The sequence below is a fragment of the Triticum aestivum genome, chromosome 1B, assembly GCF_018294505.1.
Source record: "Triticum aestivum cultivar Chinese Spring chromosome 1B, IWGSC CS RefSeq v2.1, whole genome shotgun sequence".
Lineage (NCBI taxonomy): Eukaryota > Viridiplantae > Streptophyta > Magnoliopsida > Poales > Poaceae > Triticum > Triticum aestivum.
The window spans coordinates 267,125,090-267,269,268 of NC_057795.1; positions in this window are offsets into that span (position 1 = coordinate 267,125,090).

Genomic DNA, 144,179 nt, shown 5'->3' on the forward strand with positions numbered 1-144,179 from the left:
GTGCCACTGAATTGAGTTTTTCCTCTGTGCGACCAGATTTACCTTTATGGAGAGGTCTTGATTCGGTCTGTTGTCATACCTCTTGCCGGTGCCTCCAATGAGGGAATGCTATGGGAGTGATGTACCCTGGCCCGGTAAGCGAACATAACCTTGTGTGCCCGTTTGTTTTTATGGTACCTTGTCCCTGTTTGGGACCGTTTTTGCCATGACGGTGGCCGTTGATGCCTTTGGTAGGCACGGGGCCACCCATGACTTATCCCAGAGGGGAGTTGGTCGGAGTGGCCGGGAGAGTGTCATAGAAATGGTGGGATACCGTTGGTCTACCCGAATGGGATGCCGAGGCCAAGGATTCCGAGGTGTGGGTAAAGTGCGCTCGTGAGTAAGTCACACCATGCATCAACATTAACAAGTAAACTTGCACACTAATGATTTATTGTTGGCACTTGTTTTGTGGGGATCTATGGGATCATGAGATGATCGTGAGTGTTGGCTTCAGTTGTGATCCCGGTATGATCACTGTTCGGTTACGAGGTAACCCGTCTGGTAAGCGAGTCCGCTCGGTGCACAAGTTGGTTTCATCGCATCAATAATATGATTTGCATTGCATTAACCTGAATAATTTTCATGATATTGTTTGCCATTATGCTTATGTTTGTTGTGAGCATGCAAGTACATTCAACATAATGATCTAGCGTGTGATGCCAGATTTCAGGAAAGTCGTATCGGATCGGAGAGCTTTCCGCGTCTAGATCGTGTCCACATCTGTGTCCCTGTGCTATGGAGTTCCACTTCATCGTTGTTCCACTTCCGCATAGTTTATGTGATTGAGGCCCCTTCATGTTCATTAAATAATGTACACATTGTTCAGCCGCATCGTGTGTGCTGCTTGGCCTCGCAACTTGATGTAATACCAGACTTATGTTTCCGCTAGCACAAATAAAGCGGTTGCTTCTGTACCATGTTGTTGTGTATTGCCAGAAGACTTGATCTCTGGGCTAGCAATGCAAGGTAAACTGGTTGCTCTGAGCCAGGGTGCAATAGTGGTTGTCATAGTATGCCTAGTAGTTGAAGAAACATCTGTATCAACACTTCGAATATGCACCGTGCGTTTGTTCTCCTTGTGGGCAACACCTCGTTTTATTTCCTGTTCAGCTTTGCAAGCAAGACGAAAAAAATGGTCCATAAGATAACAGTATTCATGAATTAGTATCTCTTGATTATCATGGTTTAACCCTCCCCAAAATCGATCCATAAAATCTTCTTCAATTTATTCTAAGAATGAGTGCAACAATGTAGTTTGTAAATCATCATAATATTTTGTTACCGTGCCAGTGCCCTGTTTTAAATGTTGTAATTTTTTAATCATGCCACGAGTATAATAAACATCAACGAATCTATCTCTCATGACAAGTTTTAAATAATCCCAATAGTAGGTATAAAATCAGGGTTTAACCGATATTCACTCCACCAAACTAAAGCAAAGCTACTGAAAGTACTAACTGCAGCTTGAAATTTTCCACGCTCATCAAAATTATGGGAAGCAAATATAGAATTTATTTCGTACTCCCATTCAATATATAAGTCAGGCCTAAAACGACCTGTAAATGGTGGCATGGAAACATTAACCTGATTATGTGCATTTTGATGTTGTTGCTCCTCTTGTGACAGTTGTTGTATTTTCTTAGGTGATGGCAAATCTCCCACGATCGATGAAGCCCAAGAACTAACAACTACGAAACCTACCATAGTTAGTATAAAACAATAAAAAAACGAAAATAATGTTCCTATGAACTACTAGGATGTGGTGGTAAATCGTTCACAGTATAGCAAATATCAATATCTTACAAGTTCTTACCATGTAGCAAGTGGTGTCAGGCAATCAGCGGTGTCAAATAACTCTGAAGATTGATTAAAATGATTCCCGGGGGAACGTATGTATATATGGTGTAGAAATATGTGGAGCTTGGAAGGCTTAAATATATGGTAGCAAAAGATTATCAACAATCATTTCAGAGATGCAATGTTGAATAAACGCTCAATGACGGTACTGTGCTGGTCTTAGGATAGACCGGACTAGAGACGCGAGCCTAGAACACTAATGAGGTCACCACGTAGCACATGTAGCATAAATAAAGGATATGAAGTATCTCTGGACAGCAAGATAAAAGTGAAGATCACAATAGCAGTAAAGATAATGATGTGAAACAACTGTCACGCGGGATATACCAACAAGTTTCTCTCCAACTTTCCTTTCGAAAAGTTCGTGCCAATTTTCTTATAATTTTTCTAAAGAATGGCACTGACTCAAGCTTTCAGATGCGAAAAGAATCACTCAATTCCGAGTTGATATGAGGTTTCAAAATTTTCTAAAACTGCCCTGAAAAACGGAAACAAGTTGTGTTCGCGAACTTTGGAGGGCAAAAAGACCTATTTAGAAGCCGATTTTGAGGTGTCAAATATTGAACTATCTTCTACAAATATTTAGATCTGGGCCGTCGCTAGTTTTAATTTGAGTAATCACGGAGCCAAAACGGACTTCATATGAGGAAGATATGTCTGTTTTACTGAACAGTGCACAAAACAGATTCCAATTGGAAATTAGCTACGAGATTGATTCTAGATACATCCAGATTTTGTTTTTTCTTCTCTCATTTTTTTCGTCACACTTTTTTTATTTTTCTTTCTCCCGTTTTTTCTATGACTTTTTTTTAACTTTTTTCTCTCTTTTTTGCTGACTTTTTTCTCTCCCTCTTTCCAAAACTAACTAGATAAGATGAAGATTGAATCAAGCAAAGATGCGAATGACATCAACTATGATTATGACAATGAATGCTGGTGGCACGTGGTGGAAATTGATGGATGGAGCTGGTGGACAGTGAAAGGGACAATGATGCAGCTGCGGCGTGACTACACTACTAGAGAAAAGCCTATACAAAGGATCTTACGAGCAACGCGTTTTAAAATAAGGCGCTGCTGCAATGTAGCAGTAGCGCGCTCCATCAGAACTCATTGCTGAAATAAATGTAGCAGTAGTACGCCTCCTCTATGCCGTGCTATTGCTATAATTCCCATGACCCCGCCGCAAAGCTAGTTATAGCAGCAGCACGTTAGTTCGAAGTGCGCTACTGCTAGGTAGTTTACCAGTAGCGCCTTTACCTATAGCGCGCTACTGCTAAAACTAGCTGTCTCCCACCACCCACACTCTGCTCTATCCGATCCACACTCACACTCACACTCACTCGATCTCCCCCTCAACTCCCCCGCGCCGGTCCTCCCCCGCCGACAGTTGTCGCCCCCGCTAGTCGCCATCACCTACCCCTCCTCCCTCTGCACCACCGTCACCTCATCCTCCTCACTGGACTCGGTAGCACCCTCCTCCTCCGTCCTCCCTTGACTTGCCGCCGACCGGCCCCACCTCGCTCCGCCCTTCCTCCTCTGTCCTACTCTCTCCTCCCTCCTCCAGTCGCCCCTCCTTCTCCCTCCTCCCTTCTTTATCCACAACCCCTCCTCCCTGCTACATTTTGATTTAGTAGGCTAGTTCATATGCAACATTTTCATTTAGTTGATTTAGTAGGCTAGTTTATTTAGAACATTTTGATTCAGTTGATTTAGTAGGCAAGTTGATCTAGTAGGCTAGTTGATTTAGTTGATTTATAGAACATTTTGATTTAGTTGATTTAGTAGGCAAGTTCATTTAGTAGGAAAGTTGATTTAATAGGCTAGTTGATTTTCCTGCTAGCTGTTGGTTCTATTCTAGAAGGTGTTAGTAAGCTATGAAAATATAACTAAAGAAGAACCAAAAAAATCACATGCTACTGTTTTTCTTTCCTCTGAAGTGGATCTTTAATCCTTTGCTCATATTGCTTGAGGAAATGGGTGCCACTACCACCACCATGTCGATTGTGCAAGTCAAGGTGCGCCAGCAGCCTTGCAACTGGGAAGTTGTTCGGCATCTACTTCCAGCCGAGTTTTTATATCAACCAGATGGCATTACTGCATTACTGCATTACTGGTAAGAAATTATATGAAATGTAACAATTATTTTATTTTTAGTGTTGGCATTACTGCATTGTGTCATTTTGATTTTTTTACACAGATCGTCCCATGCAATGTGTGGTTGAAATTCAACAAGCTGACAGGAGACACTATGACATTTGAGGCTCCTGGGGGGCTGTACACTATGGAGGTCGAGAAAGGACACAAGATGACGCAAATTGGAGGAGATGGATGGGCCCGTTTCCTCGCCCACATGCATCTTACTGGTGGTGAGTTGATCAGCTTCTCCTTGAGAGCAGAAAGACCCAACCTGGCTGTCATTTATATCAACCAGATGGAAGATGATGAAGATGACAAAGATGATGAAGATAATGAGGACCCACTCGATCAAGATGACGAGGACCCACTTCATGAAGCCATCATAGCGCAAAGAATGAGGTTAAGCGAGGAGGAGGTGTGCAACCTGTGGGACATAATTCCGCCGCGTGCTGACTTTGTCGGGGTGCCATTCGTGACCCGCGTGACAAGTACCATGGTCGATCAACATGATATGTTATGTTATACTTACAAATGCAAATTATCCGATGATATGCTTAGTGTAGAGTCCAATGATATGTTGTGTGGAATCTAGTCGATGATATGCTTTAGTGTAGAGTTTGATCACATGCTTATTAGTGTAGAATCTGGAACTATTAATAGTGTAGATAATCCATATATACTTATTTGCAAGAATTTGTGCGAGGCTATTTATTAATTGATATGTTTTTCTTATTCAGAAATTGGCAAAGAGCCTATCTGTGAGTTATGGTATCGAGCCTGATGAAGAAGGCTCAGCTAGACTACGCCTTACCGCAAGGGGCTCTGTCACAACCTGTACTTGCCGCATGGACACAGTCGGTCGCACACACTTAAACTCGATTGGGTGGAAGAGATTCCTCAATGGCAAAAATCTTCGTGTTGGAGAGGCCATCCTAATTACTATCAGGAATACCAACCGCCCAGGCTTGAGGATGATGATCGTCTTTGATATCGTCTAGAACTACATATGTGTGTGCGGCTATATCATCTAGAACTACATATGATGATCGTCGTTGATATCATCTAGAACTACATATGATGATCGTCGTCGATATCATCTAGAACTACAGATGATGATCGTCATCGATATCACCTAGTACTGTTTGAGGATGCATGTTGACTGTATATGAAATTGTTATCTAGTACTCCCTTCATTCCAAATTACTCGTCGTTGTTTGAACTAAAACCACGACGAGTAATTTGGAACGGAGGGAGTACTACCTAGTACAGATAATGCTTTATGAAATTGATATCTAGTAGTACCTAGTATCTGGAAATTGTAGTTTATTGAAACGAAACGGGGTAGGAAGCAGGGGGAAATGATGAAAGATATAGCAGTAGTGAGGGGCTAGGAAACTGGTACAACTAACTAATTCCCTCCAGAAAAGCGCTACTGATATAGTCAACAGTACTAGCGCGTGAGCGGACCGCGCTACTACTAACAGTTAGCTGTAGCACCGTAGTAGTAGCGTGGCTGCCCGCGCTGCTGCCAGGCTCAAAACCCGTGCTACTACTATGGTTTTCCCTAGTAGTGCTAATATGAACCAAACTCGGAACTCTAAATGAACTAGACACTAAGACTAGCAACTCGACACGATGATGCAACCAATAATTTAACTATGCAAGCAATGAAAAGAAAAGTGCAAAGGCCCAGACTGGCTTGGACAAAGGATGAATAGATCTAACTTTTTTGTGGCTTTTTCTTGGACAATATGTAAGAAAATAAAGCTGATCTATGAAAAATTGGAAATTCTCACCGAGCAACCTGAAAACTGATACCACTTGATAGAGGCAAGGGACCTGACCTTTTGATGAGATCATAACTATCGATTTGGTGGAGACGACTTTGACAATCCGACTACAAACATGCACGATGTTGCGCCTTAGCAATCACTATACCAATCTCCTGGGGTTACTGACGATGCCAGAAACATGACTAGCCTGACCACGAAGGTCTATTCCTGCATGTAATCAAAGAACAAGCAAGAATATAATAAAGCAATCTGAATATTGCAAATATAGATGAAGTTTTGATAAAGATGGGGATCTGTAAGTGGTCTTGGTCTGGTCGTTGGACACAAACGAAGTACACAAAGTTGCAATGGCTAACTTTAAACTAAACAAATCCCAAGTAAAAAGTTCCTAGATGGATCTACTTATATAGGAGAAAAGGGTGGCGGCCAAGGTGGGAGGACGTCCCAAGGCATCTTAAACTAACCCTAGGTCGTGCAAGGCTCATGGGCCCAAGTGGAGGTGAAGCAACACCTTTGGAATTGTAGTTTGACTCGGATTGTGCTGCAGCGTCAGATTATTTCATCGATAACTCAACGCTCTGGATGAATTTGAAGGTGAATCCAATTGGTTTGGAAAGAGAACAAAATCTAATTTCCAACAAAAAAATAATTACCCAATTTGGATTCCGTATGGAAGAATTCTTGGTGTGTTGAGTCAGGTATGTCTGTGTAGCCCGAATCTAAATCGAGAATGTGAGAGACTTGAACTCTATCTTCTCTTGGTCCAAAAGCGACATGAGAGGACTTTTTGAACTTAAGATAAACTTATCTTTTCCCTTATATTAATATGTGGATTGTACAAATGTCCCATACACCTGCAATTAGACATGGCACAAAAGTTTGTGAAGTATTTTTGTCCTGGATAACATAAATAAATTATTGCATAGTTTGCATTAGAAATCACCTCACAAATATGCATATATGCAATAGTTTTGGCCGTATCCAAGGTACTCATGTCTTAATCAGGAGATGGAATTCAATTGCAAAACTCATGGAATATTGGGCATCTCCGCAAGTTCTACCCGTAAGGCGCGGCTATCAGGCCCTGCCAGGTAGCCACCCTTTTGTACAGGCCTTGCTTCAGTTGCATGTAACCTCTTGTACAAAGCCAGGGACAGATCCTGAGCAAAAGAGAAATAAATGAAGCGTTGGGGGTCACCCAACAAGTTGCATGCATGCATAAGCATATTCATGTAGATAAGATCGCATCTCGCATCATTTTCATCTACATAAACTGCAGGCTCCTGTCGTGGATTCAGTCCCTAAGAGGAGTTGAGAAGACAAGCCAGCACTGCGATCTCCGGCAAGCCAAATAGATAAGTTCTTCCTCTTATCCATATGTATTATGTAAGTGAAAACTTGTGCATGGGAAAGCCCTGCTACCCCTTTGAAACTTAGGTGCTCCCACCCTTTGACTCGAACGCAGTCTGGATGGTCGAAGTGGCCTTTGATGGATAAGGAACGACAGGGGGTTGGTCCCTCTTTATGGTTTGTGCCTAGTAGGCCTACTCCCCGAAAACAAAATGGAGGGTACTAGCAGGATAGCCTGCCGGGGGAACTTGTTTATTCAAAAATATAGAGGCATCCCACCTCTGCATGGACATACAGATGCATGAGTCCCCGACAAGGTTCATCTTTTTCATTAACATGCAAATCAGACAAGTACAGACCTTACAGGGCACAAACATGGGTTTGAAAGATTACATTATTTGAACTAAAAGTTGGCAAGTGCCTACAAATTAAAGATTGAAAAAACATAAGTACCCTGTGATGCCCTTTCTTGTCCCTCTCCTCCTGGGTACTGCAGTGGGTAGTGAAGAGGGCAAAAGGAGCACCTGGGCAGAAGCTCAGCCTGACCTTGTCGGGCTCCGGGAGAGGTAGCCTGGTAGGAGTAGCGGGGCGCAGACGAAGGCGATGGTGAAGAGATCGATGGAGACGACCCGCCACCACCAAAGCCAACAGGACGGGGCAGGGCACACGGAGCTGCAGCCCGCGAGGAAGCCTGCCGGGGTCTAGCTGGAAGGCTGCCGGAGGAGACGGAGGCACCACCTTAACGTCTACTCCCAACTCCCTAGAAAATCACCTTTCCGGAGAGGAGGTGCAGATGCAGATGATGGCGCTGCCACCTGACAGTGATTGTGTGGCTGGTGTTCAGCTAGAGTTGGAGTTGTCGGCCTCTTGATCGACGTCGTCGTCATCGCCGTCACTGTCCTCCACGTCACTATCGCTCGAGGAAAAGCTTGACGGAACCTCCATTAACTTAAAATGGAGGACGTGCCCTTCCGACAAGCTATGGGGATGAGCAAAAGTCTTCGAGCCTCGGTGGAAGTACATGACATGAGGGGCGGGGAAGTCTACATCCACTCATATGCTGCCATTCCCACAGCCCCTCATATGCAGTTTCAACGCTCACGGCTGCTCAAGCTCCATCGCCCTTGTAAATGGAGTAGGAAGATGGAGCCGACCATGCGGAGGCTTGTACAACCTGATGACGAACTCCAGAGGCTGGTCTCCGACGTGGACTTCCATCCGAGGAGGAGCAACCGGTGGGGGCGCAGGTAGAGCGCCACCCCGTCCTCCTCCTCCCCGACTGCCATTACGACCACGGCCTCGTCCTCTCCCTCCTCATCTTGTAGCGGGTTCCACCCCCGCACTCTCAGGAGGGAGAGGAAGACTCTGTCGAGCAGAAGCTCTCGTCGCCACCGATGAAGCACCACAACATCCTTGCCCTCTCGCCATGGCGGGCAGAGAAAGTTTGAGCAAAGGAAGAAGGAAGGTGTGTGGGAAAACACGCTACTCCAACCTCCCTTTTAATAGGAGAACAAGGCGGGGGCTGGCCTCTCATTCTGAAGGCAACCGCCCTTCCCCTCCAATGTGGCTTCCATGTGCCTTCAACTGCTTAAGAAATCAGGGCCGACCCTCTGCGCCAATCAGCGACACCTGGCTTTCTACCATGGCGCCCATTTCTGCGCCCTCTGCATCCACCACCTACCCTATGCAATGCATGTGGAAGACGTGGCGGATGCGCCAGGGACAGAGGTAAGTGGGGTGGAAGTTTCTGCCCCGTGATCGTGGGACATGGGCGCCCCATTGATCGTGGTTTGGTTTCTCCCATAACATTTCACACGACGTGCGGGAAAACCGGAAACTGACCCAATCTTGGATTAAAGAAGAAGCAAATAATATATCAAGGGGCGGAGCCGCTCTTGCGCTCCTGACTGTGCACTGGTTAGGTCCTGCCCCGATGCCGCCCAACAACGCGTTCGTGCTAGGCCCGAGGGCTCCTGTTGGTGCAACAAACCCTGGGTTCGTTGCCCAGACTGTGCACAGGCCCAAGGACAAGATTACGGCAGCAAGACCAGGCCAAGCAAGAGGGATCAATTCTTTGAAGGGTCCAAGTGCAGATCAAGATGAGCCAGAGAAGCAAGATGTCGCTAAGGAAAGAACCTCCCTTGCCGGGCAGGCGAGCCTGGCAAGGTAGGGCTTGCACCGGAAGGAAACTTCCATATCATCCCGACAGGCCTACCGGGGCTTGCAGAGGCAGGCCACTCCACCGCTCCACCTCACAAGCGACACAAGTCATAGATCAGTGCAGTGTCAAGCCCCAAGGTGATTAAATGGCTGCATTTTGCCACATGGCAGCCACTTCCTACAGCAAACACCTCCATATTACACCCTTCATGAGGCGTGTCAAGCAAGCAGGCGCGAAGGTGGCAAAACAACCTGGGAAGGGCTGTCGGGCATGCTGTGATGTGACACAAGATGGTGCATTTACTGCGCTCTGTCAGCCTGCAGAGTTAGGTATGATAGCACTGTTCGCTATCTAACCAGTACGTAAAGACTGATTTGCCACTGTTGCGACCCCTTAATCTATAAAAGGAGGCCGATGGCAACCGTAGAAAGGGTTCGTGAGGCTAGCAAGCTCGGACCCTTACATATCCATATGCACGTAGCCACTTCCGCTTTAAGGCAACCCTGCCTGGCAAGTGTGCAGCGCCAACCACCACCTTTTCCACCAACAATCCACCAAAGCAGGAGTTGGGTTTTACGCCTCATGGCGGCCCGAACCTGGGTAAAACTGCATGTGTGATCTCTGTCACGCTGCACTAAGCTTCTCCGCTCTTTGTGCAACGTGTCCATCCCCCCCCCCCCCACCAAACCAAAAAGGTTCCCCATGACACACATCTCAATGATTCACAGCTTAGAGCCAATCGTAACTTTACAACTCAAACGTTGTGAGAATGTGAACAAATAAATAAAAATTGATTGATGCTTCATGTAAGCAATTTGATCCAAGGATTTGCTAAACATTGAAATCAGTCCTTTTTAAGGCCACGTAGTTCAAACATTGGCAGCTGAAATATTTTGCATCACTGGTGGCACTACCACTTCCAATAGATGCACAAGAGGGCCTTCTAGATTTTGAAGTAGTGTGTATAGAGCCTCATCCTTAGTATTTAATAAATAAACATAGCAGAATCTAGTGGAACGATCAATTGAAGTCTTGAAATATCTCTATCCACCTTGCACACACGCATGGCACTTTAGAGCCTTTGGATAATGTGAATCTTGTGATTAAATCCATCTTTGCTAGCCGTGTCATACAACCTTGGGTGAATGCTTTTGACCATCACAACATCTATAGTTGAGTATTCCCATTTGCATAGATAAGAAAGAGCATGATTACTATAATATTGGCACTAGTTAAAGCAACTTTATTTCCAAAATGAGAAAAGATTGCGATAGAATAGCTTTATTACAACGTTGGCATCGTATGAAAAGCATAATCATCTTGATAAAGGACAATACTGACATGTGTGAGATGACATTGGAGATCAAGTTATTCTTCATGTCCCCGTATCTTGCTATGAAGACGATTTGTTGACATCCATTAACACCTTAGTGTGGCAGTGGAAGGAGGAGCATCGACTCATTTCAATCACTTTTTTTGTGTAGTTCAACTAAAATTATGGCGCTCGATAGTTAAAGAGGTGGCCCGTGCCACCTCAACGGTAGGCGTGATGGACACAACTAGTTCAGTGTAGCTATGCAATTGATGTAGCCCACATGGACTAGATTCTGCCGGATATGTCTTCTGCAAGTTAATTACATTAGAAATGAAATGGTAGCTAAGACATTAGCTCTATTTTAAATGTATTATTAATTCATTTTATCAGTGGCAGTAGCAGTGCCAAAATAGTAGCATAAGATCACTAGTTGGATGTAGAGTCAAAATCAACGAAGAAGGAACATACCCGGTAATGGGAACCATAACTGTGAGTGGGGCGCTACGCCGCCACGACTCGATGTGGTGGACCTGAAGATCCACTTGGATGATTCAGTTCATTCCACCTTTTTCTGTAGTCTGCCTGAAACGAAGCAAAGGTTGCATCATGCAGCTAGAAAGAAGTACTTGCTCTCATGAGCTGGTAGGTTCTTCTTTAGTAGTTGCACTAAAATTGAGCAACATTAAGGTTAACTGTCCTACTCATGCAAGGTGCAACTATAATTCGGTTATCCTTTTGTGCAGTTCCACTAAAATAAAGTGCCATTGTGGTCATAGTGATGGCTCATCTTTCAAAAGCTAATAAAATGTTGCATGAGATTACCAATAGAGTTTGACGGAGATGTTGGAAACTCCAATCAACCTTTGTGCAGTTCAACCAAAAATTGAGAGACGTTTCCCACGAGACATTTTAGTTGAACTGCACAAGACACTCATTCCAAAAGAAAGTGTTTTGTGTAGTTCACCAAAAGGTCACAATAGCAACAAGGTGAAATGGATATCCCTGTCCGCACAAAAAGATAGAAAGAAAACAGTTACTGGTCAATAACAAGATAGGAAACATACACAAAATGAAAAGAAGCATCTTGATTTTGTTCATGGCAATCACACAAGGACAGAAGAAAATGGTAGCTTTGCTTCATGTTACCGGAAGCTTTACGATCAACAATGACATTCATCAAATATGGGATTACTTTAATGGTGGCATTGCTTGTTTACTAGATACACTAGATCAACAGCAACTAAAGAGTTGGTTTAAGGGCATGGGACAATGGGGAGACCAGGACACTCAGTAGCGTAAAGAAGCAACTTACTTATCATACTGGGAAAAAAGCAGGAGTACCATTTGTAACATAGTTTAATTGCACCATATTACTGGAGGCATTAGATTAACAATAACACTGGTTAGACATGTCCTTATGGTAACAGTGTGATTGCTTCATTTTAAATGAGCCCTTACATTAACAACAACAAAAATTTGGTATAAGGACATGCGATAGTGGACGCATCAGCACAATGTACCTACAAGGAGGCATAAAGTGGTGACACCGAGTTTGTTCATACTCTGTGAGAGAAGCAAATCTAATCCTAGAGAACTTTAACTACGTGAGGGTAGAAAATCTAATACTGGACATACTCTGTTGACTTGTCCACCAGCAACCACTTTCTATCCTTTTTTCAACCAATAATAGATCTATTCCTTATCTAGTTTGTAGTGCCTTTTAGCTTTATTTCCCTTTTCAACCAAGAGTCTGGTTGGGTATCCAATTTCTACTACTTTCCCTCTGTTATTTCCTCTTTGAATCAAATCCTAGATTCATGCTACAACTTTCCCCACTTTCTTCGTTGTTTGAACCAAGTCCTAGATTTGACTGCATGAAGTAGCTTACCTCTAATAATACTAAAAATTTAGGTGGCTTTGGAAGAGCTGATGGAAGTAGAAAAAGATCCACATGCAGACACGTGGGGAGCTGGGGCAGTAGAGCAAGGCTGCTTTCGAAGGAACTTATACCCAAGGGTCGTCGGGATGTGGCTAGGAGGTCGGCGGCAGGTCGGATCTGCACACAATATGGCAGGGAGGAAGAAGGGTCGGAGGACCTCTCAAGCCGGCACTGTGTCGGAGAGAATGACACCAGCAGAGGATTGGGACCTACCGGCAGCTGTGGGTTTCCTACCTCGCCGCCGATGATCGCGTCCATGATGCACCTAGTCCCCACACACACCAGCCAAAGGGATCCGCCCGGATCTGTGACCAGCGGTGAAGAGACAGTAAGTGTTGCTAACTCTATCTTGTTTAGGTCTAGAGAGGATGAGAGAATGAAAAGAGCAACCGTAGTAAAGCACGCGCTCAGGCCCCTGCCTATATATATATAGTAGAGTGATTATCTTTTTCTCTCCATGACAAGCGTTTCAATATGTCTACGTGGTATTAAAGAAAAGAAACTCTCTATTTAACATGACAAACTGTACTACTCTTAATTACCAGTAGTAGGATTATTCACTCGTGCTCCCTGGCCCTCCATTCATTCAACATCCCAACAGGTGAATAAACATATAGTACTATTTATATAGAACGAACAAGCTCGAATTATTTTTGCTTTGAGATATCCATGGTACAATTTGACCACATTGCATCAGACTCTGTACTATGAAGTAACCTATACATGTAAACACATGCATGGTTTACATTCCGAATCGCTAGCTAGAGCTTGAACTGTATTTGTTTACATGTACCACCTTTTTCTTGGTTTTCTACTCCATGGCGCAATTCTTCGATACAAAATTATACTATGAGTTAAAAGCTGAGGGCGGGGCTTTTCCCGGACAGTACGCGTGGTAGTTTTTGTGTAGCTGGTGTCGTGGTCCTAAGCCTGACAGTAGAAAGGGGGGTAGGTATGGAGAGGCAATATCTTTGCTATGGTGAAGGTGTACACACAAGATTTACGAGTTCAGGCCCTTCTTGGTGGAAGTAAAAGCCCTACGTCTCGGTGCCCGGAGGCGGTCGACTGGATTATATGTGTGAGGTGTTACATGGGGTGCCATGCCTTGTGCCAGAGGAGGGAGGTGGCTTATATAGAGTGCGCCAGGACCCCAGCCATCCTCCATTACAAGGGGCTTAATGTACATAAAGCAGGAGCGTTACTGATAACGCCAGCCATAGGTGCTATTAATGACCTTAAAGACTACGGAGTGAACATCTGACCGTTGCAGCGCTGAGTGACTCCTGGTCTTCAGTAGGTCGAGTGATTCCTTGCATGGTCGAGTGACAACAGGTAGGAGAGGTTCCCGAGTGATATGATTGGTCGAGTGGATTGCACTCGACACCTTTGACTGGGGGTTCTTTGTTGCCTCTTGGACTTCTTTGGTTCTAGGGTATTGACCTTGGGTAGGGCGTATAGGTCAGGTCTATGACCGTACCCCGGGTCTGTATCCTCATCAGTAGCCCCCGAATGGATTAAGGTCCGAGTGGAAAGTAGGGTGAAGTTGAACATGCTCCGAGCTTTGCGTTTCGCGAGTGTTTTATGCAGGACGGAAGGCTCATGTTGGTACTTCAGCTTCGATTCAGTCGCCTTGATCGATTCAGAGAGTCGTCAAGTGAACTTTGGCGCGTGTTGATCGATGCCGAGTGTTGTCTTGGAGCGCAGAATCTTTGGCGCGATTGATTGCTGTGTATCCCGGATCTCATGGGATTCAAAATTTTGGGGAAGCGCGCGGGACGGAGCGTGCCGAAGTAAGCGGGGTGGATAAGCAGGAGCGCCTCGATCTCCGCACCACCTTTTTCGCCACGTACGTCGTGCGCGACTGTTGCGGGATTTGACAGGATTGTTTGGTCCAACGCGTCAGCCACTCGGAAGCGGCCCTTTATAAGGCGATGGAGCCGAGGTACCTGTACTGTGCGCTTCTATTTTTCTGTGTTCTTCCTCTGCTTCTCCACTACATTCGGCTCCTCCGCTCTCGACACCATCGCTCCGCCACCATGGTGAAGGACAAGACGGCGCCGCTGGAATGCGCGAAGAAGGCTGAGGGAGTCCTGGATTAGGGGGTATCCGGACAGCCGGACTATATACTTCGTCCGGACTATTGGAGCGTGAAGATACAAGACTCAAGACTACGTCCCGTGTCCGGATGGGACTCTCCTTTGCGTAAAAGACAAGCTTGGCGATCCGGATATTATATTTCCTTCTTTGTAACTGACTCCGTGTAAACCCTAGCCCTCTCCCGTGTCTATATAAACCGGAGAGGTTGGTCCTTAGAGGGACGATTAGAATCATACACATCATAGGCTAGCTTCTAGGGTTTAGCCTCTACGATCTCGTGGTAGATCAACTCTTGTACTACTCATATCATCAATATCAATCAAGCAGGAAGTAGGGTTTTACCTCCATCGAGAGGGCCCGAACCTGGGTAAACATTGTGTCCCTTGCGTCCTGTTACCATTAGCCTAAGACGCACAGATCGGGACCCCCTACCTGAGATCCGCCGGTTTTGACACCGACATTGGTGCTTTCACTGAGAGTTCCTCTCTGTCGTTGCTGCAAGGCTCGATGGCTCCTTCAATCATTGTCAACTGCGGGCCAATTCGCTTGGCCAACTGGAGCAGATCGACAGCTACGCTCCTGTCCACTAGGTCAGGTTCGGAAACCTGAACTACACGGCCGATATCCGTGGAGACTTGATCTTCAACGGGTTCGGGCCTGCGCCAGGAACGCCGGACAATCACGATGAGCACGGCTTAGACCTGCTATCGGACAACGCTCGAGATATCGCCCCTGTAGTAGCCCCGGACCTAAATCCGGAGCAGATTGCATTGCCCAAGGACGGATAGATGCACCCCGTCCCGCGGGACGCACACTGATCGGCGGTAGAGCCGAACACAGGCCTCACCCCTAAAGAAGCCTGTGACACTGGACCCCCGGACTCGTATCCGGCTGTAGGTTCCAGTTCGTGCACTCCCGAGCCCGCCGAACCTGGTTGGCCTCCGGTAATGGAGTTCACCGTCGCGGATATCTTCCAGCACTCGCCCCTTGGCGACGTGGTGAACTCGTTAAAGTCTCTCTCTTTGTAAGGAGACTCATGGCCGAACTATGTCCGGCTCGAGTGGGAAGCAGGCGACGAAGGAATTCGTTGCCCACCCACCACCCACTTCATTGCCATTGTCGATGATGTATCAGACGTGCTTGACTTCGACTCTGAAGACATCGACAGTATGGACGACGATGCAGGAGAAGACTCAGAATCACTGGGGCGCTGTACTACCATCACTGGGGCGTTCTACTACCACCTCATCATACGATATATACATGGTGGATACGCCTAAGGAGGACGACGGAGACAATCCGGAAGATAAAACTCCCGGGCAAAAGCCAAAACGACGGTGCAGATGCCGCTCCAAGTCCAGTAACAGTAAAAATAGCGATAAGAGCGCCAGAAAGATCGACACCCCAGTCAACTCTGAAGGCAACAACGACCATATGGACCCAGCAATGGAGCAGGATGAGCCAGGTCACGCCAAACACAGCTTGGAGCAGACTCCCGATCACAATGATCCCGAGGGTCGAATTAATCAAACCGCCCCGTGACAAGAACACAGTCCGGATGACGATGCATTCATCATCTCGGAAACACGCTTGGAACGAGGAAACCTCCACAGAAGGCTTATGGCCACTGCGAGAAGTCTAAAGAAGAAGAAGCAATGGCTAAAGGCCGCATAGGAAACGCTCAATCGCAGATGGAATAAAGTGCTAGACACTGAAGAGAAGTACGGCGACAATCGCCACACGAAGAGCTATCCAAAACGCAAGCTGCTGCCAGAATTCGACGACGAGGCCGTTCCACCAAAGAACAACACGGCCAGGAGGCCGGACAAACCACTTCATAACCGCAACAGAGCAGCTACTGACGCCGCACACGATTTACGCGAGCTCCTGGATAAGAAAGCCGGTGCGGGTAGGTCCATCTATGGATCTAAAGGACACACCCCGGCGCAGGACTATGGTCACCAAAACGATCATTCCGATCGGATACCAGTTCGGAATCAACACCGGACACAACAACAGCCGACGGCAGGCCACAACACGTCCAGATATAGAGGGGCTGCTCACCCCCTGTGCTTCACCGAAGAAGTACTAGACCATGAATTTCCATAGGGTTTTAAACTTGTGAACATGGAGGCATATGACGGAACGACAGATCCAGGGGTCTGGATCAAGGATTTCATCCTGCATATACACATGGCTCGTGGGGACGACCTCCATGCATCAAATACCTTCCCCTCAAGTTGAAGGGGCTAGCTCAACACTGGTTGAAAAGCCTCCCCAAAAATTCAATTGGAAGTTGGGAGGAAGTCGAGGACGCTTTCAGGGCCAATTTTCAAGGGACTTATGTCCGGCCTCCGGATGCGGACGATTTAAGTCACATAATCCAACAGCCCGGAGAGTCCGCCCGCGAGCTTTGGAACAGATTCCTCACTACGAAGAATCAAATTGTCGATTGTCCGGATGCCGAAGCCTTAGCAGCGTTCAAACACAGCATCCGAGACGAGTGGCTCACCAGACACCTCGGCCAAGAAAATCCAAGGACAATGGCAGCCTTAGCAAGCCTTATGACCCGCTTTTGTGTGGGTGAAGATAGCTGGTTGGCCCGTAAAGGCACTAGCGACCCAAGCACATCCGAAATAAGAGATGGCAACGGGAAGCCACGGTGCAATAAAAACAAACGTCAAAACAAGGAAGAGAGCCCGGACAACACAACGGTCAACACCGAATTCAGGGGCTCTCGACCAGGTCAGCAAAAGAAGCCATTTAAAGGCAGCAAAGAGGGACCGTCCGGTCTGAACAGAGTCCTGGATAGACTGTGCCAAATTCATGGCACCCCTGACAAACCTGCGAACCACACTCACAGAGAATGCTGGGCTTCAAGCAGGCTGGAAAATTAAATGCCGAACACAAGGGAAGGAAACACCAAGTGAAGACAAGGATGAGCCTCGCTAGCCGAACACTGCGGGACAGAAAAAATTCCCACCAGAGGTAAAAATAGTAAACATGATCCACGCGACACACACATTCACGAGAAGGCACGAATGTGTGCTTAGTGACGCATATGCTATAGAGCTCGGCGTACCCAAGCCTAACCACTGGTCGGCTTGTCCAATCACTTTCAATAACACGATCTGCCTGACTAGTATTCGGCGCGGAGGATTAGATGCCTTGGTGCTCGACCCAATAATCGATGGATACCATCTTACTCACGTTCTCATCGACGGCGGCAGTAGTCGCAATTTAATATACCAGGACACTGTCCGCAAGATGGGGATAGACCCATCCAGAATCAGCCAAAGCAACACCACCTTTGAAGGGGTGATACCAGGCGCTGAAGCCTATGGCAGGGGCTCCGTTTTACTGGAGGTAACATTCGGCTCCCCAGGCAACTCCAGAAGAGAAGAACTACTCTTCACCATCGCCCCCTTCCAAAGCGGTTATCATGCATTGCTTGGGAGAACGGCCTTCGCCTGCTTCATCGCAGTACCGCATTATGCCTACCTTACAATCAAGATGCCCAGTCCACGTGGCGTCATCACTGTTAACGGAAACACAGAGCGCTCTTCACGTGTGGAGGAATACATGACGGCCCCATTGGCCGGGCTCTAAGCGGCCTCCAATACCAGAAAGGATGACTGGTCGTCAAGACCACGGACACGGTTAGACGAGTCTGATAGCCCGGATAAAACTGAGCCAGGGCGCCGCATATGTACTCCCATAGAGGACACCAGGGGCTATAAATATTTAATAAAAGCCCCACTGTTGGCTTGACCTTATTTACAGGCAAATGTCTTACACTTTTATTATCCATCACACACTTATGTTCTACTCTCCTACATGAGTCTTTCTTTTTTACAGACACAATTTGTGCGATACCCTTCCAGGAAACGGCACAATGGAGACAAAGGCGCAGACGTGCAGCAGAGCCCCGCTCACAGGTTTCTCTTTAGATTAAGCCCCAGTGTAAACCTTTTTTATTGTCTCTTGTTGTTTCCACATCCCATGGGTATTATACCCACAGTGGATACTGTCATCATTGGCATTTTGCCACGACAGATTAATGCACGTTCCTGGAACTACAAGGTTCATAACAAATGGGCATTCCTCAGCCCATTTTATGTTGCAAAGTCCGAATACCTTCGGGAGTGTTCGGCGTCATGAGTTTGGCCTTATATGCATCAGCTCCGAATCATGTCTTTGGTCAAATGTTGGGTTTGCCCGGCTCCTGGGTTTGCCACCTTATGTTTCGTTCTTATCGGCTAAGGCGGTCAAAGGAGAACTACTACGATTTTGCCCTGGTTATGTCGGATGAGCACCTCAGTAGATAAAGACGAAAACTGACTGTCATGATACAATGAGAGACTGTTCAACCACTCGAAAACTTACCGGAATCTTTAGGATTCCTCCACATTAACGAAGGACTGTTTCCCAGTCATGTACACATGCGCTTGTATTTGGATGCACGCGAAGGTACCAGGGGCTACATAGTAGCCCCACTGTCAAACTCCCATGGCTAAGTGGAAGTGTTACAGCTATATAGTCCGGTTTCCTAGTTCAACGTGCGATCACCTCCTTAATGGACCAAGACGTTGGATCAAGTGTGATTACGCATATTTTTCGCGAACACCCCCGCATTGTATGCGTGGGGGATGAAGCCAACGATTGCTAACTTTCATATTACACGAATACATAAAATCGGCCGCACATGAGGCACAATAATACTTTCGGGCAAAAAGTATAAATATAGCCTTGTAATCAAAATAACATTGTTTTTACAATGACACGTTTTGTCACTCGAACAAGATATCCTTCGAGCACTGCGCCTCTATTAAGCGGGCTCCGTCGGTTACCTGCTCCAAGTAGCGCTCGGCCGGATCCTGGCCTCCCGGATTCTGGGTCGCAATAATGGTGGCCTCCATATCCGTCCAATATGCTTTAACACGGGCGAGTGCCATCCGTGCACCCTCTATACACGCCGACCTCCTCATAGCATCGATCTGAGATACGGCACCGAGGAATTGTTGCACCAAACCAAAATAACTGTCCGGCTTAGGCCCCTTCATCCAAAGATGGTCTATTACAGATCGCATTGCAAGCCCGGACAGCCTATGAAGCTCAGCCACAGCAACCATTTTCTCACTCAACAACAACAGGCGCGCGGGAGCATTGAATTGCGACCAGAACATCTTCTCCACTTCTTTATCACCTTGATCCTTGAAAAACTTGGCCGCATCAGCTGTACTCTTCGCCAAGTCCGCATACACGTCCGCAGGACTCCAACGTCGATCCAGGGGAGCATACTTCGGATCCAAAAACTTCATCCACAATAAGTAGGGGTATCCAGCCGTGATTTTTATGGCCTGTCGAAGCTCCTCCTGTACATCCCTGATTTCGGTCCGCATCTCCTTGGCCGCATTAAGTGCCTTGTTCAGGTCAGCCGAATTAACCTGATTCTCCTTTTCAAGGAGCTCATACCGGTCGGCGGCATTTTTCAACTCCATAACCATTTCGGCTATCTTGTCTTTGCTTCGGCGATGAGCAGCCTATTCAGCTCTGAACTCTTCGGCCGCCTTTAGGGCAGCCGAATTTCTAACATGAGCTTGTTCCTTGGCCTAGGCAAGTTCCGCCCTCAGGGCTTCCACGGCAGCAGCACCATCTGCAGTCCAAGCATATCACATTAATATCATGCCCCTCTCAAATTTTCCTATACAACATAATAAGGAAAGCAGAGCACATACCTTGTGACTCGTTCAGCCGCTCGTTTACCAGCGTGATATCGGCATCAATAGGCCCAATCTGCCTCCTTAGTTCGGCAACTTCATAGGACTGGTCGGCTGCCGGATCCTTACACACATGTGCATATATACAATGGAATCATTACTTGCACAATATGATCCTCCGTTTGCCGCCTAGGGTGGGCAACCAGAGTTCAGGGGCTACTATCCATATGGAGCACACCTAGCGCGTGCCTCACAACCAAAAAATTAGGTATTTTTCATTACATACCTCAAAGCCTCTGAGCAGGCTCGTAAATGCTTCATTCAAACCGCTTGTGGCGGATGAAATCTTCCTGAGCACCATGCTCATTAATGAATGGTGCTCCTCCGAGAGAGCGGCTCGCTCTAGAAGGCCCGTCAGTGTGTCCGCCCAGACACCGGCCTGTGCTAGACCCTTCTCATCGCCCCCCGTGAGAGCCGAACGCTCGGGGCTCAGGGCGGCCGAAGGAGTAGCTTCTGGCTTCAGCAGATCCGGATTCCTCCGTGACGACACCTCGGGGTCGCCCGCCTCATGAGTTAGAGAGGTTGGTGGGGTCTCACTCTCCATCATCTCTGGAGGGAGGTCCCCCGAAGACGAACTTTGTCGAGAAGAGCTGCTAGCCGGACTGCAAAGAATGGATCCTGGTTATTGAACTCAGAGAAAAGCAGTACCTTCGAATTTATGTTTAACTTACAGCTCGGTTGAGGGCTGGCCCATTGGCAGGCATGACGTGGTGAGGGCGCCCTTCAGGGCAGGGCCCCCTGGTGAAGCTTTCTTCCCCTGTTTGGGCATCTCCGTCTCCATGTCTTCGGAGGCGGCCCTCTTCTTCCCGCTGTCGGTGTCAAAACCGGCGGATCTCGGGTAGGGGGTCCCGATCTGTGCGTCAAGGCTGATGGTAACAGGAAGCAAGGGACACAGATGTTTACCAAGGTTCGGGCCCTCTCGATGGAGGTAAAACCATACTTCCTGCTTGATTAATATTGATGATATCGGTAGTACAAGAGTAGATCTACCACGAGATCATAGAGGCTAAACCCTAGAAGCTAGCCTATGATGGTATGATTGTAATTGTGATCGGCCTTCTAAGGACCAACCTCTCCAGTTTATATAGACACCGGAGAGGGCTAGGATTTACATGGAGTCGGTTACAAGGAAGGAAACACAATATCCGGATCGCCAAGCTTGCCTTCCACGCAAAGGAGAGTCCCATCCGGACACGGGCCGAAGACTTGAGTCTTGTATCTTCACGCTTCAATAGTCCAGACGTTGTACACAGTCCGGCTGTCCGGATACCCCCTAATCCAGGACTCCCTCAGTAGCCCCTGTACCAGGCTTATTGTCTTCGGCATTGCAAGGCGGGTTCCTTCAGCGAATACTACGAAGTAATATTGTCTGCGGCATTGCAAGACCGTGTCCGGATCCACAAAATGTTTTTTACACACCTCCATAGAGAGAATGATATTTTATAAATGCAATCTGCTGACAACTTTTCCAGACGACGTGACATATTATTACGGTTGGATCATTATTCGAACCGTTTTCCCACAACCTGCCACAACGGATATTGCGAGGCGGTTTCCCTGTCACATCTTGTCAAAGCAGAGATCGTGTCCCTTTATCACGGGATCCTCATCAATGCGGGTATGGGTAATCTAACCGTGCCGCTAATCGTGGCGAGTGGGAGCCAGACGGGTTCCACCAGGCAAGTGGGGAGGCGCAAAAAGCATTTACCGCCCATATAAATAGGTTAGGTCTCTTCCTCTTTATCCACACCTTCTCCTTCCGTCAGCTCATTCCCCTCTGTTCGAGCCCTAATGCACGAGTACCCTTCTTCTCCATCGAAGATAGGTTTTCCAAAGATGTCCGGATCCGGAGCAGGAGGCAGATGGATGGCCTCGACCGTCCAGGAGAAGGACATCAAGAAGCTTCGGGGAGCCGGGTATCTGGCCTAGAAGATCGGCCACCGTCTCCCACCGGCGGGACAGGTCGTCCCCGGTCCGGAACGTCATGAGAGAGTCATGTTCCTTCCCCATTTTGTCCGCGGGATCGGGTTTCCCCTTCACCCTTTTGTTCGTGGAGTCATGTATTACTACGGGATCGATTTCCATGACATTTCCCCCAACTCCTTCCTCAATATCTCGACGTTCATCGTCGTGTGCGAGGCTTTTCTCCGGATCCCACCTCACTTCGGCCTGTGGCTGAAGATTTTCGATGTGAAGCCCAAGGTGGTGAGTGGCGAACACGCCGAGTGCGGTGGTGCCATGGTAAGCAAGATGCCCAAGGCCGTATGGCCGAGAGGCGCTTTCAACGACTCCGTCAAGGAGTGGAAGCAGCAGTGGTTCTATATCATCGAACCACGCGGCAAAAAGTGGGTGATAGCTCCAAAGTTCAGATCCAGAGGTCCACTGCGATTGACATCCTGGCCCAAGAAGGGCCCGAACTGGTCCTCATCCGATGAGCTGTCACTGCTCCCGACACGTGTCCAGGGTGTGGTTGACATGGACGTCAAACTTGTTAACATAGTCCAGGTGATGCTAGTTTGCCTGGTTCTCCCCTGTAAGCGCCGAGCTTGCACTTTGTGGGAGTTCGACCCAACCGAGCACCAAGCCCTTCAGGGGCTTTATGATTCCTCCCACAAGGATATCTAGAAGGTGCTCTTCAAGTCCGGCAAATCATGGTCGGGCCCCGGGGAGGACCGTGGGTATCAATTATCCCATTGTGCAAGCTCGGTAAGTTACAGCCACGCTCTGTCTATTCATGCTTCAACTGGCATGTCGTGAGGGAGACATCTTAATCGTGTTTCATTGTGACCTCAATGATGTATAAAGAAGGTGGAGCAGATACATTGTCCAGCCCCACTGCCGGAGGAACCGGCTGGACCTCTTCTGACGAAGATGCTGGTCCCCGCGCCTTACGAGGTGCCAAATAAAGAGGCCTCCAAGAAGGTCAAGAAGACCCGGAGTGGCCTTCGCCGTTGCGAGGCTTCCGACGCCAAAACCGAAGACTCTAGCAACGATCCTTCATCTGAGGACTAAGAGGAGGAAGCAGAGGAGGATGAGCCTCACTCTGATGGCAGGAGGAAGAGGACGGCCTCCACATCTCTGGAGGCCGGATCGCCCAAGAGGGGGAAAGGTTTCCTCCCAGAGGCATCCACCATGGCTGCCGATAGTAGCCCGGAGTGGGATCCCAAGGCCCAGCCCCTGGAGAAGTCGTAAGTATCCGAACACGCATATGCGTCCGGGATTGTTTTTGGGTATAGTAGTTTTAACTGTTGCCATACTTTGCACAGTCCGGCAAGGTCTCGCGTCGGCCGGTCCTCGTCGGAGGATTCGCTGGGCTCGGGCACCTTGGCGGGCGAGACGCCTCCGCAAGCCCCTTCCCCAAAGTCCGGGCATGACACTGAGGTGTCATCTCGACAAGACCCGAACCAGGGAGGACATATCCATGGAGCCGGACACGCGGGGATGGATACGGCCCCCGGGACCTCTAGGGTTCCAGAATCGAGCAAGCAGCCACCCTCGATGGTGGGGGGCCTGCCTACCCCGCCGGCATCCTCTGTTCGAGCAGAGCTACCTGGCGGTCTATCGACAGCGTTGAAGAACTCGTCTATCGTCGACGAGCATTGGGCCCTCATGGGCACGGTGGTCGAGAAGATTCAGTCCGTCGAGAGCGGGCTGAATGAGTCCTACTTTGGCCTTATAAAGGCTTTTGAGGTATGTTTCCTTGGAAACCTTTGAGGAATTGTCATAATATGAGTAGTAGCCGCTGATGCACTGTCCAGCAGAGGAGACAGAGCCGGGCAGGGGATCAAATCCTCTGCTCTCGCAGGAGCCTATGTGAATGACGTATACCCTTTTGTGTGAAAACAGAAGTCTGCAGAGAGGACGGCCGCTTATAACGCGGAAGTGTATGAACTATAGCAGAGACTTAAACGGGCCAAGGAGGAACTCAGCCATGTGAAGAAGTAATTGGAAGACAAGCAAGGTATGGTGAAAACATATATCTTGTAGTTTGCTTGATTGAATAGTAGTGCTTAGCGAAAAGTATTTGTATTGTATGCTCTGGGAGCGAGTGCCGAATACGCGGAACTAAAGAAGGCTGTGGCCGATGCCAACAAGAAGGCTGCCGCCGAACAGGCGCTTCGTGAAAAACACGAGGCCATGGTCATCGCAGTTGAGCGAGAGCTCCAGGAAGGTGTGAAGAAAAACGAGGGCTTGGAGGAAAGTCTAGTAGGGAAAGAATCCGAACTTGCCCAAGCTCTCGAGGTTGCCGAAGGTGCTCGGGAAGAAGCCCAAGGTGCTGTGCGGGACTTTCAGGAGGCCCGGAAAGTTGCGGCTCTTAAGGGCTTCTGTATTCTTAGCCTTTGTACATGATAATGGGAAGAATCCTAAGCGGCAAGCTGAATTCTTATGTTTCTAGGGGCTTTTGCGGATCTTCCTCGCAGCATATCAGATGCCGCCCAATTCTACCGAACCGCAGAGAAGAAGTCTGCAGAGAGGGATTTCTGGTCGCAGTATTTGGCGCCGAACTATCCGGTGCCTTTTATCGATCAGCTGAAACAGCTGGTCGAACTACACCAGGCGGCCGAACTAGCCATGAAGGACTTAGTTGTCCGGCTGTGGCCTACGGAGCCAATTCCAAGAAGTTACTTCGGACTCATCAAGCGGATTGTGGGTGCCTGTCCTTGGCTTGATGCTATCAAGCAATCAGTCTATATAGAAGGCGCGCGCATGGCGTTTGCCTGTGCGAAAATTGCATTGGGGGAAGCTTGACGCGGAGAAACTGATGACTGAGGGGCCACCGGAGGGTAAGGAGCACCGCAAGCCCGAGCTGTACTATGAAGGTGTGATGAAAGGGGCCCGCCTTGCGGCAGATAAGTGTGCCAAAGACATTATATTTCCCAGAGGGCATTTGTGCCGGCTTTTGTAATATGGGATAATGGCATTTTTCATTATATATTGTCTGTTTTGTTTGAACATATGTTCTTCCTGTGCGGCTGTTTATTGTATGCAAATCCTGAGAGTTGGCAAGTCGTCGGCTTCTGCCCCCTCGTAAAAAGAATACGGGGGTGCTCAGGATATATCTGAACACTCTTTATCCCATAGTTGGGTCCTTTTAAGGAGGTGTTTCTCTCCGCGAACCAGGCAATCGGACTATAAGGCTTTATTACTCTCACTTAGCCATAGGAATATGAGTATGGTCGGCGCAGCCCCTAGTGTTCGGAAGGCCGAACCAGGGGCTCTATTGGTGCTTGATCAGAAGACCGATCCGTCGCACTCTGCATTTATAATGGCGTTGTGCGGAATAAATCTTTAAGGATTTTACAACCTCTCGAACAGCTGACCAACTCTCTCTTCATCATGACGGTCGGTTTTTGGCTTTCTCTACTGAGGTGCCCGTTCGGCTGAACCGGGACACAATCGTAGTAGTTCTCCCAATAGAACGGAACGTAAGGTACCAAAACATGGGAGCCGGGCAAACCCAACCAATGACCCACGACATGATTCGGAGCTGATGCATATAGTGGTATAAGTTCGGGGTGCCGAGCGACCGAAAAGGTGGTCGGACATTATTGCCGTACTATGAAGCCCCTTGTGTAACCGGGCGAACGCGAAGCATGGCTGTCATTTTCGGCAAAGAGGCGTCGACGATAAACGATGGCCGATAGGTGTTATTCAAGTCTATGGACCATAGTAGGATGATATGTCTATGCATATGAGTATGATGTATGAAAAGAGGTGTTATTTGGAGGAACCTGTGGTGATCGGACTAGAGGGGGTTGTGAGTGGATATAGATTGAATCCGAACTGCCTTCTATCTGCATGTTCCTGCCATTGTGTGTCCGGGCTCATTCCATGCTGCCAATCTTGTTCTGTGTCAATCATTAGTATGTAAAGGCAAATGCTTGAAGGTAGTTGGGCGTCCTCTTGTGGTTGGTCCAAGGGTCCCTGATCGGATCCCGGTGGGCCCAGCCGTTATACCGTGAGGTAGCACGGACTCCTCAATGGGTGTCCGGATAGTTGTCCTGAGTGATTTACCACGTGGAATCTAGTAAACGTGGTTTATCCCATTGGTACACGGTAAACTACCGCATGGTGGGATGGTGCCGAAGACAACTGTTAGAGTTGTGGGCCAATAAAACCTGGCCATTGCGCCTTACATCTTTTAGGAGGTGTTATTCATGGCTTCTTGCTCGTGTGGGCTTTTGTGTGTTATAGAGCCCCTGGACTACTAGGTCTAGAGGTACTGCAATTGACTTGCTATGGTTGATGTGATCATGGGCGATCGGTCGTACTTTTATGCCCTGGGGGGTGGGTGGGTTCTTTGACAAGGCGCCTCCCCTTATTGCTTCCGGTGCACGACCAGTCGCTTTGTTTTGAGGATCCGGCATTCTCTATTGGTATGCGTTGCGATCCTTCTAGGAGTACCGTGAACTTCACGCGGTTGATCTAGTGTGTGGCTTTGGCCGAGTAGGCTTGAGCTCTTCTTTGTTCGTTTATCGGACTGAGAGTTACTAGACTAGGCACCAGTTTCCTTGTCTTGACGTTTATGACCTTTGTGCCGAGGCTTGAGGGTGCCTCTTTGTGTATGCTTCTTACTGTCTTGGACCGTAGTGATGTGTGGACGTCTGGGTGTGTGCCTGCAGTTTTCCTGCTTGAGTTGAGGTAGCCAGTTGTGTCGTGTATGCCCTTTGATGGGGCTGTCGAGTTTGTACTTTTCAGTGTCCAGTACCTTGGTCCACCTATCCACTAGCACGTCTTGGTTAGCTTTAAGCTGCTCTTGCTTCCTTTGCAGGCTTCATGCCGTGGCCATGAGCCGTCGCTTGAAGCGAACTTGTTCCACTGGGTCTTCAGGTACGCTGAATTCGCCATTACCGAGGCTTACCTCGTCGTCGGAGGGGGGTGAATAATTGTCCCTCTCCAAGCATCCCATCATGACCGGTCCGGCCTGCTTGAAGGTAGGCTGATCAGGGCTGTATTCCTCTTCGGCACCATCCGGACTGCTTTTGTCTCCGGGGCCGGTGTTGATGTGGAGGGGCTTGGAGTGGCGCTGATGACGCACATGTTTTGCTTTTCTCCCTCAGGGGTTATCCTTCGTTGCCTCGCTGCCATTGGTTTCCTTTGGAGTGCCCACCATATATATATCGTATGAGGACGTGGCCGTCCACCGCCCTATGAGCGGTGGCTCCTGCAGTTCTCCTATATCGTCGTCCATACCATCGATGTCTTTGGAGTCGAGGTCAAGAACGTCGGTTAAATCATCGACCATGGCAATGAAGTGGGTGGTGGGTGGGCAACGAATTCCATCGTCGCCGGCTTCCCACTCAAGTCGGACATAGTTCGGCCCAGAGCCTCCTGACAAAGAGAGAGACTTCAATGAGTTCATCATGTCGCCAAAGGGTGAGTGCTGAAAGATGTCCGCAGCGGTGAACTCCATCACCGGAGCCCAACCAGGCTCGGCGGGCTCGGGAACAGGCGGACTGGAACCTACAGCTGGATACGAATCCGGGGGTCCGGAGTCACAGGCTTCCTCAAAAGTGAGGCTTGTGTTCGGCTCCATCGCCGATGAGGGCACGGCCTGCAGGACAGGGTCCAGCCCTCCGTCCTTGGGCAACGCAACCTGCCCCGGATTTAGATCTGAGGCTTCTGCCGGGGTGATATCCCGAGCATCGTCTGATAGCAGGTCTATGCCGTGCTCATAGTGATTGTTCGGTGCTCCTGGAGCTGGCCCGAATCCGTCGAAGATCGAGTCTCCGCGAATATCCGCTGTGTAGTTCAAGTTTCCGAACCTGACCTGGTGGCCGGGGCATAGCTCTCGATCTGCTCCAGATGGCCAAGCGTATTGGCCTGCAATGCGAAGCCGCCGAACACGAAGATCTGCCCGGGAAGAAAAGTCTCGCACTGGACCATGTTGTTGATGATTGGAGGCGCCATCAAGCCCTGTAGCGACGACACAGAGGAGCTCTCAATGAAAGCACCAATGTCGGTGTCAAAAGCTGCGGATCTCGGGTAGGGGGTCCCAATCTGTGCGTCAAGGCTGATGGTAACAGGAAGCAAGGGACACAGATGTTTACCCAGGTTCGGGCCCTCTCGATGGAGGTAAAACCCTACTTCCTGCTTGATTAATATTGATGATATGGGTAGTACAAGAGTAGATCTACCACGAGATCATAGAGGCTAAACCCTAGAAGCTAACCTATGATGGTATGATTGTAAGTGTGATCGGCCTTCTAAGGACCAACCTCTCCAGTTTATATAGACACCGGAGAGGTCTAGGGTTTACATGGAGTCGGTTACAAGGAAGGAAACACAATATCCGGATCGCCAAGCTTTCCTTCCACGCAAAGGAGAGTCCCATCCGGACACGGGCCGAAGTCTTGAGTCTTGTATCTTCACGCTTTAATAGTCCGGACGTTGTACATAGTCCGTCTATCTGGATACCCCCTAATCCAGGACTACCTCACCCATGCGGGGAGGAGGCCTTAGATTCCCCTCCCCGACTATGCTCCTTTGAGGAGGTAGCAATTCCCCCGGCTTGGATGCGCAGTGTGTGAAGTTCGGCTTCTCTGTTCTTCCCTTCGTCTTTCCCTGAGGGCATTTTGCTAAGCACCCAGCCAAGCATCTTGGCTATGGTGGGACTAGGCAAACCTTCGGGAAGTGGCACCGGACACTTGATTCTCTCCGCCTTGATGAGCCATTCCTGGCCACAGAGGATTTTCAGAATGATGATTATGACGAATATAAATGAAGTCTCCAGTTTCGGGGTTACTTACTTGGGTATCTAGGCGATTGCAGCTTAGGCCCGCATCCTCGGTGGTGCCCGGACACTTTACTTGTGGTCCGAAGAATAATTTACATATCCCTTCGAGCGTCAGGCCGAAGAAGTGCAGAATAGTCCGCGGACTCTCCGGATTGAATTCCCACATCCGGAGAGGCCGACGTTTACACAGCAACATCCGTCGGATTAGCATTACCTGAATTATGCTGACGAGGCTATTGTCCCTCCCAAGAAGCTCCCGGATACGGCTCTGCATTGTTGGTATGTCACTTGCAGGCCCCCAATCCCGTCCTACATTGGTCCATGACGCCAGTTGCGACGGAAGGTCCGAGCGGAAATCGGGGGCAACCACCCACTTTGTGCCTCTGGGAGCCGTGATGTAAAACCACCTCCGCTGCCATAGATCGGATACCTCTGGGAAAGAACCCTCTGGCCATGGGGCATCGGTGCTCCTGCTTATTATGGCACCTTCGCACTCCGCATGTCGCCCCTCAATCATCTTCGGCTTCACATTGAAGGTCTTGAGCCATAAGCCGAAGTGTGGAGTGGCGTGGAGAAAAGCCTTGCACACAATTATGAACGACGAGATATGGAGGATAGCGTCCGGAGCTAGATCGTGAAAATCTAACCCGTAATAAAACATGAGCCCCCTCACAAAGGGATCAAGGGTGAGGCCCAAGCCGCGGAGGAAGTGAGAAACAAATACGATGCTCTCATTAGGCTCAGGAGTAGGGATGACCTGCCCTGGAGCAGGAAGCCTGTGCTGGGTGTCGGCAGTCAGATATCCGACCTCCCTAAACCTCGAAATGTCCTCCCCTTTGACTGAGGAGGCTACCCACCGGCCTTGAGGGTTTGATCCGGACATATTGGAGGGTCTGGGGTGTTTGAGCTTGGGTCTCGGGTGTTAGAACTCGAGATGCGAAAAGGCGCAAGGGTGGTGGAAAAGAGGTATAGGCCTCGGCCCCTTTATAAAGAGGGTGAATATCAAGAGTCCTCAGCGTGACCGCTTGAGACTTATCTAAGAACACGGAGTCATACCAACAGTCGTTGTGGGGTTGCGCAAACCCATATTGATGGAAGATCCCGCAATAAGGGGAACACAATCTCTATTTTGGCAGGGCGTGCCAATAAAACTGCCTCGCAATGCGTGTTGAGGTGGGCTAAGAAAAACCGGTTCGTGTTCGGCCGGGCCACGATGCAGGAGAACGACGAACCAAAAATTGCCAGTAGAGCAGATTTATGCTATGTTCTCTATGGCGGTATGTGAAGACCATCTTGCAGATCCTGACACGGTTCAGGTGTTCGATGATTACTATTCGGAGATGGAACCCGCCTTGCAATGCCGAAGACAAAACTGCGCGTCGGACTCATCGTCATTGAAGCCTGGTTCAGGGGCTACTGAGGGAGTCCTAGATTAGGGGGTATCCGGATAGCCGGACTATATACTTCGTCCAGACTATTGGAGCATGAAGATACAAGACTCAAGACTACGTCCCGTGTCCGGATGGGACTCTCCTTTGCATGGAAGATAAGTTTGGCGATCCGGATATTATATTTCCTTCTTTGTAACCGACTTCGTGTAAACCGAGCCCTCTCCGTTGTCTATATAAACCGGAGAGGTTGGTCCTTAGAGGGACGATCAGAATCATACACATCATAGGCTAGCTTCTAGGGTTTAGCCTCTACGATCTCGTGGTAGATCAACTCTTGTACTACTCATATCATCATTATCAATCATGCAGGACGTAGGGTTTTACCTCCATCGAGAGGGCCCGAACCTGGGTAAACATTGTGTCCCTTGCCTCCTGTTAACATTAGCCTAAGACGCGCAGATCGGGACCCCCTACCCGACATCCGCCGGTTTTGACACCAACAAAGGAGACGGGGGCAGCGAAGGGCAAGAAGGAGAATCACGGGTCGTCGTCGCGCTCGGGGATCCGCCAGGTTGGATCCAAGGCGATTGGATCCGGTCTTCGCTCTGGCAGGAAGATCTGGACGAGCTGGTGGAGTCTGGGCTGATCGCCAACGGTGCAGCAAGGCTGCTAGAGGGGGAGATGGAGCCGCAGCCTCGACCGGGTGAGTGTGTACTGCTCGCCACCCACGTCGACCGGGGCTTCTCACTTCCTCTGCACCCCTTCTTCCGGGGCTTCTTGAACTTCTTTGGTGCCCAACTCCATCATTGTTCTCCCAATACCATCACTTACCTTGCTGCATTCGTGTCTATGTGCGAGAACTTTCTAGGGTGTCGACCGCACTGGGGTCTTTTCAAGCACATTTTCACCATCCGTTCTCAGTCGATGAAGAAAGCGAACACAAGTGATGAGAAAACCCATGTCATTCAGATGTGTGGGGGTTTGGGTATCCAGAAGAGACAAAGGAGCTCTTTCCCTTCCATGACTCTCCCTAAATCGGTTAGAGGCTGGCAGTCGACCTGGTTCTACTGCCAGGACCTCACAACCCCAGGTCAGTCAACCGGCCTTCCGCACTTCACCTTTGACCATGCCCAGACTCCCTCCTCGCTGAAAGTGACTACTGCTGAGAACGTGGAGACTAAAATGCTAGTTGAGAAGGTGGTCCAACTGATCAATGAGGGCATCACTGGCATGGACCTGTTGGAAGTATTTCTCAGTCGACGTATCCACCCCCTTCAGGCCCGTGACCATCCGATGTGGATGTACTCTGGGGCTGACGACACTGCTCGGGTCCATCTAGAGGAAGTATCGGCCATTACAATGGCCATGTGGTTGAAGAGCATCACAAGCAACAAGGACAACCCAGAGGAGCCAGGAGAGTCGTCCCCTTCAGTGATGATAATCGGCCCGACAAGGTATGTTCTTCGTTCCTACTGTTTTTGTATATACATTCCGACTGCTCTTGAGCTCGACTGACTTTTACTCGACTTCTTGTCTTGTAGGTTTTTACTGACATGTATTCGATGCCCAACGGTGAACAAGTTCTAGAGCAGGGCCAGGAGGGAGAGGCTAGTGCGGAGGAAAGTGGTGAATGGGAATCTTCGGATGAAGAAGAGGAGGATGAGGCCAGTGCGAGGAGTCAGACAAAGAGGAGGCGGTCGACTCGCCGTCTCGCTCTGAACGCCGATCCAAGCAACACCATGACCCGATGGGCGGGCGCGGAAAGAACGTGGCTCCAAGAACTCAGACGCAGAAGCGCACTCAGACGTCGACTCCGGAGCCAACAGAGAAAGTCGGCAAGCAGCCCAAGGTTGCTCCTCCAAAGACCCATAAGACTCTGCCGAGGATCAAGATGGACGTCCCTGTTGCCTCAGGGTGAGCATCTTTCCTATGTTTATCGAGGCCGACTGACACTTCTGTTCTGACTGAATGGATCATGTACCTTTCCAGCCCAACCTCTGCTGCGACTGACATGGATATTGACAACGCTCCAGGAGATGAGGAAATCGACGACGCGGCCACCTCTCGAACTGGTAAGTCCTCTCGACCAGAACTCATTTAGTCGATTGAGTTATTGGTCAGTTGAATTTCAGTTGTTTTTCTTTTGGTGCAGCCCCACGAGACATCGTTTTTCTTCCCAATGATGAAGAAGAAATGACTCTAAATGAGAGGAGGAGGAGAGACAGGGGCTCAAGCAGGAGAGGGCTAGAAGTTCAAGTCCCTCAGTCGATGCTGGTGCTTGAGGCGGTGGTCGAGTGATCCGGAGATCTGGTTCGGACCAAGGTCACATTCACCGATCCGCTGACGACTGATCGTCCATCGGCGTCGACTGCTCCGGCTCCTGCTGCTCCGGTGCAACTCCACACATTTGACCCAGTGGCTGCTTTGGCCACCTTGGAGCCATCACTTTTTGCTGCATACCAGACCCCAGATGACTCGCCAAGTGCTGCCAGGGAGGCTCTCCGCCAGGTGAACCTTGTTATGGAGCAGGTGAAGGTGATGCACGAGGCCAACCAGGTGGCCTATAATGCCAGCACTGCTCTGCAGACCAATGTTAAAGTCAGTGATCTCCCGACTGAACTTTTTAACGCTCTCTACATGAGTATATGTTTCATATCTGGTCACCCACTAGGGTGTGCCTGTTTTAGAGTTTAAGAAGTCCTCCACTCCACTCGACTCGTGCCGAGTCTTTGTGTTCTATCTGAATCAGTGGGGGCATGTCACATCCCTAATTCTGGTCTGACCTATGCCAGCTTCCATGTGTGCATCATGTTTAAATTCAAATGAAATTTGAATTGAGGAATTTTCAAAGCCTTAGAAAACCCCTAAAAATAACCAACATTTAAATCTCATCAAATGAGTCCAAGAAAATGTTCCTGTTATTCTGTGAAAATATTGGCATGAGGTGAAATTCAAACCAATATTTTTGGAGTCACAAAAGTAGTTTATTCGGGCCTTTGATTTAAATCAATAATATATTTGGGTTGGAATTATTTCTGTTATATAAGAAATAATGTCCAAATAATCCTAAACTGAAATGTTCAATGTTGGGTTTATTCCATACAGTGAACATGAGCAGTTTGGTGATTTTTGAAAGTGCCTGGGTATTTCTAGAAAAGCCACAAACTTGCAGAAATAATAGAAAACAAAACAAAACAGAGAAAAGAGAGAGGGAATTGTACCTCGGCCACTTACCTGGCCGGCCCAGCTAGCAGCCCACCTGCTGGCCCAGCCCAGCAGTCCTCCCCCTGTCGTCTTCCTCCTGCCAGGAGGACAGACAGGTGCGTGGCAAACGCGCCGACGACGCCTTGCCACCTCCTGCTTACTGCAGCTGCCCTAGTGCGTCTGGAGACGCCACGACACCCCCCCGGACCCTCTGCACCTCTCCCCTCTCTCGCTGGACCTCCTCCCCCTACTCTGCATCTTTCCGCGGCGCCACCGAACGCTGTCGTCACTGCCGCTTGCTGCTGCCGCGGCCACCGCCTCCCCCTCGCTTCTCTGACCAGCCCACGAGCTCCGCCTAGAACCTGAGCACCTCTCCGCCGACCCACGCAAGGCCAGAGGACCCCAAGACAACGCCGCGACCTTTCTTCCCTGTCCACAACCGCCAGATGCCGCCGCCCGATTCGCCGTCTCCGCCGCCTCCCCGACCACGCCGACCCGCTCTTCGACCTCATCGTGAGCCTCTGCGCCGAACCTCTCTCTCCCCGCGCTCTTTTGCTCTTTGTAGATCGTGGTTCTACCGGAGCCGAGAGCCGGCCGCCACCATTCTTAACGTTGTCGTAGCCAGAGCTAGCAAAGCTCATGCCCGAGCATGGCTACGTGCTCAGCAGCTCCGCAGCAAGCTAACGCCGCCACCAGCTCGTCCTCTCGTGCACCATAGCGCTACGCCGCTCGAACCCGTAGCTCCGGCCACCGCCGCTCTGGTTGCCGCCGTCGCCCCCGGCCTCCCTGTGCCCAGCTGCATGCGCCCCTAGATTCGCGGGAGCACGGGCTCCCTCCTGGTGTCCTCAGCGTGCCCAGCCACAACCTGTAGCGCCGCCCCGACCAACTCCGGCGAGTTCCCGCCGCTGCTGTGGTCGCCGGCGTCACCTGCTGACGTGGCGCCAGTTAATTAGTGCTAATAACCCCGCGAAACACCCCTAGGGCCACTACCATCTGGGCCCTAGTGCCTGCTTAGTTTAGTTTAATTTCCTGCTTAAATTAGTTCATAATCCAACGGGCCCCACGTGTCAGAGTTGACCAAGCTGATGTGTCTGTTGACTGGTCCCACCTGTCAGCGTCACTAACCAGCCCCAGTCACTGACCAGTGGACCCCACTGGTTAGGTTTGACCTGGAGGCGCCCAGTTGACCTGCTGACATCAGGGTGATGTCATGATGACACAATATGTATTTTCTGGATTTATTTTACTTCAGGAAATTCCAGAAAATGCACTAAACTTCTAAAAATCATATAAATTCAACCGTAACTCCAAATGAAATAAATTATATATGAAAAATGATCAGAAAAATCCAATCTATCCATCTGTACCATTTTCATGCATGTTAGAACAACTTTTGTTCACTGTTTAGGTCAAATCAATTAAAGGGCATTTAAACCATCACATATGGAGTTTGAATTTGAATCTTTGATTCAAATCAACTTCATTTAACTTGCTGCTAGTTGCATTAGCTCAAACCACAGCATATTGCCATGTCATGATCATGCATCATATTGTTGCATTGCATTGATTGTGTTCTTCCTTGTTTGCCGGTATTTGTCCCCTCTCAGTAGACGTGGTTCCGACGATGAGTTCGATGACACCGATGAAGAGTTATATCATCTTCAGAAGTGCTAGGCAAGAAAAAAACCCTTGTTCATTCCGATACAATCCCACTCTCTCGCTCCTGCTCTCTTTTACTGCATTAGGACAACAGCAATTCAACTGTTACATGCTGCGGTAGTTGAACCCCTTTCCTCTGCATGACCTGTCATTGCCACAGTAAATAGATGAAACCCACTAGCATGAGTAGGAGTTGTTTGAGCCCTGATGTGCCTACTCATTCATGCTTGTTTGTCATGCCTGCTACTGCTTAGAGTTGAGTTAGATCTGATTCATTGGGGATGAATCCGAGGTGTGTGAACATGTCCTACTGTGTGTGAGCTAAGTGTGTGAACACGATTTGGTAAAGTTAGCGGTGAGAGGCCATGTAGGAGTACATGGTGGGTTGTCTCACTAAAACCGTCCTCAGGAACTGAGTTCTGTGTTTGTGATCCATTAACAGTTACTACCACACATTGGGTTCCGGTAACTCGACCCCTCTTGGCTTATTAATCAACTCGATCTCCGTCCAGGAGTTGCAACTAGTTTCTGGTGTTTGTAGGTAGTGTTAGTAGTCTACCAAGTGGCACCTGGTAGAGGTGGGCTTGGGACAGACTAGGCACATTGGCACGGTGTACCAAGTGGCACCCGGATGGTGGGCTTGGGAACCCCGCTCACATCGTATGGGGCCGTGAGCAACACCCCGGCCGGATCTCCTTGCGGATGGAACCCGAATAGGCAATAAACCTGGACGAGAGACTTGTGTGGTTAGTCAGGTCGTGGCCGACTTCCTCGCCAGGCTTCCGCTCGACGGTTGCCGAGATACACGAGGTGTACATGGCGGTAAGTGGCGAGAGCGTGTGTGAAGAAGTACACCCCTGCAGGGTTAATATGATCTATTCGAATAGCCGTGTCCACGGTAAAGGACTTCTGGGTTGCATGTACAGTTCATAGACAAGTGAAAGTGGATACTCTACAATACACAAGATAAGCGTGAGTGCTATGGATGGCGTTCTCGTAGGGAGATGGGAGCGGATCCATCGTGGTGTATTGATATGGTGAATATGTGGACTCGTGTGCGCCTCCTCAACAGATTTACTTGCAGTCGTAGTTTAGGATAGCCACTGAGTCAAAGCTGGCTTGCTGCAGTTAAACCCCACCAACCCTTTGTTGATAATGATGCATATGTAGTTAGTTCTGATGTAAGTCTTGCTGGGTACATTTGTACTCACGTTTGCCTATTTTATGTTTTTGCAGAGAGACTTCAGTCTCACTAGTAGTTCCCGCGTGAACTTCGACGTTTAGCTTGTTACCTCAGCTACGATCTTGTGCCCTCGGCAGGATCTGGTAGTTAGTCAGACTTCTCAGCCTTTTTCATTTGTAGTTGTCTATACTCAGACATGTTAAGCTTCCGCATGTGCTTTGACTTGTATGCTTTGAATGTTGGGTCATGAGACCCATGTTTGTAATATCTCGCTCCTCAGAGCCTATTGAATAAAATACTTGAGTTGTAGAGTCATGTTGTGATGCCATGTTGTATTTGCACATATCGAGCATATTGTGTGTATGTTATTGAAATGCTTGGTATGTGTGGAATCTGACTATCTAGTTGTTTATCCTCGGTAGCCTCTCTTACCGGGAAATGTCTCCTAGTGCTTCCACTGAGCCTTGGTAGCTTGCTACTACTCCGGAACACTTAGGCTGGCCGGCATGTGTCCTTCTTCGTTCCTATGTCTGTCCCTTTAGGGAAATGTCATGCTGTGTCTACCGGAGTCCTGTTAGCCTGCTACAGCCCGGTTTACCGGAGTCCTGCTAGCCCAGTTGCTACAGCCCGTATTCACTTGCTAATGACCGACACGTTCGTTGCTGGGTCATGTATGCCTGTCCCTGTAAGTTAGTGCAACTTTGGGTTCACGACTAGCCGTGTCAGCCCTGGCTCCTTGTCATATGGATGCTAGCGACACTATCATATACGTGTGCCAAAAGGCGCAAACGGTCCCGGGCCTGGTAAGGCAACACCCGTGGGAATACCGTGCGTGAGGCCGCAAAGTGATATGAGGTGTTACATGCTAGATCGGTGTGGCATTGAGTCGGGGTCCTGACAGTTTTGGTATCAAAGCTTGACTGCCTGTAGGATTACCAAGCCAAACTGGTCGAAGTTGAGTCTAGAAATGCTTTAGTTATATAAGGGAATTGATTGTTGGATGGAATGTAAGGCTCTTTTTACTCCTTATACCTTATGCCCTTCTGATCTTAGTCAGCCTCTTCTTTTCTACCGGGGTTAAGGACTAGGATCTCATCTCCCTGTTAGGTTCACATGTTACTAATCCGTAGACTTATAGGATTGATGATTTTAATCCTTAGTTCAGTTCTTAATATCTCCGTGCGTTCATAGTTGATCTCAGAACCTTGATATTATGATGATCGAGTGGTTATGCACCATTTTGCAGAATATCTCAAATCTTTTCGAGCATGTGTAGCCGTTATGCTGTCCGAGTCATCCCAGGTTTCTAAATAATCTGATGCATTTGCAAATCCCTTCCTCCCGTTCTTGCTGTCCCTTTAGGCTAGTTTAACCACACTAATCGGTGAGTTGAGGTACTCTATTGCCTCGACATATGTGTTGGAGCTATTTTATGACACTAGATGTCTTAGGGGATCACCCAGTAATCTAGCCATGTTTTATGTCCCATTGTGATGATTCCAGCCTTCATTCTCGAAAGCATCCCGTGATGCCACTTAGTAGTAGGTATTGTACTCCTGGGTTTCTGAGCCCAAGATTCACCCTACCTCATGTTGATAGTGTTTCCTAGTTCCTTTAGGATATTAGTAACCTTTGTATTAGTCCTCGAGGTTCGTGGTATATCCTTCTTCCAAATACCATGAACTGCTTATGGTAGAAGTTCCTCACTGAATCGAAAGATCACAACAAGAGTGCTCTCGGTGAGTTCTCCATTCTATATTGTGTCTCTACCAGTTCTACCTTCTCTGCATGGGTTATCCGTAAGAAATATGTTTAACTCGTCCGACATGCTAATCCATGCATCCACAACTCGGAAAATCATATGTTCTTTTGAGTTGTCCCTCTTTAGTTGTATTCTGACCCTCGTCTATCAATTGATAGTCAAGAGTAGTCGTGCACCCGTGCTATCGATGCGTATTACTCTTGTGGTCCGTCAAGCCATTCTATTCCAGAATGACTAGGAGAAACAAACTCCAGTACCTCATCCATATCCAGGATTGGGTCAAAGCAGTTGTGTTCCGCAAATCAAATACTAATCCAAGCTTTTGGCCTGTTCGACCCTGAAGTATTACCCACTTTATGTTAGGAATGTCATGGGAATTGCACACCATCCTATGAACTCTTGATACAGTGATACTCTCGCCATCATTATTCATTACTCGGTCCCCGTGTCATTCTAACCGGAATGCCGACAAGTGAATCGTGACATGTGAAACCTATACCCCTAGCAACTCCGTTGCTTGGTAGTTAAATGGACAACAACCTCATTCTTAGCGTGCTGATTATTGAATCATCATTCTAAGATAGATTGTTGTAGGACCTTGAGAAGAGGTGTCTAGAGGGGGGGTGATTAGACAGTAAGTACCAAAATTGCAGTTTTAAGTTTCCTTAAGTTTAAGTGGAGTTTAGGCACAAGTTTAACATTCACAATACATATCAAGCAAGCATGCAAAGAGTGTATGAGCAGCGGAGTAAAGCATGCAACTTGCAAGAATGTAAAGGGAAGGGTTTGGAGGATTCAAACGCAATTGGAGACACGGATGTTTTGGCGTGGTTCCGATAGGTGGTGCTATCGTACATCCACGTTGATGGAGACTTCAACCCACGAAGGGTAACGGTTGCGCGAGTCCACGGAGGGCTCCACCCATGAAGGGTCCATGAAAAAGCAACCTTGTCTATCCCACCATGGCCGTCGGCCACGAAGGACTTGCCTCACTAGGGGTAGATCTTCACGAAGTAGGCGATCTCCTTGCCCTTACAAGCTCCTTGGTTCAACTCCACAATCTTTTCGGAGGCTCCCAAGTGACACCTAGCCAATCTAGGAGACACCACTCTCCAAGAAGTAACAAATGGTGCGTTGATGATGAACTCCTTGCTCTTGTGCTTCAAATGATACTCTCCCGAACACTCAACTCTCTCTCTCATAGGTTTTGGATCTGGTGGAAAGAAGATGTGAGTGGAAAGCAACTTGGGGAAGGCTAGAGATCAAGATACATATGGTAGGAATGGAATATCTTGGCCTCAACACATGAGTAGGTAGTTCTTTCTCAGAAAATGTATGCTGGAAGTGTAGGTTCAGTCTGACGGCTCTCTCCATGAATGAAGAGGAGGTGGAGGGGTATATATAGCCTCCACACAAAATCTAACCGTTACACACAATCTACCAAACTCGGTGGGACCGAATCGTTAAACTCGGTCAGACCGATTTAGCAAATAATGTGACCGTTAGGATTTTCAGTGAGACCGATATGATTAGGGTTAGGGCGTAACGTAATCTCGGTAAGACCGATTACACAAACTCGGTGAGACCGGTTTTGGTAATAAGCTTTCCAGAGAGTTGGTCAGGCAAACTCGGTTTGACCGATTACACAAACTCGGTGAGACCGATATTGGTAATGAGTTATCCAGAGAGTTTGCATTGTAATCTCGATAGTACCGATTGCTCAAACTCGGTGAGACCGATTTTGGTAATGGACATACACAAAGAGATTACAATCCCAGCTCGGTGAAACCGAGATCCCTATCGGTAAGACCCATTTGCTTAGGGTTTGTGGCAGTGGCTATGACTTTTGGAATCGGTGGCGCCGGATAGGAAGAATCGGTGTGACCGATTTTGGCTTTAGGTTTAGGTCATTTGTGGAAGTGAGAAAGTAGCTGAGGGTTTTGGAGCATATCACTAAGCACATGAAGCAAGAGGCTCATTAAGCAACACCTCATCCCTCCTTGATAGTATTGGCTTTTCCTATAGACTCAATGTGATCTTGGACCACTAAAATATGAAATGAAGAGTCTTGAGCTTGAAGCTTGAGCCAATCCTTTGTCCTTAGCATCTTGAAGGAGTTCCCACATCCTTTAGTCCATGCCACTCCATTGTTGAACTTATCTGAAACATACTAGATAAATGTGTTAGTCCAACAAGAGATATGTTGAAATTAATTACCAAAACCACCTAGGGAGCACTTGTGATTTCAATCTCCCCCTTTTTGCTAATTGATGACAACATACATCAAAGCTTTAGATAAAGATATAAGGAATATCAAGTAAAGCTTTGGAAAGACATGTAACAAACATAGGCTCCCCCTACATGTATGCAATCATGTGATTATGGAATATAGAAGCATGTGAGAGCATAAACATGATAGAGCAGGCAATGTGTTACATGTATCTTGGCCATATACATCAGAGCAAAGAATATTAAAGAAAATACCTTCATGCTCATGAGTCCTTCTTGCAAACAATATGCACATCAACAAGAATTCCTCATACACATGATTGTGATGCATATACTTACCTTGAAGTCTTGAGTTGGCTTAGGATGAAATGAACCTGCGTAAACAAGGTTAGATAACACAGATACATCTACTAGCCAGAGCAAACAGAAGAAACCACAAGAATACCAAGACCGGGATGACATGTAGAGAGTGAGTACTAAGTACCACATTGGATTAGACATGTCCCCAAGAGTAAAGATATGCAATGAATTGAAATGATTTTTTTCCCTTAGATGTCTTGCTCCCCCTGAATCTAGCATGGGATAGTGGGAGAAGATAGGGAATAGAAAATCAGAGCTGAAAAATCAGAGCTAAAAGATATGAATGATGATCAGAGCTAATGTATGCTAATGCAAATAAGCACAAAAGAATCAAATGAACATGTCTTTCCCCTCAAGAAGACATGAAGACATGTGGGCATCTCTCCTCTTGAACACCAAGCATCTGGGATCCTTGAGAAATACTTTATACTTAAGTATTCTCTCCCCCTGGAGATCTCTCTCTCCCCTTAAGGATCTCTCTCCCCCTTAAGGATCTCTCTCCCCCTGAAGGATCTCTTTCTAAATGATAAGCTTTGATGTTCTCTCCCCCCCCTTTCACATCAATTTACAAGAAGGGTTTTCTGGAATTCGTCGAATGGGTTTGGTCCTTGAGACACAGCACAAAGCAATGATAAAAATGTGCTGCTTGTAGAGGACAAGATTCATTGAGTGGAGCTGGATCAGTAGAAGCATAGAATTATGTGGCAAACTGTTTTCCTGATGTGAAATCGGTGGCACCGAGTGGTATGCTTCGGTTGTACCAAAAGGATTCGGTTGGGCCGAAAATAACAAATCGGTGAAACCGAGTTCATCTCAGAGAAAACACTTGTCACCTCAGCTCACTTAGACTAGTAAGATCTCACAAAGATTTGCAAGGAATTTACTGAAAGATGTGCAATGAATTGGAATGCAGAAAATGCAAAGCAAACATAAAGAAAGCTAGATGAAGTTTTTTTGAAAGGGGAAACAAATATGGATGAGACAAATGCAGGAACACAGACAAGAACACAAGAGAACTTCATCTAGAGATGGTCGGCGACAAAGTCACCTATGTTAGAGTATACTGACTTAGGAGTCAAGTGAGATCACTTGATCATAGGTCATACTCATCGTTTAAGCTCAAAATGGGTTTTCCATTTTTCGTTTAAGCATCTTGATGTATTCACATCTTGTCGAGTTGCTTTAGCTCATGACTCGGAGTAAAGCTTCCCTAAGATGGAATAACATACCTTGGTTGGTGGTGTTGTCCATGTAGTTGAACTTGTGTGGGTTGCTCAAGGTTGATGTAGCTCATCAAGAGTTGGGAGCACCACTTGGAATTTGAGTCCATCTACCTACATGGGTTAGTTCTTGCAAGGAAGAGCACTTGTGTATCCAAAAATGACAATCATGAATCTCAACATAGAATTTGTCAAAGGATATGTTTGAATGGTTTCGTGCTTCCTTGTCTTCATCCACCATAGTGTAGAGACTTGGTGATGTAGAGATTGCTCAAGATGTGAGTATATTACAATCTCATGGAATTTGATTCCACCAAGTACCTACATGGGTAGATAACATGCAAGATACAAATATATCCAGGACATAAGATTTTCATCATAAGAGAAATATCAAGGATTAGTCATAAGCTCATGTCTTTCATGTATCCAATGGAGTTTCTACTCCAAGTTTGAAGCATCAATGATGTTCAATTCTCCTCTTAACCTGCAAAACACTTTCTCATCAAGAGGTTTAGTGAATATATCCGGTAATTGCTTTTCGGTGCGAACATGCTTAAGATCAATGTCACCCTTAGCAACATGATCTCGAATGAAATGATGACGAACTTCAATATGCTTAGTTCGAGAATGTTGCACAGGATTATGACCAATTTTGGTAGCACTTTCATTGTCACAAAGCAATGGAACATGTCTCACATATATCCCATAATCTTTAAGAGTTTGGGTCATCCAAAGTAATTGAGCACAACATGAACCAGCGACAATATATTCAGCTTCGGCTGTGGATAAGGATACCGAGTTTTGTTTCTTGGAGGACCAAGACACAAGAGATCTACCAAGAAATTGACAAGTACCCGAAGTGGACTTTCTATCAACCTTGTCTTCGGCATAGTCCGGGTCGGAATAGCCAACAAGATCGAAAGAGGCCCTCTTAGGATACCAAATGCCAAAATTTGGTTTATGGATTAAGTATCTCACTATCCTTTTCACGGCCTTAAGATGACATTCCTTAGGAGCAGCTTGATATCGTGCACACATGCACACACTTAGCATGATATTGGGACGTGAAGCACATAGATATAACAATGAACCAATCATAGAGCGATACACCTTTTGATCAACTAGTTCACTATCTTTGGTCAAATCAATATGTCCACTAGTAGGCATGGGTGTAGACATACCTTTACATTCTTGCATATTGGACTTCTTGAATAAGTCCTTGGTGTACTTCGTTTGAGAAACAAAGGTACCTTCCTTAGTTTGCTTGATTTGCAACCCAAGAAAGAATTTGAGTTCACTCTCATCATAGACATCTCAAACTTCTCCGACATTAGCTTCCCAAACTTTTCACTAAAATGAGGGTTAGTTGAACCAAATATAATATCATCAACACAGATTTGGCACACAAATAGTTCTCCATTAACCCTTTTAGTAGAAAGAGTAGAATCAATTTTCCCAATTTCAAAGCCTTTTTCAATAAGGAACTTGGTCAAGCATTTATACCATGCTCTAGGAGCTTGTTTAAGATCATAAAGAGCTTTGTGAAGTTTGTAAACATGATTGGGTTTCTTAGGATTGACAAAGCTGGGTGGTTGCTTAACATAAACTTCCTCCTCTATTTCACCATTTAGAAAAGCACTTTTAATGTCCATTTGGTACAAGGTGATATCATGATGATTAGCATAGTCAAGTAAGATGCGAATGGACTCAAGTCTAGCAACGGGAGCATAAGTCTCACCATAGTCCATACCTTCGACTTGTGTGTAGCCTTGGGCGATGAGACGTGCTTTGTTGCGAACTACTTGTCCATCTTCATCTTGCTTATTGCGAAACACCCATTTGGTACCGATGATGTTGTGGTTGTTGTCGGGCTTCTCAACCAATGTCCAAACTTGGTTCCTGTAATGCCCTGGATCCAATGCGCCAGGTGTCTGCCAGTTATTCGTCGTTGTTGGCATGTCATTTTCTTGTGTGTTGCATTTTGCCATGTCATCATCTGCATTTCATCTGCATGTTTTTCAAAACTTGGATCCATTCGGGTTCTCCCTGTTCTCTCCGTTGTCCGTTCGGAGTCCGGACCTCTTGTGCGCGCCCGTCGCCCCTCTCAGACCTTGTTTTCGTGTGCGGGTGTTAAACTTTCTCGGAATGGCCCGAGGTTTGCCAAGCGGCCTTGGTATACTACCGGTAGACCGCCTGTCAAGTTTCGTGTCATTTGGAGTCCGTTTGATACTCCAACGGTTAACCGGGTAACCGTAAAAGCCTCTTTTGTCTTGCAGCCCAACGCCCCTCCAAACTGGCCCAAAACCCATCCTAACCCCCTCCATGCTCTCAGTCGTTCGATCACGATCGCGTGGCCGAAAACCCCTCCTCATTTGGACTCTCCTAGCTCCCAGAATCTATAAATAAGACCTCCCCCCCCCCCCAAAATTCGTGGATGAATTCTCCCCTAGAAACGCTAGCTTTTTTCCTCTCCGCCGCCGGACAAGTCTGCCCCCGGCCGGACACGTCCGCGCCGCCGCGCCCAGCCAACCGCAGCACGACATGTGTCGCCGTCGCCTCCCCACCGCGCCGGCCCGCTCGACCCGCTGCGGGCCCCCGCGGCCGACCGCGCCCGCCGCCGCCACGCACCCGCAGGCTGCCCCGCCGCCGCGGCCCGCTCCTCCCGTCCCCGCCGCCTCGTGACTCGCTGTCGGCCGCCGCTGCGGGTGCCGCCCCGGCCCTGCCGCCACCCTTCGACCCCGCCGCCGGTCGCCTAGGACGTCGCCGCCCCGCCCCGGCACCTCGCTCCGCCCCGCGCTGCCTCGCCCACCACCGGCGCGCCTCGCTGCCGACTCCACCGGAGTGCGCCGCCTGGCCCCGCCGTCGCCGGATCCGGGGATCCCACTCCCGGATCCACCCGCTCCGGCCGCCGGAGTCGCTTCCCCCGCCGGATCTGACGCCTACGGCCGTCCCCGGCCTCCTCCCCAAGATCTCCGGCGATCTCCCCGACGAACCTCGGGAACCGTGCCCCGGATCTGGATCTGGAAATTTGAGGTTGACCCCGTTTCCGTTGTCCCTGAAAATCTTACATTATCATGCCATGTTCATCGCATCATAACTCTGCATCCGTAGCTCCGCTTTGGGCGTGTAGCATATCAAATTGTTCGTAACAACGAGTACTTCATTTCATTCCATTGCACCATGTTCATTTGAGCTCATGTTGATGCCTGAATCATCGTTGCAAAAGTGCTATATGATGTTGTCTGCTGTCTGTTAACAGAACATGCTCATTTGTCATTTTTGCCATGTTTGATGTGTGCATCTTATGAGGTTGATGTCTACATGTGTTTTGAACTATGCCATGTCTTCTTTACATAGGTGCTTACCATGTATTTTTGTGATCAATGTGGTGACTAGCACAAGCATGTAAACTAGGCTTCGTGATGTTGCTGATTTTAGTCCCTGTTCTGCTGTTATTTTGATGCCATGTAAACATGATGCTACAGAGAGATCCATGCTTATTTTGAGATACTTCAGTAAAGATGTTTTGAACATATGGTTATGCTCTATCCATCGCTACCCCTAGTTGCAATTATGGAGTAGCCTAGCATGTCATTTTCATGCTCTACTTTTGCTACAAAATGTTTCCTGGTAGATTGTTTACATGTTATTCAATTTTGCCATGGTTGTTGTAGTTGATCCTTGCATGCTATGAACTTGTTCTTGCCTTGGTTAGCTTCATAAACATGTCTTATTGCTGATGATATGCCTATCTTGTCATGCAATGATTTGTGGTGAGTGCATCAAGCTTGTTAAGTAGGGTACTTGCTGTTGTTGTTTTGCTAGGCTGAATCTGTTATTTCGTGATGCTATGTAAACCTACTGCTACAAATCATTCTATGCATAATCTGGAGATGTTCACTAAGGGTGTTTTGTTATACATGTCATGATCTATCCATCCATGCCCCTGGTTGCATTTATAGTCTGCTGTAGCTTGTTGTAGTCTTGCTCCAAAGTGGCTAAATAATGTTTCTGTCAGCCTGTTAACATTAAGTTCAGTTGTTGCCATGTGTTTTGCTAGTGATCCATGCACCCTATGAACTTGGTATTGCCATGCTTAACTTCATAAAAATGTCTTATTACTTTTAGTCACCTTGTCATGCCATTTATTGCTCTGTGGTGAGTGGTACAAGCTCACCAACATGCCTACTTATCGTTGTTCCTGCCATGTATGAATCTGTCATATAACTTGCTATGTTTACGTGGGTGCCATCATATTTTATGTGCCCTTTTGGCTCATGGTCAGTAAAGGACTTTTGTTCTATGCAATTAGTAGATTCTGTAACATGATAATTTTCTGTAACATGTTGTTTGATAGCTCTAAACATTGCAACCTGATGTTAACTTCTGCAAAGTCTGAACTGTTATTGTTTGCAATCTTGTCATGTGTGTTTAAGTATGTTCTAGTGATTTCTGGAGATAGCTCAGTGTTCATGTTTTGTTATGCTTTACATGTACATCATGCCCATGCCTTTTATTTTCTTGTTGAGGTCCTGTAGCATGTTGTTTTGATGCTTGCAAGATGCCTAGTTGCTGTTTTGGACAGATTGTTGCCATATCTTGTATAGTGTGTGTGTTGAACCGTTGCTCTGTTTTGAGTGTGCTCTATATGAAACTTGCTTGATTTTGCATATAGTTTCATATTATCATGTTGAATCCTTGTTTTGAGGTGTTTGCTTGATGTTTGTGTGCATTTTGCATCAATGCCATGTTTAACTTGTTTTGCTCATATCTTCTAGGCCGTAGCTCCGAATTAAATGAACTTTATATGTAACTTGACGAGAATCTCGTGTAGATCATCTTGGTGCATCTTAACTTGCTGTTTAACAACTTGAACATAAGGTTTATTCAGATCTGGACCAACTTCGAGATATGCATATGAGGACTTACCAGAATTGTTATGTGTTGTTCCCGGCCTCATTTAAACTTGCCTTGATGTGTTGCTCTTGTTTGCATCATCTCTTGCCATGAGTACCTTCATGTAGCTTTGTCATGCATCATACTTGGTTGAGCATCATGTCTTGTTCTTGTGTGGTGTGTTTACCATGTTGTGTGCTTCTTCTCGATAGTTCCTGTATCGTTGCGATCGTGAGGATTCGTTCGTCTACGCTTGGTTCGTCTTCGTGGCTTCACCTTCTTCATGGACTCGTTCTTCTTCCTTGCGGGATTTCAGGCAAGATGACCGCTACCCTGGATCTCACTACTATCATTGCTATGCTAGTTGTTTCGTTCTATCGCTATGCTGCGCTACCTATCACCTGTTCTTCAAGCCTCCCCAAATTGCCATGAACATCTAACCTTTGACACCCTCCCTAGCAAACCGTTGTTTGGCTATGTTACCGCTTTGCTCAGCCCTCTTATAGCGTTGCTAGTTGCAGGTGAAGTTGAAGATTGCTCCATGGTGGATAGGATTATGTTGGGATATCACAATATCTCTTATATTATTATAGCATCTATATACTTGGTAAAGGGTGGAAGACTCGGCCTTATGCCTGCTGTTTTGTTCCACTCTTGCCGCCCTAGTTTCCGTTATACCAGTGTTATGTTCCCGGATTTTGCGTTTCTTACGCGGTTGGGTGATTTATGGGACCCCCTTGACAGTTCGCTTTGAATAAAACTCCTCCAGCAAGGCCCAACCTTGGTTTTACCATTTGCCTCACCTAGCCCTTTTTTCCCTTGGGAGTCGCGCTCTTGAGGGTCATCTTTATTTTACCCCCCCCCCCCCCCCCCCCGCCCGGGCCAGTGCTTCTCCAAGTGCTGGTCCAAACTGAGCGATGTCCATCGCCCCCTAGGCAATCAGGGTCTATGCCAACCCGACGTCTTGCTCATCCGGTGTGCCCTGAGAACGAGATATGTGAAGCTCCTATCGGGATTTGTCGGCACAGCGGGAGGCTTTGCTGGTCTTGTTTTACCATTGTTGAAATGTCTTGTAAACCGGGATTCCGAGTCTGATCGGGTCTTCCTGGGAGAAGGTTTATCCTTCGTTGATCGCAAGAGCTTATCATGGGCTAAGTTGGGACACCCCTGTAGGGTATAAACTTTTGAAAGCCGTGCCTGCGGTTATAGGCAGATGGGAATTTGTTAATGTCCGGTTGTAGATAACTTGACACCAGATCCGAATTAAAACGCATCAACCGCGTGTGTAGCTGTGATGGTCTCTTTTCGGCGGAGTCCGGGAAGTGAACACGGTTTTGGGTTATGTTTGACGTAAGTAGGAGTTCAGGATCACTTCTTGATCATTGCTAGCTTCACGACCGTTCTGCTTGCTCTCTTCTCGCTCTTATTTGCGTATGTTAGCCACCATATATGCTTAGTCGCTGCTGCAACCTCACCACTTTACCCCTTCCTTTCCCTTTAAGCTTTGCTAGTCTTGATACCCATGGTAATGGGATTGCTGAGTACTCGTGGCTCACAGATTACTACAACAACAATTGCATGTAGAGGTTATGCGATGATCATGACACGAGAGCGATGTTTGCTTGTTTTGGAGTTCTTCTTCTGCTTCTTCTTCAATCAGGGGATAGGTTCCAGGTCGGTAGCCTGGGCTAGCAGGATGGATGTCGTTTGAGTTTCTGTTTGTGTTTCATCCGTAGCCGGATGGTGCTCTTATGTAAGATGATGTTGTATTCGTGTGGCATTGTATGCCTTTTGTATGTATCCCCATCTATTATGTAATGTTGATGTAATGATATCCACCTTGCAAAAGGGTTCCAATATGCAGTTCTGTCCTTGGTGGGACCTTCGAGTCTCTTTAGCATAGTATCGCATATTGGGCGTGACAAGTTGGTATCAGAGCCTCAACCGACCCTAGGAGCCCCCTTGATTGATCATGTAGTTTGGTCGTTGTTGAGTCTAGAAGAAAACTGTTTTCGGAGTCTAGTTATATCGGAGAGTAGGAATTCTTTTTACTCCTCTGCCCCTTCGTCGCTCTGGTGAGGAATCTTGACGTAGGTGTTTTGAATTATTTCTCTTCCCCTTCAAATTTTATTTAGGATCACGCAGTGGGTTTTCCGATCGTTGGTTCTCAGCTCTTTTCATCCGGTGCATTTCTCGTCAAGTTGACTCGACCCTCTTCATCTTTGCAAGATCAATCCTCAGTTCCTTCTCAATGTCATCCTAAGTTGTTGTTTCTTCCCACCCGCCCACACTTTTCTTCTCGGAGCCGGAGTCCGTAATCGAGTATCCATCCTACTCGTGCAAAGTCTTTGTTTCTTTCCTCAATGATTTCAACCGGTGTTTTCTCTTCAAGATATTCGTCGATTTCCCCTTCCAAGTTTCTTTTGTTTTCCCGCCCTCCCACCCTTTTCTTCCCAGAGTCTGAGTCTCTCTTGACTATCTATTTCATTCGTGTGGAACCCTTCAGTCTTTCGTCAATTATTTCACCGGTGAATTCTCATCTCGTTTGTCATTCTTCATCTCTTTATCTTTTCCGGTGGATTCAATTCAAGTTTTTCGGTAGTGATTATATTCTTTTCCTCGGATCAAGTATCTTCCCTACTTGTTTGCCTCTCGCCATTCAATCATTCCGGAGTTCGGAAGACATCTCAGGAGATTCGTCTGTGTTCCAATTAATTTGAGGTTGTCACCTCATTCAAATATTTCAATCATTCCGGTGCATCATCTATCTTTTCAACAATCCTTTTCAACGGTGTTTTCTGTTAGTGGGCCCTAACCCACAGGTCTTTTCCCAGGATCTTACCTGACTCTTCTAATTTCCCTGGAGTTATTCTCAATTCTTTTCAAGTATGATGTAAGAATGGATCCCATCAGTCAGATGCCTTTCCAAGATCGATTTCAAATCATTTCATTGTTGGCTCAACCTCTTCGCCTTTCCTTCCCCCGGAGTACCTCAGTAATTTGGTGGTGTTTTCTCGTTGTCATTCGAAGATCGAAGAAGAGTTTTTTCCTCTAAATCTTGTCCATCCTCTCGAAGATTCGTGGTGCTAGCTCGACGTTATCCTATCAAATTGTTTCCAGTCGTGCAATTCTTTTCATCCATCCGGAGTATTTCAGGAGTTGATTTCTTTTTCATTTCACCGGAGGCCATCATTTCAGTTACCGTTATCCAATTATTCCGGTGCTTCGTTCAAGTGTTCTTTAATCAGCTCATGATCTCTTTGTCCTTTTGCATCTAAATCCCCTCAAGCATATTTGTTCTTCTAATTCTTCCCGGTGATTCATTCTCTTTCATCAGTCATTTTTGAACTCTTACGGTGGTTCTTTCAGATTCTTTTCTTTGATTACCATATTTAATTCATTCGTTCTTTTCAATCCCAACGGTGGTTCATGAAGACTTTGTCAAGTTTTGTGCTATCCCTTCTCAATCCTTTTTCAAGAAGAATAAGTAAGATGCAAAATCCATTGCTTTTCATCAATTTGATGAAGGATAAGCATACAATAAATCTTATTCTTATTTCATCCAACTGAGTAATCCCTTCCTTCGGAGTTTGTTCGTGAGGGATAAATTCTAGTTCCATGTGTTTTCATCTTTTCTTTTCCGGAGTTCAAATTTTCCTCGGCCTTTTCGTCGGAACCTCCATCTAAATCATCGCAACGCTCATCTTATTCATTCGTCCTTCATTCTGTCTCATCATCCTTTTGTTACTGGAGTTCTACATGGTGGTTCTTCATGATTTAATTCATTTATCAAGTGTTCATCAAGATTCTTGTTGGTGGAGTTCAAGTATCTTTTCTTCCCGCGTCTCGAAGCGCAAATAATTCTTTATTTTATTTTGAAGTGGAGTTTTGCATTTCTTCATTCTTCTAAGCTATCCAATCATTTCCATTTGTGGCCGGTTATCACCTCGTAATCTTGAGATGTTACCTATAAGTCCACGACAAGCATATTCTTTCGTTGTTGATTTTCTCAACAACTCAATTCAATCCTTATAAATTCTTTTCATTCAATACTCTTTCAATTCTTCTGGAGGCATTGTGATGTCCCTCTCATCAAGTGTCATCCCATCTTGTGAAGTTCATGTTCTATTCCTTCCATTTTCAGTCGGTGTGCTGCCTAAATCGTTTCAGTCTTATTCCTTTTCCTATCTCATTCTAAACGGAGTGGTTTCATAGTCTATCTGATTCCATGAGCTTTCGTTTCCCGTCATCCTCATCGTTCCTTTCTTCTTCTCGAGGACTCTTGATTCTTTGCTTCTTCTCTAGAGTTCTTGTTTCACCTCATCCCTTTTCCCTTCCGTCTCGGTCCTAAGATCTCGGGATGAGATCTCTTGTTAGTGGAGGAGTGTTGTAACGCCCCGGATCCAATGCGCCAGGTGTCTGCCAGTTATTCTCGTTGTTGCCATGTCATTTGCTTGTGTGTTGCATTTTGCCATGTCATCATCTACATTTCATCTGCATTTCATCTGCATGTTTTTCAAAACTTGCATCCGTTCGGGTTCTCCCGGTTCTCTCCATTGTCCGTTCGGAGTCCGGACCTCTCGCGTGCGCCCGTCGCCCCTCTCAGACCTGGTTTTCGTGTGCGGGTGTTAAACTTTCTCGGATTGGCCCGAGGTTTGCCAAGCGGCCTTGGTATACCACCGGTAGACCGCCTGTCAAGTTTCGTGCCATTTGGAGTCCGTTTGATACTCCAACGGTTAACCGGGTAACCGTAAAAGCCTCTTTTGTCTTGCAGCCCAACGCCCCTCCAAACTGGCCCAAAACCCACCCTAACCCCCTCCATGCTCTCGGTCGTTCGATCACGATCGCGTGGCCGAAAACCGCTCCCTATTTGGACTCTCCTAGCTCCCAGAATCTATAAATAAGCCCCTCCCCCCGAAATTCGCGGATGAATTCTCCCCCCGAAACGCTAGCTTTTTCCCTCTCCGCCGCCGGACGTGTCCGCCCCCGGCCGGACACGTCCGTGCCGCCATGCCCAGCCAACCGCAGCGCGACACGTGTCGCTGTCGCCACCCCAACGCGCCGGCCCGCTCGGCCCCGGCAGGCCCACACGGCCCGACCGCGCCCGCCGCCGCCGCGCGCCCGCAGGCTGCCCCGCCGCCGTGGCTCGCTCCTCCCATCCCCGCCGCCTCGCAACTCATCGTCGACCGCCGCCGCGGGTGCCGCCCCGGCCCCGCCGTCGCCCTTCGACCCCGCCGCCGGTCGCCCAGGACGTCGTAGCCTCGCCCCGGCACCTCGCTCCGCCCCGCGCCGCCTCGCCCACCACCGGCGCGCCTCGCTACCAACTCCACCGGAGTGCGCCGCCCGGCCGCACCGCCCGGCCGCGCCGTCGCCGGATCCGGGGATCCCACGCCTGGATCCACCCGCTCCGGCCGCCGGAGTCGCTTCCCCCGCCGGATCCGACGCCTACGGCCGTCCCCGGCCTCCTCCCCAAGCTCTCCGGCGATCTCCCCGACGAACCTCGGGAACCGTGCCCCGGATCTGGATCTGGAAATTTGAGGTTGACCCCGTTTCCGTTGTCCCTGAAAATCTTACATTATCATGCCATGTTCATCGCATCATAACTCTGCATCCGTAGCTCCGCTTTGGGCGTGTAGCATATCAAATTGTTCATAACAACGAGTAATTCATTTCATTCCATTGCACCATGTTCATTTCAGCTCATCTTGATGCCTGAATCATCGTTGCAAAAATGCTATATGATGTTGTCTGCTGTCTGTTAACAGAACATGCTCATTTGTCATTTTTTGCCATGTTTGATGTGTGCATCTTATGAGATTGATGTCTACATGTGTTTTGAACTATGCCATGTCTTCTTTACAGAGGTGCTTACCATGTATTTTTGTGATCAATGTGGTGACTAGCACAAGCATGTAAACTAGCCTTCGTGATGTTGCTGATTTTAGTCCCTGTTCTGCTGTTATTTTGATGCCATGTAAACATGAGGCTACAGAGAGATCCATGCTTATTTTGAGATACTTCAGTAAAGATGTTTTGAACATATGGTTATGCTCTATCCATACCTGCCCCTAGTTGCAATTATGGAGTAGTCTAGCATGTCATTTTAGTGCTCTATTTTTGCTACAAAATGTTTCCTGGAAGATTGTTTACATGTTATTCAATTTTGCCAAGGTTGTTGTAGTTGATCCTTGAATGCTATGAACTTGTTCTTGCCTTGATTAGCTTCATAAACATGTCTTCTTTCTGATGATATGCCTATCTTGTCATGCAATGATTTGTGGTGAGTGCATCCAGCTTGTTAAGTAGGGTACTTGTTGCCGTTTTGGTAGGCTGAATCTGTTATTTCGTGATGCTATGTAAACCTGCTGCTACAAATCATTCTATGCATAATCTGGAGATGTTCACTAAGGGTATTTTGTTATACATGTCATGATCTATCCATCCATGCCCCTGGTTGCATTTATAGCCTGTTGTAGCTTGTTGTAATCTTGCTCCAAAGTTGCTAAATAATGTTTCTGTCAGCCTGTTAACATTAAGTTCAATTGTTGCCATGTGGTTTGCTAGTGATCCATGCACCCTATGAACTTGGTATTGCCATGCTTAACTTCATAAAAATGTCTTCTTACTTTTAGTCACCTTGTCATGCCATTTATTGCTCTGTGGTGAGTGGTACAAGCTCACCAACATGCCTACTTATCGTTGTTCCTGCCATGTATGAATCTGTCATATAACTTGCTATGTTTACGTGGGTGCCATCATATTTTCTGTGCCCTTTTGGCTCATAGTCAGTAAAGGACTTTTGTTCTATGAAATTAGTAGATTAATTCCATGCCTTTGTTTGCCATGATAATTTCCTGTAACATGTTGTTTGATAGCTCTAAGCATTGCAACCTGATGTTAACTTCTGCAAAGTCTGAACTGTTATTGTTTGCAATCTTGCCATGTGTGTTTGAGTATGTTCTAGTGATTTCTGGAGATAGCTTAGTGTTCATGTTTTGTTATGCTTTACCTTTACATCATGCCCATGCCTTTTGTTTTCTTGTTGAGGTCCTGTAGCATGTTGTTTTGATGCCTGCAAGATGCCTAGTTGCTGTTTTGGACAGATTGTTGCCATATCTTGTATAGTGTGTGTTGAACCGTTGCTCCGTTTTGAGTGTGCTCTATATGAAACTTGCTTGATTTTGCATATAGTTTCATATTATCATGTTGAATCCTTGTTTTGAGGTGTTTGCTTGATGTTTGTGTGCATTTTGCATCAATGCCATGTTTAACTTGTTTTGCTCATATCTTCTAGGCCGTAGCTCCGAATTAAATGAACTTTATATGTAACTTGACTAGAATCTCGTGTAGATCATCTTGGTGCATCTTAACTTGCTGTTTAACAACTTGAACATAAGGTTTATTCGGATCTGGACCAACTTCGAGATATGCATATGAGGACTTACCGGAATTGTTATATGTTGTTCCCGGCCTCATTTCAACTTGCCTTGATGTGTTGCTCTTGTTTGCATCATCTCTTGCCATGAGTAGCTTCATGTAGCTTTGTCATGCATCATACTTGGTTGAGCATCATGTCTTGTTCTTGTGTGGTGTGTTTACCATGTTGTGTGCTTCTTCTTGATAGTTCCCGTATCGTTGCGATCGTGAGGATTCGTTCGTCTACGCTTGGTTCGTGTTCATGGCTTCACCTACTTCCTGGACTCGTTCTTCTTCCTTGCGGGATTTCAGGCAAGATGACCGCTACCCTGGATCTCACTACTATCATTGCTATGCTAGTTGTTTCGTTCTATCGCTATGCTGCGCTACCTATCACCTGTTCTTCAAGCCTCCCCAAATTGCCATGAACCTCTAACCTTTGACACCCTTCCTAGCAAACCGTTGCTTGGCTATGTTACCGCTTTGCTCAGCCCTCTTATAGCGTTGCTAGTTGCAGGTGAAGTTGAAGATTGCTCCATGGTGGACAGGATTATGTTGGGATATCACAATATCTCTTATATTATTAATGCATCCATATACTTGGTAAAGGGTGGAAGACTCGGCCTTATGCCTGGTGTTTTGTTCCACTCTTGCAGCCCTAGTTTCCGTCATACCGGTGTTATGTTCCCGGATTTTGCATTCCTTACGCGGTTGGGTGATTTATGGGACCCCCTTGATAGTTCGCTTTGAATAAAACTCCTCCAGCAAGGCCCAACCTTGGTTTTACCATTTGCCTCACCTAGCCCTTTTTCTCTTGGGAGTCGCGCTCTGGAGGGTCATCTTTATTTTACCCCCCCCCCCCGGGCCAGTGCTTCTCTAAGTGCTGGTCCAAACCAAGCGATGTGCGGTGCCCCCTGGGCAATCAGGGTCTATGCCAACCCGACGTCTTGCTCATCCGGCGTGCCCTGAGAACGAGATATGTGCAGCTCCTATCGGGATTTGTCGGCACAGCAGGAGGCTTTGCTGGTCTTGTTTTACCATTGTCGAAATGTCTTGTAAACCGGGATTCCGAGTCTGACCGGGTCTTCCTGGGAGAAGGTATATCCTTCGTTGATCGCAAGAGCTTATCATGGGCTAAGTTGGTACACCCCTGTAGGGTATAAACTTTCGAAAGCCGTGCCTGCGGATATAGGCAGATGGGAATTTGTTAATGTCCGGTTGTAGATAACTTGACACCAGATCCGAATTAAAACGCATCAACCGCGTGTGTAGCCGTGATGGTCTCTTTTCGGCGGAATCCGGGAAGTGAACACGGTTTTGGGTTATGTTTGATGTAAGTAGGAGTTCAGGATCACTTCTTGATCATTGCTAGCTTCACGACCGTTCTGCTTGCTCTCTTCTCGCTCTTATTTGCTTATGTTAGCCACCATATATGCTTAGTCGCTGCTGCAACCTCACCACTTTACCCCTTCCTTTCCCTTTAAGCTTTGCTAGTCTTGATACCCATGGTAATGGGATTGCTGAGTCCTCGTGGCTCACAGATTACTACAACAACAGTTGCAGGTACAGGTTATGCGATGATCATGATGCGAGAGCGATGTTTGCTTGTTTTGGAGTTCTTCTTCTGCTTGTTCTTCGATCAGGGGATAGGTTCCAGGTCGGCAGCCTGGGCTAGCAGGGTGGATGTCATTTGAGTTTTTGTTTGTGTTTCATCCGTAGTCGGATGGTGCTCTTATGTAAGATGATGTTGTATTCGTGTGGCATTGTATGCCTTTTGTATGTATCCCCATCTATTATGTAATGTTGATGTAATGATATCCACCTTGCAAAAGCGTTTCAATTTGCGGTTCTGTCCTTGGTGGTACCTTCGAGTCTCTTTAGGATAGTATCGCATATTGAACGTGACAGTTCCTCTCAAAGTTATGTAGCTCTTCATGCATAGCGTTTATCCAATCCGGATCTTCCAATGCTTATTCAACCTTCATAGGTTCAATGTTAGAGATGAAATAATAGTTTTCACAAAAGTTAGCTAAATGAGTTTTAGAGCGAGTGATTCTCCCGGTTTGAATGTCATTGTAGATTTGCTCGACGGGATGATCTTTAGCAATTCTTGCTCGAACTCGTGAAAGCTTTTGCTTGGGTATTCGTTGAACATCTTCTTCATCTTGTTCTTCTTCTTGGCCTTCTTCATTGTTGGCGTTGTCGTTCTCTTGTCGTGGTGGAGAAAGAGGTTGTTGACGTTCATCTTGATGCACTTCCTCATTTTCTTCATCTTGGTGTGTCCCACTTGTGGATGCTTCCGTGTTAACTCTTGGTTCACCTTGTCGTGAAGTAGAAGCTTCCACTTGGATGGACGAGGTACTCTCCTTCACCTCCGTTGGACGAACCTTGCCAATAGACAAGTCTTGGATTGCTTCCGAAGGATCTTTGTCTCCTACATCAATTGGCAATTGCTCTACTTGCGAGCCGTTAGATTCATCAAACTTCACATCTACCGTCTCTTCAATTTTTCGGGTGAAATTGTTGTAGACACGGTAAGTGTGAGAGTTTGAGCCATAACCTAGTAGGAAACCTTCATGAGATTTAGGAGCAAATTTAGAACAACGATGCTTATCAAGAATGTAGCACTTTGAGCCGAATACTCGAAAGTATCCAACTTGGGGTTTGTTACCGGTGAGGAGCTCGTATGCTGTCTTGCCGAGTAGCTTGTGAAGATACAAGTGATTTGTTGCATGACAAGCTGTCTCAACCGCTTCTGCCCAGAAGTGCTTCGGCGTCTTGTACTCATCAAGCATCGTTCTCGCCATTTCAATGAGTGTCCGGTTCTTCCTCTCAACAACTCTGTTTTGTTGAGGTGTGTACGTAGCCGAGAACTCGTGTGAAATTCCTTCTTCGTCAAGAAAGGTGTCCACATTTGCGTTCTTGAACTCCGTTCTGTTGTCGCTGCGAACCTTCTTGATCTTCACTTCAAATTGATTTTGGGCCTTCCTAGCAAAGTTCTTGAAGATCTTTTGGACCTGCGATTTATCATCGAGAAAGAACACCCACGTAAATCTTGAAAAATCATCAACTATAACTAGACCAAAAGAGTTTCCACCGAGACTCTTGTAAGAGTTGGGACCAAAGAGATCCATGTGTAGTAGCTCTAGTGGCCTCCTTATGGTCATGATGTTCTTCACGGGATGCCTTCCTCCAACCTGTTTACCTGCTTGACAAGCACTGCAAAGTCTATCCTTATCAAATATGACATCGTTAACTCCAAGGATATGATTTCCTTTAATAAGCTTGTCAAGGTTTCGCATACCAACATGACCTAGTCGTCTATGCCATAACCAACCTTTTGAGGATTTAGCAATGAAGCAAGTTTTAGGTTTAGCCTTTTTAGTGAAATCAACAATGTATAGATCACCTCTACGCATACCGGTAAAGACCATTTTATGGTTGCCTCGATGAAACACTTGGCAATCTACTTCAGTAAATAAGACATTGAAACCGAAATCAGCAAGTCTAGATACTTAAAGTAAGTTGTATCCAAGGGATTCAACGAGCATGACATCACTACTAGAAATATTGGCATTGACGACCGTGCCTAAAAATTGTTGGTCATTGAACACCTAAGTGGAATCCTGTGTGGTGAAAACTAGTCTACGTAATACCTTCAAAAACCACGGGTCTGCCCGTCGCTACGTGATCGGTTGTTACTGTTGTGATATGGTTTGCATGTACGTACAACTCTTAACAAACTTACTCTCCTTGCGCTGAAAAAGAAAACAATATCTCTCCTTTCCTTTCTCCCCGGCAAACAGCCCAACTAATGTTGTCGGGTTATCCAAATATTGGCGCTAACTGTTGGCAATTGGGATTGCATTAGATAACCCTTCGTAATAATAGGGAATAGTTATGTAATCTTTTTTTTGCGATCAGAATAATTATGTGATCTGTTAGGATCTAATCTCCCTGCGCCTCTTTCTCCTCTGCTCCCCTCCCCTGCTTAATCGACGACACCTCCATAGTGCATCTCCTTTTTGTTCTACGCCTATCCGCACTACAGCCCCCACCTCGCCAGACGCCTCGACCCCGCCGTGTACGCGATGCTGCCTGCACGTCGCCGGTAGCCTCGACCTGGTACGCCCCGCCACTGCCAGCACATCCCGGTCGCCTCGACGCCGGCGCGCTCGGGCTGCCGCCTCCATGTCGCCGGTTAGCCTCGACTCTGGTGCCCTCGCGTTGCCGCCTGTACATCACCGGCCGCCAACGCAACTCCGCTGCAGGTTGGTTCGTATTCCTCCTTGCTCTATTTTTTTTCTGTTGCCGGACCTTCAAGCACTGTTGCTGATCCTGATTACTAAATATGTAGGTAGAATTTCATTCTGGCTAGCAAAGTTTCTCAAGTGTTTTTCGTTAAGGACAATCTTATAAAAGGATGGCGCACAGTTGCGAAAATCCATCACGTCATGCTTACCTTGTACCACATGCACAGTCTGATGATGAAGCCTCCGAAGCTGAATTTGACAATGGCGATGAAGATGACATGCTTTAAAGTTCGATAACACCATCACGTAGAAAGAGAACAACATGATGGCACTACTTTATGCAACTCTTAATCTGTACTAATTGATTTTCTTCATATTTTACCTTTTACCTTCTTAATAAATAGTGACACCAGTAGTTCTGTACTTACTTTATTTGATTATAAGCATTCAGTAATTCATTTTCAGTACATAAACATTGACTTATTTGATTACTTTGTATAGCCTTTGTGCACACTTCAAACTTGACAGCATTAGCTCGGGAAAGATGCCGCTCACAGCTGAATAAGTATGGACTGGTACACCAAGGTATTGCTAGGCGGACCTTGCCGAAGAAATCAACTCAAATAGCAGATTTTAGAAGAAAAAGGGTTACTCATAGGCCTCATTTGCAAGATTAGGAACTGTGGAAAAAGTACGAGTTAGATACACAGGTACTACGCAAACATAAAATTATTATTCAAGCTATCTTCTATTGGATGATACAATGTGGTTGCTTGTTTTGATAGATGGAAATGATGCGCCAACAAATACACCAATCTTTTTACTACAAATTGGGATGCTAATGATTCCGAAAGTGAGTTTCTAAGTATCATGTACTGTACCAAGAATTGTTTGCACACTTTATTGTCTTCAAGTAACTCATAATATATTGCAGATATGAATGTAGAAGTTGATGCCAGCAATAATGGTGACATGGATGAATTTTATGGTATGAAAATTATCATTTTTTTTACTGCATCCACTGTGCTGACCAATTGGTTGTATATTTTCAGACGCTACAAATGGTGTAGCTGAATTAATGGGTAACAAAGATCTGGAAAGTGAAGAATCGCAGGGTAACCATGGGCCTTGCCGCTACCTCAAAGACTAGTAAGCCCAAAAATCCAACTCGATTAGTTGATGAAAATCTGGAAAGTGAAGTGCAAGGACATGGTACACGCTTTAACTTCTCTTGTTCTTCATTTCCAATAATATAAGATCAGTGATTTGTCTTGCCATTTTATTTCAAAAATAATAGACACTTGCCTATTTTAGAACAGGGAGGGAAGGAAAACAAGCCACCAACTATGGATAAACTATTTTATCTCAGTTGAATCCTGGTCTTTCAAATGATGAAGTCATGCAAAAATGTGATACATCTAAGTGGCATGGTCACATAGTTGGCTTTGGTGGTGGAATTAGAGCAAGAGGTTTGCGAGGACGAGCATTGAGTAAGGCTGAATTGGTTTCTAAACTTCAAGCTTCTTAGAAAGCGAAACAAGTACTCGAAGAAAAGGTCAATGCATGGTGCAAGAAGTGTCAGAAATCCAGTGTCTTCTGTCCTGTAGATCTCTAAGTGATGGTTCTCATGAACGCCAAAATGATCAAGTAAGTTGTTCTCATAGATTGATTTTATATGTTATTATACTTTGAGAGCATTTATTTACATGGACCGACTTTCATAAACTACTCAACATTTTGTAGGACTGATGGTCCACCGTAATATATAGAAGCACAAGGAGGCATTGTAATCGCCGATGAAGATCAAACAACGATGGTGTCCCTCGATTGAAGATTAATAAATATTATCAATTATCTTTTCTAGTTGTCTCGTTTTGTAGATAGATATGATAAAGTGCATTGGTAATATAAGGAGTGCTTTTAACTCAAATTTCGTACATGATATTTTAACTTCAGAATTGTATGTGAGAATATTGGTATTTCTATTAATAAAAGATGCTATGATCCTTTCAATTCAAATTCTTTTGTCTCCATCTTAATGTGGATGTTAATATTGAAATGTTGGATGCTGCATAAAGTGATCGCTAAACAGAATGTTATGCTAAATATATGTGGTTCTGAAAGATATTGTGATGAGAGTGCTCGGTAATGATACTTTGCCCAGCATGGTAACATTATTAGTGATGACAAAAGTGGTCGTCAATGCTACAATTGTGGTCGTTATTGCCTTGGAATTAATGAAGACACACCATCCCGTTGTTACAAGAACAACGACCACCAAAGGTATGTGGTCGTTATACTTTTAACGACGGAGCCTACTACGACCACCAGATTGTGGTCGTTAATGACCTTTAATGACCACAATTAGACTTATAGCGACCACATATACGGTCGTTAAAAACCGTTTTCTTAGTAGTGCATTTTGTATGGAGCTATCATGTGATATGGCCACCTTACCGAGGCCAACCACCTTACCCTTTGAGTTGTCACCGAAAGTGACATACTTTCGAGGACTATCATTATCAGCAAGCTCACGAAGCATGTCTTTATCTCTTGTCATGTGATCGGTACATCCACTATCAAGAACCCATTCCTTTCCTCCTGACATATATCCCCAAAGATTTGCCATAAGACCAAAGTGTCTCATTGCATCATCAAGATCGAAGTCATCATCATCATCCTCGTCATAGTATCCATGTTCAACATCGTCATGTGGTAGATCAAGTCCTAGAGAGGGTGATTCATTAGAGTGAGTTTGACAATGATCTTGCTTATGAATTTTTATAGCTTCGGAAATAATATCACTAATAATACCAACATTTCCTTTGGCACGCATAAGGTTTGTAAGCTCAAATAGACGATCACCAGACATAGGATCACTAGTATTCATCTTACTCAAGGCAATAGACTTATGGAGAATTTCATCTAGATTTTTCAAGGAATAATCTGGAAATCGTTCCTCAAGAAATTTCCATATAGTGTAGGCACACTTAAAAGTAGGCAAACATCCAATCAAGTTTCTAGGCAATCCTCTAATGATAAGTTCGGCAGTTCTGAAATTCCTAATCATGTCAATTGACTCATCATGGGTAGGATGCATAGGATCAACATAAGGTGCACAAGGGCTAGCAATGTACTTGTTCAAATGATATTGATTGAAAATTACAAGCATCTCATTTTTTCACTCATGAAAATACTCTCCATAAAGAATAGGCACTCTATGTCTAAGACTCCCCAAAGTAGACTCATCCATGTTCCTCCAATGGTGATTAAACTAAAGCAATGGAGACCAATGCTCTGATACCACTTGTAGGACCTTGAGAAGAGGTGTCTAGAGGGGGGGTGATTAGACACTAAGTACCAAAATTGCAGTTTTTAAGTTTCCTTAAGTTTAAGTGGAGTTTAGACACAAGTTTAACATTCACAATACATATCAAGCAAGCATGCAAAGAGTGTATGACTAGCGGAAAGTAAAGCATGCAACTTGCAAGAATGTGAAGGGAAGGGTTTGGAGGATTCATACGCAATTGGATACACGGATGTTTTTGGCGTGGTTCCGATAGGTGGTGCTATCGTACATCCACGTTGATGGAGACTTCAACCCACGAAGGATAGCGGTTGCGCGAGTCCATGGAGGGCTCCACCCACGAAGGGTCCACGAAGAAGCAACCTTGTCTATCCCACCATGGCCGTCGCCCACGAAGGACTTGCCTCACTAGCGGTAGATCTTCACGAAGTAGGCGATCTCCTTGCCCTTACAAACTCCTTGGTTCAACTCCACAATCTTGTCGGAGGCTCCCAAGTGACACCTAGCCAATCTAGGAGACACCACTCTCCAAGAAGTAACAAATGGTGCATTGATGATGAACTCCTTGCTCTTGTGCTTCAAATGATAGTCGCCCCAACACTCAACTCTCTCTCATAGGTTTTGGATCTAGTGGAAAGAAGATTTGAGTGGAAAGCAACTTGGGGAAGGCTAGAGATCAAGATTCATATGGTAGGAATGGAATATCTTGGCCTCAGCACATGAGTAGGTAGTTCTTTCTCTGAAAATGTATGCTGGAAGTGTAGGTTCAGTCTGATGGCTCTCTCCATGAATGAAGAGGAGGTGGAGGGGTATATATAGCCTCCACACAAAATATAACCGTTACACACAATCTACCAAACTCGGTGGGACCGAATCGTTAAACTCGGTCAGACCGATTTAGCAAATAATGTGACCGTTAGGATTTTCAGTGGGACCGAAACGCAACTCGGTGAGACCGATATGATTAGGGTTAGGGCATAATGTAATCTCGGTAAGACCGATTACACAAACTCGGTGAGACCGATTTTGGTAATAAGCTTTCTAGAGAGTTGGTCAGGCAAACTCGGTTTGACCGATTACACAAACTCGGTGAGACCGATATTGGTAATGAGTTATCCAGAGAGTTTGCATTGTAATCTCGGTAGTACCGATTGCTCAAACTCGGTGAGACCGATTTTGGTAATGGACATACACAGAGAGATTACAATCCCATCTCGGTGAAACCGAGATCCCTATTGGTAAGACCGATTTGCTTAGGGTTTGTGGCAATGGCTATGACTTTGGAATCGGTGGCGCCGGATAGGAAGAATCAGTGTGACCGATTTTGGCTTTAGGTTTAGGTCATTTGTGGAAGTGAGAAAGTAGCTAAGGGTTTTGGAGCATATCACTAAGCACATGAAGCAAGAGGCTCGTTAAGCAACACCTCATCCCTCCTTGATAGTATTGGCTTTTCCTATAGACTCAATGTGATCTTGGACTACTAAAATATGAAATGAAGAGTCTTGAGCTTGAAGCTTGAGCCAATCCTTTGTCCTTAGCATCTCAAAGGAGTTCCCACATCCTTTAGTCCATGCCACTCCATTGTTGAACTTATCTGAAACATACTAGATAAAAGTGTTAGTGCAACAAGAGATATGTTGACATTAATTACCAAAACCACCTAGGGAGCACTTGTGCTTTCAATTGTGCTACCTAGTCCTTATTTCCGGTGCACTCCTCGATCAATGAGTTAGGATTGTGCCAATCCCTCGCTCTTTCGATCATATCGTCTTGCCTGAAAAGCAAGATTGTTCTCGAGCTTAGTAACATATCGATGGTTCATGATTTTCCGAATATCTTCTCAGAAGTATCACCAGATCGTCACCTAACCGCTATGTTGAGTTCGTGATCAAGTTGGTTCCTTGTAAACCAACCCTTCTCCAAGAATCTGTGTCAGATACCCTGAGCTAGTTGGTTAAGCTAAACAACAACTTGGAGAGTTGGAAGATGAAAGATTGTCCGACTCAGTTCATTCCAAAGGGATGTCTTTGTGTGTGTGTGTGTGTTGAAGAAAGATGATATTCATTGGTTGATCCTCGTGATCAGTTGTTGTGTCTATTGTCATGTCAACCTTTGATTTGAGTATGGGCTATCGTCAAATCAAATCAGAACCAACAATGTTCGTAATGCTGTCTTACTCGTGGTTGTTTCCTCGAGCATACACCATTATATCTTTCGGGTCTGACCAATGCTATCACCTTGTTCACATAATTGTGGAATTCCATTCATATGGAGACCTGGATGAATTGTTGTTGAGCCATCAACAACATCCTCGTCTTCTCCAAAATTTTGTTGAACATTAAGCTAGTGTTGGAAACTTTTGAAAGCATTTCTTCATGCTAGCTCATGAAGCATATGTTCGGATATAAGAAGTGACTTCCTCCAGTTCATGTGCATTTGATGCAAATTGCCGCCGTGGATTCGAGAAAGTCAATGTTGCCTCCTTTGGAATCATCCCAAATCAGTCATGCATATGTGCGGAGTATTCTGTGGTTTGGAGACTTGCAACCTTCATTCCATATGTATCCCTAGCACACCAAGCCACTAATTGATTTGTTCAAGGAGAAGAAGTTCCTTCATAAGAGCTAATCATATGACTTATGCAAGGACTTCGTTATCCGCGGTGATGGTTCCCAACCAGAACTTGGTAGTGTTTTATTGTAAGACTACCATGTGGTCATGCTTGTCTAGGACATCGTGTTCACATGTGTGTAGCAGAAACAGCTCATGCCTTGGAGTTTGCTATCGTAGTTCATTTCCCGAGAATCTCGCAACATCATCCCGTCGAATTGTGTTGCAAACTTTCTTTCTAGACATGTTGTCTAAAATATTCAGTTACCAACCAGATCTGAATCTCAGGCAGATATGATGGTTGGAACCTTTCCAAGATCTATGATGTAGGTCCCGATAAGGTTGATGTTCTGGCCGACACACCTAGCCAGAAGATCTATCATTGTAGTATCTTGATTGAGCAAGTCGACCATCTTCTCCATGAGGATTTTAAGTGACTTATTATAAAAGTTGTTCCTTGTGGATCCTTTGTATTCCGAAGTTCGACCTTTACTTGATGGCCATGTTGATGCTTTCAAGCATGATCATGGTACCTAGAACATCAAGGAGAACATTAGAAGCGGAGTGCTAAATGCCTCTCGGTCAATCATCCAGATTTTGTTCCCTTGGCCCCGCCAAGGTGAAACCTAAGAAGGTGTTATCTTCCTTTGCATCTGCATATTCCACCGGTATTCATCATGGTAGTACGTTGTGTTGCCAGGATCCTTGACACGGATATTGGTAAAACCTTGATGAATATGGAGATGTTCAAGTTCTTGAGAGCACACACAAGCGCTAGGTGTTAGCACCGGCACTAACTGGGATTGTTCCCAGTTTTCCTCGGTTATGCTATAACCTTTCAAACAGTGGATTCACTCTCTACTATTGAGCTTCTCCCCAGTTACTAGAATCGTTCCCAGCATTTGCATTTTGTTCCCATCTTGAACCGTCATTGTGCCATTCTACCATGGGTCCCATCCATTTCCGATGATAAGCAAAATCATCCATTGTGTTGTCTTCAACAAGGTAATCCACATCATCCATACTAGTCTGGGTATGTCATTCATCCGGACTCCTTCAAATGATCTATTATGACTTGCCTTAAGCTGATATAAAGAGCTTCAATGATCTTGAAATCAAAGGTAATTCTTTTTGCCACTTAAGGGATGATTCTACGAGCCACCTCCTCTAAGATGTCTCGTTATGGTATCATGGCAATTCAACTCCTCGCTATGTTGACAACCGTTCGACACCTTCTTAAGTGTGGACTTGTTGTCTATCTAGCGAGCCCTCGTCATCTATTTCACTCCATCCCTTTGGATAGATGCTTCGTGCCTCAGCTCGAGAGATGTTTCTATGACTCATTCCGCGAGTTGATCTTGTGATCATTAAGATGATCCATCTATGTAGACATGTCTCGCTTTTTGTCCTCGTGATGGATGAAGATCTCGAAAGCAAAGACGTCAAGATCAATTTGAGTCAACAAATCAACAACCTCGAGAAGATAGTTGGATCATGAAGTTTGTGATGCTTAGTGTCCTTTTGTCTTTTTACCTCACGCCTTGAATCTCGAGACGAGATTCTTGTTTAGTGGGGGTGAGTTGTCACATCCCTAATTCTGGTCTAACCTATGCCAGCTTCCATGTGTGCATCATGTTTAAATTCAAATGAAATTTGAATTGAGGAATTTTCAAAGCCTCAGAAAACCCCTAAAAATAACCAACATTTAAATCTCATCAAATGAGTCCAAGAAAATGTTCCTGTTATTCTGTGAAAATATTGGCATGAGGTGAAATTCAAACCAATATTTTTGGAGTCACAGAAGTAATTTATTCGGGCCTTTGATTTAAATCAATAATATATTTGGGTTGGAATTATTTCTGTTATATAAGAAATAATGTCCAAATAATCCTAAACTGAAATGTTCCAAGTTGGGTTTATTCCATACAGTGAACATGAGCAGTTTGGTGATTTTTGAAAGTGCCTGGGTATTTCTAGAAAAGCCACAAACTTGCAGAAATAATACAAAAAAAATAAAATAGAGAAAAGAGAGAGAGAATTTTACCTGGGCCACTTACCTGGCCGGCCCAGCTGGCAACCCACCTGCTGGCCCAGCCCAGCAGCCCTCCCCCTGTCATCTTCCTCCTGCCAGGAGGACAGATAGGTGCATGGCAAGCGCACCGACGACACCTTGGCACCTCCTGCTTCCCGCCGCTACCCTGGTGCGCCTCAAGACGCCACGACACCCCCCCCGGACACTCTGCACCTCTCCCCTCTCTCGTTGGACCTCCTCCCCCTACTCTGCATCTTTCCGCGGCGCCACCGAACGCTACCGTCGCTGCCGCTTGCTGCTGCCGCGGCCACCGCCTCCCCCTCGCTTCTCTGACCAGCCCCCGAGCTCCGCCTAGAACCCGAGCACCTCTCCGCCGACCCACGCAAGGCCGGAGGACCCCAAGACGACGCCACGACCTTTCTTCCCCGTCCACGGCCGCCGGATGCCGCCGCCCGATTCGCGGTCACCGCTACCTCCCCGAGCACACCGACCCGCTCTTCAACCTCATCGTGAGCCTCTGCGCCGAACCTCTCTCTCCCCGCGCTCTTTGCTCTCTGTAGATCGTGGTTCTACCGGAGCCGAGAGTCCGCCGCCGCCGTTCTTGACGCTTTCGTAGCCAGAGCTAGCAAAGCTCATGCCCGAGCATGGCTATGTGCTCAACAGCTCCGCCGCAAGCTAACGCCGCCACCAGCTCGTCCTCTCGTGCACCATAGCACTATGCCGCTCGAACCCGTAGCTCCGGTCGCCGCCGTTCTGGTCACCGCCGTCGACCCCGGCCTCCCTGTGCCCAGCTGCGTGCGCCGCTGGATGCGCGGGAGCACGGGCTCCCTCCTGGTGCCCTCAGCGTGCCCAGCCGCAGCCTGTAGCGCCGCCCCGACCAACTCCGGCGAGTTCCCGCCACTGCTGTGGTCGCCGACGTCACCTGCTGATGTGGCGCCGGTTAATTAGCGCTAATAACCCCGCTAAACACCCCCAGGGCCACTGCCATGTGGGCCCTAGTGCCTGCTTAGGTTAGTTTAATTTCCTGCTTAAATTAGTTCATAACCCAACGGGCCCCACGTGTCAGAGTTGACCAAGCTGACGTGTCTGTTGACTGGTCCCACCTGTCAGCGTCACTAACCAGCCCCACTCACTGACCAGTGGACCCCACTGGTCAGGTTTGACCTGGAGGCGCCCACTTGACCTGCTGACATCAGGGTGATGTCATGCTGACGCAATATGTATTTTCTGGATTTATTTTATTTCGGGAAATTCCAAAAAATGCCCTAAACTTCTAAAAATCATATAAATTCGTCCGTAACTCCAAATGAAATAAATTATATATGAAAAATGATCAGAAAAATGGAATCTATCCATCTGTACCATTTTCATGCATGTTAGAACAACTTTTGTTCACTTTTTAGGTCAAATCAATTAAAGGGCATTTAAACCATCACATATGGAGTTTGAATTTGAATCTTTGATCCAAATCAACTTCATTTAACTTGCTGCTAGTTGCATTAGCTCAAACCACAGCATATTGCCATGTCATAATCATGCATCATATTGTTGCATTGCATTGATTGTGTTCTTCCTTGTTTGCCGGTATTTGTCCCCTCTCAGTAGACGTGGTTCCGACGATGAGTTCGATGACACTGATGAAGAGTTATATCATCTTCAGAAGTGCCAGGCAAGCAAAACCCCCTTGTTCATTCTGATACAATCCCACTCTCTCGCTTCTGCTCTCTTTTACTGCATTAGGACAACGATTCAACTCTTACATGCTGCGGTAGTTGAACCCCTTTCCTCTGCATGACATGTCATTGCCACAGTAAATAGATGAAACCCACTAGCATGAGTAGGAGTTGTTTGATCCCTGATGTGCCTACTCATTCATGCTTGTTTGTCATACCTCCTACTGCTTAGAGTTGAGTCAGGTCTGATTCATCGGGGATGCCTCGGAGGTGTGTGAACATGTCCTACTGTGTGTGAGCTAAGTGTGTGAACACGATTTGGTAAAGGTAGCGGTGAGAGGCCATGTAGGAGTACATGGTGGGTTGTCTCATTGAAACCGTCCTCAGGAAATGAGTTCTGTGTTTGTGATCCATGAACAATTACTACCACACATTGGGTTCCCGTAACTCGACCCCTCTCGGCTTATTAATCAACTCGATCTCTGTCCAGGAGTTGCAACTAGTTTCTGGTGTTTGTAGGTAGTGTTAGTAGTCTACCAAGTGGCACCCGGTATAGGTGGGCTTGGGACAGACTAGGCACAGTGGCACGGGGTACCAAGTGGCACCCGGATGGTGGGCTTGGGAACCCTGCTCACATCGTTTGGGGCCGTGAGCGACACCCCGGCCGGATCTCCTTGCGGATGGAACCCGAATAGGCAATAAACCTGGACGAGAGACTTGTGTGGTTAGTCAGGTCGTGGCCAACTCCCTCGCCAGGCTTCCGCTTGAAGGTTCCCGAGATACACGAGGTGTACATGGCGGTAAGTGGCGAGAGCGTGTGTGAAGAAGTACACCCCTGCAGGGTTAATATGATCTATTCGAATAGCCGTGTCTGCGGTAAAGGACTTCTGGGTTGCCTGTACAGGTCATAGACAAGTGAAAGTGGATACTCTAAAATACGCAAGATAAGCGTGAGTGCTATGGATGGCATTCTCGTAGGGAGACGGGAGTAGATCCATAGTGGTGTATTGACATGGTGAATATGTGGACTCGTGTGCGCCACCTCAAAAGAGTTACTTGCAGTCGTAGTTTAGGATAGCCACTGAGTCAAAGCTGGCTTGCTGCAGTTAAACCCCACCAACCCTTTGTTGATAATGATGCATATGTAGTTAGTTCTGATGTAAGTCTTGTTGGGTACATTTGTACTCACGTTTGCCTATTTTATGTTTTTGTAGAGAGACTTCAGTCTCACTAGTAGTTCCGCATGAACTTCGACGTTTAGCTTGTTACCTCAGCTATGATCTTGTGCCCTCGGCAGGATCTGGTAGTTAGTCAGACTTCTCAGCCTTTTTCATTTGTAGTTGTCTGTACTCAGACATGTTAAGCTTCCACATGTGCTTTGACTTGTATGCTCTGAATGTTGGGTCGTGAGACCCATGTTTGTAATATCTCGCTCCTCGAAGCCTATTGAATAAAATACTTGAGTTGTAGAGTCATGTTGTGATGCCATGTTGTATTTGCACATATCGAGCATATTGTGTGTATGTTATTGAAATGCTTGGTATGTGTGGGATCTGACTATCTAGGTGTTTATCCTTGGTAGCCTCTCTTACCGGGAAATGTCTCCTAGTGCTTCCATTGAGCCTTGGTAGCTTGCTACTACTCCGGAACACTTAGGCTGGCCGGCATGTGTCCTTCTTCATTCCTGTGTCTGTCCCTTCGGGGAAATGTCACGCTGTGTCTACCGGAGTCATCTTAGCCTGCTACAGCCCGGTTTACCGGAGAGTCCTGCTAGCCCAGTTGCTACAGCCTGGATTCACTCGCTGATGACCGACAGGTTCGTTGCTGGGTCACGTATGCCTGTCCCTGTAAGTTAGTGCCACTTTGGGTTCACGACTAGCCGTGTCAGCCCGGGCTCCTTGTCATATGGATGCTAGCGACACTATCATATACGTGTGCCAAAAGGCGCAAACGGTCCCGGCCCTGGTAAGGCGACACCCGCGGGAATACTGTGCGTGAGGCCGCAAAGTGATATGAGGTGTTACATGCTAGATCCGTGTGGCATTGAGTCGGGGTCCTGAGAGGGCACGCCGAGTGCACCCACTGGGTGTAGTCTCTGAGACCACGGTCGACTGCTGGCAGTCAGCTGAGGTCTTAGAATCTACTTTTTTTTGACTCACGCTGGGCATACCATGCTGAGTGTTGATCCAGATTAGTGGGGGCAAGCTAAGTGCACCCACTAGATGTAGTCCCCGAGACTACTGTTGAATATTTGATTCGGCAGTAGTCTTGGAGTAACTTTCACTGTCATTGCCTTTTGTTATTGTCGACTGACATATCTCTCTCGCTGGCTGCAGAGGTCTTATGATCTTGGAGCTCGACTTTCTGATTTGAACAAGAAGCACATCAGTCTCAAACTTGATCTTGAACTGGTGACAAAGAACCTGAAAACTTCTCAAGAAGAAATAGTCATCATGGGAGGTAACTGAGGGAGTCCTGGATTAGGGGGTATCCGGACAGCCGGACTATATACTTTGGCCGGACTATTGAACCGTGAAGATAAAGACACAAGACTTCATCCCGTGTCCGGAGGGGACTCTCCTTTGCGTGGAAGACAAGCTTGGCAATCCGGATATTAGATTTCCTTCTTTGTAACTGACTCTGTGTAAACCCTAGCCCTCTTCGGTGTCTATATATACCAGAGGGTTTAGTCCGTAGGGACGGAATCATAATCATCATAGGTTAGCTTCTAGGGTTTAGCCTCTATGATCTCGCGGTAGATCAACTCTTGTAATAATCATATCATCAAAATCAATCAAGCAGGAAGTAGGGTTTTACCTCCATCAAGAGGGCCCGAACCTGGGTAAAACATCGTGTCCCTTGCCTGCTGTTACCATTAGCCTTAGACGCACAGATCGGGACCCCCTACCCGAGATCCGCCGGTTTTGACACCGATGAGAGTTCCTCTGTGTCGTCACTGCAAGGCTCGATGGCTCCTTCAATCGTCAACAACAACCTGGTCTAGGGTGAGACTTTTCTCCCCGGACAGATCTTCGTGTTCGGCGACTTCGCACTGCGGGCCAATTCGCTTGACCATCTGGAGCCGATCGACAGCTACGCCCCTGGCCATCAGGTGATTCGGAAACTTGAACTACACGACCGATATCCGCGGAGACTTGATCTTCGAAGGATTCGGGCCTACCCCAGGAGCGCCGAACAGTCACGACGAGCATGGCTTAGACCCGTTGACTGACAATACTCTGGCTATCGCACCTGCCGGAGCTCCGGACTTAAATCCGGGGCTGATCGCGTCGTCCGAGGACGGGGGGATGGAACCCGCCGCGCAGGCTGCACACTCATCGGCGGTAGAGCCGAGCACCGGCTTCACCCCAAGGAAGCCTATGTCACCGGACCCTCGGACTCGTGTCCGGCTATAGGTTCCAGTCCGTGCACCCCCGAGCCCGCCGAATCTGGTTGGGCTCCGGTAATGGAGTTCACTGCTGCGGATATTTCTAGTGCTCGCCCTTTGGCGACATGCTGAACTCAATAAAGTCTCTCACTTTGTTGGGAGACTCTTGGCCGAACTATGTCCGGCTCAAGGGGGAAGAAGGCGACGAAGAAATTCGTTGCCCACCCACCACCCACTTCATAGCCACTTTCAACGATGTATCAGACATGCTTGACTCCGACTCCGATGATACCGACGGTATGGACGCCGGTGCAGGAGATGATTCAGAACCAGCACCAACGGGGCGCCGGACTTCCACCTCGTCATATGATATATACATGGTGGATATGCCTAAGGAGGACGACGGCGACAAAACGGATGATAAAACCTCCGAGCAAAAGCCAAAACGACGGCGCAGGCGCCGCTCCAAGTCCAACAACAGTAAAAATAGTGATAACGGCGCTAGAAAGATCGACACCCCAGTCAACTCCGAAGGCAACAACGACCATATGGACCCAGCGATGGAGCAGGATGAGCCAGGTCACGCCAAACACAGCCCCCGGAGCAGACGCCCAATCACAGTGATCCCGAGGGACGAACTCATCAAACTGCCCCGGGACAAGAGCACAGTCCCGACAACGATGCATTCATCTTCTCGGAAACAAGTTTCGAACGAGATAACCTCCATAGAAGGCTTATGGCCACTGCGAGAAGTCTAAAGAAGTAGAAGCAAACGCTTAAGGCCGCACAGGAAACGCTCAATCGCAGATGGAATAAAGTGCTAGAGACTAAAGAAAAGTACGGCGACGATCACCACACAAAGAGCTATCCAAAACGCAAGCTGCTGCCAAAATTCGATGATGAGGCCGTTCCACCAAAGAACAATACGGCCAGCAGTATGGACCAACCACTTCGTAACCGCAATAGAGCAGCTACCAACGCCGCACACGATTTATGTGAGCTCCCGGATAAAAAGGCCGGCGCGACTAGGTCCATCTATGGATCTAGAGGACACGCCCCAGCACAGGACTATGGGCACCAAAACGATCAGACTGGCCGAGTACCAGTTCGGAATCAGCACTGGACACAACAACAGCCGACGGCATGTCACGGCACGTCCAGATACAGATGGGCTGCTCACCCTCTGTGCTTCACCGAAGAAGTACTAGACTATGAATTTCCACAGGGTTTTAAACCTGTGAACATAGAGTCATATGACGGAACGACAGACCCCGGGGTCTGGATTGAGGATTTTATCCTGTATATCCACATGGCTCATGGGGACGACCTCCACGCCATCAAATACCTTACCCTCAAGTTGAAGGGACCAGCTCGACACTGGTTGAAAAGCCTCCCCGAAAATTCAATTGGAAGTTGGGAGGAACTCGACGATACTTTTAGGGCCAACTTTCAAGGGACCTATGTCCGGCCTCCGGACGCAAATGATTCAAGTCACATAATTCAACAGCCCGGAGAGTCCGCCCGCAAGCTTTGGAACAGATTCCTCACTAAGAAGAATCAAATTGTCGATTGTCCGGATGTCGAAGCCTAAGCGGCCTTCAAACACAGCATCCGGGACGAGTGGCTCGCCGGACACCTCGGCCAAGAAAAGCCGAGGACAATGGAAGCCTTAACAAGCCTTATGACCCGCTTTTGCGCGGGTGAAGATAGCTGGTTGGCCCGTAGAGGCACCAGCGACCCAAGTACATCCGAAATCAGGGATGGCAACGGGAAGCCACGGCGCAATAAAAACAAACATCAAAACAAGGAAGAAAGTCCGGACAACACAACGGTCAACGCCGGATTCAGGGGCTCTCGACCCGGTCAACAAAAGAAGCCATTTAAGGGTAGCAAAGAGGGACCGTCCGACCTGAACAAAGTCCTAGACGGACTGTGCCAAATTCATGGCACCCCCGAAAAACCTGCGAACCACACTCACAGAGAATGTTGGGTCTTCAAGCAGGCCGGCAAATTAAATACCGAACACAAGGGAAGGGAAACACCAAGTGAAGACGAGGATGAGCCTCCCCAGCCGAACACTGGGAGACAGAAAAAATTCCGACCAGAGGTAAAAACAGTAAACATGATCCACGCGACTCACATATCCACGAGAAGGCACGAATGCACGCTCAGAGATGCATACGCTATAGAGCCCGTCGCCCCTAAGCTTAACCACTGGTCGGCCTGCCCGATCACCTTCGATCATAGGGACTACCCGACTAGTATGCGACACGGAGGATCAGCGGCCTTGGTGCTCGACCCAATAATCGATGGATACCATCTCACTCATGTCCTCATGGACGGCGGCAGTAGTCTTAACCTAATATACCAAGACACGGTCCGCAGGATGGGGATAGACCCATCTAGAATCAGCCAAAGTAACACCACCTTTGAAGGGGTGATACCAGGCGTCGAAGCCCACTGCAGGGGCTCCCTCGTGCTAGAGGTGATATTCGGCTCCCCAGGCAACTTCAGAAGCAAAGAACTACTCTTCGCCATCGCCCCCCTCCAAACTAGTTATCATGCCTTGCTCGGGAGAACGGCCTTCGCCTGCTTCAACGCAGCACCGCACTATGCCTACCTTAAACTCAAGATGCCTGGCCCACGTGGCGTCATCACCGTCAACGGAAATACAAAGTGTTCCTTACACGCGGAAGAGTGTGAGACGGCTCTAGCAGCTGGACTCTAAGCGGCCTCTTGTACAAGAATGCATGATCGGTCGTTAAGACCACGGACACGGTTAGACGAGTCCGTCAGCCCAGATAAACCTGATCTTGGCGCCACACATGTAATTCCATAGCGGACACTAGGGGCTAGAGATATTTAATAAAGCCCAACTCTTGGCTTGACCTTATTAACATGCCAATGTTTTTCACTTTTACTATCCATTGGTGATAGCCAACTCTTCGCACGCTTACGTCATACTCTTTTACATGAGTTTTTCTTTTTACAGACACCATTCGTGCAATACCCTCCCAGGACACGGCACAACGGAGACAAAGGCGCATACGTGCAGCAGGGCCCCGCTCAAAGGTTTCTCTTTAGATTAAGCCCCTCTGTAAACCTTTTTTATTGTCTCTTGTTGTTTACACATCCCATGGGAACTACACCCACAGAGGATACTGCCGTTATTGGCATTTCACCACGACAGACTAATGCACGTACCTGGAAATACAGGGTTCATAAAAAAGGGTGTTACTCAGTCTAGTATATGTTACAAAGTCTGAATACCTTCGGGAGTGCTCGGCGGCACGAGTTTGGCCTTAGATGCATCAGCTCCGAATCACGTCTTTGGTCAAATGTTGGGTTTGCCCGGCTCCTGGGTTTGCCGCCTTACGTTCCGTTCTTATCGGCTAAGGTGGCCAAAGGAGAACTACTGCGATTGTGCACTGGTTATTCTGGATAAGCACCTCAGTAGAGAAAGCCGAAAACTGACTGTCATGATATAGCGAGAGACTGTTCAACCACTCGAAGACTTATCGGAATCTTTAGGATTCCTCCGCATTAACAAAGGACCATTTCCCGGTCATGTACACACACACCCGTATTCGGATGCACGCGAAGGTACCAGGGGCTACATAGTAGCCCCACCGTCAAACTCCTATGGCTAAGTGAAAGTGTTAAATCTATATAGTCCGGTTGCCTAGTTCGACGTGCGATCACCTCCTTATTGGACCAAGACGTTGGATCAAGTGTGATTATGCATATTCTTGCGAACACCCCCGCATTGCATGCGTGGGGGCTGAAGCCAACGACTGCTAACTTTCAGATTACATATATACATAAAACAGCCGCACAGGAGGAACAATAACACTTTTGGGCAAAAAGTATAAACATAGCCTTCATAATTAAAATAGCATTGTTTTTACAATGAAACGATTTGTCACTCGAACATGACATTCTTCGAACATTGAGCCTCTATTAAGCAAGCACCTTATTTTTCTTGCTCCAAGTAGTGCTCGGCGAGATCCTGGCCTCCCGCCGGATTATGGTTCGCAATGATGGTGGCCTCCATATCTGTCCAATATGCTTTAACGCGGGCAAGAGCCATCCATGCACCCTCTATGCACGCCGACCTCTTCAGGGCATCGATCTACGATACGGCACCAAGGAATTACAGCACTAAACCAAAATAATTGTCTGGCTTAGGCCCCTTCGGCCATAAATTGTCTATTACAGACCGCATTGCAAGACCGGACAGCCTATGAAGCTCAGCCACAGCAGCCATCCTCTCACTCAATGGCAATGAGTGCGTGGGAGCACTGAATTGCGACCAGAATAGCTTCTCCACTTCATTATCTTTTTGATCCTTGAAAAACTTGGCCGCATCAGCCGTACTCTTCGCCAAATCTGCATACGCGTCTGCAGGGCTCCAGCGTCGATCCAGGGGAGCATACCTCGGATCTACAAACTTCATCCGCAATAAATAAGGGTTTCCAACCGCGATTTCTCCGGCATGCCGAAGCTGCTCCCGCGCATCCCTGATTTCGGACCGCGTCTCCTTGGCCGCATCAAGTGTCTTCTTCATGTCAGCGGAATTAGCGTGATTCTCTTTTTCAAGGATCTCATACCGGTCGGCGGCATTTTTCAGCTCCACGGCCATCTCGTCTATTTTTTCTTTACTTCGGCGATGAGCAGCATGTTCGGCTCTCAATTCTTCGGCCGCCTTTAGGGCAGCCGCATTGCTAGCCTAGGCTTGTTCCTTGGCCAGGGCAAGTTCTGCCCTCAGGGCTTCCACGGCAGCAACATCGTCTGCAGTCCAAGCATATCGCATTAATATTATGCTCCTCCCAATTTTTCCTATAAAATATAATAAGGAAAGCTGAGCACATACCTTGTGACTCGTTAAGCCGCTTGTTCACAAGTGTGATATTGGCATCAATAACTCCAATCTGCCTCCTCAATTCGGCAACTTCAACGGACCGGTCGGCTGCCGGATCCTTAGACACCTGCGCATAAATACAGCGCGATCATTACTTAACAATGTGATCCTACATTTGCAGCCTAGGGCTGGTAACCAAAGTCTCAGGGGCTACTCTCCATATGGAGCACACCTAGCATGCGTGTCACAGTCAAAAAATTATGTATTTTCATTACATACCTCAAAGCCTCTGAGCGGGCTCGTAAAGGCTTCATTCAACCCGCTTGTGGCGGATGAAATCTTCCCAAGCACCGTGCTCATTAATGAACGGTGCTCCTCCGAGAGAGTAGCTCGCTCCAGAAGGCCCGTCAGTGTGTCCGGCCGGACGCCGAACTATTCTGGACCCTTCTTATCGCCCGCCGTGGGAGCCGAACACTCCGGGCTCAGGGCGGCCTAAGTATTAGCTTCTGGCTTCGGCAGATCTGGACTCCTCCGTGACGACACCTCGGGGTCGCCCGCCCCATGAGGCGGAGAGGTTGGTGGGTTCTCACTCTCCATCATCTCCGGAAGGAGATCCCCCGAAGACGAACTCTGTCGAGAAGAGATGCTAGCCGGACTGCAAAGAATGGATCCTGGTTATTGTTCTCAGAGAAGGAAGGAGTACCTTCGTATTTACGGTTATCATATAGCTTGGCTGAGGGCGGGCCCGTTGGCGGACATGGCGCGGTGAGGACGCCCTTCGGGGCAGGGCCCCCTGGTGAAGCTTTCTTCCCTTGTCTGGGCACCTCCATCTCCAAGTCTTCGGAGGCGGCCCTTTTCTTCCCGCGAGGGGAGGAGGCCTTAGATTCCCCTCCCCGACTATCCTCCTTTGGGCAGGTAGCAATTCCCCCGGTTTGGATGTGCAATGTGTGAAGTTCTGCATCTCTGTTCTTCCCTTCGTCTTTCCTGAAGGGCACTTTACTTAGCACACGACCAAGCATCTTGGCTATGGTGGGACTAGGCGAGCCTTCAGGAAGTGGCGCCGGACACCTGATTCTCTCCGCCTTGCTGAGCCATTCCTGTCCAGGGAGGATTTTTAGAATAATGTTATGATAGAAATAAACAAAGTGTTTGATTTCTGGGTTGCTTACTTGGGTATCGGGGCGATTGCAGCTCAGGCCCGCATCCTCGATGGTGTTCGGACACTTTACTTGTGGTCCGAAGAATAACTTACACATCCCTTCGAGCGTGACGCCGAAGAAGTGCAGAATAGTCCGCGGACCTTCTGGATTGAACTCCCACATCCGGAGAGGCCAGTGTTTGCATGACAAGATCCGTCGGACTAGCATTACCTGAATTACGCTTACAAGGCTGATGTCCCTCTCAAGAAGCTCCTGTATGCGGCTCTGCAGCATTGGTACATCATTAGCAGGCCCTCACTCCCGTCCTATGTTGGCCCATGACGCCAGTTGAGGCGGATGGCCAGAACGGAAGTCGGGGGCAGCCACCCACTTTGTGCCTCTAGGAGCCGTGACGTAAAACCACCTCTGCTGCCATAGATCGAACACCTCCGGGAAGGAGCCCTCTGGCCATGGGGCATCGGCGTTCCTGCTTATTACAGCACCTCCGCACTCCGCGTGTCGCCCCTCAATCATCTTCGGCTTCACATTGAAGGTCTTGAGCCATAAGCTGAAGTGCGGGGTGACGTGGAGAAAAGCTTCACACACAACGATGAACTACGAGATATGAAGGATGGTGTCCGGAGCTAGATCATGAAAATCTAGCCCGTGGTAGAACATGAGCCCTCTCACGAAGGGATCAAGAGTGAAGCCTAAGCCAAGGAGGAAGTGAGAAACAAATACGACGCTCTCATTGGGCTCAGGAGTAGGGATGATCAACCCTGGAGCAGGGAGCCTGTGCCTAATGTCGGCGGTCAGGTATCCAACCTCCATAAGCTTCATGATATCCTCCTCTGTGATAGAGGAGGCCACCCACTGGCCTTGAAGTATGGATTCAGATATGATTGAAGATCCGGAGGGCTTAAGCTTGAGCTTCGGGTGTTGGAACTCGAGATGCGAAAAGGCGCAAGCATGGTAGAAAAGAGGGACAGGCCTCGGCCCCTCTATAAAGGGGGTGAATATCAGGCGTCCTCAGCATAACCGCTTGGGCTTACCTAAAAAATGGAGTCATACCAACAGTCGTCGTGGGGTCGCGCATGCCTGTATTGCTGGAAGATCCCGCGATAAGGGGAACACGATCTCTGCTTTGGCAAGGCGTGCCAATAAAACCGCCTCAGAACGCGTATCGAGGCAGGCCAAGAAAAACCGGTGCATGTTGGGACAGACCATGGCATAAGAGCACACCGTACAAAAATTGCCAACAGATCAGATTTATGAAGTGCTATGCTCTCTACGGAGGTGTGAGGAAATTATCTCGTAAAGCTGGACACCATCATCAATCTGCGTTGCAGTACTCAAAAATGGAACCCGCCTTGCAATGTTGAAGACAAACTGCGCGCCGGACTCATCGTCATTGAAGCCGGGTTCAGGGGCTACTGAGGGAGTCCTGGATTAGGGGGTATCCGGACAGCCGGACTATATACTTTGGCCAGACTATTGGAACGTGAAGATACAAGACTCAAGACTTCGTCCCGTGTCCGGAGGGGACTCTCCTTTGCGTGGAAGACAAGCTTGGCGATCCGAATATTAGATTTCCTTCTTTGTAACCGACTCTGTGTAAACCCTAGCCCTCTCCGGTGTCTATATAAATCGGAGGGTTTAGTCCTTAGGGACGGAATCATAATCATCATAGGCTAGCTTCTAGGGTTTAGCCTCTACGATCTCACGGTACATCAACTCTTGTAATACTCATATCATCAAGATCAATCAAGCAGGAAGTAGGGTTTTACCTCCATCGAGAGGGCCCGAACCTGGGTAAAACATCGTGTCCCTTGCCTCCTGTTACCATTAGCCTTAGACGCACAGATCGGGACCCCCTACCTGAGATCCGCCGGTTTTCACACCAACAGTAACCAATCGACACTTGCCTACCCGGTAGCTCGCGCCTTTTAGTGTTTTTTATTCCAGTCTTTTTGAACCGAGTGACTTCACAGGAGCAGATGTCCGTAGTAAAAACCGTGAGCCTCAAGCTCGTCTGAAGAGTGTTTTTTCTTTAGAGAAAATGAAGGAAGCTCTGGAGAAGAAGGATCTGGATCTTGCTGCTGCCTAGAAGGAGGCACGAGAGAAGACAATGCTTGCGGACTAGAAGCTGGCTTCGGTCGGCAAGTTGGAAGAGGAGAACTCAAAGCTGAAGACAGCCATCTCTGAAGCCAATCGAGAAGTTGAGCAACTGAAGAAGGACAAGGAGAACCTGACCAATGAAGTCAGAAGCCTCAGAGCCAAGACAGGTGAGCTGGAGTCCTATCTGGGACGACTTGCCGCAAAACTAGTCCTGAAGCTTGAAGGTATCACCGTCCGACTGCTTGGTTGCAGTCGACTGAACTGTCTTGTTATATTGTCGACTCACTATTTTTCCTGGTTGTGTAGAACTTTGCTAGGATTTTGAGGCTGAGACTGGGCGGGTCAAGATAGGTATCGAAAGCATCAATTGTCTTGTGAAAGATGACGTTGCAATGAACTTCTTCGGTTGGAATCACACTTGGATAGTGTTGTTGCTTATCTGGCTCGACTGAAGGCGGCGATGACTCGGGTTGATGTCAAACTCTGGCCTCAGGTAGAACTTTCACAAGATCTCGATTCGCTGATGACTCGACTAAACCAGATCCCTGGCCGAGTGCAGGAATGGAAGAAATCATCCGCCCGCTGTCGCGCTGATGTCGCCCGATCATTGGTCCGAGGGCACTACAAGGACGCTAGAGAAGACAAGTTGGCGGCCCTCAAGGTTGTGAATACTAAGAAGCACACCTTCTAGTCCTTCATGGACACCTTCCTTGAGGATGCCACTCGTATTGCAGACAACATCGACCTTGACAGCTTCTGTGATCCAGCCAACCCTTCTCCTGACGAGTGATCGAAAAACATTATGCTTCACCTTTATTTGCCTCGGAATGCCGAGTGATTTTGTAATCGTTGAAACTCCTTCGGGCCTGACGCCCGAGTACTTTAATCTGCGGTTTGGAACCTTTGGATATATCTGAACTTGGTTTATCTTTTAATATGTTGTGTTTGTCCTCGAGTGGAACTTGTTCTTCGCTCGGATTTGTTCTTGTACTTTTGATGCAGCTTCTGAGGAAGAGGCCACAGTCGACCTGTTGGACGAGCCCTGAGCAGCGTTGATTAGCTCATCAGCAAGGCACTCAACAATGGTCTTGACGTTCCTGAAAGCAGTTCGCTTTGGCACCAGCTATTGGATGAGCCCTTGGCAGCATTGATCAGCTCATCAGCAAGGCACTCAGCAATGGTCTTGACGTTCCTAAAAGAAGTTCGCCTTGGCAACACGCACAATCTCGTCCTTCTTGACAGTGCAGCCATGGGGGGGGGGGTCGTGGTCGACCTTCACCTCATCGTCCCAGTGGATTTCAAACTTAGGCAAGTACTAGACTACAACTAAGCCTCCAAGTGAGAGGATTGCTCAACACTCGGTAGGATTTTTTAAACTTAGGCGAGTACTAGACTGCAGCTAAGCCCCCGAGTGGGAGGATTGCTCACCACTCGGTAGGATTTTTCAAACTTAGGCAAGTACTGGACTGCAACTAAGCCCCTGAGTGAGAGGATTGCTCACCACTCGGTAGGATTTTTCAAACTTAGGTGAGTACTGGACTGCAGCTAAGCACCCGAGTGGGAGGATTGCTCACCACTCGGTAGGATTTTTCAAACTTAGGCGAGTACTGGACTGCAGCTAAGCCCCCGAGTGAGAGGATTGCTCACTACTTGGTAGGATTTTTCAAACTTAGGCGAGTACTGGACTGCAGCTAAGCCCCCGAGTGGGAGGATTGCTCACCACTCGGTAGGATTTTTCAAACTTAGGCGAGTTCTGGACTGTAGCTAAGCCCCCGAGTGGGAGGATTGCTCACCACTCGGTAGGATTTTTCAAACTTAGACGAGTTCTAGACTGCAGCTAAGCCCCCGAGTGGGAGGATTGCTCACCCCTCGGTAGGATTTTTCACACTTAGGCGAGTACTGGACTATAGCTAAGCCCCTAAATGGGAGGATTGCTCACCACTCGGTAATATTTTTCACACTTAGGCGAGTACTGGACTGCAGCTAAGCCCCCGAGTGGGAGGATTGCTCACCACTCAGTAGGATTTTTCACACTTAGGCGAGTACTGGACTGTAGCTAAGCCCCCGAGTGGGAGGATTGCTCACCACACGGTAGGATTTTTCACACTTAGGCGAGTATTGGACTGGAGCTAATCCCCCGAGTGCGAGGATTGCTCACCACTCGATAGGATTTTTCTTTTCAACTTAGGCGAAACGGATTCGCAGCTAAGCCCCTGAGTGAGAGGCTTGCTCACCACTCGGTAGGATTTTTTTTAAACTTAGGCGGAACGGATTCGCAGCTAAGCCCCCGAGTGAGAGGCTTGCTCACCACTTGATAGGATTTTTTTTAAACTTAGGCGGAACGGATTCACGACTAAGGCACCCACTGGGGGATTTAGAACATGTAACAAATGAACAACAATCATTCAGGAGACTGTAAAATCTTTTATAATCAAACTAGAAGGTATCGCTTATTACATCTTATCAGTCTGAATGCTTAAGTGTAAAAGGGGCGGAGAAGCTCCGCATTCCAAGCGCGTGGCTCGTCTTTATTGTATTCGATGTTGTAAAGCCGGTATGCTCCGTTGTGGAGCACTTTGGTGACGATGAAGGGGCCTTCCCAGGCAGGAGCAAGCTTGTGTGGTTTCTCCTGGTCCACCCGAAGAACCAAGTCTCCCTCTTGAAAATGCCCTACCCCTCACATTTCTTGCATGGAATCGACCCAGGTCTTGCTGATAAATGGTCGATCAGATCAAGTCCATCTCTCTTTCCTCTTCCAGAAGATCAAATGCATCTTGTCAAGCCTGTTCTGCCTCCTCTTCTGAGAAAAGTTCGACTCGAGGTGCATTGTGAAGCAAATCACTCAGGAGTACAGCCTCAGCTCCATAAACTAGAAAGAATGGGGTTCGGCCAATCGACCAATTTGGAGTTGTCCTCAATCCCCAAAGTACTGATGGAAGTTCATCGACCCAGGCACTTGCTGCATGCTTGAGGTCACGTATCGATCGGGGTTTCAGTCCTTTGAGAATCAATTCATTTCTTCTTTCATCTTGTCCATTCGACTCAAGGTGGGCGACTGAAGCATAGTCGACCCTAGTGCCTTGGGAAGCTAAAAAGGCCCTGAACTCGTCAGAATCGAAGTTCGACCCATTATCAATGATGATGCTGTGCGGAACACCATATCTAAATGTTAATTCTTTGATGAAGCTGACAGTTGTACTTGCCTCAAGGTTTTTCATGGGCTTGGCTTCAATCCATTTGGTGAACTTGTCAACTGCTACAAGCACATGAGTAAAGCCGCTCCTGCCGGTCCTCAGAGGTCCAACCATATCTAATCCCCAGACAGCAAAAGGCAGACGAGTGGAATAGTCTTCAGAGCTGACACGGGTTTTTGGGACATGTTGGAGTAAGACTGGCAGCCTTCACATTTGTCTACTATTTCTTTTGCCATCTCGTTGGCATCAGGCCAGTAAAATCCGGCTCAGTATGCTTTGGCCACGATGGTTCGGGAGGACGCATGGTGACCACAGGTCCCCGAGTGAATATCATTGAGGATCATTCGGCCTTCCTCTGGCATGATGCATTTCTGGCTGACACTAGTTACACTTTCTCTGAAAAACTGCCCTCTTATCACAGTAAAGGCTTTGGATCGACGGACGATCTGTCGAGCCTCTTCTTCATCCTCTGGAAGTTGTTTCCTAAGAATGTATGCAATGTAAGGCACTATCCAATCGGGAGTGATGACCAAAACCTCCATGATCAAGTCGACCATGGCTGGGACTTCGACTTTAGTCGGATCTGTGGCACTCTTAGGCTATGGGGGCTCTTCAGTGTAAGGATCTTTCTGAACTGAAGGCGAGTGAATATTTTCTAGAAACACATTGCTAGGAATGGTCTCTCTCTTGGATCCTATCTTTGCCAATTCATCTGCAGCTTGATTTTTCAGTTGGGGTATATGGTGAAGCTCCAACCCCTCAAACTTCTTTTCCAACTTTCTTACTGCATTGCAATAACTAGTCATAGTCGGGCTCCTGACATCCCACTCTTTCATTACTTGATTAACCACCAAATCTGAGTCGCCGTAGACCATGAGGCGATGGACGCCGAGTGAAACGGCCATACGCAACCCGTATAAAAGTGCTTCATATTCAGCTTCATTGTTGGAGGAATCAAAATGAATCTGGAGAACGTAACTGAGCTTGTCTCCTCGGGGGGATACTAATACTACCCCAGCACTGGAACCATTCATCATATTGGAGCCTTCGAAGAACATGGTCCAATACTCCGAGTGAACTTGAGTCGGTAGTTGCTGCTCAATCCACTCGGCAAGGAAACCTGCAATTGCTTGGGACTTCATAGCTTTCTTTGCCTCAAACTTGATGTCCAATGGAAGGAGTTCAATCACCCATTTTGCCACTCAACCAGTTGCATCTCTGTTGTTCAAAATTTCAGATAATGGTGGATTGCTGATGACTGTAATGGAGTGATCATAGAAATAATGTGCGACCTTCTTCATGGTCATGTAGATTCCATAAACAAGCTTCTGATAATGCGGATATCTCTGCTTGGGTGGAGTCAAAACTTCAGAAAGATAATACACTGGGCGCTGAACTTTATAGGCTTTTCCTTCTTCTTCCCGCTCGACCGTGAGTACTGTACTAACAATTTGTCCAGTGGCTGCAATGTAAAGCAGTAAAGGCTCTTTGCTGATTGGTGCAGGAAGCACCTGCTAGGTGGAAAGCAGGGCTTTGAGCTCTGCAAACGTTGCATAAGCTTCATCAGTCCACTCGAACTTATCAGATTTCTTCATCAATCGGTAAAGAGGTAAGGCCTTTTCACGGAGACGAGAAATGAATCGACTCAAGGCGGCCAAATAACCAGTAAGCTTCTGAATGTCATGCACACACATAGGGCGTTTCAATCGGAGGACGGCATCGACTTTCTCCGGGTTCGCGTCGATCCCCCGTTTGGAAACGAGGAAACCGAGTAGTTTTCCACCCGGGACTCCAAATGTGCACTTCGATGGATTAAGCTTGATCTCATACCTTCTTAGGTTGGCAAAGGTTTCTGTGAGGTCGGTCAGCAGGTCGGAAACCTTACGCGACTTGGCCACAATGTCATCCATGTACGCTTCCACATTCCAACTGATTTGAGTGGGCAGGCACTTATGAATTATCCTCATGAATGTGGTGCCAGCATTTTTGAGACCAAATGGCATGGTTACATAACAAAAGCACCTGAATGGGGTGATGAAAGCCATTTTTATTTCATCGGGACCATACTGTCGGATCTGATGATACCCGGAATATGCATCTAGAAAAGACAAGCGCTCACACCCCGTAGTTGAGTCAACAATCTGATCGATGCGGGGGAGAGGGAAATGATCTTTCGGGTAGGCCTGATTGATATGCTTGAAATCAATGCACATACTAAGTTAATCGTCCTTCTTAGGGACCATGACCACATTGGCAAGCCACTCGGAGTGGTAGATCTCTCGGATGAACTCTGCTGCTAGGAGCCGAGCCACTTCCTCGCCAATTGCTTTTCTCTTCTGCACGGCGGACCGTTGAAGATGCTCTTTGACGGGTTTTGCCTTTGTATCGACACGCAAACGGTGCTTAGCTGGTTCTCTGGGTACACCCGGCATGTCAGAAGGTTTCCATGCAAAGATGTCCCAGTTCTCACGGAGGAACTGGATGAGCGCTTCTTCCTATTTGCTGTCGAGTGTCGTTGAGATATGAGTCGGTGTAGCATTGGGATCGGTCGGGTGGATATGAATCGTCTTCGTTTCTCTAGAGGACTGGAATACAGAATCTGTGGCAGGCTTCTTAGCTCAGAGCAAATCACTCGGATCTGCATTCTTCTGATACTCTTGGAATTCAACTGCCGCCATTTGTCCATCGCAATTTTAGAACCCTTCTGGAAGCACTCTTCTGCCATCTACCGATTACCAGTGACTGTGATCACTCCTCTGGGACCAGGCATCTTCATCTTGAGGTACACATAACATGGTCGGGCCATAAAACGTGCATAAGCAGGCCTACCCAGAATAGCATGATAAGCACTCTGGAAATCCACTACTTCAAATGTCAACTTTTCCTTGCGGTAATTCTTGGAATCACCAAAAACCACGTCAAGGGCAATCTGGCCGAGTGATTCGACTTTCTTTCCAGGGATAACGCCATGAAAACTCATATTGCTTTCACTAAGCTTGGACACTGGAATGCCCATCCCCTTCAAGGTTTCATCATAAAGGATATTCAGGGCACTACCACCATCCATTAACACTTTGGTCAGTCGAGTATCTTCGACCACTGGGTCGACCACCAAGGCTTGCCTCCCAGGAGTGGCTATATGCGTCGGGTGATCACACTAGTCGAATGTGTAGGATCGAAAGTATGTCTAGAGGGGGATTGATTAGACTACTTGACCAAATAAAAATCTATCCGTTTCCCAATTTTAGTTCTTGGCAGATTTTAGCAACTTAGCACGGTTCAAGCAATCTTAACACAATTCAAGCAAGCATGCAAAGAGTATATGAGCAGCGGAAAGTAAAGCATGCAACTTGCAAGAATGTAAAGGGAAGGGTTTGGAGAGTGCAAACTCAATAGGAGACACAGATGTTTTTGTCATGGTTCTGATAGGTGGTGCTATCGTACATCCACGTTGACGGAGACTTCAACCCATGAAGGGTAACGGCTGCGCGAGTCCACGAAGGGCTCCACCCACGAAGGGTCCACGAAGAAGCAACCTTGTCTATCCCACCATGGCCGTCGCCCACGAAGGACTTGCCTCACTAGCGGTAGATCTTCACGAAGTAGGCGATCTCCTTGCCCTTACAAACTCCTTAGTTCAACTCGACAATCTTGTTGGAGGCTCCCAAGTGACACCTAGCCAATCTAGGAGACACCACTCTCCAAGAAGTAACAAATGGTGTGTTCAACTCCTTGCTCTTGTGCTTCAAATGATAGTCTCCCCAACAGTCAACTCTCTCTCACAGGATTTGGATTTGGTGGAAAGAAGATTTGAGTGGAAAGCAGCTTGGGGAAGGCTTGAGATCAAGATTCATATGGTAGGAATGGAATATCTTGGCCTCAACACAAGTGTAGGTGGTTCTCTCTCAGAAAATGCAAGTTGGAAGTGTAGGTTCGTTCTGATGGCTCTCTCCACGAATGAAGAGGAGGTGGAGGGGTATATATAGCATCCACACAAAATCTAACCATTACACACAACTTGCCAATCTCGGTGGGACCGAATTGAGAAACTCGGTCGGACCGATTCAGCAAATCTAGTGACTGTTAGGATTTTAGGTGGGACCGACATGCAACTCGGTAGGACCGATATGATTAGGGTTAGGGCATAACGTAATCTCGGTGTGACCGATTACACAAACTCGATGAGACCGATTTTGGTAATAAGCTAACCAGAGAGTTGGTCAGGTAAACTCAGTGGGACCGATTCGCTCATTTCAGTGAGACTGAAATGTTACGAAAGGGAAATACAGAGTTTACATTGCAATCTCGGTGGGACCGATCGCCCATCTCGATGGGACCAAAACGTTACGAAGGAAAACAGAGAGATTGCAACCCCATGTCGGTGAGACCGAGATCCCTATCGGTGAAACCGATTTGCCTAGGGTTTGTGGCAGTGGCTATAACATCTGAACTCGGTGGCGTCAGATAGGAAGAATCGATATCACTAAGCACTTTGAGCAAGATCCTGATTAAGCAACACCTCATACCTCTTTGATAGTACTGGCTTTTCCTATAGACTCAATGTGATCTTGGAGCACTAAAATAGAAAATGTAGAGTCTTGAGCTTTGAGCTTGAGCCAATCCTTTTGTCCTTAGCATTTTGAGGGGTCCACTTTTCTCATCCATGCCATGCCAATCATTGAGCTTTCCTGCAATGTTTATCTTGAAATAGCATTAGCTCAATGAGCTATATGTTGCTAGGAATTACCAAAACCACCTAGGGATAGTTGCACTTTCAATCTCCCCCTTTTTGGTAATTGATGACAACATATAGATCAAAGCTTCAACAAATAATAATAAGAGTGAAAAACATTGTCGTTTTGAGAAGTATGTGATAAGCAAGAGCTCCCTCTAAATTTGTGCATAGTTTAAGATTTGCTTTGGACTGCAAATGCACAAAGAGTTAGGATCATGGGTTACTCTTCCATGTCACATACATCTTGGTGGAGCGCTCAAAATGATAATAATTAAATACATGCGCTCATCACTAAGCAAAGTGAATGATCATATAGAGATATAAAAGGATAATGTCATCCAACAAGCATTTGTCGGTGTTCTGGGAACGGGGGTATCCACACTTGCCTGCCTGCAGCCTGCGGCATGGCTCAAGGAGCGGCCCAGTACGGCCCATCTTCATCAACACGTGCTCAAGAACCTCGCGAGGGGCCAAGCCTCGCGGGGCGGACGACAGGAGGCTTCCCCGGTCACGGCCTCGTCAGGCTGGCTTGCGAGGAGGCGGAGAGATCAAGGCGGGGTACCTCGCGAGGTGCTCAAGACGCAAGCCATGACGACCAAGGCCAGGCGGGCGCCGGCCTGCGCAGAGTCCTTGTTTCCTCTTTGGTGCAAAGGGGGCAAGCGTAGGCAAGGGCATCAAGCAAAGGCAACCATTTCAGTGCAACAAGACCAAGACCAGCAGGACGGGAGAATGGAGGTCATGGTGGAGCCCAAGCCGGCGTCATCACCAGGGTCTTTGGCAGGCGAGGACCAACTTTAGTCAGGATAAGTGTACTAGATGTTCCCCTTCAAAATGGCCAATTGTTGGCGCCCTTCCCGCTCAATATTTGGGGAGAGGTCCAGGGCCTCCGCCTATAAATAGGACTAGCCACCCACAGGGTAGGGGCATCGAAAGAACAAGGATAGAAAGATAGAGGGAGAGAAACAGAGAAGCGACTGAACTCCCCCTAGTAGTTCATCGCGCCAGCCAAGAACAGACCCTCGCGAGGCTGTTCTCCCTGGTACTACTCATCATCAGCCCCAGAGGCAATCCACACACCACACACTAGAGTAGGGTGTTACACCACAATGGTGGCCCGAACCAGTATAAACCTTGTGTCCCTCGTGTTGTTCTTCGTGTAGTTTTAGATCCTTGCGAGGCGACGAGACACGGGTAGGCAGTAGGTTTGATCTCCACGCGCACCCTAGAGTTCGAACCTTGAGGGTCTACCAGAACCCTGAATCCGACATTTGGCGCGCCAGGTAGGGGTGCGCCGGAATCTGCCTTCCGTCGCCTCGTGTTTTCGCCGCCCGTCGCATCCATGTCAGACGCTCTCCGAGCCTGCGCCGAGCACCGGGCCGCTCTTGCCACTCGCGTCACCCAGACGGCCCCCGTCGGCGGGCGCCCCCGCCGTTCCCCGTTGCCTGCCGTCAAGGCCTCCGCCGGCCCGGTGGGGAACGAGCAGCAGACGTCATCCCTGCATCCTTCGGTGCTGCGAGAAGGCCGCACCACCACCCCGTCGCTGACTCCAGCCGGCTCCTCGTCCCACGCCCGTCGTGCCGCTGCGGACGCGCACGCCGCGCTGCGCCTAGCGTGGGAGCTCCTGCATTATCGTCCCGTCGACGACCTCTACGACGAGTGGCTCGTCCGCATCACCGAGCTCGTCAGCGCCGCTGGGAGCTCCCCTGCACCATCCCTCTCCTTGCACCCGCCCCACCCTACGCGGGCAATGAAGCTCCAGGGGCGCCTCAACCGCCTCCCCCTCAAGAAGGTGCGTTGGCCCCAAGGTGCATGGCCCCTGGGCAGAACCCACTCCGTCCCACGCCAGCGTAGCAAGAGAAAAGCTGCCAAGAGATTCCTCGCCCCCAAGAAGCTGTCTGTGTGCTCCCCGCACCGGCCCGACACGAACGCGCTCCTATTCCAGCGCGCCAAGACCCCGCGATACTCCAGGCGGCAGCGCACCAAGACCCGCAAGATCAAGCTCTCCGTCACCAAAGGGCTCCCGCGGCCACAGCAGGCTGTCGTGCCTTCACCGCCGAGCTGCGCAGCGTGGCCTGGCCGGGCATGTTCAAGCCGGATCTGCCCCCGCGCTATGATGGCACGGCCGAACCTGCCGAGTTCCTCCAGCTCTACGAGCTGGGCATCGAAGCCGCCAACGGGGATGAGAAGGTCATGGCAAACTGGTTCCCCATGGCGCTCAAGGACGGCGCCTGCACCTGGCTCCTAAACCTGGCTCCTGGCACAATATCCTCCTGGGATGAGATGCGCACCCAATTCATCGCCAACTTCCAAGGCACATGCGATCGACCCCCAGCCATGAGCGACTTGCGCCGCATCAGGCAGCAGCCAGGAGAGACCCCGTAGAAGTTCATCCAGTGCTTCAACAGCGCTCGCCTTAAGATCCCAAGGTGTCTGAGGAGGCCATCATCTCAGCCTTCTCCGAGGTGTACGTGAAGTCAAGATGAAGGAGGAGCTCGCAATCCATGAGGACCTGTGCACTTCCCCAGAGCTGTTCAATTTGGCGACCAAGTGCGCTAGGGCTGAGGAAGGGCGCCTTTCCCTCCTCGAGCTGCCAGCTGCTGACCCAGAAGAGAAGAAGCCCTAGACCAAGGACGTGAAGCGCAAGGGGGCTGCCGTACTTGCAGCAGAACCAGACACCAAGCGAGGCAGGAATCAGCCTGAGTCATCTAAGGGCAACCGGTACTGCGTGTACCATGATCTCCACACCCACAACAACAACGAATGCCAAGAGCTCAGGGCCGTACGAGACGTGCGAGCCGGCCGACGCCCCAAGCGCAGCGACCGGGGCTATGGCCGAGGCGGAGGAAGAGGTGGAGGACGTTGGGAAGACCGTGGCCTTCGCCAAGGGTGGCGTGACCGACCTCGCGAGGACCGCTCGCAGGACCAGCCTCATGAGGGAGGTTGGAGGGACCCATCTCGTGAGGGGGGTGGAGGGATCAGCCTCACAAGGATCGCCCACAAGGCAATGCGGGACTCCCTCCTCTGCCACCACAGCCGAGGAGGAATGAAGACCATCATCAGGACGAGGGAGCTGGAGGCTTCCAGGAGCCACGCGCAATCGCTTGCATCTTGGGCGGCGCTCAGTTCCCGACCTCTCAGCGCATCTTCAAGCAGTTTGCTAGAGAAGTGAATGCAGTCCTCCCCAAGCTCGAGGCCACACACCCTCTTAGGTGGTCAGCGTGCGCCATCATGTTCAGCTCAGCGGATCAGCTCAAGTGCGTGGCCACAGCCGGAGTCCTCCCGATGCTTTGTTCCCCAATCATCAGCAATGTGCAAGTCACCAGGACCCTCATCGACGGCGGAGCAGGGCTCAATGTCCTATCCGTCGAGATGTTCAACAATCTCCAAGTGCCCTACAGTCAGCTACAGCCAACCAAGCCTTTCTTTGGAGTCACTGATGGTTCCACGGTTCCGATAGGGCAGGTCCGCCTTCCCGTCACCTTTGGGAAGCGCCACAATTACCGAACTGATCTCATCGACTTCGACGTGGCTCACATTCGCCTGTCGTACAACGCCATCCTCAGGTACCCAGCCCTGGCCAAGTTCATGGCCATGACTCATCACGGCTACAATGTCCTCAAGATCCCAGGGAGCGGTGGAGTCATCACAGTGCCTTGTGAAGAGAGAGACGATGTGTGTTCTCTGGAGCGTGCTTTCCAAGCTGCATCAATTGAAGACCCAGATCACAGGAGCGGGAGGCTTCCCGAGGCTGCTCCTAAGAAGAAGAAGACATCGCCAGTTCCGACCCCTTGGGAGGCAGGCCCCTCAGGGACCGTGCCTGTTCAGGGGGTGCCTCCTTCTGTCGCATAGGAAGGCACGCCCGACGCCCTCTTCAAGCAAGGCTCGGGGGCTCTCTCCTGGAGGGCCATCGACTTTGCTAAGATCACGAGGGGGGCGCTCGGGTACCACTTGGAGGCGTGCTTCAATGCACGTTTCCCCTAGGGAGGAGCAAGGCAAGGAAGGCCAAACCCTCGGGAGTTCGTCAGCAAGATCATTCAGGAGCTGCAGGAGTCAAGAGTCATGAGTGGCAGCCGCTGCTTACCCGCTGTAGCTCCCCATCCAGGCGAAGATGGGGGGCTGCGCGTCTGTGTCGACATACCAGGACTCAACCGAGCCACCTGTCAGGAGCGCCTCTCGCCCTCACGCGTGGGACGCTGCGAAGGTCCGCCCCACAGCTATGTTCGCATGCCTTACGGCCTGCCGAACGCGGCTATTGTGCGTCAGCGCCTCATGAGGGACACCTTGGAGGCTCAAGCAGTCAGGCATTCCACAGTCCTGGCGGAGATGGAGTTGGTCCGCGAGGAGCCACAAGCGCCCTCGGAGCCTCCCGAGGCTCCTGGGCCTGGGGGCTCGTGAAGATCGGCTTTCGCAGCTCACGCCGTCCGCTACTTCAGCATCCATTCATCACAGCATCATCAGGTGACATCCTTCGAGTTTCGTTTTCAGCTGGGAGCGCCCCCCCAGGGCTGCATCATTCCCAGGCCGTGTGGGTCCATCCCTATGGCATGTATCCAGTTCATGTTTCTAGTTTACTTTATCAGGGGCGCCCCTCGGGCTGCATCATCCCCAAGCCACCCGGGCCAGACCCAGTGGCACGTTTCCTCTCGCGTTTATTCAAGTCATGCGTTTGACCCATCATGATCATAATTTGATGCCCGTCCACGACACCCTTCTTCCTTCATGTCGGCCGCTTGCACGTTAAAGGGGGGGGGGTACCTGAGCATCGCGACTTATGGGCTCTCACTGGCTCTCCAGCCCTCACCCTTTGGCCTTGTCCACGACATCACGCCCTGGCATACCAGCGACGGCTGAGCCCACTCGAGGGCCGGGACCCGAGGATGTAGAGCACCGACATCTAACCAAATTTGCAGGAACACATCACAAGTAAAGGCCCAGAGCCAGGCGCAACCCGCCTTGAGGTAGGGCCCCGTGAGTCCCGCGCTGACTCACGGGTGCCCAGATACACCTCGTCAGGCCCTACCGTGCCAGCCACGTGTCAGGGAGGGGTTGTACACGCCCCGAGGGCTCCTCCCGAAGGGGAGCCCCCTCCCACGCACCAGTGGAAGCACCATGCTCCATGCTAGCTGACGACACTGCCGAGGAGCGGCTATGCCCATACACATACAGAAGCGCTATGCTCCGGGTTGGTGATAAACAACTGAGGGTGGCCCCCGGCCGCATCAACCTCAGGGAGCCCAGAGCTCAATGTCCAGCCCCACCGTAATGCCTCTCCTCGGGAGTGCCGCGTGAGGGGGCTGGGCACGGGAGCTACGCCTGGGTCACGCCCAGGCACACACCACCCGGCCAGGCCCCTCGGGCCTGGTTCGTCGCATGCCTCTCCCCGAGCGGAGCCAAGGTACGAAGGCCGTTTGAACGTCAAGGGAGACTCCTGAGCATTGCGACTCAGGAGCCTAACTGGTCACATAGCACCTCACCCCTTAGTTACGAAAGGCTAACGGCGTTGAGGTATGCACGGGGCCGGGGTCTGCCGACGTAGAACGGTAAATTCACCCATACATCTCACCTCCCTACTTGTTGTTCGCGCGTCAGGGGGGACTCCGGAGCATCGCGACTCATGAGCCTAACTTGTCACGTAACCCCTCACTCCTTGGTCCCGTCCTGGTTTCCGCTCGGGGCTAACGACGGCTGAGGTATGCCCGGGGCTAGGCTCTGCCGACGTAGAACACAAGCAAGTAGGAAGGAAAAGCGCAAATCTCAAGGATTTCAAAAGCAAATATTACAGTCCATAGAGTGCTTTGACAATGCCAAACACAAGTTTAAACGCCTCCACGAGGCATGATGCATGTTGCAGGAGCTAAAAGCAGGACGGGAGCCGCGAAGGAGTCACTTTCTGGCAGTGCCATTGCTGGTGAAGGAGCTGCGCTAGGCGACTTCGCCTCATGGAGCCTCTGGATCGGCAGCGCCTCGCTTTGGCTTGGTGCTGAAGGCCCGGAACTTTGCCAGCAGAGCCTCCGCTCGACCCTTCATGGCCTCAGCAGCGACGACGGCAAGCTCGCGACTCACAGGCTCTAGCAGGCTGTCGAGGTCAACGCTGGGGTCACGGAGGTAGACATGGGTGAAGACGCGTGTCAGCGCTGCAGAAGAAAGGACACGCACCTCGGCCTCAGCCGTGGGGCCAAGGCCAAGGGCGACATCTTCGAGGGCGCGGACCAGGAAGGGAAGCAACTTGGCAGGGCCATCCTCGGCGCCGGCCAGCGGGTTCTCCAGGCCACTGTCATAAAGCGACTTCATCAAGGTGCGAGCCTTCTCCTCCAGCTTCACGAAGGCCACACGGTCCTCGGCCAGGACCCGCACCTTGCCGTCCAGCTCGATCCTCTTCGCCTCCAACGCCTGCTCCAGCGCACCTAAGCGGCCATGGCGCTCATCAAGCTTGGCATCCCGGTCCTTGGCGGCCGCGTCACGAGCCTTCATGTCTTCCTCCTTCTCCTGGCAGACACGGGCTTCCTTGGCGAGTTGGTCGCGCAGGCCTTGCAGCTCGCTCTCCAGCACCTTGTAGCGACCCTGGACATCCGCAACCTCACCCAAGGCGGCATCGCGAGCGGCCTTGGCCTCAAGGATGGCCTGCTTCTCCCCGTCGCAAGCCGTCGTGGCCTGAGCCAACGCCGCTTGGACTGAAGCATTAGAGCAAACCCAGCCGGAGACCAGCTCCAAGCGCCCGGCCACCAAGCGAGGGTCGACGCCCAGAAGAACTTTCCGCAGCCGGTCCAGCTCAGCAGCAGCACGATCCAGGATAGTAGAAGGAGTCAGAGAGATGGCAGTTGGCGGAGTAGGGGGAGAAGAGGGCAGCATAATCACAACATCATGAGTCGGGACCTTCTGCGCCCCAACGACCGCGGCAGTGGCGTTGGGCAAAGACACCTCGGGAGTCGCTTGGGCCATGGGGGCTGAGCTCGCCCCAGCCAGCACTGCCAGGCCTCGCAAGGATGACCGGGTAGGAGAGGCCCGCGTCTTGCCACCCCCTTCTCCTGCGGATGGAGGTGCTGCCCCGGACGAAGCCTCAGGAGCCCCCTTCAGCTTTTTCGCCGCAGGCACCGGCCTAGCCAGGAAATATGGACGTCAAGCCTCAACAACGAAGCAAGAAGCGAAACGAGAATCAAGCACTTACTGGTCATCGCTCGCGGACTCAAGCAACCTCCGGCCGAACTTGAAGCCCAAGAGCCTGGTGCTGGGATCAACCTCAAGAGGCTCGGGAGCAGGAGGCGCGTCCGCAGGTCGCCTTGGAGCCGGAGCAGACCCGCGGGGAACTAGCCCCGTCCTGTCCTTCTTCGAGATCAGGGGCGAGCTCCCGCCACCTCGCTTGTCGCCATCCTCGTCATCATCTGGCATGAGGCGAAGAACGCGGGACCCGTGCCGAGGGAGGGGCGCTCTAGACTCCCCGTCGGTCTCCTCAGAATCGGGCTCCTCTTCCTGCTCCTATTCTTCCTCCTCTCCGCTGGAGTCGCCGGAGGATACGATCACCGTCGCCAGGGCCGCCAGGTCCTCAGGAACCTCCGCGGGCACAGGCCCATCCCCGTGGAAAGCGGACATGGATTTCACCACTTGATCCCAATCCTCTCGAAGGAACAGGGGCACGGGAGCACCCTCTAGTCTCGCCACGTCACCCCCAACCAAAGATTGGAGGGCCGCGGCCAGATCTTCGTTGGCCAGGGCTTCGAGGTTCGGGCCAAGGGCGGCATCGGCCCCCCGAGCCTCCACAGCAGAAGAGAGTATTCCCGGAGCGGAGCCACCCGGTGCTCCAGGAACTCCCTCAGGAGCAATGCCCCGGTCAGTTTCGCCATCGCCATGTTGTCCGGCCACAGGTCCGCGTCCATCCTCTCCAGCACTGGCTTCGCGCGGGGATCAATGAGCTCCGCGCGGGACCAAGCGTCAACAGACTTGGGCTGCCCCATGGGCAGAATCAGCCGAGAGTGGACACGCCCAACATCCACCATGACCCACTTGCTCCTGAAGCCCTCAATCCTCTTCCTGGGCTTCGAGATGGCGTTGGAGCTGCCATACGCGACGAAGCTCGCGCAAGCGATGATGGGGCCGCAAGAGACCCGAAGGTAAAAGTAATGGCGCAAGAAGGCCACCGAGGGCCTTACCCCAACATGGGCCTCGCAGTAGTAGGCGAAAATCGCCAAGAGAAGAATAGAGTTGGGGTGGAGGTGCAGAGCTTGCAGGTTATAATGGTGGAGAACAGAAAGGAAGAACTCGGAAAAGGGGGGCACCAGACCGGCAGCGATGGCGCTCATGACGAGCGGGTAGAAGATGCTTCCCCTGCCCTCAGGAAGGGCGGAGCCAACCATGAGCACGGTCGCCCCGTCGTTGCCGTGCGCCGCCATCATCTGGCGTGTCCGAGCAAGGTTCTTCTCCGACACATTCGGAGGATCCAGAGCGGATGAGTACCATGCTCCGGCTGGGGTCTGGCGAGGCATGCCTTGCTAGGATGCAGGGTTGGAGTAGATTTGGGGATTTCGAAAGTGAGAAGGATAGGAGCGAGAAAGGGGATCTGGACAAAGAAGGAGAAGCCAAAGAAGGTAAGCCTAGACGGGTACCGCTCACTTATCAATTCGTGTAGTTGCCGAGGTGTCATTGGGAGCCAGGATGCCCACGGCCAATCAACCGCCACGCGGCGCCCAAGGCCGCAGGCTATTGGGACCCGCGACGCTTCACACTTTCCCCTTCGCTTTCCTGCTAAGCCAAGTCCGAGCGCGCCTTGGGCCCGGGGGCTACCATCAGCGTTCTAGGAACGGGGGTACCTAGACTTGCCTGCCTGCGGCCTGCAGCGTGGCTCAAGGAGCGGCCCAGTACGGCCCATCTTCATCAACACGTGCTCAAGACCCTCGCGAGGGGCCAAGCCTCGCGAGGTGGACGACAGGAGGTTTCCCCGGGCATGGCCTCGTCAGGCTGGCTCGCGAGGAGGCAGAAAGATCTAGGCGGGGTACCTCGCAAGGTGCTCATGACGCAAGCCATGACGACCAAGGCCAGGCGGGCGCCAGGCGGGCGCCGGCCTGCACAGAGTCCTTGTTTCCTCTTTGGTGCAAAGGGGGCAAGCGCAGGCAAGGGTATCAAGCAAAGGCAACCATTTCGGTGCAACAAGACCAAGACTAGTAGGACGGCAGAACGGAGGTCATCATGGAGCCCAAGCCGGCGTCATCGTCAGGGTCTTTGGCAGGCGAGGACCAACTTTAGTCAGGATAAGTGTACTAGATGTTCCCCTTCAAAATGGCCAATTGTTGGCGCCCTTCCTGCTCAATATTTGGGGAGAGGCCCAGGGCCTCCACCTATAAATAGGACTAGCCACCCACAGGGTAGGGGCATCGAAAGAACAAGGATAGACAAATAGATAGAGAGAGAGAGAAGCAACTGAACTCCCCTAGCAGTTCATCGCGCCAGCCAAGAATAGACCCTCGTGAGGCTGTTCTCCCTGGTACTACTCATCATCAGCCCTAGAGGCAATCCACACACCACACACTGGAGGGTGTTACACAACAATGGTGGCCCAAACCAGTATAAACCTTGTGTCCCTCGTGTTGTTCTTCGTGTAGTTTTAGATCCTTGCAAGGCGACGAGACATGGGTAGGCAGTAGGTGTGATCTCCGCGCGCACCCTAGAGTTCGAACCTTGAGGGTCTGCCGGAACCCTGAATCTGACAGCATTAAGGTAGCATATGATCAAACACATGATCATCCAAGTATCACACAAAAGCATAGAGTATCTCAAGCAAGCAAATGACAAAGTTCAACCACCAAAAAGCAAAACAAGAGAGAACAAAAGCAACACTCTCTCTCGAAGCCTATGATCTATACATTTTCTCCCCCTTTGGCAACAAGTTACCAAAAAGTTCATAAAAAATGCATAGTGCTAGATCGACTCTCGGGCTTGGTCTTTAGGTGGTGGTGTAGATAAAATTCCAAGGATGAAGGCATCAGTTGAGGTTGATGGAGCTGGTGGCACTGAAGCTGTAGCTGGTGCAGATGAAGTTGTCGACGTTCTAGGAATGGGGGTCCCCAGACTTGCCTGCCTGCTGCCTGCGGCATGGCTCAAAGGGGGCCCAGCACGGCCCATCTTCGTCAACACAAGCTCAAGACCCTCGCGAGGGGCCAAGCCTCGCGGGGCGGACGACAAGGAGCTTCCTCAGGCACGGCCTCGTTAGGCTGGCTCGCGAGGAGGCAGAGAGTTCAAGGTGGGGTACCTCGCGAGGTGCCCATGACGCAAGCCATGACGACCAAGGGTGCCAGCCGGGCGCCAGCCCGCGCAGTGTCCTTCTTTCCTCTTTGGTGCAAGGGGAGCAAGCGCAGGCGAGAGCATCAAGCAAAGGCATCCGTTTCGGTGCAACAAGACCAAGACCAGTCCAACGGCGGGATGGAGGTCACCGTGGAGCCCAAGTCGGCGTCACCACCAGAGCCTTTGACAGGCGAGGACCAACTTTCGTCAGGATAAGTGTACTAGATGTTCCCCTTCAAAATGGCCAATTGTTGGCACCCTTCCCGCTCAATATTTGGGAAGAGGCCCAGGGCCTTTGCCTGTAAATAGGACGAGCCACCCACAGGGTAGGGAGAGAGGGAGATCGAGAGAGGAATCTGGGGATAAGATAGGCATCTAGAATCAACCCCTCCAAAGGGACACACCACCACAAGAACAGACGCTCGCGAGACTGTTCTTCCTTGTATTGTTCATCATCATCCCAAGAGGCAATCCACCACGCCACACACTGGAGTAGGGTATTACACCACAATGGTGGCCTGAACCAGTATAAACCCTGTGTCTCTTGTGTTGTTCTTCTCGTAGTTTAGATCTTAGCGATTCGATGAGGAATAGGTAGGTAGAAGGCGAAACCTCCACGCGCACCCCAGTGTTCGAACCTCAAGGGTCTGCCGGAACCCTAAATCCGACATTTGGCGTGCCAGGTAGGGGTGCGCCGGAATTCGTCTTCCGTTGCCCTGCTCTTCTCCGACCATCCGCGTCCATGGCTGACACTCATCGGGCTGCTCGCGCCGCTCGAGTCGCCCAGACGGCTCCTGTCGGCGCGAGCCCTCGTCGCTCCCCGTCGCCTGCCGTCAATACCGCCACTGGCCCGGCGGGGAATAGGCAACGAGTATCACCCATGGATCCCTCCGTGGCCTCTTGGGAAAAGCCGCGCGACCTCTTCCTCGCCCGCCACGCCGCTCCGGCCTCCCCAGTCATCGCAGCCCTCCTGGGCGGCTCGCAGGCGCTGCCCTCCAGTCACCATGTCAAGCCGTTCATCCGCCAGGTCGGCGCCGCCTCCACGTGGCAGGGTGCTTCCCGGGACCGGCCGGAGCCGCAGGCCAGGCTAGCCTTCAACTCGGAAGACCGCCCCTCCAAATCGGCCTGCTCGGGTGAGCTCCCGATGTTGTGCACCCCCACCATCTGCCAGGTGGCTGTCACCAGGACCCTCATCGACGGTGGCGCGGGCCTCAACATGCTTTCAGTCGAAAATTTCGACCTCCTCCGCATACCCCGGGGGTGGCTGTGGTCGAGCCAGCCCTTCATGGGCATCGGGGGCGGGTCATCCAGCTCCTTGGGATAGATCCGGCTCCCAGTGACCTTCGGCACCTCCGACAATTTCCACACAGAGCTGGTCAATTTCGACATCGCCCTCATCGGCCTCCCCTAAAATACCATCCTCGGCTACCTAGCGCTGGCCCAATTCATGGCCGCGACTGACCTGGCATACAACCTCATGAAGATGCCCGGGAGCAGCGGAGTCCTCACCGTGCCTGGGGACACCGGGGACGCGCTGCGAGCGCTCCAACTCGCCTTCAAGACGGCGGCATCAGCACAGCCCGCCAACGCGGGGGCCCCAGAGCCCAAGGGGGCTGCACCAGCCAAGAAGAAACAATTGTTCACCCAGGACAAGGCGGAGACCAAGCAGATACCCGTCGACGAGGACGGGTCCACCAGCGCCACTATCACCATAGGCACCCACCTCGGGCCCGAGCAGGAGGAAGCCCTGGTCAAGTTCCTGCGTGCAAACAAGAAGGTGTTCTCTTGGGAGCCCGATCAGCTGGCAGGGATCCCACGGGGCGTGATCGAGCACCACCTCAATGTGTGCCCCAACGTGCGCCCCGTAAAGCAGAAAGCAAGGCGGCAGTCCACTGAAAAGCAAGCCTTCATTGTCCAAGAGACCCGCAAGCTAGAAGCCGCGGGGGTCATTCGCGAGGTTCAATATCCAGATTGGTTGGCCAACCCTGTGGTGGTACCAAAGAAGGGAGGGAAGGAACGCATGTGTGTCAACTTCACCAACCTCAACAAAGCATGCCCGCAAGATCCTTTCCCGCTCGCATGCATCGATCAAATCGTCGATTCCACCGCTGAGTGTGACCTCTTATGCTTCTTGGACGCCTTCTCCGGGTATCATCAGATCAAGATGGCGGTGGAAGACGTGGAGAAGACGGCCTTCCTGACCCCGTGTGGGGTATACTGCTATACATGCATGCCCTTCGGACTAGGCAACACGGGGGCAACCTTTCAGCGGCTCATGCACATCACCTTGGGCCCGCAGCTCGGGAAGAACGTGGAGGCTTACGTCGATGACATTGTAGTAAAGTCTCGCGAGGCCAAGACCCTGATACAAGACCTGGAGGAAACCTTTGCAAGCCTCAATGCAGTAAGCCTGAGGCTCAACCCGGAGAAGTGTGTGTTTGGAGTCCCCTCGAGCAAGCTCTTGGGTTTCCTCGTATCCCACCGAGGCATCGAGGCCAACCCGGAGAAGGTCAAGGCGGTCGAGGACATGAGCCCGCCAAAGACCCTCAGAGAGATGCAGAAGCTCACCGGGCGCGTGACCGCACTGGGGCGCTTCATCTCCAGGTTGGGGGAGCGAGCGCTGCCTTTCTTCCCGTTGATGAAGAAAAAGGGGACCTTTGAATGGACTGAAGAGGCCGACAAGGCATTCCAAGATCTCAAGAGATACCTGACCAGCCCACCGGTGATGGTGGCCCCACGCCCATGAGAGCCCTTGGTACTCTACCTCGCCGCCACTCCCTACTCAGCCAGCGTGGCCCTGGTGGCGGTTAGGGAGGAGCGTCGGACCAAGGCCGCGGCAGCTGCCCGCGCCAAGGCAAAACAGGACCAAAAAGAACTCACAGAGATCACTACCACGATTGAGGAAGATCAGCCGCCGCAGGGGAATGCACCAGGAGCGGGAAAGGCCCTTCCCCCAGGCAACCAGCTTCTGGAGGCTCCGCCGCCTCAGGAGGCACCACGGTTTCCGGAGGACGCCACCAGCACCGACGCTCCAAGCCTCGTCGAGCGCCCGGTGTACTTCGTCAGCACGGTATTGTGAGATGCGAGGGCACGGTACCCCATGCCTCAGAAACTTCTCCTCGCGCTACTGGTGGCCTCGCGCAAATTGCGGCACTACTTTCAGGGTCACCCTATCAAGGTTGTCTCCGCGTACCCCTTGGAAAGAGTGCTCCGGAGCCCTAACTCAGCCAGAAGGGTCGCCGAGTGGAACATTGAGCTGCAAGCATTTCAGCTCGAATTCAGCACGACCCGAGTCATCAAGGGGGCCACCTTGGCAGATTTCATGGCAGAGTGGACAGAGGCACCGGGCCTAAAGGCTGATGAGGATCGATCCCTCTCCCCGGGAAGTGAGGTGCCGGACGGTTGGGTCATGTACTTCGACGGGGCATTCTCTAGGCACGGCGCGGGGGCTGGCGCGGTACTTATATCTCCTACCCAAGACAAGCTCTACTACGCCGTGCAGCTCTGTTTCCAACACGGAGAAAAGGTCTCCAACAATATAGCAGAATATGAAGGCCTGATAGCGGGCCTGAAGGCCGCGGCCGCCCTCGGAGTAAAGCGCCTTACCATCAAAGGTGATTCACAACTCCTCGTCAACTTCTCCAACAAAGTATACGAGCCAAGGGATGAGCACATGGAAGCCTACCTTGCGGAGGTCCGCAGGATGGAGAAGCAGTTCTGGGGGCTGGAGTTACAACACGTGCCCCGTGGCACCAATCAGGAGGCCGACGACATCGCCAAACGAGCGTCCAGGCGACTGCCTCAGGAGCCTGGCGTCTTCGAGGAGCGGCTCTTCAAGCCATCGGCCATGCTGTCACTGTCAAGCGCGATGCAGCCTCGGGAGGAGCTCCCCCAGCCGCCAGCCTTGGGAGCCCCGGTCTGCGGGCCGGCCTCGGGGGCGCATTTGCTCTTGACAATGGAGCCTCAGGAGGGATGCTGGGTCACGGAGCTCCGGAGCTATCTGACACAAGGGATCTTGCCAGAGAAGGAGGAGGAAGCAGAGCGCGTGGCGCGGCAGGCCACAGCATACTGCATCAGGGATGGGGAACTCTACCGGAAGCGACCAAATGATGTATCCCTATGCTGCATCTCCAGGGAGCAAGGGAAAGAGCTGCTGGCGGACATACACGGTGGAGACTGCGGGCACCACTCGTCATCACGAACCCTCTTGGGCAAGGCATTCCGAAGCGGTTTCTATTGGCCTACCGCGCTCAATGACGCCGTCGAACTGGTAAAGGCCTGCGAGGCCTGTCAATTCCATGCAAAGCAGATCCATCAGCCGGCGGGGGGTCTGCAGACCATACCCCTCACGTGGCCATTCGCAGTCTGGGGGCTTGATATCCTGGGCCCGTTTCCCCGGGCACCAGGGGGCTATCGCTACCTCTATGTCGCCGTGGACAAATTCACCAAGTGGGCCGAGGTGGAAGCCGTCCGCACCATCCCCGCGGGTTCAGCGGTCAGGTTCATCAAGGGCATCGTGAGCCGGTTCGGGGTGCCGAACCGCATCATCACCGACAACGGTTCGCAGTTCACCAGCAACCTCTTCAAAACATACTGTGCTAACCTTGGAACGCAGATATGCTACGCTTCAGTGGCGCACCCCCGAAGCAACGGCCAGGCCGAGCGGGCCAACGCGGAGGTCCTGAGGGGCCTCAAGACCAGAACATTCAAGAAGAAGCTGGAGGCTTGTGGCAGAGGCTGGTACGACGAGCTCCAATCCGTGTTGTGGTCCATCCGCACGACCGCAACCAAGCCGACTGGAGAGACCCCTTTCTTCTTGGTCTATGGAGCCGAAGCGGTCCTCCCTCACGAGGTCAGACGTCGGTCCGCACGGGTCCTGGCATTCGACGAAGCGCAGCAGGATGCCATGCGGGCGCTGGACCTCGTGCTGGGGGAGGAGCGTCGCCGAGAAGCCGCGCTGCGAGCGGCAAGATATCAACAAGCACTGCGGCGATACCACTGCCGCAACATCCGCCCCAGGACTCTCGAGGTAGGGGACCTCATGCTCAGGCGGGTTCTCTCCAGGGAGGGACTTCATAAGCTCTCTCCCATGTGGGAGGGCCCGTTCAAGGTTGTTCATGTTTCCAGGCCCGGCTCCGCGCGCTTGGAGACTCAGGAGGGGGTGCCAGTCCAGAATGCATGGAACATCCGGCACCTCCGGAGGTTTTACCCCTGAAAAGGCCCGGAGCCTGTGAAGAAGGCGAATGCCTGTGAAGACCATCTTTTTGGAAAAGGCCCGGAGCCTGTGAAGAAGGCGAATGCCTGTGAAGACCTTCTTTTTGGAAAAGGCCCGGAGCCTGTGAAGAAGGCGAATGCCTGTAAAGACGTTCTTTTTGGAAAAGGCCCGGAGCCTGTGAAGAAGGCGAATGCCTGTGAAGACCATCTTTTTGGAAAAGGCCCAGAGCCTGTGAAGAAGGCGAACGCCTGTATAGCTATCGCGTTTTGGGAAAGGCCCGGAGCCTGTGAAGAGGGCCAATGCCCGTGAAGCTTGCTTCCCTGAAGAAAGGCCCGGAGCCTGTGAAGAAGGCCAACGCCTGTGAAGCTCGCCGCCCGTGACACTCTCACGTAATAATGAGTTGGGGTTGTACACGCCCCGGAGTCTCAGGAGCGCCGGCCTCGGGCCCTGGGGCTCCCTCCCACGCCCAGTGGCAACACTTAGCTCTGCGCTGGTGAGAAGACGTCCAAGACTAGACTAGGTGCCAGACATGGCTTTTTCATTTGCTTTCTGCAGTTGGCTAGTTCATTCTCATTTGAAGTTTTACTGAAACTGTCGCTGTCTTTTGACTTTTAGCTCTTTGGTTTTTTGCCCTTCGGCACCGATTTCTCTTGTGCGAGGCCTCGCAAGGGGACGGCCCTGGCGCCCTCGCGAGTGTTTCGATCCTTTCGGTCAAGACCTCATGATCCGGGTCCACTACAGGAGCATTCCTCCAGTCCATGCCTCACGGGCACCGCGACACGAATACAGGACCTGGGTCGGTCGCCCCATGGCCAAGGCTGGGGACCACCTACGCGTAGGCGTTCAGCAAGAAGGAACAATACCAGAATAATGTAAACATTACGATGACTGACAACGATAACACAAACACGCCCCCACGGGGCCCCCACATAGCTGTCTTTTTGCGTAGGAAAAAGGGAGAGGAAGGAACAAATCAGGCAAAGCTCGCCAGGCGCCGGGCCCGAGCTGCCTCCGGAGCTCAAGCGGACTCCCTCTCGCGCTTCACCAGGGTGCGACGGCGGGCGGACCCTCTACCGCCCTCCAAGCAGGCACGAGGGCGTGGAGGCAGACCGCGGCCACTGCTAGAAGAATTGATGCCCGAAGAGGAACCAGTGAAGCTTGAGGAATCCTTGGCGTCGCCAGCCACGCGCTCGCTGCCCTCTCCATCCTCGCCGGGGCTGGGTCCCCAGCCGTGGCTGTCATCTTCGGGGAAGCACCCAGCACAGCGACCATCTTCCCCAAACACCCTCATGTAGAGGGTGGCGTCACCGTCGAACTTGAAGTGCAGGGTGCACCGGCGGCTCAGGCCACGCGCGCGGGCAAACGTCTGCCAGCCGCGGGTCAGGGCCAGGCTCCCAGCTGCGAAGACCTCCAGCGAAGCCCACGAGGCCCGACTGCAGCAGCCGTATGCCTGGAGCCAGAGGCCTCCCGGGGCGCCAGCCGGGAGCTCACCTAGGAGGAAGCAAGGGAGCTGAAGCCGGGCGCTAGCCGACTCCGCTGCCCACACAACAAACTCTGGCAGCACCTACGTAGCGCGAGAGCGCGGCCTCGGGGGCCGCACGGCCGAAGCACACCCCCCGGCCACGGCCGGCCTCCCCTCACCACGCGAGAAGTCGCCTCCGTGGTCACGGGGAACCGCCGTGGAGGCCACGAGGTGCTTGCGAGGGCGGCCGCGACCGCGCTTGGGCGGGGGAGAGGCAGGCTCGGCCTGGCGAGCTTTTCCCTTCTCTGCAGCCGAAAGCCTCCTTGGCGGGGCCATGAGGAAGAAGGAGAACCAAGAGGAGCTGAACTGGAAGGGCACGTGGCGTGCCGTACTTAAAGCCAGAGGAGGCCAACCGTCGGGCTCCGCGACCGCAGGTAATTATGACTCGTTTCGCGTGCAGGGACTTGTCGAATCCGTGTAGTTGCCGAGGCATCGTGGGGAAGTGGAGGCGCCCATGTCCAATCAACGGCCACACGACGCCCAAGGCCGCAGGCTGTTAGGGCCCGTGAAGCTTTGCACTTGCCCTTTCGCCTCTCTGCTCGGCCAAGTCCGGGCGCGCCTTGGGCTCGGGGGCTACTGTCGGCGTTCTGGGAATGGGGGTCCCGAGGCTTGCCTGCCTGCGGCCTGCGGCGTGGCTCAAAGGGGGCCCAGCACGGCCCATCTTCATCAACACAAGCTCAAGACCCTCGCGAGGGGCCAAGCCTCGCGGGGCGGACGACAAGGAGCTTCCTCAGGCACGGCCTCGTCAGGCTGGCTCACGAGGAGGCGGAGAGTTCAAGGCGGGGTACCTCGCGAGGTGCCCATGACGCAAGCCATGACGACCAAGGGCGCCAGCCGGGCGCCAGCCCGCGCAGTGTCCTTCTTTCCTCTTTGGTGCAAGGGGAGCAAGCGCAGGCGAGAGCATCAAGCAAAGGCATCCATTTCGGTGCAACAAGACCAAGACCGGTCCAATGGCAGGATGGAGGTCACCGTGGAGCCCAAGTCGGCGTCACCACCAGAGCCTTTGACAGGCGAGGACCAACTTTAGTCAGGATAAGTGTACTAGATGTTCCCCTTCAAAATGGCCAATTGTTGGCGCCCTTTCCGCTCAATATTTGGGAAGAGGCCCAGGGCCTTCGCCTATAAATAGGACTAGCCACCCACAGGGAAGAGATATCTAGGGAGGCATCTGAGAGAGGAATCTGGAGATAAGATAGGCATCTAGAATCAACCCCTCCAAAGGGACAACACCACCACAAGAACAGACCCTCGCGAGGCTGTTCTTCCTTGTATTGTTCATCATCAGCCCAAGAGGCAATCCACCACGCCACACACTGGAGTAGGGTATTACACCACAATGGTGGCCTGAACCAGTATAAACCCTGTGTCTCTTGTATTGTTCTTCTCGTAGTTTAGATCTTAGCGATTCGGTGAGGAACGGGTAGGTATAAGGCGAAACCTCCGCGCACACCCTAGTGTTCGAACCTCAAGGGTCTGCCGGAACCCTAAATCCGACAGAAGTTGCTCTGGTGTCTGTAACTGGGACTGCAGTAGATCTCTGACCTCTGGGCACTCTAGCAAATACATCAGTGGTAGACTTGCCGTTCTTCTCCTGCACTTCATCCTGAAGTTGCTCAACAACTAACTGTATCTCAGTGACCTTCACATCTAAATCATAGAACTTCTGCTCCATGATCCTCTCCAAGCTCTCCTGATTTTGATTCAGGGTGGCCAATCCCTTCTCAATCCTCAGAGTGGAGGCAATCAAGTAGCCAGGCTGATCTTGCTTGCTCTTCAGAAGATACTAAGATGCCTCATCAATGGTTGGCATCTTTGCATCCTTTTCAGTCCTTGCCTTCTCCTTCTTTGCTTGTGCTTGTACAGAAGATGGTTTATTCTCATCCATTACCACAGTGTTATCCTCAAAGTCTGGGTAGATGGGCATGTGATCCTTGTCCAAGAGATATGTGCCAGTGCCCATCTTGGAGTTGATTAGCTCCTGGATCTGTGGGGCATACCCACAACTTCTCTTCTGATCTGCAGTTGTCCTCTTGATAGTTTCCACAATTAGGCGTGTGACTTTAAACTTTTGAGGCACATCAAATATGTGAAGCAGGTTAACTGCATGGCCTCTGATCATCTTGTGATCACCTGACTTTGGCAAAAGAGTATGCCTGAGGATCCAATTGGTTGTTGGCAAATCTGACAGAAGGTAATGTACTGATCCAAATTTGTGTGTCTCAAGATCAACATTTGGGATATCTCTGTACATATGTGCCATGGAGTTATGATCCTTCTTCTTCTTGGCATAGACATCCAAGTCATCCTCATTCTCCTTAGGAGCATTGATCAATTTTGCCCATTCTTCAACTATTGATTGGTACCTAGTACCTTCAGACATCCAGACAATCCTTCCATCTGGGTAGAAATGAGCTGTGGAGTAGAACTGCATAATAAGCTCACCATTCCACTTTTTGAGCTTCTAGCCAACAAATTCCTCTACTACACAAGACTTGAAACTATCATAGACTCCAGGATAGTGTTCTTCATTTTCCCTGATGTACTTCCAGTCCACCAATCTCATATCACAGAATATAGGCTTCTTGTCAAGCAACACTGTCTCATAGAAGTCCTGATGTTCCTTTGTATGGAATCTGTAGTCCATAATAGTTCTTCTCCTGACTGCATAGGGATCAGTCAATCTCCACTGTCTGAGTCCTGCATCCTTCCTGAGCTTCATGTCCTCAGCTACTGGATGCATTATGATCTAGAATTTTGGGCTTCAACTTCCTTAAGACATGTGACTCATCATCTTCTTCTTCAATAGCTACTTCAGGCACTGGGGATTTGTTCTTCTCTCCAGCAGGAATATTCCTTGTATTCCTCTTGGGTGCAGCTTTGGGCTTTGGAGCAGCTGCCTTGGGAGCTTCTTTAGGCTTTGATGGAGCAGCCCCTCACCTTATAGCATCTCCCATAAGCTTTTGAGCTTTAGGTGTTGGTCCAGCAACCTCTTCCTCTTCTTCTTTAGAGTCTCTCCTCATAGAGGGCTTGCCAAGAACCTTGGCAGTAGTGGTTCTGACTCTCTTTTTCTTCTTGTCTTGGCCAGCAGCTTCATCTTCAGACTCAATGGTGAACTTCATGGTTTCACCAGTGGCAACCTTCCTAGGTTTGGAAGTGCGAATCCTTCTTGCAGGTGCCTTCTTCTGCATTCCTGGCTTAGTGGCAGCAGTTGTGCCATATTCCTTTTTCAGAACTTTCTTCTTGGAAGTGGCCTCATCCTCAATAGCCACATAGTCCTCATCCTCAGAATCTGAGGTTCTCTTGTTTCTGCCCTAGTGGCTGCCTTAGGCAAGTTGCTAGGTGTGCTTCTGCTACCATCATCATAGCTGCTAGAGGGACTAGTGCCCTCACTCATATGAACCTGCTCCTTAGACTTGTTCTGACTATCACTTTGAGCTGACATGATGCAAACACTGACAGCAGACCCTGTGAATAGTTATAGATGAGATAGATTGGATGAGCATCACAACATACATAGTTTTTTGCAAAAGAATGAGTCAAAATCTTAGTTTTAGTTTTCCACAGAGAGCATTTCGGATCTACCGATTTGATAACTCGGTGATACCGAAGCAGCTTTTGGAACCTAAACTAGTGAACTCGGTCAGACCAAGTCACAGTTCGGTGGCACTTAGACTGCTAGGGTTTCACAAAGTCTTGAACTCGGTCACACCGATTTGCAATTCTCGGTCAGACCGAGAATCACATCTGCAATGGCCTTAGCCAAATCGGTGGCACCAAGTTCTACAACTCGGTTGGTCCGAGATGATTTCGGCGGAAACCTAACCCTAAATATTCAATCCACGACTAATCTACGGAGTGATTTCGCTGGTAGAGTGATCTCAATTGTGGCAAGATACATGGCAAAACAATGTGGTAGGAATCGGAGTGAGATTAGCACAAGGATCAAGTCCATACCCGGCGATGGACCTTCTACGGCGGCAACGACGGAGATGATTCCCGTTGACGGCGGCGGAGACCAGCGGCGGGAGGCAGCTAGCGACGAGGAGGACGATTCGGAGACCCAGGGAGGCAGAGCAAGCTGAGCGCGGGCGAAGGGGTTCGGAGAAATTTCCAAATTTTGGCCCGGGGATATATATAGCCTGACCCTGTCGATGTGACCGAGTGTAACAACTCGGTGGCACTGAGATGCATAACTGCAAACAGTTACTACAACTCGGTGTGACCGAAAAGTTCAAATCAGTTGCACCGAGATTGAAAATCTAGATCGACTTAGTGATCTCGATATGACCGAAATGGATGAATCGGTCAGACCGAAACGCACAAAGAAGTTTTGGATGTTTAAGTCTATTATGAATCGGGGACTCCGAGTGCTCCTCACACAGAGTGGTTCGAATCTGACTTGAACAAACTTTGTGATGTAGCATGAATAGAGTTTGAGACAAGAAAAGCATAGATAGCTAGAGAAGGTTCTCAGGCATTCTTGTCCATCCACTTGGCAAAACAAGAAGACAAACAATCAAAGCAACAAGTGGATGTCCTCGAATGAGTAAAATATGCAATCAATATGCTCACACAATAAAATGGCAAATGAAATATGTGGCAAAGCATGCACCACCAATTCTAGCATCTATCAAGCAATTGGCGATGAATAGGTCATCTATATATGAGTATATTGACTTAGGAGTCAAATGAGAACATTTGATCATAGGTCATACTCATCGTTTAAGCACAAGTGGTGTTACCACTTTTACATAAAGCATTGTTGTGTTCACACCATTAGAGTTGCTTTGACTCAATTCTTAGAGTAAAGATCCCCCTAGATGTGAGATCCCCCTAAGAGGGATGAACTAACCTTGGGTTTTGTCGATGATGACTTCATGTAGGTGTTGAAGATGTGTATGCTCAATGTTGATGTAGATCATTTGGACAAATCCTTTGGAGTGAGTTGCACTTTCAGTACCTACACGGGTTAGTCCCACAAGGAACAAACAAGGATATCCATAGACATAGAGTGATGCACACACAATATGATGTCTATGAAAGCATTAGGTTACCTTGTCCCTTGTCTTAACAACAGGAGGGTTTGTGACTCCTTGAACTAGTGCAAGATGTGGAAGTTGATTGCACTTGTTCTTCCCAAAATGATAAGAGTGAAGTATGTTGGCGGAGTCACCCTCAAGAACTCTAGTTCTTCTTCTTCGGGATCCACATCATCTTGATGGGAATCCTTGGAGTTGTAGTCGTACTTGATGAAGTAGAACTTGATGTAGTCTTGGGAACCCACTTGACCAAGGCCTTAGGAGCTTCTTCAAATGCATCAATCTCCTCTTGAAGCTTGTCCTTGCCTTTTGCTTGTGGTCTTGTGGTGGAAGATCATCTTGAGCTTGTGTCCCTTTGAAAGAAGTGGGATCATACTTCTCTTGTTGAGGAACAAACTTCGTCTTGGGGTATTGATCTTCTTCCCACTCAACTCCATTGGCATTGAACTTTCATTCAAAACAAACACCTTGGTTCTTCCGGTGCCTTCCTTGCTTGCGTACAATTTCCTTGAATTGCTTACTCCCGGCAAGGCTCTTGTAAATACCTTTCTCTATAATTCCTTCAATAAGCTATTTTCTCGCTCAAGTGTAACTTGGCGAAGAGAATCATTAGTGGAATCAAGAGAACTACTAGAAGCAACAACATTGGATTTAGCATGATTATTGTTACTACTGGAGGAAGAATCTTTCTTGTTCTTGTTACTAGACTTGACTTGAGGAATGTAAGTGGATAAGAGTAAACGCTTGGCAATGTAAGAAGAACTTTTCTTGGGAAGATCATCATTGATTTGCCTTTAAGAACTCATGCTCTTGCTCAAGGTTGAGCTTTTCAAAGCGTAACTTCTCATGAGTCCTTGAAAGTTCTTGATGATCTTCTAACATAGTTTCATTAGCTAACTTAAGAGTGTTTAGTTCTTTAGTTAGAAGCTCAATCTTCTCGTTATCATTGGCATTCGTTTTATCTTGATTAGCATGATTAATTGACATTTCATCATAGTATTCATCACTAGAGTTGTCAACAAGTAAATCATCATCACCTAACAAGTCGTCTTCATCACTATTGAAATCAACATACTCGAGGTGTGATACCTTTGGGCCTTTAGCCACGAAGCATTTTCCAAGTCCTTCATTTGGTGAATCAAATATGTCGTAGGAGTTGGTTGACACAAGTGCTAGACCGGCAACACCTTCATCATGAGTATATTTGGAGTCGGAGTGATAGCTTCTCTTGGAGTGATTGTTGGAGTCAGAGCCGGATACTCATTCACCAACATGAGCTTGATGTCTTCATTTTGTGTAGCTCATTGATGACTTGTCCTCCTTTACGAATCCTTGCTTCTCCGGGATGTTCTTCGTTCATAACGATCATCTCTAATCCTTCTCTCTCTTGATGGTGATTCTTCTCTTCTACTTCTTCTTTTTGGAGAATCTTCTCTTCTCTTGTAGGGTGTCGTACACTCATTGGAATAGTGTCCGGGTCTTCCACAATTGTAGCAATTACGCTCTCGACTAGAAGATCTTTTGTCATTGTAGGACCTTGACTTGGAACTTCTTTCTTTGCTTCTACTCTTGAAATTGTTGAACTTCTTCACCATTAGGCTCAATTCTTCATTGAAGGTTTGTTTCTCACTTCATGATGTGGGGGCTTCACATGAGGCTTTGTAAGCACCACTTGAGTTGTTGTGGAGCTCCTCCTTATCCTTGAGTGACATCTCATGAGCAACAATTCTTCCAATGACTTCTGTTGGCTTGAGATCTTTGTAATTGGGCATCATTTGGATCAATGTGCACATGGTATCATAGTTTCTGTCCAAAGCTCTTAGGATCTTCTTGATGATGAATTCGTCGGTAATCTCTTCACTTCCTAAGCCGGCAATCTCATTTGTGATAAGAGCAAGCCTAGAGTACATTTCAGCGACACCTTCACCATCCTTCATTTTGCATTTGTCAAGCTGACTTTGAAGCACATGCAACTTGGATTTCTTGACGGAGTTGGTTCCTTCATGCATATCAATCAAAGTATCCCAAATTTCCTTTGCATTCTCAAGATGGTTGATTTTGTTGAATTCTTAGGGGCACAATCCGTTGAAGAGGATGTCACAAGCTTGAGCGTTATATTGCAGCATCTTCAACTCTTCCGCAGTAGCTTCACGGTTCGGTTCTCTCCCATCAAAGAATTCACCTTGCAAGCCAATATACACAATAGCCCAAACGGTGGGGTTATGTCCAAGAATATGCATTTTCATACTACGCTTCCAACTAGCAAAATTAGTACCATAAAAGTAAACGGTGCTCAGCCAGTTCTCTGGGTACACCCGACATGTCAGAAGGTTTCCATGCAAAGATGTCCCAGTTCTCATAGAGGAACTGGATGAGCCCTTCTTCCTATCTGTTGTCGAGTGTTGTTGAGATATGAGTCAGTGTAGCATTGGGATCAGTCGGGTGGATATGAATCGTCTTCGTTTCTCCAGAGGACTGAAATACAGAATCTGTGGCAGGCTTCTTAGCTCGGAGCAAATCACTCGGATCTGCATTCTTATGATACTCTTGGAATTCAACTGCCTCCATTTGTGCATGGCAATTTTATAACCCTTCTGGAAGCACTCTTCCGCCTTCTGCCGATTACCAGTGACTGTGATCACTCCTCTGGGACCAGGCATCTTCATCTTGAGGTACACATAACATGGTCGAGCCATAAAACGTGCATAAGCAGGCCTACCCAGAATAGCATGATAAGCACTCTGGAAATCCACTACTTCAAATGTCAAGTTTTCCTTGCGGTAATTCTTGGAATCACCAAAAACCACGTAAAGGACAATCTGACCGAGTCATTCGGCTTTCTCTCGAGGGATAACGCCATGAAAACTCATATTGCTTTCACTAAGCTTGGACATCGGAATGCCCATCCCCTTCAAGGTTTCAGCATAAAGGATATTAAGGGCGCTACCACCATCCATTAGCACTTTGGTCAGTCGAGTACCTTCGACCACTGGGTCGACCACCAACGCTTGCCTCCCAGGAGTGGCTATACGCGTCGGGTGAACAGACTGGTCAAATGTGAAGAATCGAAAGTATGTCTAGACGGGGGGGGGGGTGATTAGACTACTTGACCAAATAATAATCTATCCTTTTCCAAATTTTAGTTCTTGGCAGATTTTAGCAACTTAGCACGGTTCAAGCAATCTTAACACAATTCAAGCAAGAATGCAAAGAGTATATGAGCAGCGGAAAGTAAAGCATGCAACTTGCAATAATGTAAAGGGAAGGGTTTGGAGAGTGCAAACGAAATAGGAGACATGGATGTTTTTGTCATGATTCCAATAGGTAGTGCTATCGTACATCCACGTTGATGGAGACTTCAACCCACGAAGGGTAAGGGCTGCGCGAGTCCACGGAGGGCTCCACCCATGAAGGGTCCACGAAGAAGAAACCTTGTCTATCCCACCATGGCCGTTGCCCACAAAGGACTTGCCTCACTAGCGGTAGATCTTCACGAAGTAGGCGAGCTCCTTGCCCTTACAAACTCCTTGGTTAAACTCCACAATCTTGTCGGAGGCTCCCAAGTGACACCTAGCCAATCTAGGAGACACCACTCTCCAAGAAGTAACAAATGGTGTGTTGATGATGAACTCCTTGCTCTTGTGCTTCAAATGATAGTCTCCCCAACACTTAACTCTCTCTCACAGGATTTGGATTTGGTGAAAAGAAGATTTGAGTGGAAAGCAACTTGGGGAAGGCTAGAGATCAAGATTCATATGGTAGGAACGGAATGTCTTGGCCTCAACACAACTGTAGGTGGTTATCTCTCAGAAAATGCAAGTTGGAACTGTAGGTTCGTTCTGATGGCTCTCTCCACGAATGAAGAGGAGGTGGAGGGGTATATATAGCCTCCACACAAAATCTAACCGTTACACAAAACTTGCCAATCTCGGCGGGACCGAATTGAGAAACTCGGTCGGACCGATTCAGCAAATCTAGTGACCTTAGGATTTTTGGTGGGACCGACATGCAACTCGGTAGGACCGATATGATTAGGGTTAGGGCATAACATAATCTCGGTGTTACCGATTACACAAACTCGGTGAGACCAATTTTGGTAATAAGCTAACCAGAGAGTTGGTTAGGTAAACTCGGTGGGACCAATTCGCTCATTTCGGTGAGACCGAAATGTTACGAAAGGGAAACAGAGAGTTTAAATTGCAATCTCGGTGGGACTGATCGCTCATCTCGGTGGGACCGAAATGTTACAAATGGAAATAGAGAGATTGCAACCCCATCTCGGTGAGACTGAGATCCCTATTGATGAAACCGATTTGCCTAGGGTTTGTGGCAGTGGCTATGACATCTAAACTCGGTGGCGCTGGATAGGATGAATCGATGGGGCCGAGTTTGACTTTTGGTTTAGGTCATATGTGGATGTGAGAAAGTAGTTGAGGGCTTTGGAGCATATCACTAAGGACTTTGAGCAAGATCCTCATTAAGCAACACCTCATCCCTCCTTGATAGTATTAGCTTTTCCTTTAGACTCAATGTGATCTTGGATCACTAAAATAGAAAATGTAGAGTCTTGAGCTTTGAGCTTGAGCCAATCCTTTTGCCCTTAGCATTTTGAGGGGTCCATTTTTCTCATCCATGCCATGCCAATCATTGAGGTTTCCTGAATTGTTTATCTTAAAATAGCATTAGCTCGATGAGCTATATGTTGTTAGGAATTACCAAAACCACCTAGGGATAGTTGCACTTTTAGAATGTGATGGATGTTTGTGACCATTTCAGGTATGTGGTCATCATCGTCACCGGAGCAACCATATTCACTTCTCTGTTGATAACTTTCAATCGACTCTTGCTCTCAACTTCAGCAAAAATCATCATGGTGGAATTGACTTTGGGATAACCATCGTCTTCCTCTTCATCCTCGTCTTTGTCCAACTCTTTTTCCTTCTCACTGGGTTGTTTCTCTCGGAACTGCTGGATCAGGAGTCGACATTGCCGAGTAGTGTGTTTAGGACAAATCAGATTACCCTCGTCATCTTTCTTCGTATGAATGTGACACGGTAAGTCCAACACATCATTTCCCGCTTAATCTTTTACCTTTTTAGGGGTCCAGGTGAGGGAGTCCTGGATTAAGGGGTATCCAGACAGCCGGACTATATGCTTTGTCCGGACTGTTGGAGCGTGAAGATAGAAGACTCAAGACTCCGTCCCGTGTCTGGGTGGGACTCTCCTTTGCGTGGAAGACAAGCTTGGCGATCCGGATATTATATTTCCTTCCTTGTAACCGACTCCGTGTAAACCCTAGCCCTCTTCGGTGTCTATATAAACCAGAGAGGTTGGTCCTTAGAAGGCCGATCACGATCACAATCATAATCATCATAGGCTAGCTTCTAGGATTTAGCCTCTACGATCCTGTGGTAGATCTAATCTTGTACTACTCATATCATCAACATTAATCAAGTAGGAAGTAGGGTTTTACCTCCATCGAGAGGGCCCGAACCTGGGTAAACATTGTGCCCCTTGCTTCCTATTACCATCAGCCTAAGACGCACATATCGGGACCCCCTACCCGAGATCCTCCGGTTTTGACACCGACATTGGTGCTTTCATTGAGAGTTCCTCTGTGTCGTCGCCCCAAGGCTGGATGGCGCATCTTGTTGTCAAGGACAACATCACCTCTGGGGGAGCGTTGGCTGCAGGCCAAACTCTCCGACTAGGCAGCTCCATCATGGCTGCCCCATCGGCTATCGCGCCGACGATGACCTCTCGGGTCATCATGCATAACCTCCACGTCATTTCGGAACTCGCCGAACAGATGGATCTGATGGAGCTCTCCTCTCTTAATGAGCTCTTGGATCGCATCGCCGCTCTGGGGGTCGCCATAGACTATGACCGGGTTGGGCTTAAACCTGACCAAAGGGACATTAAATCCCTGCCGGTCACCCATGATATAGCGGTAGTGGAGGAGCCACATACGGATTACCCCTCTATCTTGAGGACTAGTTATGTACAGATCACCGAGCTCCCTGAGTCGGAAACCCGCTCAAGGGAAGACATGACCCAGACCCCGGACTCAGAATCGGGCATTGAGCCGGAGAAATCGGGCGGCATGCCGAATCCCGAGCTGTCAAGCCCGGAAGCTTCCCTGCCCAAGGGCGTTAGATCGGATCAGAATCAAGATTCTGCTACACCCACCCACCCATACTTAAACCCTCTCTCCCATATCAGACAAGAGCCCCACGAGACAGTACATAGCTACTGGGCCAGATTCCTCCTTGCGCTAAACAAGGTCAAGGACTGTCGAGAGGAGGACGCAGTCTCACTTTTCTGCAAAAACTGCACGAACAAAGGAATCCTTAATGCCATAAGTCGTCGTGACATAACACACTTTGCTGACTTGGCAACCATAGTACAGAAGTACTGTGCGATGGAAAGCGCCTAGAAAACCCAAACATAATTTTGGGATAGTCCGGCTCTCACTAAAACCTTTGTCCGAACTAAACGGGCAAACTCTCATAAGTCAGCCGATCCAATCACCAAGAAACCAAAGCCTACCCAGGGCGTGGAACCGTATTGGAAGAATGGCTCAATAGGCCATGTAAGCTCCACAACACGCCGGACACTACACCAACACATAGCCTTAGAGCATGTTGGATACTCCGGCAGGTAGCAAAAAGTGGCGAGGATCTTCTTGTAAGCCATAAAGCAGAACAACATCCCGCCAAAGAAAACAATACAATACTAACAGTCTTCAAGACCTTCGCCTCAAACAATAGGCGCAAGAAAGCTCATCGAAGCTCCGCTGAGATATGCCATGTGGCAAAAATAAATCCGTGGAACGACACTGCTACAACTTTCAATGCCAGTGACGAACCTCAATTCCAGGCCGTCCGAGCACCAGCCGCTCTGACCATCGTCTCTGCAAAAGCATGAAACTTCAGGGGTAAGGCATGACATCAGAAAGGATCCTCTTCGGAGGATAGAGTTTTCGGCTCTTACACGCAACATAAGTAGCAGTCCGGGATAGTCGGCAATAATTGCCATGGAGGCGTCATTGCAGCTCGCCTGATAAAATATCCCGTTGACAAGCTCCATAGTAATATTCGGATCTTCTTCCAGTCCGGGATCGAGGGCCCTTCCGGGGTCCTCTGGCTGCGGGGAAGGGCTGGAGATGCCTTCTACGGCCCTCCTCAGTTCCTGCTCGAAAATATCGAGGCAGATAATCTTAGCGAAGAACGCCACAATAAGTGAAGCGGGAAAAAGAATAACGACTTACCTAGCTTGGGGGGTTGTACATAGAAAACCCATCCCGCGGTTTAATGTGAAGGAATTCTTCTTCTCCTCCTTTATACAGGTCGGATAATATCCTCGCCAGAGCAGTGGCAGAGTCCGGACCCTTACGGCCACAGCGGGTGGCATCATCTTCCCGTTGTAGTGCCACATGGGCTTCCCCCGATATTGAAGCGGTTGCACTCCCTGCATTATGCATATTGCCATAACCTCGACTATCGTCAGTCCATATTTGTCCAGTAACTTTATCCTGCTCATCAGGAAGTGTATTTCCCCAGTGTCCTCCTCTTGGGGGCCCCGAGGGCGCCAGCTTCGACGTACCCTCAGTGGTGCATTACTGAACTTGGGGAGACCCATCCAGACTAGATCCGGAAGGGGAACGTCATCAATGTAAAACCATTCCGAAGGCCAGTTCTCTGGTGCCTTCTTGGGAGTGCCGGATAGGTATCCGGTCTCGGCAATGCGCCACACTTCGGCTCCTCCCACTTGACATAGGGGTTCTCCCTGGTTGCGAGGAATGAGGCAGAACAACTTATTCCATAACCTGAGGTGAGCCTCAAGGCCTAGAAACAACTCGCAAAGGGTAACATATCCTGCAATATGTAGCACGGAGGCATGGGTGAAGTTGTGCAACTGGAGGCCTTAGAACTCCAGGAGCCCGTGAAGAAACGGGTGGATAGGAAATCCGACACCCCTTAGCAGATGCGGAATGAGGCATATTCGCTCCTCTGGAGATGGATTAGGAGATCCCTCCGCTTGCCCCCGCCATTATAGGTGGCTATTCCGGCTCGGATGGGGACCATGAACACCGGTGGGAGAAACCCTTGGGTCTGTAACTCTATCAAACGGCTGTGAGGAACTGAACACTCTTCCTAGTCCCCCGGCTTGGAGCGAGGGGAGCGAGAAGAAGAGCTGCGGCGACCGGCCATGTTGGAATGGTTTTTCCGGAGCGCTCTGTTGGATGCTTGCTCGAGGGAAGAGGGTGAGGTTTGGATCTGAGAATCCCCGTCTCTTCAAATAGACGGTCAACCTGCAGGACCGGGGTGGCAAATGTAAAAATGCCTCGGCTCCTCGCATTCGCTCGACACGTGGAGATGGTCATTATTGAGGCACAGAAGCCAAGGGGTACAACATTGATGGGAAGCCGGACACTATTCATCGTAACAGTTACTCAGATGTATTCGGAGATGGAACCCTCCTTGCAATGCCGAAGACAAGACTGCGCGTCGGATTCATCATTATTGAAGCCTGGTTCAGGGGCTACTGAGGGAGTCCTGGATTAAGGGGTATCCGGATAGCCGAACTATATGCTTTGTCCGGACTGTTGGAGTGTGAAGATACAAGACTCAAGACTCCGTACCGTGTGCGGGTGGGACTCTCCTTTGCATGGAAGACAAGCTTCATGATCTGGATATTATATTTCCTTCCTTGTAACCGACTCCGTGTAAACCCTAGCCCTCTCCGGTGTCTATATAAATCGGAGAGGTTGGTCCTTAGAAGGCCGATCACGATCACAATCATAATCATCATAGGCTAGCTTCTAGGGTTTAGCCTCTACGATCTCGTGGTAGATCTACTCTTGTACTACTCATATCATGAATATTAATCAAGCAGGAAGTAGGGTTTTACCTCCATCGAGAGGGCCCGAACCTGGGTAAACATTGTGCCCCTTGCTTCCTCTTACCATCAGCCTAATACGCACAGATCGGGACCCCCTACCCGAGATCTGCCGCTTTTGACACCGACACCAGGGCCCCTTAGGTTTTCCCTTAAACTTTCCTTGCACTACTGCCGCAATTTCACCAGGCCCTACAGGTTTAGCCTTACGCTTCTGTTTCCGATTGGAATTACCTCCGCCGGTGTCCTGGCCGACTGGTTTACCCTTGCCACTGCGGAGTCGATCCTCTTATTCTCCATTAGCGTACTGGGTGGCTATTTCCATCATCCGAGTCAGGGTCATATCCCCCATCCGACCGACCTTCAAGACCAGCTCTCGGTATTTAACGCCTTCCTTGAAGGCACACAGTGCTTGGTGCTTAGATACATTTTCCACTGTGTGATGCAAAGTGGTCCACCTCTGAATGAAATCCCTTAGGGTCTCACTCGGTTTCTGCATGCAATGCTGCAATTCTGTTAATCCTGTTGGCCGCTTGCAAGTACCCTCAAAGGTTCTGACAAATACTTGGGCAAGCTCCTCCCAACTGTATATACTGCCCGGGGCTAACTGAGTCAACCACGCTCTGGCTGATCCTTCCAACATTAGAGGAAGATGCTTCATGGCCACTTCATCATTTCCGCCACCAATTTGCACAGCCACTCGGTAATACTCAAGCCAAGTTTCAGGCTTAGACTCTCTAGTGAACTTGCTAACTCCAGTCGCCAACCTGAAGTTGGAAGGAATCACTGCAGCCCTGATGGCTCTGCTGAAACATTCTGGACCCGAAACATGGACTCTGCTTCCAGTTGGACGATCTCTGTCAAGGCCTTCTTTGTGCGCTCTATTCCAATCGACTAGACCTTGAACAAGAATAGATCTCGCATCAAAGTCTGGCTCTCTTGGGTCGACCGGTACTCTGCGCTCGCCACTATGAAGGCGTCTTTCATCGTATTGTCGAGGCACATATGACTCACTCCTCAGAGGAGGTGTGGACACTCGACCACGGTTGTCGCGGCCGAGTCGGTGATCATACTGCCCATGATTTCTATACTGATCTTGCTGATGCCCATGAGCTTCACGCCGCAGGGGCGATCTTGGGCTATGGGCCGACTGAATTGTATCCACCACCATGGATCTGCTATGAATCATATTCCACGACTGAGACACTGTTGTGTTCTGTTCTCCTGCTGCCCGGAGTAAGGCCCGGATCTGCATCCAACCTCCGCCAGCCTCCGACTGGGAAGGCTGAATTGACTCTGCTATTCAGGCCGCAGCTTTGAGATTTTGGACCAGAGTGTGGTATACCTTAGGTGGAGGCGAAAAAAGTTGTCGTCGACTGGACTCAGGGATCCGCTCCCGAGCACGCTCGTCGAGTGCATGCTAGAGGTTCTCCAGTCGAGTGTGCTCAGCCAAATTTGCCAGGCGCACCTCTTCCAAGGCCTGAGCCTTGGGGGTTTCTCCAAAGATGGGCGTGTGGAGTGCATCCATATGCGGCGACGAAGTTCTTCCCTCTGTTGCAAAGAGAGGGGTTCGGGATGGTACTCCTCATGGACGCGCGACGGATCGCAACCACCATCCCCGCCATCTTCACAATGGAAACCAGGCGGACTACGTGGTTCGTCGACCATCAAGACTTCAGCCGCGGGGTTGCTGCTATCGCACTCAGATGCGGTCGCGACGGAGCTAGTCGAACAGGCCATGGAGAGTTTCATCAGGCTCAATTTCCGCGACTTGATGGGTGGCCGAATGTCGAGCCACCACATGTTTCACCCACCGCTGATGCCGCGACCGACCGGATCACTTGCGGTAGTGAACAGCGGGGAGAGAAATCACCATGGGAGCCGACCGATACTGGGTCGACGGCTGCCAGAGAGGGACGCCGCGTACGCACGCGCGAAAGTGCGTCACCCCTTGGACGGTGAGCGCCTCGACGTCAAGGGGAGCATCCTGAAGCCAGGCAGAGTCGTCAGTGATGAAAACGAGCGTGCCGAGACGGATCTCGCGGCCCTCAACCAATCCACCGCTGAAAACATGATGATGGGGATCGGAAAATTGCAACTTCACCAACAAGTCGCTAAGACACCTGCCCCAAGGTGGGCGCCAACTGTCGTGGTCCTAAGACTGACAATAGAAAGGGGGGTAGGTATGGAGAGGTAAGATCTCAGCTATGGTCAAGGTTTACACACAAGATTTACGAGTTCAGGCCCTTCTCGGTGGAAGTAAAAGCCCTATGTCTTGGTGCCCGGAGGCGGTCGACTGGATTATATATGTGTGGTGTTACAGGGGGTGCCAAGCCTTGTGCCAGAGGAGGGGGTAGCTTATATAGAGTGCGCCAAGACCCCAGCCATCCTCCATTACAAGGGGCTTAATGTACATAAAGTAGGAGCGTTACTTTTAACGCCAACCATAAGTGCTATTAATGACCTTAAAGACTATGGAGTGAATGTCTGAACATTGCAGCGCTGACTAACTCCTGTTCTTCAGTACGTCGAGTGATTCCTTGCATGGTCGAGTGACAACAGGTAGGAGAGGTTCCTGAGTGATATGATTGGTCGAGTGGATTGCACTCGACACCTTTGACTAGGGGTTCTTTGTTGCCTCTTGGACTTCTTTGCTTCTAGGGTAGTGACCTTGGGTAGGGCGTATAGGTCAGGTCTATGACCCTACCCCGGGTTTGTATCCTCATCAGCTGGTTTGACAGAGAGGCGAGGAGGGCGAGGGAGTAGCAGATTCGACTTACTACTGGAAAGGTAGGGTTGTGCGATTTGATGGTGCGTTACTACTAGAAAGATGGGGTCTTGTGATATGACTACTCACTATAGTCATTAATTATTGGCGCCATGACAGGGGTGATGCGCCCCTTCCGTTCCCCACTCTAATCTGGTGCATGACACATAGACCTAGATGCTGGCTCTCCCACATGTCAGCGAAGTAAGAAGGAGCAAAGAATCATGCGGTATATATAGTGTATATACTAGTACTACTCACGTCTGAGGAGTGCGAACCACGGCAACCCAGTGAACCAGCATGCGATAGGACATAGAAAACAATTTGGTGATATGGCCATAAAAAACAATGTGCTACAGTCCAGTCTCTAGCATGTACAGTACTCCTCCTCTTCCTCCTCCTCTCGGTTCATCGCCATCATACTTTCCCCATTCATGTGTTTTCAGTATCCTACAAGTCAAAGAGGCCCTTAGACCGGTTTTGGTCTGGTCGTTTTTTATAAATGTGTTATGTCCAAAATTTAATGAACGTGCTCCGGTTTCTATGAAAATAATCCGGTTTTCATGTAGTAATTCATTTATTTATTTATTCTTCTACACTGGGTTTGCATGTAATTCGTGAAGTCTGAAATGTAAAGTACGCGGTATGGTTGCATATGCTCCGAGTCTTGCATGCACTATGACCAAGATGCTCTATGTCCCACATGTCGGTGAAACGAAGCACGTGGAAATAGCCTAGGAGTACATATAGGAGGATAAATGCATGAAAAAATATGTACTATGAAGTATAGACGCGGTTCGAAAAGAAGACCTAAAGTGATGACAGGTATAGGTTGCTCGCACCCAACTAGTGGTACTAGACATACGAGTACTTATTCCCTAAAAAAGACGTATGATTACTCAGTACTCCTATTCTATCAACACGAGTCCCATCTGACAACAGCATTCGTGCTACAGCTAGCTCTCCTCACTTGTTTCTCTCTTCTAATTCTAACTCAGCTGACGCGCGGTGGACAGGGTGGAGATTTGCCAATAGTTGGTTTGCTCAACTACGGCCCCACCTGATAGTGAAAATGCTAAGACAACAAGGGTTCCCTAGCTTGATCGGCGTGCTGGACAGACCATGTGGGGGTGTGACGCGAATGGCACAGGCATGTTGTACTTATTCCAGTTTCTTGTTTTGAACTCCTGACATGTATGCTCAGTTTTGAATATATAAGTTTGGTTGTCGCGCAAACATATATAGTACTCCCTCCATGTAGGTTGGGTCGCTAACGTCATAATTTTACACAAGACACGATGGTGACGGGCCGGTCTACCTCTGTCCTGTTTATTGCTCCCTATCGTAATCTGTGCCAAATTTTGATCATAAATTTGACTAACAAAAGGTTCATGCATGTCACAAAAATTATATCATTGAAAACTATGTTCAAATAAAAATCAAATAATATTATTTTTGGTGATATGCACTAACATTTTGTCACTTAAATCTTTGGTCAAAATTTAGCAAAAACCAGTAAGACTTTGGGCCGGTTGTGCCCCGCAAGACTCCAGAATGAAGCGCCACCTTCTGGTGGCCGGCTGGCTCAACCGCCGGCTTCCAGAAGACGGCCAAATACGAGTAGACGGCGCCAAGATGGGCCGACTCCTAGCAGGTGGCCTTCGGAGAGGCCGGCTCCTAGCAGGCGGCCCCCAGTTCCCTCAAAGTTTATGCCCCTCATCAAGAGGAGAAAACAGGGTGAGGCTATAGTGTAGCCCATCACCCTCGAATCCCGGGCTCGGCGTGACCACAGTGCCCCGTACAGGCGGAGATCTCCGCACGACGCGGCACTGTTGCCACTCCACCCTTGACGTCACCCCTATCAGGCGGGGCCTACTCCCATGATGGCATGTCGGTACGGCTTGCCGAAGGTGGGCCCTACTAGGGAGCGAAAGGCCGGAGGGCAGCTAGCCTGGCTAGTCGTATCCAAGGGGATCCGGCTCCTGGCAAGCAGCCGGCTCCTTCCTCGAGGCCCATGCGCCATTAACCAGACTAGACACGACGAGGCTACAGTGATCTCCCACCAGGCGGCGGGATTGTAGCCATGCCCACCCCCGACCAAGCATGCGTCATTAACATTGCGGCTACAGTGATCAGCCACGACCAGACCCGCCAGTGGCGGAGGCGGCCTGTCGACTCCGTCCAAACCAGTCGTCGGGGCCCACCAGGCGGTGGGCCCCAGCAGCCAGCGGAGACGCCAGCGACCAGAGACACTGACAGTCGGGTCCTACACCCGGCCGAGTTACCATTGTACCCATGGAGGGGTAGGCCTATATAAACCCCCCAGGGCACCCATGCAAAGGGTTCCCAACCTGCTAGAACTAGACTCATACCTAGAGGAAGAAGAGAGCTAGCCCTGCCTCCTTCTACCTCTAGCATACAGCTCAAGGAGCACCATTGTACTCACTAGTGCCTTAGTGATCGTGCGGAGACCCCGCAGAGAAGGACTGGGGGTTTTATCTCCTAGGAGAGCCACGATACTGGGTAAAGTGCACCGGTGTTCGTGTCTACGCCTCATCCCACCATGATAAGCCATCATTTGGCATATGTCGCACCCAACCCCCGACATTTGGCGCCCACCCTGGGGCGAGGTGCACCGTCATCCGGAGATCTGTTCTGGACGGGAACCTCGTTCCTTCCTGGCGAGCACAGCCAACCCAGCATGCCCGACGGCGTCAGCGCCGACGCGTTGCATGGTGCAGAGATCGCCTGTGCAAAAAGCTGCCTCGCCGATCTTGTTGGCGAGATCCGACTCTCCGACGAGCCTTCATCCGACGCAGGCATCGACTGCCGTGAGAGCCGCCTCATCAGCCTCCCTGACCAGCTTCACGTTGCCAGTGAGCCTGCTGTGGACTTGGAGTCTGTTGGCTCCACCGACCCGATGATCATCGACTCCAATACGGTGTCGCTTGACGCATTCGCCACCAATGTGGTGCTCTACGACGAGCCGCCTTCCCGCGAGCACAGTGGCGGGAGCACCGTCACGGAGGTGCTTGTCACTAATAGTGGTGAGCACTCGGACGGAGGCGTTCGATACCCACTCGATGTGGCGCTGCGAGAGTTGTCAGCGCCCATCCCAGAGGACGCTGACGCTGAGACGCTGGAAGCGCGCCACGTCCAACTCATCGAAAGCGCCAACCGACTGGTCAGCATGCGACGCCTCTCGGAAACCTACCGACGTGAGATGGACCGAGCCGTCGGCGGCACGCCGGCTCCTTAGGGGCCTAGCCTCATCGGCTCGACCCGGCAGCATGGCGCGGCCATTGCCAGCATGTTTGGGACGGATCGTCCCGTCTACGCCACACCCGCGGAGAACATACGAGCTGCCCAAGCAGCAGCAGATGAGCTAGACAAGCTCGAGGGCGACGAGCATCGCCACATGACGGAGCACATATAGCAGCTCCTTGACGTTGCCGCCGAGCAGCAAGACGCCGGCTGCCGCACTGAAGCGCCCATCCAGCGAACTGACGATCCGCCTCCTCGCCAGGATCACGGCGCAACTTCCCGGACACCGACTGGTGGCGCCCATGGTTGAAGAGGCAATGAGCTGGCTGCCAGCTGCAGTCGGACTCACCTCTCCATCTAGCGTGATGCAGAAGGCTGCCCCCGAGCTGTGGAGCGACAAGGCGACCCGCCTCCTCCTCAGCCTCATGGAGAAAGGCATCCCACTCCGCCGCCATTCACGCACCCGACGCTCGGCGACCGCCTTGGCCGCCAGGAGGAGCCGGGGAGAACGATGCCCACCATCGGATCGACCGCCTCAATCGTTCCCTGGCGCTAGAAGAAGAAGACGCATTGGGCCCGCCCTGCTTCGGCCGAATCTGAGATGAGCCCTTCGCTAGAGGGTTCGCGCTCCCAAGAGATACGCCCAAGTACACCGGCTCCGTGAAGCCGGAGGACTGGCTGATCGACTACTCCACGACCATCAGCATAGCGAACGGCAACAAGCGCGTTGCTGTGAAGTACGTCCCGCTCATGCTCCAGGGCACAACCCGGGCGTGGCTCAACAGCCTGAAGCCCCGCAGCATCAACAGCTGGGTTGATTTCACCGAAGCGTTCATCCACAACTTCACCAGCATGTACACACGGCCTCCTAAGCCCCGCCAGCTCTCCTTGTGCGTCCAAGGGCCCAGCAAATCAACTTGCGACTATCTCACACGCTGGGCCGAGCTGCGCAACTCCTGCGAGGGCGTGCACAAGGTGCAGGTCATCGAATACTTCACCGCCGGGTGCCGAGAGGGCACCCTCCTCAAGCATGACTTCTCTGTGACGAGCCGGCGACCCTCGACGAACTGCTGTAGGACCTTGAGAAGAGGTGTCTAGAGGGGGGTGATTAGACACTAAGTACCAAAGTTGCAGTTTTTAGCCCTTTTAAGTTTAAGTGGAGTTTAGGCACAAATTTAACATTCACAACACATAGCAAGCAAGCATGCAAAGAGTATATGAGCAGCGGAAAGTAAAGCATGCAACTTGTAAGAATGTAAAGGGAAGGGTTTGGAGGATTCAAACGCAATTGGAGACATGGATATTTTTGGCGTGGTTCCGATAGGTGGTGCTATCGTACATCCACGTTGATGGAGACTTCAACCCACGAAGGGTAACGGTTGCGCGAGTCCACGTAGGGCTCCACCCATGAAGGGTCTACTAAGAAGCAACCTTGTCTATCCCACCATGGCCGTCACCCACGAAGGACTTGCCTCACTAGCGGTAGATCTTCACGAAGTAGGCAATCTCCTTGGCCTTACACACTCCTTGGTTCAACTCCACAATCTTGTCGGAGGCTCCCAAGTGACACCTAGCCAATCTAGGAGACACCACTCTCCAAGAAGTAACAAATGGTGCATTGATGATGAACTCCTTGCTCTTGTGCTTCAAATGATAGTCTCCCCAACACTCAACTCTCTCTCATAGGATTTGGATCTGGTGGAAAGAAGAATTGAGTGGAAAGCAACTTGGGAAAGGCTAGAGATCAAGATTCATATGGTAGGAATGGAATATCTTGGCCTCAACACATGAGTAGGTAGTTCTCTCTCAGAAATAGGATACTGGAAGTGTAGGTTCAGTCTGATGGCTCTCTCCACGAATGAAGAGGAGGTGGAGGGGTATATATAGCCTCACACAAAATCTAACCGTTACACACAATTTGCCAAACTCGGTGGGACCGAATTTAGAAACTCGGTCGGACCGATTTAGCAAATTTAGTGACCGTTAGGATTTTCGGTGGGACCGAAATGCAACTTGGTAGGACCGATTCGGTTAGGGTTAAGGCATAACGTAATCTCGGTGAGACCGATTACACAAACTCGGTAGGACCGATTTTGGTAATTAGCTAACCAAAGAGTTGGTCAGGCAAACTCGGTTGGACCGATTATCAAACTCGGTGGGACCGATTTTGATAATAAGTCATCCAGAAAGTTTGCATTGTAATCTCGGTAGTACCGATTACTCAAACTCGGTGAGACCGATTTTGATAATGGACATACACAGAGAGATTACAATCCCATCTCGGTGACACCGATATCCCTATCGGTGAGACCGATTTGCTTAGGGTTTGTGGCAGTGGCTAAGACATCAAAACTCGGTGGCGCCGGATAGAAAGAATCAGTGGGGCCGAGTTTGACTTTAGGTTTAGGACAAATGTGTGGAAGTGGGAAAGCAGTTGAGGGTATTTGGAGCATATCAGTAAGCACTTGAAGCAAGAGGCTCATTAAGCAACACCTCATCCCTCCTTGATAGTATTGGCTCTATAGACTCAATGTGATCTTGGATCACTAAAATGTAAAATGAAGAGTCTTGAGCTTGAAGCTTGAGCCAATCCTTTGTCCTTAGCATCTTGAAGGAGTTCCCACATCCTTTAGTCCATGCCACTCCATTGTTGAACTTATCTGAAATATACTGGATAAAAGTGTTAGTCCAACAAGAGATATGTTGACATTAATTACCAAAACCACCTAGGGAGCACTTGTGCTTTCAATCTCCCCCTTTTTGGTAATTGATGACAACATACATCAAAGCTTTAGATAAAGATATAAAGAATAGCAAGTAAAGCTTTGGAAAGACATGTAACAAGCATAGGCTCCCCCTACATGTATGCAATCATGTGAATATGAAAATAGAAGCATGTGATAGCATAACCATGATAGAGCAGGCAATGTGTTACATGTATCTTGGCCATATGCATCAGAGCAAAAAGTATTAAAGGAAATACCTTCATGCCCATGAGTCCTTCTTGCAAACAGTATGTACATCAGCAAGAATTCCTCATACACATGATTGTGATGCATATACTTACCTTGTAGTCTTGAGTTGGCTTAGGATGGAATGAACCTGCGAAAATAAGGTTAGATAAAACAGATGCACCTACTAGCCAGAGCAAACAGAAGAAACCACAAGAATACCAAGACTGGGATGACATGTAGAGAGTGAGTACTAAGTACTACATTGGATTAGACATGTCCCCGAGAGTAAAGATATGCAATGAATTTGAATGATTTCTTTCCCTTAGATGTCTTGCTCCCCCTGAATCTAGCATGGGATACTGGGAGAAGATAGGGAACAGAAAATCAGAGCTGAAAGATGTAAATGAACAGAGCTAATGCAAGCTAATGCAAATAAGCACATATGAACATGTCTTTCCCCTCAAGAAGACATGTGGCATCTCTCCTCTTGAACACCAAGCATCTGGGATCCTTGAGAAATACTTTCTACTAGTATTCTCTCTCCCTGGAGATCTCTCTCTCTCTCTCTCTCCCTGAAGGATCTCTCTCCCCCTATGAGATGTGATCTCTCTCTAAAGGATAAGCTTTGATGTGATCTCTCTCTCCCCATTTGACATCAATTTCCAAGAAGGGCTTGATAAAGATGTAATCTCTCTCTCTCCCTCTGGAATTTGTCGTGAATGGGTTTGATCCTTGAGTCACAACATAAAGCAATGATTAAAAATGTGATGCTTGTAGAGGACAAGATTCATTCAGTGGAGTTGGATCAGAAGAAACACAGAATAAGTGGCAAACTATTTTTCCTATTGTGAAATCGGTGGCACCGAGTGGTATGCTTTGGTGGTACCGAAAATATTCGGTTGGACCGAAAATAACAAATCGGTGTAATCAAGTTCATCGCAGAGAAAAACACTTGTCACCTTAGCTCACTAGACTAATAAGATCTCACAAAGATTTGCAAGGAATTAACTGAATGATATGCAAGGAATTGGATGCAGAAAATGCAGAACAAAAAGAAAGAAATCTAGATGAAGTTTTTTTTGAAAGGGGAAACAAATATGCATGATACAAATGCAAAAATACAGAAGAAAACACAAGGGAACTTCATCTAGAGATGGTCGGCGACAAAGTCACCTATGTTAGAGTATATTGACTTAGGAGTCAAGTGAGATCACTTGATCATAGGTCATACTCATCGTTTAAGCTCAAAATGGGGTTGCCATTTTTCGTTTAAGCATCTTGATGTATTCACATCTTGTCGAGTTGCTTTAGCTCATGACTTGGAGTAAAGCTTCTCTAAGATGGAATAACATACCTTGGTTGGTGGTGTTGTCCATGTAGTTGAACTTGTGTGGGTTGCTCAAGGTTGATGTAGCTCATCAAGAGTTGGAGCACCACTTGGAATTTGAGTCCATCTACCTACATGGGTTAGTTCTTGCAAGGAAGAGCACTTGTGTATCCAAAAATGACAATCATGAAGCTCAACATAGAATTTGTCAAAGGATATGTTTGAATGGTTTCGTGCTTCCTTGTCTTCAACCACCTTTGTATAGAGACTTGGTGATGTAGAGATTGCTCAAGATATGAGTAGGTTACAATCTCATGGAATTTGATTCAACCAAGTACCTACATGGGTTAGATAACATGCAAGATACAAATATATCCAAGACATAAGATTTTCATCATAAGAGAAATATCAAGGATTAGTCATAAGCTCATGTCTTGCATGTATCCAATGGAGTTTCTACTCCAAGTTTGAAGCATCAATGATGTTCAATTCTCCTCTTAACCTGCAAAACACTTTCTCATCAAGAGGTTTAGTGAATATATCCGCTAATTGCTTTTCGGTGCGAACATGCTTAAGATCAATGTCACCCTTAGCAACATGATCTCGAATGAAATGATGACGAACTTCAATATGCTTAGTTCGAGAATGTTGCACAGGATTATGACCAATTTTGATAGCACTTTCATTGTCACAAAGCAATGGAACATGTTTCACATATATCCCATAATCTTTAAGAGTTTGGGTCATCCAAAGTAATTGAGCACAACATGAACCAGCGGCAATGTATTCCGCTTCGGCGGTGGATAAGGATACCGAGTTTTGTTTCTTGGAGGACCAAGACACAAGAGATCTACCAAGAAATTGACAAGTACCCGAAGTGGACTTTCTATCAACCTTGTCTCCGGCATAGTCCGAGTCGGAGTAGCCAACAAGATCGAAAGAGGCCCTCTTAGGATACCAAATGCCAAAATTTGGTGTATGGATTAAGTATCTCACTATCCTTTTCACAGCCTTAAGATGACATTCTTTAGGAGCAGCTTGATATCGTGCACACATGCACACACTTAGCATAATATCGGGACGTGAAGCACATAGATATAACAATGAACCAATCATAGAGCGATAAACCTTTTGATCAACCGGTTCACCATCTTTGGTTAAGTCAAGATGTCCACTAGTAGGCATGGGTGTAGTCATACCTTTGCATTCTTGCATATTGAACTTCTTGAATAAGTCCTTAGTGTACTTCGTTTGAGAGACAAAAGTACCTTCCTTAGTTTGCTTGATTTGCAACCCAAGAAAGAATTTGAGTTCACTCATCATAGACATCTCAAACTTCTCCGACATTAGCTTCCCAAACTTTTCACTAAAATGAGGGTTAGTTGAACCAAATATAATATCATCAACATAAATTTGGCACACAAATAGTTCACCATTAACCCTTTTAGTAAAAAGAGTAGAATCAATTTTCCCAATTTCAAAGCCTTTTTCAATAAGGAACTTGGTCAAGCATTTATACCATGCTCTAGGAGCTTGTTTAAGACCATAAAGAGCTTTGTGAAGTTTGTAAACATGATTGGGTTTCTTAGGATTGACAAAGCCGGGAGGTTGTTTAACATAAACTTCCTCCTCTATTTCACCATTTAGAAAAGCACTTTTAATGTCCATTTGGTACAAGGTGATATCATGGTGATTAGCATAGGCAAGTAAGATGCGAATGGACTCAAGTCTAGCAACGGGGGCATAAGTCTCACCATAGTCCATACCTTCGACTTGTGTGTAGCCTTGGGCGACGAGACGTGCTTTGTTGCGAACTACTTGTCCATCTTCATCTTGCTTGTTGCGAAACACCCATTTGGTACCGATGATGTTGTGGTTGTTGTCGGGCTTCTCAACCAATGTCCAAACTTGGTTCCTCTCAAAGTTGTGTAGCTCTTCATGCATAGCATTTATCCAATCCGGATCTTCCAATGCTTCTTCGACCTTCATAGGTTCAATGCTAGAGATGAAAGAATAGTTTTCACAAAAGTTAGCTAAACGAGTTTTAGAGCGAGTGATTCTCCCGGTTTGAATATCATTGTAGATTTGCTCGACGGGATGGTCTTTAGCAATTCTTGCTCGAACTCGTGAAAGCTTTTGCTTGGATCTTCGTTGAACATCTTCTTCATCTTGTTCTTCTTCTTGGCCTTCTTCATTGTTGGCGTTGTCGTTCTCTTGTCGTGGTGGAGAAGGAGGTTGTTGACGTTCATCTTGATGCACTTCCTCGTTTCCTTCATCTTGGTGTGTCCCACTTGTGGATGCTTCCGTATCAACTCTTGGTTCACCTTGTCGTGAAGTAGAAGCTTCCACTTGGACAGACGAGGTACTCTCCTTCACCTCCGTTGGACGGACCTTGCCAATAGACAAGTCTTGGATTGCTTCCGAAGGATCTTTGTCTCCTACATCAATTGGCAATTGCTCTACTTGCGAGCCGTTAGATTCATCAAACTTCACATCTACCGTCTCTTCAACCTTTCGGGTGAAATTGTTGTAGACACGGTAAGTGTGAGAGTTTGAGCCATAACCTAGTAGGAAACCTTCATGAGACTTAGGAGCAAATTTAGAACGACGATGCTTATCAAGAATGTAGCACTTTGAGCCGAATACTCGAAAGTATCCAACTTGGGGTTTGTTACCGGTGAGGAGCTCGTATGCCGTCTTGCCGAGTAGCTTGTGAAGATACAAGCGATTTGTTGCATGACAAGCTGTCTCAACCGCTTCTGCCCAAAAGTGCTTCGGCGTCTTGTACTCATCAAGCATCGTTCTCGCCATTTCGATGAGCGTCCGGTTCTTCCTCTCAACAACTCCATTTTGTTGAGGTGTGTACGTAGCCGAGAACTCGTGTGAAATCCCTTCTTCGTCAAGAAAGGTGTCCACATTTGCGTTCTTGAACTCCGTTCCGTTGTCGCTGCGAACCTTCTTGATCTTCACTTCAAATTGATTTTGGGCCTTCCTAGCGAAGTTTTTGAAGATCTTTTGAACCTGCGATTTATCATCGAGAAAGAACACCCACGTAAATCTTGAAAAATCATCAACTATAACTAGACCAAAAGAATTTCCACCGAGACTCTTGTAAGAGTTGGGACCAAAGAGATCCATGTGAAGTAGCTCAAGTGGCCTCTTTGTGGTCATGATGTTCTTCACGGGATGCCTTCCTCCAACCTGTTTACCTGCTTGACAAGCACTGCAAAGTCTATCCTTATCAAATATGACATCATTAACTCCAAGGATATGATTTCCCTTTAATAAGCTTGTCAAGGTTTCTCATGCCAACGTGACCTAGTCGTCTATGCCATAACCAACCTTTTGAGGATTTAGCAATGAAGCAAGTTTTAGGTTGAGCCTTTTTAGTGAAATCAACAATGTATAGATCACCTCTACGTATGCCGGTAAAGACCATTTTATGATTGTCTCGACGAAACACTTGGCAATCTACTTCAGTAAATAGGACATTGAAACCGAAATCAGCAAGTCTAGATACTGAAAGTAAGTTGTATCCAAGAGATTCAACGAGCATGACATTTTGTATGGAGCTATCATGTGAGATGGCCACCTTACCAAGGCCAACCACCTTACCCTTTGAGTTGTCACCGAAAGTGACATACTTTCGAGGACTATCATTATCAGCAAGCTCACGAAACATGTCTTTATCTCCGGTCATGTGATCGGTACATCCACTATCAAGAACCCATTCCTTTCCTCCTGACATATATCCCCGAAGATTTGCCATAAGACCAAAATGTCTCATTGCATCATCAAGATCGAAGTCACTATCATCATCCTCATCACAGTATCCATGTTCAACATCATCATGTGGTGGATCAAATCCTAGAGAGGGTGATTCGTTAGAGTGAGTTTGACAATGATCTTGTCTATGAATTTTTATAGCTTCGGAAATAATATCACTAATAATACCAACATTTCCTTTGGCACGCATAAGGTTTGTAAGCTCAAATAGACGATCACCAAACATAGGATCACTAGTATTCATTTTACTCAAAGCAATAGACTTATGGAGAATTTCATCAAGATTTTTCAAAGAATAATCTGGAAATCGTTCCTCAAGAAATTTCCATATAGTGTAGGCACACTCAAGAGTAGGCAGTTTTATAATCAAGTTTCTAGGCAAGCCTCTAGTGATAAGATTAACAGTTCTAAGATTCCTAATCATGTCAATAGACTCATCAAGGGTAGGATGCATAGGATCAACACAAGGTGCACAAGGACTAGCAATGTACTTGTTCAAATGATATTGATTGAAAATTACAAGCATCTCATTTTTCCACTCATGAAAATACTCTCCATCAAGAATAGGCACTCTATGTCTAAGACTCCCCAAAGTAGACTCATCCATCTTCCTCCAATGGTGATTAAACCAAGCAATGGAGACCAATGCTCTGATACCACTTGTAGGACCTTGAGAAGAGGTGTCTAGAGGGGGGGTGATTAGACACTAAGTACCAAAGTTGCAGTTTTTAACCCTTTTAAGTTTAAGTGGAGTTTAGGCACAAGTTTAACATTCACAACACATAGCAAGCAAGCATGCAAAGAGTATATGAGCAGCGGAAAGTAAAGCATGCAACTTGCAAGAATGTAAAGGGAAGGGTTTGGAGGATTCAAACGCAATTGGAGACACGGATGTTTTTGGCGTGGTTCCGATAGGTGGTGCTATCGTACATCCACGTTGATGGAGACTTCAACCCACGAAGGGTAACGGTTGCGCGAGTCCACGGAGGGCTCCACCCACGAAGGGTCCACGAAGAAGCAACCTTGTCTATCCCACCATGGCCGTCGCCCACGAAGGACTTGCCTCACTAGCGGTAGATCTTCACGAAGTAGGCGATCTCCTTGCCCTTACAAACTCCTTGGTTCAACTCCACAATCTTGTCGGAAGCTCCCAAGTGACACCTAGCCAATCTAGGAGACACCACTCTCCAAGAAGTAACAAATGGTGCGTTGATGATGAACTCCTTGCTCTTGTGCTTCAAATGATAGTCTCCCCAACACTCAACTCTCTCTCATAGGATTTGGATCTGGTGGAAAGAGGATTTGAGTGGAAAGCAACTTGGGAAGGCTAGAGATCAAGATTCATATGGTAGGAATGGAATATCTTGGCCTCAACACATGAGTAGGTAGTTCTCTCTCAGAAAAAGGATACTGGAAGTGTAGGTTCAGTCTGATGGCTCTCTCCACGAATGAAGAGGAGGTGGAGGGGTATATATAGCCTCCACACAAAATCTAACCGTTACACACAATTTGCCAAACTCGGTGGGACCGAATTGAGAAACTCGGTCGGACCGATTTAGCAAATTTAGTGACCGTTAGGATTTTCGGTGGGACCGAAATGCAACTCGGTAGGACCGATTTGGTTAGGGTTAGGGCATAACGTAATCTCGGTGAGACCGATTACACAAATTTGGTAGGACCGATTTTGGTAATTAGCTAACCAGAGAGTTGGTCAGGCAAACTCGGTTGGACCGATTATCAAACTCGGTGGGACCAATTTTGATAATAAGTCAACTAGAAAGTTTAAATTGTAATCTCGGTAGTACCGATTACTCAAACTTGGTTAGACCGATTTTGATAATGGACATACACAGAGAGATTACAATCCCATCTCGGTGAGACCGAGATCCCTATCGGTGAGACCAATTTGCTTAGGGTTTGTGGCAGTGGCTAAGACATCCAAACTCGGTGGCGCCGGATAGAAAGAATCAGTGGGGCCGAGTTTGACTTTAGGTTTAGGACATATGTGTGGAAGTGGGAAAGCAGTTGAGGGTATTTGGAGCATATCAGTAAGCACTTGAAGCAAGAGGCTCATTAAGCAACACCTCATCCCTCCTTGATAGTATTGGCTTTTCCTATAGACTCAATGTGATCTTGGATCACTGAAATGTAAAATGAAGAGTCTTGAGCTTGAAGCTTGAGCCAATCCTTTGTCCTTAGCATCTTGAAGGAGTTCCCACATCCTTTAGTCCATTCCACTCCATTGTTGAACTTATCTGAAATATACTGGATAAAAGTGTTAGTCCAACAAGAGATATGTTGACATTAATTACCAAAACCACCTAGGGAGCACTTGTGCTTTCAACTGCTGATCATCACCGACAAGTACGCCACGGCCGAATCCTCCATGAAGGCGGAAATCCAAGTCGATGCATCCACCAAGGTGGCTCCTCAGGCTCCCCGGACTCCGGCTGGCAATACCAGTCCGTGTCAATAGCAGAATGACAACAAGCGCAAGGCCACACAGCCGGCTTCTACAAGCTGGCAAGTGGCGACGGTCGAAGACCAACAGCTGGTACGCCAGCCTCCACCCAAGCGTCAAAAGGGCGGCAAGACCAATTGGTTGCCCGCTTTCTCGTACGAGCAGACTCTTAATGCAGCTTGCAAGTTTCATAGCGGCACGGAGCCATCCAACCACACCACCCGGAAGTGCCATTAATCGCCAAGGGAGATGGACTCCTGCCTCCTCCGCCTGCTGGCCCACCGCCTCCTCCGTCCTAGCAGCCGGTGGTTCTGCCAGTCGGCGCCATACAAGATATGTATCCGGAGGAGCATGGGGCCTATGTCATGTTCACTAGTGGGGCCGACGACAGGCGCAACAGCAACAAGAAGTACATGCAGTGGCGTCAGAGACCCCGGAGTTCATACATTGGTCTAAGAAGCCTATCAGTTGGAGCAGGGCTGACCACCCGGAGGTGATGCCCTTTCCTAGTTCTTATGCCCTGGTCTTAGATGCCACCTTCGCAACAGAGAGGCGAGCTGCTCGTTTCTCCCGAGTGCTGATAGATGGCGGTAGCAGCATCAACATCCTGTAACACGACACAATGAAGAAGTTGGGAATCAAGCAGAAGCAGCTTCATCCCAGTCGGACTGTATTTCATGGCATAGTCCCTGGCCTTTCCTGCTCACCAATCGGCAAGACCCAGATTGATGTTCTCTTCGGAGACAAAGATCACTTCCGCTGAGAGCCAGTCTGGTTTGAGGTGGTGGACCTTGAGAGCCCCTACCATGCACTACTTGGCCGGCCTGCTCTGGCCAAGTTCATGGCGGTCCCCCACTATGCTTACCTCAAGATGAATATGCCGAGTACCAAGGAAATCCTAACTATAGTCGGAGACTACAAGAAGTCGTCCGCCTGCACCACAGACAGCAGCCGGCTAGCCGAGTCCCTTGTGATTGCAGCTGAAAAGCGGCTCCTTGACCGGGTTGTGGCGATGGCAGGCAAGCAGCCGCAAATGTCACCCATCCCCAAGGAGTCGTAAGTTGAGGGCTCGTTCAAGCCGGCGAAGGAAACAAAGAAGATGCCCTTGGACCCGGAGCACCCGAAGAGGCACGCCATCATAGGTGCAAACCTTGACAGCAAATAGGAAAGCGAGCTCGTTGATTTCCTCCGTGAGAATTGGGACATCTTTGCATGGTCTCCCAAAGACATGTCGGGTGTTCCGACGGATTTGGCCGAGCACAATTTACATGTCCGACCTGATGCCAAGCCAGTCAGGCAGCCCTTGCACCGCCTGTCAGAAGAAAAGAGAAGAGTTTTTGGGGAAGAGATAGCTCGGCTTCTAGCAGCCGGCTTTATCATGGAAGTGATCTTCCCAGAATGGTTGGCCAACCCAGTCCTTGTGCTGAAGAAGAATAAACAGTGGCGCATGTGTATTGATTATACCAGCCTCAACAAAGCTTGCCCCAAAGATCCCTTTGCTTTGCCAAGAATTGCCCAAGTGAAAGACTCCATAGCCGGATGCGAACTGTTGAGTTTTTTGGATGCATACTCAGGGTACCATCAGATCAAGCTGAACCCAGCCGACAGGCTGAAGACCGCCTTCATCACGCCATTCAGAGCCTTCTGCTACCTGACCATGATGTCCGGCTTGAGAAATGTCGGTGCCACGTTTCAGCATTGCATGCAGAAAGTGTCTCCTCAAGCAACTCGGCAGAAATGCCAACGTTTATGTTGATGATGTGGTGGTGAAGACGGAGAAGTGTGGCATGCTGCTAGAAGACCTCAAGGAGACATTTGAAAACTTGCGCCGGTTTCAAATCAAGCTCAACCCAGAGAAATGCATCTTTGGAGTACCAGTCGGCCAACTTCTCGGTTTCCTAGTCTCAGAGCGCGGCATAGTGTGCAACCCTGTGAAGATCAAGGCCATCGAGAAGATGGAGGTGCCCACCCGACTGCTGGACGTGCATAAGTTCACCGGCTGCCTGGCATCCATCAGCCGTTTCATTAGTGGGCTGGGCGAGAAGGCTCTCCCCCTGTACTAGCTCATGAATAAAACCAATTTTTTCGAGTTGAACGACAATGCGGACGAAGCTTTTCTCCAGCTCAAGAAGATGTTGACCACTCCGTCTATCCTGGTGGCTCCGATTGATAAAGAGCCCATGCTCCTCTACATCGCCGCTACCTGTCGGGTGGTCAGCACAGTCATAGTGGTGGAGCGCAAGGAGGAGGGCAGAGCACTGCTAGTCCAGAGGTTGGTGTATTACCTGAGTGAAGTGTTGTCCGCCTCCAAGCAGAACTACCCCCACTACAGAAGATGTGCTATGGTGTGCACTTTGCCGCCAAGAAGATGAAGCCTTACTTTCAAGAGCACCCAATTACTGTTGTCTGCACTGCTCTGCTTGCTGAAATCATTGGAAGCCGAGATGCTTCAGGCCGAGTGGCCAAATGGGCCATAGATCTGGCCCCCTACACCATCTACTACCAGCCTCGCACAACCATCAAGTCACAAGAGCTGGCCGACTTCCTCGTCGACTGGGCTGAGACCCAGTACCTGCCGCCAGCGCCAAACTCTACCCATTGGCAGATGCACTTTGATGGTTCGAAGATGCGCACCGGTTTGGGAGCCGGCATCATCCTCACCTCTCCCAAAGGCGACAAGCTCAGATATGTGCTGTAGATTCACTTTGCCGGCTCCAACAACGTAGCTGAATATGAAGGACTCATACACGGGCTCCGACTTGCCAAGGAACTCGCCATTCGCCGGATCCTGTGCTATGGTGACTCTGACTTGGTGGTCCAGTAGTCGTCAGGCGACTGGAACGCCAAGGATGCCAATATGGCAAGCTACCGGTTCCCCGTGCAGCAACTCAGTGGATACTACGAAGGGTGTGAGTTCCTCCACGTGCCAAGAAATGATAATGAGCAAGCAGATGCCTTGGCCCGAATCAGATCCACCCGGCAAGCGATACCAGCTGGCGTCACCCTACAGCGCCTCCTCAAGCCGTCTGTCAAGCTGTGGCTAGAATCAGACTCCATCTTCATGCCGGTCCCTCTTGAAGCAGTCGGATCCGACTTAAGGGCCCCAGCAGCCGGCGCGGGGACTTCGGCAGGCGGCTCGGGGACTGCAGCAGTCACACCCAGCCCTAGGACTTCAGAACCCGGCCCGGGACTGCAGCAGTCCGCCCGAAGGACTTCTTCGGCTCAGCAAGCGGCAGCCAACTCCAACCCGCCGCCTCCCGGCCCAACCGCCCTTGTGCAAGTTGCAGTCGTGGCAGTCGAAGAAATAGCAGCACCTTCATGGGCGCAGTCCATCCTCACCTTCTGGTAAACAAAGAACTGCCAACTGATGAGATCCTGGTTCGACAAGTGCAACGACGGGCAGCAGCATACACCATCATCAATAGAGAACTGGTGAGCCATAGTGTCACTGGTGTGTGCCAGCACTGCGTGGAGCCGGACCAGGGGCAAGCAATCCTCAAAGATATTCACCAAGGTGAATGTGGTCACCAGGCGGCTTCAAGATCACTTGTTGCCAAAGCTTTTCGCCATGGTTTCTTCTGTCCGACTACTCTTGCAGACGCCAAAGACTTGGTTCAGAAGTGTAAAGGGTTCCAGAAGTTCCGCTTCAAGCCACATCTGCCGGCTTCTGCACTCAAGACCATTCCCATCACCTGGCCCTTTGCCGTCTGGGGGCTGGACATGGTGGGGCCATTCAAGACGGCACACGGCGGCATGACTCATTTGCTTTTCGCTGTGGACAAGTTCACCAAGTGGATAGAAGCAAAGCCAATCAAGAAATTGAATGGGCCAACTTCTGTGACTTTCATCACCGACATCACCACTCGGTACGGCATACCACACAACATCATCACCGATAACGGCACAAACTTTGCCAAAGGAGCCTTGGCTCGTTTCTGCGCGACACAGGGCATCCGACTGGACTTAGCGTTCATTGCCCATCCGCAGTCAAACGGCTAGGTGGAACAAGCTAACGGCCTCATTTTGTCCGGCATCAAGCCCCGACTAGTCGAGCCTCTAGAGCGTTCGGCCGGCTGCTGGCTCAATGAGCTGCCGGCCATCCTCTGGAGCCTGCGCACAACTCCAAACAAGTCAACCGGTTTCACGCCCTTCTTCCTCGTCTACGGTGCCGAAGCCGTCATCCCGACGGACATAGAATTTGACTCCCCTTGAGTCACCATGTACACCGAGGAGGAGGCCAAAGAAGCACGAGAAGACAACGTCGATCTGCTGGAAGAAGGCCGGTTGTTGGCACTCAGCCGGTCTGCCATCTACCAGCAGAGTCTACGTCGATACTACAATCTGAAGGTCAAGCCAAGATCCTTCCAGGAGGGAGACCTTGTGCTCCGGCTGATATAGCGAACAGCTGAAAGTGCATTATATCGATTAGAGGGGGGTGAATAGGCAATTTTTATGAATTCTTCACTGAGGAATTTGCTGGTGAGGAAATTCCTAAATGAAGAACTACTAGCAGCGGAATAAGTACTCAAATGTAAACATAACAGAACACAAGCATGGTCATCATAATTGAATGAAGACAAACACAGAGTATAGAAAACGTAAACACAGGATAACATAGAAGGAAGACGAACAGACTGAAGAAATTGAACTGAGGAAATTGAGAAAGTCTTCAGTCAAAGTCTTCAAACAGATATGAACAAGCACACAACAACAGAAATGAGGAAATGAAAGAGTTAAGGAAATAGAACCAATAAGCTTGGTGAACACAATGATTTGGTAGACCCGTCCCAACTGCTGTCTCAGTTGTACGTCTGGTTGGAGCGGCTGAGTATTTAAACTCGAGGACACACAGTCCCGGACACACAATCCTCACCGTATTCTCCTTGAGCTAAGGTCACACAGACCTCGCCCGATCACTCGTGGTAAGTCTTCAGGTGGCTTCCAAACCATCATAGACTAGGTCACTCGGTGATCCACAATTCCTCTTGGATGCTCTAGACCATGACGCCTAACCGTCTGGAAGAAGCACAGTCTTCAAAGGTAACAAGCGTCGGATCCACGCAGGATCAATATCTTTAGTGATGCTCATTACTTTGGGTTTGTAGGTGTTGGGTTTGGGTTTTCCTCACTTGATGATTTTCGCTCAAAGTCCTCGGTGGATGGGATGCTCTCAAATGACAAGTGTCAGTTTCTCTAGGAGCAGCCAAACAGCTAGTGTTTGTAAGGGGCGGCTATTTATAGCCTAGGGAGCAGCCCGACATGATAAGACATAAATGCCCTTGAATGATATGACCGTTAGGTGGGTAGATATTTTGGGACAGCTGGCGCATAGCACAGCAACAGTCGGAATTTTGACTCACAAATTCCTCAGGGCTATCATGTTCCTCACTGTGTAGGCAATCCGCACTGGCGAATTCCTAACTCCTTAGTCAGAACAAATTCCTCAGAGACTAGAAGAACTTCGTCTCTGTCACTGAAGAATATGACTGAACTGTATGAGATTTCCAATGGCTTCACTTGAAGGGATTGGTAGGTGTAGGATTTTGAGTTGAGCATCACATGGAAAGTTTTCCTTAGTATTTCCTCGACCCCCTTTAATAGTACGGTGTTTCCTATGACTCAAGAAAGAGAAAATAAAACTATAAAAACAAAAGTCTTCTCGCTTCATGTTCCTCGAATGATTACCAAGTCTTCAAGGTCACACCAATATCTTCACTTTCAGAGTCTTCAGAAAGTCTTCAGAAGTCCAAAGTCTTCAGTTGAAGAACTTCATTTTTAGGGGTCGACTTTCTTTGTAATTATCAAACTCCTCATAGACTTATTGATCTGTGTACACTCACAAACACATCAGTCCCTTAACCTATAAGTCTTCAATACACCAAAATCACTAAGGGGCACTACATGCACTTACAATCTTCCCTTTTTGGTGATTGATGACAATATAGGTTAAGTTTTCAACGGGGTTAAATATATGAAGTGTAAATACTTGTTGAGGAACTTGATTGCAAGATATAGAAGAACTCCCCTTGAAGATGTGCATAGTGAGGAATTTGCTTTTGAAGCAATGCACACTTGGAGAGTATAATCATGGAGATCTCCCCCTATATCTTGTAATTCATACATGCATTTGACATATAATATGAAGAATTTGAAATGCATGATCAAATATGGTGACTGATGTAATTCAGCATGCGTGCATTGACATTTATGAGGAATAAGCATGCAGATGAACACAAGAAAAGTATCAGGCCACCCTAGAGTTTAAGATTACAACTCGATCCATCAAAGTCATCAAAAGAACGAGAGTTGTAACTTAGAAAAAAATGCCCATATAAGATAGACCCGCTTGAAGACTAACTCAAAGTTCTCCCCCTTTGTCATAGAATGACCAAAAGGGTTGAAAAATGAGGACTAACGCCCCTGAAGAATATCATGATGAAGGAGGAACGCCAGCGTTGTTGCGGTATTGAGTCGATGTAGGGCCTATCATAGTGTCACCCAAGTCTTCGAACTCATCCGTGTCGCGTGATGAAGAATACGAACTGGCGACCAAGGAAGGAACCTTGACCTTCTTGAATCGCTTCGGTGGAGGAGCAGACCATTCAAAATCTTCATTGAAGCCCATTTGCTTCAGATCTTCTTCACCATAGAGATGTGACAAAATAGCCTAGGTGCGATCAAAAACTTCATGGAGGTAGTAATGGTTTTTCTTCACTGCATTATGTGTAGAGGTCATGTTGTGAAGAATGGAGCCAAACTAACGCTTAATCCATTTGTGGTTTCGATCCACCTTCTGGTGAAGACTTAGAAGCAGCTCACGGTCAGTCATCACACGAGGAGCAGTGGCTTGAGGATTTGGCTTGGATGCATTAGCAGCAGAATCATGAGTGGCAGAGTCATCATTGGTGGAATAAGATGTAGCTTTGCGGAACTGACCATCCAATGGACGAATGCCTTCATCGATAACAGCTGGTGCCTTGCCCTTCTCATCAGCTGAGGAATATGTCCGCTTGAGGACTTCAATCGGGGGCAAGTAGCTGAGGTGATTCTGAAAGTCAGCCTTGTAGTTGAGTGAAGACCTTGTTCTGAGGAATCTCATGATCCACGGTGCGTAAGGCTTCAACTCAAAAGGTGAAAGTGCAACATTCGCCAGAGTCCTCATGAAGAAATCATGATAATTGATGGGGATGCCATGCATGATGTAGAATAGCATATTCTTCATCATCCCAATAATTTCCTCGTCGGATGAGTCATGGCCTTTGATAGGACTAATAGTCTTCGTCAGAATGCGATAGATGGTTCTTGGCACATACATCAATTCCTTCATGAGGAATTTGGTCCTTGGGGCTTGACCAGGCTTCAGAGGCTTCATGATCACTTGCATGTAATGAGCAGTGAGTTTAGGATCATCGTAGAGACAATGAGCACCGTCAGGTGGAGGACTAATTGGCAGGGCTCGAAGCAATTCAGAGGCCGGTGCCTTGTAGTGAGTGTTTTCGGTCATCCAGTACAACACCCAAGAGTTAACATCATCAGCCTCACCTGTGATATGCAGCATTGTGTAGAACTGAAGAATGAGATCTTCATTCCAGTCAACTATGTCTGAGCAAAAGTTGAGCAAGCCTGCATCATGAAGCATACTGAGGACTTGAGAGAAGCAAGGCATTGATTCCATGGCCACGTGAGGAATATGCTCATGGTCGAAGACTTTGTCCTTATTGAATAACAATGAAGAATAGAAGTTGGCCTAGCTGGCAGTCCAGAAATGCTTCCTTCTAAGACGAGCATTGTCTTAGGGGTTGAAGTCAGTGAAGAACACATGCTCGCCGAAGAAATCATCAGCCTTGAATTTTTGCTTCTTTGAGAAGGGATCCTTTGGCTTGGGCTGAGGAGTGTCAGTCAATTGCATCACCACCTCAGGAATCACAATCTCAGGATCCACAGACAGAGGAATTTTCTCTTCTTTAGCTTTAGCCTGGGTCTTCAATTCTTCATTTACAATTTCTTCAGCACTAGTGGCTGGAATTTCTTCATGGACAGACGGAGTTGCATGAGGTTCTTTAGATCCCATTTGTACTTCAGTAGCAGCTGGGGACTGATGAATTTCTTGGAGTGGAGTGAACATTGGAGAGTTGGGTTGCTGACTTTCCTAAAAGTCATCATTCAGCATAGGAGTGGTACATCCAATGTCCACATCCTCATATTCCATTTCTTCAACGCCGGCCTCTTCAGCAGTGAACTGAGGCATAAGCGAGGAGACGACTGGGGTTGAAGGGATTGCATCCACTTCAATTTCTTCATCTAACTGTTCTGATGAAGCAGCTGAAGGATTTTCTTCATCGGATTTGCTAGGAATCACATAATCTTCACCAAAAGGAACAAGGTCCTTTGATGGCATGAATGAGACGGGAACGGCATCAATTGGATTGTCAATTGAGCTAGTCAGATGCTTCATCTTCTTCGGAGTTGAAGAATTTGATGATGTTGATGCCTTCCTTTTCTTCATAGCTGCACACTCTGCAGCCTTGGTCTTCTTCGCATCTGATGCAGATGGAAGGATCAGAGTTGGTGTAGGCGCAGGAGGTGCAGAGGACTTTGGTTCAGTTTCTTCAGGCGCAACTGATGCAGTTGCCTGACTTCTTCACTTTCTTCAGGCGCACCACTAGTGGATGCCCTGGCAATATCTTCAGTGGCTGGAATGGAGTCATCAGCCCTGGTACTCCCATTTTCTTCAGCAGCCTGAATGTCATCAGCAGTGCTGGCATGTTCTTCAGTGGACTGAGCAGATGCTTCAGCCGGAGAAACTTCAATGTGCATAGGAGGAGCAGCACTTGAAG